This window comes from Ovis aries, chromosome 3 (genome assembly GCF_016772045.2).
Source record: "Ovis aries strain OAR_USU_Benz2616 breed Rambouillet chromosome 3, ARS-UI_Ramb_v3.0, whole genome shotgun sequence".
NCBI lineage: Eukaryota > Metazoa > Chordata > Mammalia > Artiodactyla > Bovidae > Ovis > Ovis aries.
Genome location: NC_056056.1, coordinates 210579967 through 210724145, shown reverse-complemented (window position 1 = coordinate 210724145; position 144179 = coordinate 210579967). Strand labels below are relative to the sequence as shown.

At 47.8% G+C, this 144179-nt stretch overlaps 1 protein-coding gene across 2 annotated transcripts; it reads left to right on the top strand.

Annotated features, from left to right (window-relative positions):
• Positions 1-67331: 67331 nt before the first annotated feature.
• NTF3 (neurotrophin 3) lies at positions 67332-143433 on the top strand. 2 transcript variants are annotated; one of them, XM_004006944.5, is made up of 2 exons: positions 67332-67563; positions 142332-143433. In XM_004006944.5, the coding sequence occupies exons 1-2, from the start codon at positions 67546-67548 to the stop codon at positions 143112-143114; spliced, it is 801 nt and encodes a 266-aa protein (XP_004006993.2). In that variant the 5' UTR covers positions 67332-67545; the 3' UTR covers positions 143115-143433. The 2 variants fall into 2 exon arrangements, with proteins under 2 accessions (XP_004006993.2, XP_060270240.1); XM_060414257.1 differs by lacking the exon at positions 67332-67563 and adding an exon at positions 69053-69373.
• The last annotated feature ends 746 nt before the right edge of the window (positions 143434-144179 follow it).

Below are 144179 nucleotides of genomic sequence, written 5' to 3'. Positions count from 1 at the left end.
GTTAAATGATCTAGACATTGTTAAGACCAGGCTATTAAAACATACAAGAGGGATGAGAGTATTGCAGGAATTCAGAGAGTTCTAGTGTTAGGAGGGGTTTAGTGGAAGAGCAGAGATAGAGCATGACCAAAGAGGAAGGAGATGAGAAAGGTGGTCTTCAACCAAGCTCACTTCCTCATGCCAAGGGGGCTAATTGAATTGTTTTGGGCTTACCCTGAAGCCTCTCCTAATGCACTTTCTCCCTCCTGCCTTCCTTCCCTCTTTTCTATCTCTTCTTATCTTCCTATCATGAGAGGTATTGAAATCTTTTTCATTCTTCCATACATCAGCTCAGGTTCAGACTTGTTCTTGAAGCCTTTCCCAGCAATTCCAGACCATGCTGACTTTTCCTTTACTGATTTCTTGTAATGGGTAGATCCGTACCACGCCTTGGGAAAATTAATCATTTGCTGCCTTATATTGTTTGCTTCTTATGGGCAGGGTTGTGTATGGTGTTTCTTGTTGCTAGATGTGTAACAGGTGTTCAGAAGAGGTGCTGAGTGTCTCACCATCCAGGGTCACGGGTTTCTAGTCTCATCTGAAGTTCCCAGGGGGGGTAGCTGCAGACTGTTCAGATATTTGATGACCTGAGGAGTAACGTTCAGGTCCTCCTTCCAGAATTCCTTCTGTTTCAGTTAAAGCAACTGCTCCATATATGCTTCATAAAATCATTGACATCTTCACAAATACCACCAGCCCTCACATCTCTCTGCTTAACCAATTTGGATTCCCTTGTCGGACACGACTGAGCAACTTCACTTTCACTTTTCTCTTTCATGCATTGGAGAAAGAAATGGCAACCCACTCCAGTATTCTTGCCTGGAGAATCCTAGGGATGGGGGAGCCTGGTGGGCTGCCATCTATGGGGTCACACAGAATCGTACACAACTGAAGCGACTTAGCAGCAGCAGAAGCAGCCCATTCTTTTTGGCCCTGGGGCAAGTTCAAAGCTCATTGTTGTATGTCAGAAACCAAAACAGCATTGCAAAACAATTTAAATTAAAAAATAGGAAAAAAGAGGAAAGGATAAAGTTTTACAAAAGGGAAATAAATGAAAAACACTTAAAAAAACTCATTGTTTCCTCAATGACTATAGTATAGCTTCAAATAAATGATTGAACCTCTGCTGGCCTCAGTATCCACTTTTATTCAGCTCATTACATCATTTTGGCTCTGTTCTTAGATTATCTAGGATTGGAAGAACTGTTTCAAGGAAAAAAAACACATTGATCTAGCATAAGCAAAAAATAAATTTAAAAAAAGAACAAAGAAACAAAGCGGAACTACAGTCAGCACTCCATATCCACTGATTCCCCATCCACAGATTCAACCATCTGAGAATCAAAAATACTGAAAAAAAAAAACAAAACCCAAAAAGCGAAGTTGAATTTGTTGCAGGGTGCCAACTAGGGAGACCCGTGTTTGATCCCTGAGTCGGGACGATCCCCTGGAGAAGGGAATGGATACCCACTCCAGTATTCTTGCCTGGAGACTTCCATGGACAGAGGAGCCTAGCAGGTTACATGGGGTTACAAAGAGTCAGTCATGACTGAGAGACTAATACTTTCACTTTACACTGTATTTGCAACTATTGACATTAGTGAAGTCACTCAGTCGTATCCAACTCTTTGCGACCCCATGGACTGTAACCTACCAGGCTCCTCCGTCCATGGGATTCTCCCAGCAAGAATACTGGAGTGGGTTGCCATTTCCTTCTCCAGGGGATCTTCCCCACCCAGGGATTGAACCCAGGTCTCCTGCCTTGCAGGCAGACACTTTAACCTCTGAGCCACCAGGGAAGCCCACATTTACGTATTAGGAGTTCTTAGTAATCTAGAGATGATTTAAAGTACAAGGGAGGATATGCAGCTTTACTGAGCTCTAACTCACACACCATAAAATGCTCATGAAAGTGTAGCGTTCAGTGACTTAGTACATCCAAAGTCCTGCAGTCATCACCTCTGCTAATTCCAGAATATCTTTATAACCTCAAAAGGAAACCCCTGTCCATGAGTAGTCACTTCCCTTTGCCCCATTCCTCCCAGTCGTGGGCAACCACTAATCTACTATCGTCTCTGGATTTGCCTGTTCTGGACATTTCACACAAATGGAATTATTTATATAAGATATGGGGCTTTCCAGGTGGTGCTAGTGGTAAAGAATCTGCCAGTTAATGCAGAAGACACAAGAGATTCAGATTCATCGCTGGGTCAGGAAGATCTCCTGGAGTACGAAATGGCAACCCACTCTGGTATTCTTGCCTGGAAAATCCCTTGGACAGAGGAGACTGGAGAGTTGCAGTCCATGAGGTCGCAAAGAGTTGAACATGACTGAGTGTGCGCGTGTGCTCGCACACACACATACACACACATTCAAGATGTAGTCTTTTGTGACAAGCTCACCTAGATGAATGCTTTCAAGTTTAACCTATGTTATAGCATGTGTTAGAACTGAATTCCTTTTCATGACCAAATAATATTCCATTGTATGCTTATATGAGGCTGTGTTTGATTTATCCGTTCGTCAATCCATGGACATTTGAGTTGTGCCCACTTTTTTGTTTATTATGCATGTTAAATGGCATACACCATTTAAAATACTCTCAGTCATGTGTGAATGTACACATCTTCACCAAGGCTTGTTATTTTCTTTTTGACTATAGCCATCTTAGTGGGTGTGAAGTGGTTCTCTTTGTGGTTTTGATTACATTTCCCTGCAGGCTAAGGATGTTGAGCCTCTTCTCATGTGCTATTGACCATGTGTATATCTTCTTTGGAGAGCCGTTTAATCAAATCCTTTGCTCACTTCTTACCTGGGTTGTCTTTTTATTCAGTATTTTTTAAATCAAACTCCAGTGACCAAAAGTCTTTATGGGAATGGATCCATTGGGACAACACCAGTCTCAGATCCAGGCACATCTGGATTGTGAAAAGGATGACGCTTGGGGACACTGTAGTCTTGTCTGGAGATGGGAGAATAGACTGTAGGTAAGATCGTTATTGTTTTTTCAGGCCAAGGGGACAATAATGTTTATTTGCCTTTGGAGACAAGAAAGTGTTTATGGTGGCTCAGACGGTAAATAATCTTCCTGCAATGCAGGAGACCCAGGTTTGATGCCTGGGTGGGGAAGATCCCCTGGAGAAGGGAATGGCTACCCACTTCAGTATTCTTGCCTGAAGAATCCATGGACAGAGGAGACTGGCGGACTACAAGTCCATGCGGCCACAAAGAGTTGGACACGACTGAGTGATTAATACACAGGTTGAAAGCGCTAGAACGCCTGAGAACACTGTCTGGATGGTGGGACATTGAGGTGGGAGTGGGCATGGCTTATATTAGGCTCTAAGATGCTATAATCCCACAGCAGTCTCCCAGACAGCCATGGGGCCGTAGGCATTCAGGCTCCGTCACTAAGTCCCATCCGACTCTTTGTGACCCCATGGACTATACCCTGCCAGGCTCCTCTATCCGTGGGATTTACCAGGCAAGAATACTAGAATGGGTTGCCATTTCCTCCTCCAGAGGATCTTCCCTACCCAGGGATTGAACCCACATCTGTGTCTTCGGCACTGGCAGGTGGATTCTTTACCACTGAGCCACCCAAGGACCAGCAGTCCATTAGCAGAAGAAGGAATGAGACCTTGTAGCCCCAGGTGCCAGTACACTCCCCTGGGCAGCCTCTCACAGGGCCTCCCAGCTCTTGTTTACTCATTCATTCATTCCTGTAGCAAATATTTAGCAAGCACTAACATGCTGCCAGGCATTAGAGGGCTTTTCTTACCAACTTCACTCTCTCCTAGGATTAAATATCAATTCCTTTCTCTTCTTAGGGTCAGAATATGGAGAGTGTGCTAGGAAAATACAACAAAAAGCTGAGTGTAACGGCCCTTCATGCATGCCTTAAGGAGTTCATCTGTCACTCGTCCTCAGCTTTCAATTTGGAGAATGTTTGGGGAGAGATGCTGTACCAGTTTCTAGCTTTGGTTTCACTACTGATAACCTTTGCTAGAATCCACTGTGCCATTCTATAAAAGGCAGACTTCACTGTCAACTTCACGGCATCCAATGATAAGGACGCTGAGGTGGTTGAAAATGAGGAATAAAGTGCAACCAGCAATCAATGAATCAACACATGGATTCTGTGAGAGGATAGGGTCCTTTCCTTAGGTAGGGAGACGTGCAAAGAGAGTGCATCTGTTACTTAAAACATCGTGAAGGGGCTGCAAAAACATGAGGAAGGAATTGAGAAAAAGGAAATCACTGTGGTCAGAGGTGATTAGAAAAATATTCATAAAACCTGGGCTTGAGGGTGAGCAGGATTTTTCCAAAGTGAGTGGAGAAGATGAAAGGATGGGAATAACACGTGTGGATGAGAAAGCCCGCAGCAAGGGCACGGGACTAGAGAGGGAATATGGAGTCGCAGAACAAGAGAGGGTTGGAGAAGAGCACTGGGGCTAGAGTTCCAATTTTAGACGTTTGAGTGTTAGCATTAGACCCAGGAAAATGCTGTGTATCATATCTGAGGTTTCCCTTAGGCAAAGCTGGGCCACCGCCTTCTGCTCTTTCATTGTCAAACCCATTAGGCTCCACTCAAGGGCTTTTCTGCCAGCATCTCCTAGGCTAACAATAGCAACCATGCTGCTACTGCTGCTAAGTCGCTTTAGTCATATCCGACTCTGTGCGACCCCAGAGATGGCAGCCTACCAGGCTCTTCTGTCCCTGGGATTCTCCAGGCAAGAACACCGGAGTGGGTTGCCATTTCCTTCTCCAATGCATGAGAGTGAAATGTGAAAGTGAAGTTGCTCAGTCGTGTCCGACTTCGCTATCCCATGGACTGCAGCCCACCAGGCTCCTCCATCCATGGGATTTTCCAGCCATACGTCCTTGTAATTGTAGGTTAGTGCTGTTAGATCACTACATCATGTCGAACTCTCTGGAACCCCATGGACTGTAGCCCATCGGGCTCCTCTGTCCGTGGAACTCTCCAGGCAAGAATAATGGAGAGCGTTGCCATGTCCTTCACTAGGGGATCCTCCAACCCGGGGATCGAACCTTGATTTCTTGCATTGCCGTGTGGACTATTTACTTCTGGGTCATGGGAGAAGCCCTTGTAATTGTACAGGCCTCGGCAAAGTGCTATAGTTGAGAATTCACAAAGGTAGAGGCCTTCGCTATCTCCATTCATCTCCTCGAACATGACACAATGCTCACCACATAGGAGACACTCAGTAAACTTTAGCCAATTGATGAAAAAAGAAGAGAAGCAACTATACTATCTAATTTGAGCCTCTTAATAACCTTCTGGGACAGGAAAACCAAATAGTCTCACCTTGATTTCACAGGTGAGAGAAGTGAAGCCCAGAGTACTATATGGTTTGCCCCAGTTCCCTTAAACGCTATGTTACAGACTTTGTATTCAACATTGCAGTGAGCTGATAAGACCAGGATCCAATGAACTAGAAGCCTAGCTTTGTCATTTAATTTCTCTGGACCCCAGTTTTTCTTGCCTGTTAAATAGGTGTGGAACTAAATTTCAGTGATTCTGATAGCACGGGGAACTCTGCTCAATGTTATGTGGCAGCCTGGAGGGGAGGGGACTTGGGGGGAGAATGGATACATGTATATGTATAGCTGAGTCCTTTTGCTGTTCACCTGAAACAATCACAACATTGTTAATTGGCTATACCCCAATACAAAATGTTTTTGGTGCTAAAATATAAAAATTAAATTAAAAATAATAAATTTCAATGACTCTGGGACAGCAGTCCCCAACCCTTTTGGCACCAGGGACCAGTTTTGTGGAAGACAAGGCCAGAGGGTGCTGGGAGATGGTTTTGGAATGATTCAAGGGCATTGCATTTATTGTGCACTTTATTCTTATTATTATTACATCAGCTCCACTTCAGATCATCAGGCATTAGATCCCAGGGGTTGGGGACTCCTGTTCTAAGATATACACGTACGCACATAAACACACACCTATTTATTTAATCACAGTTTAATGTCTCTGAGGTTGGAATATATCTTATCACCCACAATGTGCCATAGCATTTTTCTTCCTTGGTTTCTAGGAAACTTGGTAACCTCTGACCTGTCCTCCTGCTGAAATGTGAATATGAAAGAGCTTGCAAACTGGGAGCGTGTACAAAAGAAGCAGCCGCTAGTAAAACAGAGGTTGCTGTTGGCCTGCCTCAGTCCCTGGTCCCAGGGCATCTGAACTGCTCTGGAGAAGCCAGCCCCCTGGTGGGTTGTACTTGGGAGGGGGTGGGGTGGGGTGGGGTGGTGGTTCTACTTGGGGTCCCGGAGCAGGCTCTGCAAGACAGGGGATTAAGTGGCATTAACCCAACAAGTGAATGCCGGCATCTCTGAGACACCTGGTCCAAATCTTCACTATTGATTAAAGGAATTAGTGGTCTGAGAGTCTATGAATAGACAAAAGGAAAGGAAATGCAATCATTTTCCACAAGCCCAAACACAGACCAGGCATTCATTGATTTCTTTTTTCCCTGTTTGTGCATACCTGTGGTTCCATAGCGCTGAATTCCCAGAAGGAGCCCCTTTGACACAGGGACCCTGCTCCAACAGAACCCCCTCCTAGCATAACCTCCTCCCCCTGCCACTCCACACCCTCCTTTGTTTGCAGCAGCCACTGGCCTGGGCTGGTGGGCAGGCAGTGCACTAGGGATGGTTAGAGGGCAGACAATGTCTCCTAGGAACCCGCAGCATGCACATGGCATTGAGAGCCACTGAACTGCTTCAGTCATTTACATCTGGCCACCATCACCCACACTCGTGAAAAACAAAGAAAATAAAAAAAACGTTGCCATTCAAGGAGGGAGTGAGGGAGGATGCACTCTGGTTCGATCCCTAGATTGGGAATATCCCCTGGAGGAGAACATGGCAACCTACTCCAGTATGCTTCTCTGGAGAATCCCATGGACAGAGGAGCCTGATGTGCTACAATCTGTGGACTGCAAAGAATCGGACCGTGACTGAGTGACTTAGAACACCCGCATGCACAGGGGAGGATGAAATGAGCAACAGAGCTGAGATTAGGGTGAGTTAAGTGAGATGCTTTGAGAGCAAGATCTCAGGAGGAATTCACTGTCACTGTTGAACTTGTGAGTAGCCATCTATAAAGGCATTAAAAAAATATTATTTATAACTTTTCTTCTCTTATCTGATTCAAAAGACAATTGCAAAAACAATTATTAATCTGTGCTGATGGACACCACTGCATAAAGATGTCATGTCATCAGTTCACTTCAGTCGCTCAGTCGTGTCTGACTCTTTGCGACCCCATGAATCGCAGCACACCAGGCCTCCCTGTCCATCACCAACTCCCAGAGTTCACTCAGACTCACGTCCATCGAGTGAGTGATGCCATCCAGCCATCTCATCCTCGGTCGCCCCCTTCTCCTCCTGCCCCCAGTCTCTCCCAGCATCAGAGTTTTTTCCAGTGAGTCAACTCTTCTCATGAGGTGGCCAAAGTACTGGAGCTTCAGCTTTAGCATCATTCCTTCCAAAGAAATCCCAGGGTTGATCTCCTTCAGAATGGACTGGTTGGATCTCCTTGCAGTCCAAGGGACTCTCAAGAGTCTTCTCCAACACCACAGTTCAAAAGCATCAATTCTTCGGCGCTCAGCCTTCTTCACAGTCCAACTCTCACATCCATACATGACCACTGGAAAAAACATAGCCTTGACTAGACGGACCTCTGTTGGCAAAGTAATGTCTCTATGACATTGAATATGCTATCTAGGTTGGTCATAACTTTTCTTCCAAGGAGTAAGCGTCTTTTAATTTCATGGCTGCAGTCACCATCTGCAGTGATTTTGGAGCCCCCAAAAATAAAGTCTGACACTGTTTCCACTGTTTCTACATCTATTACCATGAACTGATGGGACCAGATGCCATGATCTTTGTTTTCTGAATGTTGAGCTTTAAGCCAACGTTTTCACTCTCCACCTTCACTTTCATCAAGAGGCTTTTTAGTTCCTCTTCACTTTCTGCCATAAGGGTGATGTCATCTGCATATCTGAGGTTATTGATATTCCTTCCGGCAATCTTGATTCCAGCTTGTGTTTCTTCCAGTCCAGCATTTCTCATGATGTACTCTGCACAGAAGTTAAATAAGCAGGGTGACAATATACAGCCTTGGCGTACTCCTTTTCCTATTTGGGACCAGTCTGTTGTTCCATGTCCAGTTCTAACTGTTGCTTCCTGACCTGCATACAGATTTCTCAAGAGGCAGGTCAGGTGGTCTGTATTCCCATCTCTTTCAGAATTTTCCACAGTTTATTGTGATCCACACAGTCAAAGGCTTTGGCATAGTCAATAAAACAGAAATAGATGTTTTTCTGGAACTCTCTTGCTTTTCCATGATCCAGCGGATGTTGGCGATTTGATCTCTGGTTCCTCTGCCTTTTCTAAAACAAGCTTGAACACCAGGAAGTTCACGGTTCAGGTATTGCTGAAGCCTGGCTTGGAGATTTTTGAGCATTACTTTGCTAGCATCAAGTCAACATATAAGGAGAGGATGGACGAAAGAAGCAAGGAGAGGATGGACAAAAGAAGCAAAGTCTTTGTGTACTAATAAAATTAGGTTGGGACTTCCCTCATGGTCCAGTGGTTAGGAATCTGCCTTCCAAAGCATAGGATAAGAGTTTGATCCCTGGTTGGGAAATTAAGAGCCCACACACCTCGGACCATCCAGTTGCGGTGCCCCTCAAGCTCAGGAATTGTAGAAATTAGCCCTCATGCCACAACTACAAGGGGCACCACACCTAGAGAAGCCCATGCCTCAGCTAAGACCCAGGGCATCCAAAAATTTTTTTTTTAATTAAAAAGAAATAAAATTAGGTTGACTGAAAAGTGCAAAAATATTGCTGAAAGAAAATAAAGAAAACTGAGATAAATAGGAAGACATCCAATGTCCACAGATCAGAAAACTTAATATTGTGAAGGTGGCAATATTCCCCCAAGGTGATCTACAATCCAACACAATCCCAATCAAAATACCACTGCTTTTTTTGCAGAAATTAACAAGCAGATCCTAAAATTCCTATGAAAATTCAAGGGAGCTGGAGTAACCAAAACACTCTTAAAACAGAAGAAAGTCAAAAAGACTTAGGGTGCTCAATTTAAACACTTACTTCAAAGCGATAGTACTGGTACCAACATAAGAACTGACATATATGTCAATGGAATAGAATTGAAATCCTCAAAATAAACTCACATGTCTATGGTCAACTGATATTCAACAAAAGTGCCAAGGTGACTCAATGGGGAAATAAGAGTCTTTTTGACACATGGTGCTGGGATATCCAGCACATGCAAAATAATGTACTTGGATCCCTTCCTTGCATCAGATACAAAAATTAACTTGAAGTGGATCATTGGTATAAATGTAAGAACTGCAACAGTAAAACTCTAGAAAGAAAACAACACAATTTATCTTTATGACCTTGAATTAGTCCTTGAATGATACCTTAGTTGTTACACCAAAGTACAGGCAACAAAAGGAAAAATAGATATATTCATTTTCTTCAAAATGAAAAAATTGTCCTTTAAAGGACACTATCAAAAAATGAAAAGATAACAACAGACTGAGAGAAAATATTTTTGAATCATATGTATCCTAGCGACAGACAGATAGATATATAGGTCTAACAAACCAATAATAAAAGGACAAATGACCAACATTTTAAACTGACAAAGGATTTGAATATTTTTACACAAAAGAAATACAAATGACCAAAAAGAACATGCAAAAATCAACATCTTTAACTATTACAGAAATGCAAATAACAGGCACAATGAGATAGCATTTCACACTCTCTAGAATGGCTATAACAAAAAAGATGTACAATAGCAAGTGTTGATGAGGATGTAAAACTGGAAACCTCATACGTTTTTGGCACAATGGTAATATGGTACAGCCAGCTTTAAAAATTGTTTGTCAGTTCCTCAAAAAGATAAACACAAATTTACCACATGATCCAAAAATTCCACTCCTGGAGAAATGAAAACAGATGCCCACACAAAAACTTGTATACAAATGTTCATAGCAGTATTACTCATAATCGACAAAAAATGGAAATGGAGACACTCAAATGTCAATCAATCAAAGAATGGATAAACAAAATGTAATATATCCATACAGTGGAATATTTTTCAGCTAGGAACAGGAATGCGGTACTGATACACGATACATAGAGGAACTTTGAAAGTATGATTCTGAGTGAAAGAACTAGACACACAATACCATATATTGTATGATTCCATTTGTCCACAGTGTCTAGAATAGACAGCTATATAGAGACAGAAAGCAGATAATTGGTCGCCAGGGTCTGGGAGGAGAGGTGAGTGAGGAGTAACTGACAGTGAGCACAGGATTTTGCTTTGGGGTGATGGAAACAGACTAGAATCAGATAGAATTAGATAGAATCAGATAGTGGTGATGGTTGTACAACTGTGTACACTAAAAACCACTTCATTGTACAAATTCACTCTTCAAATATCCTATGTATTTAAAATACCTTCTATTTTGAAAGAATGTTGTATCAATGAAGTAGGACTCTTGATTACAAGTAACAGAAAATCCATTAACTTACTTAACCAACAAAAGGTCCATAATTTGTCAGCTCATAGAACAAAGGGCTAGGGCTTCAAGAGTGACTTATCTCGAATGATCCTGGCAGAACTTCTGCTCCCGTTCTGTTCGTTTCATTCCTAAACCTTGATAGCAATAGCCTTGGGTTCCGGTCTCTAGGGGAAATTTCCCTGCCTCTCTCAAAAATCCTAGAAGAGGAACTTCCCTGGCTGTCCAGTGGCCAAGAATTTGCTTCCAATGCAGTGGACCGATCTCTGGTGGGGTAACCAAGATCCCACAAGCCTCGGAGCAACTATGCCTGCATGTCACATTGAAAGATCCCTCCTGCCACAACTAAAAACTGACACAGGCAAAAATAAATAAATAAGATTTTTTAAAAGTCCTAGCAAAAATCTCATATGACTGATTGAGTCGTATGTTCATCGCTAATCCAATCACTTTAGCCAATGAAACACGTGATTGGCCAGCCTATATCATGTACCCATGTACCAAGGAGGGGGCCCCACTAGGAGTTTCCCAACTGAGAGAGGAAATTCCCAATACCGTTACCAAATGGAAAAGAAGAGATGAAATGGATACCGAGGAGCCGTACAATGAGGATCTACTCTGAGCAGTTAGAAAAAAAAATTGCCAAAATAGGAAATCAGTCTGAGGGCAGCTCATAATCTCAGTGGGAAAGATCCCCTGGAGGAAATGGGAACCCCCTCCAGTATTCTTGCCTGGGAAATCTCATGGACTGAGGAGCCTGGCGGGCTATAGTCCATGGGGTCACAAAGAGTATGATACAATTTAGTGATTGAACAACAGCAACTATAATCTTCATAGAGCAAGTACTCCAAAACACATAGCCTCTCTCAGTTTTAGCTCTTTATCCTTAGAATCCAAATCCTGTTTGAGTTACCAACTACATTCAATGCTTATATTCACTATTCAAAACATGAAGATGAATCTTTTACCATAACATTCTATTAGCTCACCCTCGGTGCCGTGGATATTAAATTGAATAAAAACAATAGTCATGTAAATTCTTATTTAAAAATTTTAAGGCAGAGCACCTGAGTTACATTTCCTTTGGGTGACTTTAGTTTTTGACAATCCCATTCCCAAACATGTATAGAGTAGATCATAAAAGTACAGGATTTTAGCTTTGGAATAAGAATCTTATGTGTTGAGGTTTCAAGTATTTTCTCTTTAAAAAAAAAAAAAAAACTCTCCTTTTTGAAAAAAAAAAATCTGACAGTGATTCCAAGTGACAATGAGATCAGGATGAGGTCTGGGCGTACAAGGCTGAAGCAGAGTGGACCCAGTGGGCCACGGTTTCTCAGCCCACCTAGTATCTTTAGAAGTCACTAAAGGGCCAAAGAAGCGTGTAGTTGCTGCAGAGTGAGATTTCCGGAGTACCAGGTCAGGGGCTCTGGGGTCCCACAGGGGGCAGGCTGCCAAAACTGAGGATTGTTCCAGGAGAGGTGTTGGAGACCGTGTCCCAGGATCCTCTCACCTGGGACTCACCTATGGCACCTCCCTGCTCTGCAGTCAAAACTGTGAATTCCTTCAGAGGAAATCTTCCCATCTGATCACAAGGCAACAGAACCATTTTATCTCAACCCATCCCTGTTGAAGGAAAAATATGTTCATTTCCTGAATATGCTCCCCAGAACCATGTCAAGGACTTCTGTGTCCCATTCCAGCAACTGATAGAACCAGGATTTCAACTCAGATACCTTTGACTCAAAGAGATGACCTCCAAGCAGCTGAAAAGATGGGCAACAAGGAAGCATACAACACAGATAGCTTAGGATCCTTCTGGGGATAGGTTCAAGAGCTGGGAGGAGGCTTGTAAGAAAGGACAAACACTTCTTACAGGAAAATCTCAGAGTTGAAGCCTTGTGCAGACAGGCTGAGTGGTCAAGTAATCACCACTTTCTGAGAACTTTCCTTAGGAAACCCAGTAGGGGAAGGAGCCACAATTTCCAAGATTACAAAATGCATTTCTTACTGACTCCAAGCTTGCTCTGCTTCCCACTTGTCGCTTGACAGGCCGATGAATCCGATAGACCAGGTGTTGAGGCAAGGAACACAACTTTATTCAGAAAGTTGAATAAATAACCATTTTGTTGAGGTCTGGACGCCAGGAGCTCTTTTGGATCAGAGATGGGGGCAGGGAAGTGAGGAAACAAAGTAAAAAGGCTATTTACTCTTGCAAGCATCTCTTAGAATGGCAAGCCTAGGGGAGAGGGATGTGTTCATTTCTTCCTTCCTGCTAGCCTCAGGTGAACAGGGTTCTTAACAAAGGCACTTCAACAGTCAGGCAGAGGGGCAAGATTCTCTGAGGCAGGCCATCAGGTATGATTCCCTGATGGCTCAGCAGTGAAGAATCCACGTGCAATGCTGGAGACCAGGAGATGCAAGTTCAATCCCTGGCTCAGGAAGATCCCTTAGAGTAGGAAATGGCAACCCACTCCAGTATTCTTGCCTGGGAAATGCCATGGACAGAGGAGCCTGGCAGGTACAGTCCATGGGGCTGCAAAGAGTTGGACATGACTGAGCACTAACAGGCAGTTAAAAAAAAAAAAAACGCAACGTCAAAGAAACAGTTCTAACATGGAGTCAGAATTGACTTCTCCTTGCAACAATTTCAGTGAGAGAAACAGGAAACTCCTTCTAAGGTAACTATAGTTGCTCAGTCCTGCCGGACAAGAAGCTAACTGGCTAAATGTGATAGTTTTACCGGTGATCAAGAAAGTCGGGAAGACCCAGAAACCAGATGGCTCTATCCCACCCAATAGATGCTCCCAGAGCCCCCCTCTCCCTCATCTGCAGACAAAGGCACCTGCAAGAGATCCTCTGTAGGGCCAGGAGTCCACGGAGACCCAGGCAGAGTTCTTGCCAATGACTTGAAAACCTGTTCTCTGAAGCAGGATCATTTTCAGGAGCCAAAATAAATCCTTTCCATGACAATGAGTAATTTTTATGGTCTTTCTACAGCCATCTAACTAATTGCATATCTCACATTTCATCATTTTGCTTCCCCCGTTGGTACAAGAGTAGTAGTTACCGATGACCTTGGCCTCGTCTTCCTCAAAACCTATTCAAAATTGTTAGAAGTAGGGGGTGGGGAATGTAGCTGGAGGCTACAGAGTGCTTTCTCCTGGTTCCCCCCCCCCCCCCCCCCGCACATGTCCTGTGTGGTTTAATCAGCCAGTGTGGGTTAAGACTATATGCATTCTCTGAAATGGAGAAGGGAGTGGCTACTACCCGCTTCAGTATTCTTGCCTGGTGAATCCCCATGGACCGAACAGCCTGGCGGGCTACAGTCCATAAGGTCACAGACAGCCGGACATGGCTGAGACGCCTGGGCTCTATCGGAGGCTCAGTTAGCCTTTCCCCACACTCAACTCTGAGGTTGCCCTTTTCAAAATTCATTTCAGCAAATTTCCATAAGCAGACCAGATTTTTTTAACTTTTTATTTTATATTGGAGTATAACTGATTAACAATGTTGTGATAGTTTCAGGTGGACAACAAAGGGACTCAGCTATATTACATACATGTATCCATTCTCCCCTAAACTCTATTGCTCTCTGCATTGGCGCATAAAATTGAGCAGAGTTCCCTGTGCCATACAGTAGGTCCTTGTTGATTATCCATTTGAATACAGGAATGTGTAAATGTCCATCCCAAGCTCCCTAACTATCCCTTCCACCTTGGTGCCCATGAGTTCCTTCTCTGAGTCTGTTTCTGTTTTGTAAATACAGTCTTTTGTATTCTTTCTTTTCAGATTCTGCATATAAGGGATGTCACACTAAGTGGGCCAGGTTTGAAGGAGGTAGAAATTCACATTTAACGGTTCTGTGAGTTTAGGGGACCACAAACTCTGAAAGTGGTACTGCTAGTTAACAGGGAGCTGGGGTGGACAGTTAGCAGAGCACAGTTCATAGTCCATCCAGGGTAGTTGGGAGTTTAACCTGAAGTCAATGGGAGGATTTCAAGGTTTTGTTTTTTGTTTGTAATGAGGAAGCAACATGGTATTTTGGAAGACAACTGCCTGCAATGTGGAGGAGGGGCAAAGCAGAAGGAGGTTGTTTCATAGATAAAGGCTGAAAGGATAGAGAAGAGGAACAAACCTCAGAGAACTCCAAGTGCGAGAGTCGACCGAACTGAGCAGTTAATTCACTCGAGTGAAGGAGCGAAGAGGTCACGCGTGAGTGCCCGGTGAAGAGTGGGGCCATTCACCAAGAAAAGGAGGTTGGAAGAAGGTGATTTGAAGAATAAGTTCAGAAGTGGGAAGTGTTGCTAAGACAACCTGCTTATTAGAAAAGTATTGATTAAAGGAGTTCACCTTCATTCACTGCTGGCAGGAATGGAAAATGGTAGAACTGCTTGGAAGATTGTTTGGCGGTTTCTTACAAAGCGTAACATACTCTTAAGAATGTGCTTCAGCTCATTTGGTTTTACCCAAATGAGATGAGAACTTAGATCCACGCCAAAACCCACTGCTGCTACTGAAACCATGGACGACTTCCCATGTCCTCATCTTTCAAAGTAGAATGCTGACCCAAGACGTAAGGATCAGGAAACGTGAAGAGGTAGAAACAAATAGATGTTGGGCTGTGAAACTGGTAACAATTTAGCCTGTAATTCTGCCACATAGCAGAATCACTGATTTCCCTTTCAGTTCCCTGAAAGATATAGACAGAAGCCTGATACACCCCTCCAGATGAAAACTGCTGATTGCAGGAAGGTAGACCCTAGGCTAGCTGAAATCAGAAAGCTGATGATGCTTGCAACTTCACCTTGATGCCAACCAATCCGAGAATTGTCCATGAGCAGATCACACCTTGTTCCTGGAATGCTATAAAACTCCTCACTGCTCCCTCCAGGGTGGGTCATAAAGTCTTGAGGGCATTAGCCCACTGTGGCCCCCTTTGCCTGGAAGTGTAATAAAAGCCACTCTTCCACTTCACCCAAAACCCTGTCTTCACATTTCTATTCAGCACTGGTGAACAAAGGCCGAGTTTTGGCAACACTAATAATCAGGGCTTGGTTTATCATATTATTGACTATCTAGACTTAACAAAATGATGGAGAAAATGTTATTAATGAAAGCTAAATTAGGAGTGTATGATGTGTGTAACTGTTACCTTGTGACTCACACACACAGAGACACAAACCCTGAGTATTTGAAAATTGTTTTCCAACTCAGCAAAGAAGCCTCTCATGTCATGGATGAACACGTGAGACTGTGGCGTGTCTTTGTTGTTTCACTTTCATTTTATTCATTTAAAGATCGACCAGAATTCCTATCAGAACAGCTGCAATCATAGTTTGTCAGCTGCAATCATAGTTTGTCTACAGATACAAGAGTCTGGTGAACATGAACGAAAGCACTTCAGCTACATAAAACTTACAGTTCAGTTCACTTCAGTCGCTCAGTTGTGTCCAACTCTTTGCGACCTCATGAACCGCAGCATGCCAGGCCTCCCTGTCCATCACCAACTTCTGGAGTTCACCCAAACTCATTTCCATTGAGTCAGTGATGCCATCCAACCATCTTATCCTCTGTCATCCCCTTCTCCTCCTGCCCTCAATCTTTCCCAGCATCAGGGTCTTTTCAAATGAGTCAGCTCTTTGCATCAGGTGGCCACAGTATTGGAGTTTCAGCTTCAGCATCAGTCCTTCCAATGAATATTCAAGACTGATCTCCTTTAGGATGGACGGGTTGGATCTCCTTGCAGTCCAAGGGACTCTCAAGAGTCTTCTCCAACACCACAGTTCAAAAGCATCAATTCTTCAGTGCTCAGCTTTCTTCACAGTCCAACTCTCACATCCACACATGACCGCTGGAAAAACCATAACCTTGACTAGACGGACATTTGTTGGCAAAGTAATGTCTCTGCTTTTCAATATGCTGTCTAGTTTGGTCATAAAAAGACTATTATATATTCTGTTATTACATGTAAATTGTGTACTACCCATTCTTCATATCAGTTAAAAGTCTAATAAGCTCATGTATGTAGTGAGCGTCCTTAGTTCCCACCCCTGGAGAACTTGCTCCTGAATGTCTACCATCCTATCACTGGATTCAGGGAAGGGAAACTTTAGAAGAACTGGAATAGGGACTTCCCTGGAGGTCCAGTGATTAAGAATCTGCCTTGCAGTGCAGGGAACGCAGGGTCGATCCCTGGTCAGGGAACTAGGAACTCACATGCCGTGGGGCAGCTAAGCCCACACACCATGTACCACAACTAGAGAGTCTGTGCACCCTCAATGAAAGATCCCACATGTGGCAACTAAGACCCAACACAGCCAAATAAACAAATTTTATAAAAAGGAAAGAAAGGACCAGAGTGGTCAGGAAGGGCACATTTATGGAGGAGGTGGGACTTTGATGGGAGGGAAACAGCCTCATATTCCTGTTTTCAGTCAAGGCTCTACCCCTGAGCTGTACCTCGTCTCCCTACAATATAACAGCAGGACAAAGGCACAGAAGTAGGGAAGGCTGGGTCTGTGCAGGAAGCAGTGAGGAGGCTGGGCTGCTGGAAGGAACAAGATGATGCTGGAGCGGATGGGAAGCACTGAGTTCTGAGAGTCGATGCAAGTGAGGCAGAGAAGACAGCTTTGATTTAGCAGGCAATAGGGTGTCCCCTCTGACTCCTTAGAAGGGGAGTGATGAGAAGTGAGCCGTGATTTAGGGGGATGGATGGGACCATGGTGCTCAGGACGGATGGGAAGAGGGAAAACCTGGCCCCGTCCCTCTGCAAAGCAGAACAGAGACAGTAAAGGAATTCAGGACCACAGGGATGAGGTAATGTAGCCCTCAGCCTCCTTCTCCACCTACTTTCTCTTCTCCTTTCTCCTTGCCAAGCTCAGCCATGTCTCCCTCCCCCAGGCTTCCCCTTCAGACTCCCGTTTTCTCTGGGGTCTATGATTAATTCTCTCTTAAAAGTATCTGGTGATAGATCCAAGGGGGGCATTTCATAAATTCTGCTTCATTATGTGAAGCCTAGTTTTAAAACTTCCTTTTGTCTGGATCAATTATGAAATCATAAAATCTGACCTGAACCTAAGCTTGGATCTTTTCTTTCTCAGAGAAAAGGGTTCAGCAATGACCAAAAAATCCAAAGAAGGAGAAAATTTGATCCTGTAGTTATGAGAGCCCAAGAAGTTAAGTAGCTTGATCAGCATTATTGAACGTTCTTCAAAATCAGTTTTAGGGATTTCTTCTCTATTCAGTGTCCGTGTTTGTGTGTTCCAACATCACATATACGGAAGATGACACGTGCGCACAGACTCCTGGTGTTTTATCAATATGTCAATTGGCTGTCTAGAGCATTATCATTTCTATAAGCGTGGACCACTGAGAACAAAAATGCTCTAAAAGGGCGATAAAACAAAAAAATCAAATATCTACCACATATAATCTTCTGAGGGATGCTTTGCTATTGTTCATTCACTAAGTCATGTTTGACTCTTTGCACACCATGGACTGCAGCATGCCAGGCTCCCCTGTCCTTTGCTATCTCCTGAAATTTGCTCCAGTTCACATCCACTGAGTTGGTGATATTATCTAACCATCTTATCCTTTGCCACTCCTTCCCCTTTTGCCATCAGTCTTTCCCAACATCAGGGTCTTTTCCAATGAGTCAGCTCTTCACATCAGGTGGCCAAAGTATTGGAGCTTCAGCTTCAACATCAGTCTTTCTTATAAAAGATCCTAGTTGGTTTTAAGAACATGGTGTGGTATCTACTGTGTGATCTTGTTCTGGAATTTTATTTGCTCTCCTTACTTAGATCGGAGAAGGTGATGGCATCCCACTCATCCCACTCCAGTACTCTTGCCTGGAAAATCCCATGGACGGAAAAGCCTGGTAGGCTACAGTCCATGGGGTCGTGAAGAGTCGGACACGACTGAGCAACCTCACTTTCACTTTTCAGTTTCATGCATTGGAGAAGGAAATGGCAACCCACTCCAGTGTTCTTGCCTGGAGAATCCCAGGGATGGCGGAGCCTGGTGGGCTGCCGTCTATGGGGTTGCACAGAGTCAGACACGACTGAAGTGACTTAGCAGCAGCAGCAGCCTTACTTAGATGGCCCAATACCAACCATATTGCGATCTGAGGTGAGAGAAACATTTGGCTGGTAATTCCATGGTGCCATATTGGGCCAAGCTTTAACTGACTGGTCTTTGGATCTTGAGGTTGGAGTGCTGGTGGTGGTGTCAGTGAAGTACCCAAGTCTACTTGGTGGTCTCCTCTCTGAATATTGACATGCCTGTTGCCTAAAGACATGGTTAGGTGGTGCAAAAAAGATGTTCTGACTACTGAAAAAGAAAAACTGTCCAAAGGGAGTAGAATTCGCATATCTCTTTCCTTTAAAAATATGACATTGCAAAAAAATTATATGCTCCAAGGTTTTATTTTCTTTCCACATTTTTTTATCTGGAAGTCACCAGCATAGGCCCCTAAACACATTTTTTTCTGATGCCTACATGTACACACAATATTTCTATCCTTTCTTCAAAATACCGACCCTACAAAGATGTCTACCCAAATTCCTCCAACACTTATAACTTCGGCTTTCATGTCCCATCCCCCCTAGCTCCTGTTGACAGCCCAGTGGGCTTGCCTCCATAGTATTTCTCCTTGCCAAGGACAAAAATAAAAAGTCATAAATGCCGGAAATTGCTAGGGGCTAAGTCAACTCCTTCTCATAAGTGATGTTTATGCTGAGTCCTGCCTGCATCTAGTAATTGCATACTACCACATCTAGTGAGTGAAAAATGTGTCAATCCATGGGAGTTGGTAAGCCCTTCTCTTTTTCTCTGAGCTAGGCGCTTGAGAGATTCAAAAGTATGAAGTGTGCTTCCTGCTTTCAAAGGGAAAGAAACTAATGTGCAAAAGCATTCGAGAATCATCCAGTGCTAAGCTGGGTGGCCCTGACTGGAGCCGACAGTGCAGCACTGTCAACAAGTGCTAAATTCAGGGTCAGAAATTGGGCTCTTCCCACCATCTCCCTTGTCCCTTCAACACACAGACCCCCAGACACTCTTCCACAACCCCAGTGCAGTTCACTCCTTGGACCGCACTGGAATTTCCTGAATCAGGAATTCAGTAAGATTCAACATTTGGGAGGGAACAAAGGAACAGGCGCTGACGGCTTGATGGCGGGCATCCTGTTCCCATCCTGAGTTCCATCGGGGCTCACCACCGGGTCAGCTGAGATGTGACGGCTTAATGGGTGCAACACTCTTTGCTTACTGACATGGCAGCAGCATTCCTCACTCACAGAGTTCATGTGAGGCCGGTCATTCCTAGAATCTTAGTATTTTGGTTTATTTTCTCTGTATATTCCTGTCGCACTTACTGAGTGCTAGGTGGCACTTAATGACCAGGGGACGTAGTACCTACCTTTAGGGAGCCACAGGTCAATTTTCCCAAAACTACACACTACAAAGGAGGAAACTAAAGGCCAGAAGGGATGAGTATTATAACATAACCAAGGCATGACACTAATTGCTGACAGAGTTAAAACCAGAATCACTATCACATCTATACTCCGGGGCTCTGAATAGACCATGAACTTGGGTTCATTAGATTGGGTTCCCCTCCTGGGTGCGCACACACCTCCACCTTCTCAGATTCTGTGCTTTGTCTGCCTCCAGGAGTGAACCAGGTGAGCCTGCTGCCCCTGTGGACATCCGCTTTGTGAGCACGAGAATATTTCACGGAGATGTTTCCCCTGACAGGTTTATGGTGGGTGTTGGCTCAGTGCCTTGAAAACACTCATCATGTGATGAAACAAGAATGTCATCCTGCCGACTATCGATAAACCCCACCATGCTTCCCCTCCCCCCACCCTACTCTCCCTACCACATCCCCTCACATCCCCAGATCATCTTGTTAGGAAGTGACGCCCAGCAGGATTCATTGCTCCTGATCAGGAACATGGCCAGAGCTTGTCTTACAGATGCTGAGGCTTTGTGTTAAAAGCTGGAATTTGGAAATGGTAGGATACACATCTAAAGGGAAACCCGGGAGCATGTTTGAGTTCAGGCTAGAAAACCCACAGAACGGCCATCAGAGAATCGTAACAGGCCCTAGAACAACAGAGCTCATGTCTTGCCTGAAAACGTATATCACTGACTTGAAAGAGGCCTGGTTTCTGTATTCCAACCCCGGTGACTCATCCTGGGACTTCCCCACATGGCAGCAGAGTGGCTTTCCCGGAAGATCCTGTGGGCTTGAGTTCCTGGGATGCAGAGTGAAGTGACTGCCCCTGGGCTGAATTCTAACTGTAATCCCAAGAGATACTGGACAGGAGCTAAAGATTCCATAGAGGCATCCAGGAGTGTATCTGAGTACTGTTCCAGCCCCTCCATAAATGTCACGTCCACCCCTTCCCACCCACTCACCTATTCCCCTTGTCCAGGACACTGGCCCTTCTAGAGAGGGAGAGAAGTGTAATTCCTGAGGAAGCAGGAAAAGGATAAAGCAGGAAGGTATTAAAAGGATAAAATACAAAGTGCGAGAAGGGAGTTGAAACAAATTTCCAGTTTAATTTAAGCAAGCAGTGGGGATGTATGCATGGTGGCTGTATTAATAATACTGTATTATACATTTGTACCTCGTTAAGAGAGTAGATTCTAAAAGTCCCCAACACAGGAAAAGAAAGAGAGAACTACATATGGTGATGGATGTTAGCTAGACCTATTGTGGTGATCATTTTGTAAATAAAAGCAGATATTGAATCATTATTGTACACCTGAAACGAATACAATGTTATGTTCTATGTCAGTGAAAGTGTTACTTGCTCAGCCGTGTCCGACTCTTTGTCACCCCATAGACCATAGCCCGCCAGGCTCCTCTGTCCATTGGATTCTCCAGGCAAGACTATTGGAGTGGGTAGCCATTACCTCCACCAGGGGATCTTCCCAATCCAGGGATCGAATCCCAGTCTCTTGCACTGCAGGCAGATTCTTTACCATCTGAGCCACCAGGGAAGCCCCATTATGTCAATCATATCTCAGTAGGGACTTCCCCAGTGGTCCAGCAGTTAAGACTCCGTGCTCCCAATGAGGGGGACCCAGGTTTCATCCCTGGTCAGGGAACTAGATTCCGCATGCCACAACAGTGTTCCCATGCCACGACTAAGACCTGGCAAAACAAATAAATTAATTAAAATACTTTAAAAATCATACCTCAATAAAAAAATGAGACAAAAATTTTAAAAATTAAAACTATATAAGCATGGAGACCTCTCGGAAAATCATTGTATACAAATATTGTTGTTAAACTGCATGCTTTTACATGTGATAATCACTGTGCTTTTTATTTTCTAATTATTGGGTAGTTGGAAAGAAAGGATACTACTGTGTATCTACATTTGTCTATTACCTGTCTGCATTAGAGTTACTAAGTAATCAAATGTATTCCCACCTTCACCTTTTTATTAGTAGAGATGCTCTATGATACAAAAGCAATAAAATTATATTTCATACTAAAAAAAGGATATATAGGGCAGGGAACTATATTCTCTATCTTGTAATAACCTATAATGGAAAAGAATCAATATATATAATATATGCTATATATTATACAAACAATATAATATATTATTATATTGGGGCTTCGACAATGACTCAGTGAGTAAAGAATCCACCTTCAATGCAGAAGACACAGGAGATTCGAGTTTGATCCCTAGGTTGGGAAGATATCCTGGAAAAGGAAATGACAACCCCACCCCCCCCCCCCACCCCCCGCCCCCTGCCCAGTATTCTTGCCTGGGAAATCCCATGGATAGAGAAGCCTGGTGGGCTATAGTCCGAGAAGTCACAAAGAACTGGACACGACTAAGCAACTAAGCATATTATTATATGAATAACATCATTTATTATTATGAATGACTATATTATTTATAATATAACATGTCATGTACTATATAAATATAATAAAATCATATTAATATGTATAATATATACTATATATAATATATATAACTGAACCACTTTGCTGTACATCTGAAACATTGTCAATCAACTCTACTTCAATAAAATAAAAAGACAACAAAGCACATTCACACCCAGGAAAGAAAAAAGACAGCTGTCTCTTTCAGACGGGGAGCAGTGAAATGTCAACTGGTTGACAGAGGCTAGGAGAACAGTGAAGCCAGGAGACACCAAGATCACGAAATGGCCAGTACTGTTCTGAGCTAGGACTCAAGCCACACTCCCTTCTCACAGAGCAAGTGAGGAGGTTTCCCGTTTTATGGGAAATGAGGTTTCCCATTCTAAAAACCCTGGCCTAACAGCCACAACAGCAATGGCAGAGTGGTGTGAAGAAGACTCTGAACTGGGACATAGAGGAGGAGGTCTGGACGCCCAGCTCCCCACTCTGTTTCCCTGGGCAACTAGCTTCACTTCTCAGGGTGTTGATCTGACACCTGGGGATAACAACACAACTCCCATGATGAGTTTGAAGCAAATAAAATGATAGATTTGGGAGGAGCATCATTCCCTGTAGAACGCTGTCCAAGTTGCCGTCACTGGTTATTTCCTGCCCTTTTCCGTCTATTTGATCTCGTTGCTGTAACTGCGGTTGTTCAGATTCCACGCTCTTTGCAGGGGCCGGGGGGCTTGCATTTCCCTTTGTCCACTGGGTGCTCACTGGAAGTTTCTGAATGAGGAAGTAGCAAATGAGCGATGGGCAGTCACTGATTCCTGTCCCCCGCCTGCCACCGCCAGGACCCAGGAGCCTGTGTCAGCTCAGACCTGGCTGACCGATCGGATGGGGTCATGCCGGGCTGGAGTCCAGCAGAACGTCTTTGCTCTGACTGTCCATCTGTTCTGTCACTGGAGCCAGCGCTAAACTTAGCTGAAGTGACTCATGAACACAGAGCCGTCCCAGGCCCCACAAGTCATCTCAACAAGCCACATGACTGCAGTCAGTATCTCTCCCCATCCCCTCATCCCTTCAGCAAGCTCGCCAGCTGAGAGACAGAGCCCGCAGGGGTGGCCCTCCATGTGGACACTCCCCTCTCCCGATCCATGGTGCCCAAAGCAGAGGCTACTTCAAAACTCATTAAGCAAATGTTCAGTGGCTCCCTTGGAGAGCCATTCCTTAGGTGAATGGCATCCTTAGGGGGATCGCGGTGCTGATTCAGCCACAGTGAGATGGAGTGGGGCGGGGCGGAGGGGGGTTAGAATCTGGAGTTCAGTGGAAACCGCTTAACACACATCGTCCATTTGTCCGTTCAGTCCTGTGATCAGCACGTCTTCTCAATGCTCCTCAGTGCCTGCAGGGCTTCAGGGCAAAATCTCAAATAAAGCGAGGCTATGACTTCTTAAGTGGGCAACCACAGAAGTCCAGGCACATTTATTCTGACTTGATTCATTGTGCAGTGAATCAGAGCTTCAGCACTTCACAGGTTTGCATGAAGCATGCAAAAGGGGCTGGAGGTAGTGGTCTGTCCTGGGTGCAGGCAGTAAGGGGACACACTGCAGGCAGAGATTTAAAATTAATCATAAAATGGATCAAAAGTCAATCTGCTTTTTATTATCACCATGAACTAAGCAATCAAAAAAGCTCAGTGATACACTCTGCTATGTTTAAAATGGATAACCAGCAAGGACCTACTGTATAGCACAGGGTACCCTGCTCAATATTATGTAATAACCCAAATGGGAAAAGAATTTGAAACAGAATAGATACAAGTATATGCATAACTGAATCACTTTGCTGTACACCTGAAACCAACACATCGTTAATCAACGATACTCCAGGATAGAATTAAAAGATTAAAAAGAAAAAAAGGGGATTTCCCTGGCAGTCCAGTGGTTAAGACTCCAGGTTTCCATTGCAGGAGGCAAGGGTTCAATTTCTAGTCTGGGAACTAAGATCCCACATGCTTTGAGGCCTGGCCAAAAGGACAAAATAAATGAATGAAAGGAGATTAAAAAAAAAAAAAAAGTTCAATGATAAGACAATCCTTCCTGCTGGAGTGGGTGTCTTTCTCCACTCCCCACCTCACCTCAAGATGTCTCTGAACCACATTCTTCAAGAATTCATCCCTTCATCAGTGCACTCAGCCAGTCAGCGGTTAATACAAACACTTTAGGAGTATCTACAGGAGAAAGACATGGTGCTTGATGCTGCAGACACAGAAACGGCTGGGACACAGCGCCGGTTCTTGGTGGGCTCACAGGATGGGGGAGATGGTCAAGGCTATCAACGGCTATGGCAGAAAACATCCAGGTCCTGGACCCACCAGCCTTGGAGGGGAGAGTCACTCTTCAGTTCAATATTGAAGTACCGTATTTCATCAGTTCTGAGTGACGCATTCATTCACACGTCAAAGACGTCTGAAATCAGAATCCACCATACAGCTGATGTCTCACCACTGTAATAGGCAGCATTTTTCTTTCCTAGTGGTGCACAGAGCTGTGGTCCTCTGGCAATCATTCGGCTTTTTACAGTCAAGGCAGGATGGTACCAGGCTTTCCAGGTGGCACAGAGGTAAACAATCTGCCTGTCAATTCAAGAGAAGCAGATTCAGTTAAACAATCCCCCTGTCAATGCAAGAGATGCGGGTTCGATCCCTGGGTCGGGAAGATCCCCTGGAGGAGGAAATGGCAACCCGCTCCAGTATTCTTGCCCGGAGAATCCCACAGCCAGAAAAGCCTGGAGAGCTACAGTCCATGGGGTCACAGGCCTGAGCATGCATGCACTAGGAGGGTAACCCAGCCCAGCCCCAAGCTAGTGTCTGTGGGAATCTAGGCTTTGTCAGGTCTCTTCCTGAGGGTTTCTGGAACGCCCCAGGGATCAGCTTGCCACCTCTGTCTGGGTTCTCTCTGCCTACTGGGGGCTCAGTGTTGCTTCTCAGCTTGCTACTCCTTCCTCCCCACTTTGCCTTTCATGTCCCAAGTGAGATCTGACTTGGGGGTTTAACAGACATGTCCAGAGGGCAGAGCGGAAAAGGACAGCATGACGTCGATAGTGGTGACCACACCTGCCCAAGTGTATCCACCACCCCCTCCAGTCCTGGCTGTGACTGCCCACCTTGGCCACCCCTTTTCTGCCCTCACTCCCCAGCCCGGGACCCTAAGTCCCCAGAGAAGCAACACTTCAGCGGGATCATCCTGTCTTTGCCTCTGGACAATCCATCCTAAACAGTTCAGCTCACGGACATCATCTTTCCATTCCCGAATAGGATCTGACCTATTACCAGAGATGTGTTAAGGAGTTTTTCTTAACAGAATCAGTCTTCCAGGACTTCCCTGGACCCCTGTCCCAGGAGTTTTGTTATAGCCTAGAGAGTTGTTGTTGCTGTCTAGTCACAAAGTCGTGTCCGACTCCCCGGTTCCTTTGTCCATGGGGATTCTCCAGGCAAGAATACTGGAGTGGATTGCCACGCCCTCCTCCAGGGGACCTTCCTGACTCTGAACCTGTGTCTCCTGTATTGGCAGGCAGGTTCTTTACCTCTAGTGCCACCTGCGAAGCCTCTTACAACTTCATTTAACCTTGCTGCTGCTGCTGCTGCTGCTAAGTTGCTTCAGTCGTGTCCAACTCTGTGCAACCCCAGAGATGGCCTCCTACCAGGCTCCCCGTCCCTGGGATTCTCCAGGCAAGAACTCTGGAGTGGGTTGCCATTTCCTTCTTCAATGCATGAAAGTAAAAAGTAAAAGTGAAGTCACCCAGTTGTGTCCGACTCTTAGCGACCTCATGGGCTGCAGCCTACCAGGCTCCTCTGTCCATGGGATTTTCCAGGCAAGAGTACTGGAGTGGGGTGCCATTGCCTTCTCTGTCATTTAACCTTATTTACCTCCTAAATGCCGTGTCTCCGAATACAGCCCCATTGATGATTAAGACTAGAGATTCCTAAAACTTATTTGTGACATAGACCCCTATGGGAGTTTGATGAACCTCTGAACTCAGAAAAAAAAAAACTTTAAATGCATATATTACATGGGATTTAACATTTCTAAGTGCATACAACACACGGGTTTTATTGAGATACAGTTGTCAAAATAATTTTAAAAAACCAAATGTGTGATACAATAATAGATGTGCTTTTTTTTTTTTTTAAATAACACATTAAATAACATGATCTACAGCCAGGTCTAAAAATTACTACAATTTTGAAGTAGTGAAGAATGTAAAGCATCTTTCCAGATATCTGCAAAATCTGTAATATACATAAAAATATCTTATGGATGGCAATGTCACAGTTACTGTTAATTCTACCTTGGCTTTTTGCCTATTTCATAATTGAAGGAAATGCTAAATTTCAATTAGAGCTTAGTGAAAGCAAAGAATGTCATTTTTTACCAACTCAAGTTCACTGATCCCCTGAATTCCATCAGAGAAGATTATGAACTTCTACCCTAGAGGAGCAGGCACTAAATACTGGTAGCTGGACTTCCCTGGTGATGCAGTGGATAAGAATCCGCCTGCCAATGCAGGGTACGCAGGTTCGATCCTTGGTCTGGGAAGATTTCACATGCAATTAAGCCCATGCGCCACAACCACTGAGCCCTCGCTCTACAGCCCATGCTCTGCACAAAAGAAGCCCCTGCTCACCATGACTAGAGAAGGCCTGCACACAGCAACGAAGACCCAGCACAGCCAAAAGTTGATTAATTAATTTTTAAAAAACCTGGCAGCTTGAGGATGCCATTTCTCAATGCAAACTGCTACCTGTATTTGTGCAATGATGGAAGTAAGCATGAGTTGCCTGGTGTGCTATGGAGCCTCTCTTTGCCCCTCCAGATCCACTCTCTGCCCTTCACTGTAGCATCACCTCTATAGCTTCTCAGGAGGTGTGTGCGGTAAAGAATCTGCCTGTCAGTGCAGGAGCCACGGAAGATGTGGGTTCCCTCTGGGTCAGTAAGATTCCCTGGAGAAGGAAATGGCAACCCATCCCAATATCCATGCCTGGAGAATCCCAAGGACAGAGGAGCCTGGCGGGTGACAGTCCATGGGGCCACAAAGAGTCAGACACGACTGAGCGACTAAACCACCACCATCAGTGGATACTGATGGCAAACTCAGGGGAGGCTTCAGGCCCTTGTGCAGGAGAGGAGCCAAGACACCCAGAGAGGGCAGAGCTGTCTCCTCTCCCCTCCTTACCTCTTGAAGCTGCCTGTGTGATTGTGAAACTGAGTCTAGAGATGAACTATGGCCCGTTCTTCTTGCTGATGGCAGCGACCTGCTTCTGCCCAGTGCTCTAACTGGCTGTTGGAGAACCAGAGGGGAAGATGGCACACTGACCCTACTACCTCTGAGAGCCTGTCCTGCAGCTGTCCAGGCGAAGTTACGCTAAACTGTGTGGGGGGCCAAGGGAAAACTCCACTGGCCAGCCAGTCTTCCTGTTGACTTGAAATCCCTAGCAGCGGAGGGAGGGGACAGAGAGATAAAGATGGGGAGACAATGTCTCTTGCTACAGGCCCAGGGATTGGTACCAGATGGAAGCAGCCTGGCATCCTGAAATAACTTCTTGGTGATTCCCTGCATCTCACACTTCCTCTGGGCCATCCATACTACCAGTTCAGATGAATCTTCCCTAAAAACCCTTCCAACACACCACTGAATAGTTTAGATGCCACCTCTTTATCACCCGTGAGAGGAGGCTTCTAATCTAACCTCTTTCCTTTTACAGAGGAAACTGAGGTTGAGAGATGGACAACACTAGTTCAAGGTCGTGTGGGTGGCTAGGACAGAGGAAGTCCAGACTCTTTGGCCTAAGATACCAAATCCTTGAACTATTTCTGGCTTTCCATCCACCTCTCACTGTGTTCCAGCACACTAGGCTCTTTACTGTCCCGCTCACAACACGACATTGTCATCCTAGAGGTCTTCTCTTTTTCATCCCCTCATAGGCTGGTTAGTTAGATTGAAGTACAACTCCCTGGGTAGATATTTCTACAATGGGAATAGAAGAAGCAGCGGCAATTGCCAGCCCTGGGAATGGTCTGCACAGGCCCTCAGTGACATGGGACCATCTTACCACATTTTGAACATATATGAACAGTGTCTTGGAGGAGTTCAGGATGGCCTCAGGGAAGAAAATGTCAAAATATAGGGGCAGAAAATGCATTTGACCAAAGACCATAGGAAGTTGCTTGGTAACAGCCAGCAGCAGGTGTAGGAACAAACATTTCCTTTCTAAGTCAAAGAAAAATTTTATGGGGTAACTGGGTTTAATAACAATGGTGTGTTTCAGCCTCCTGATGGGATTAGGGTTTTAGACTTTTTAATAGTCTCCAGTTGTTTTACACACACACAGAGGACCAAACCAATAGTTATGATTCAGGGTTAACTCTTTGATAAGGGTCTGCAAATCTAGAGTAAGCGCGAAATGGAATATATTGAATATTGAGCAAATATTCAATATTCTGAATACTCAAGACACTGCTATCTGCGCATTCATTGGCTGCAGCAGGACAGTCAGCAATTGAGGCTTACCAGGCTTCTGTGCACGCTCAGTCGCTCCAGTCGTGTCTGACTCTTTGCCACCCCATGGACTGTAGCCTACCAGGCTCCTTTATGGGATTCTCCAGGCAAGAATACTGGAGTGGGTTGCCATGCCCTCCTCCAGGGGATCTTCCTGACCCAGGGATCAAACCCACGTCTCCTGCATTGGCAGGAGGCTTCTTCACGGTGTGAGCCACTTGGGAAGCCCCTACAGGGCTTACTGATTAACAATAGAAGAGAGGAAGATTTTCTGTAATACAGAGATAAATGCATGCCTACCCTTGAAAAACTTTATACCTAGGACAGAAGTCAATTGACAGAGTGAATCCTGGATCCTATCTCTCTAGGAAGAATTGGCCTTTGTGCCCTCAAGGAAGCTTGCATCCATGTCATCCTTGCAGCTCTCGATGGTGTGTGTTTCTCTGAACCCATCTCCCCCCCTTACAGAGCACACATGCACTCCTGGAGAGTGGATACTGGTCTCCTTGGCCTTGACCCCATCCTCGGTGCCATGTTTGATGTAGTAGAAACTTAGAAACTCCTTAAATGAATGAATGAATGAATGAGAATAAACTTCAGTAACACTTCTGGTTATTTGATAGGAAGATTGTCTGGAACTGCGGTCTTTCTTACCTCAATTTCCTAACCATCTTTGAGATCATTTGCTTGTTTATCTGTCTCTTTGTAAGGGGCATGGGAACTGAGAAAACTGTAACCAGTCTGTTTCTCTCTGTTCACAGCTCATTGAAGCTACAGGGAGAGGAAAGTGCCCATGGTCACATCGTCTTACGGTGATGAGATTACTGGTGAGTTTTAGGTTTGCAATATGCCTTTTCCCTTCCTCCATTTATTTATTTATTACTATTATTGGCCTTGCTGTATAGCATGTGGGATCTTAGTTCCTTGACCAGGGACTGTACCCAAGCCCCTGCAGTAGAAGCAGAGTCTTAACCATTAGACCAACAAGGAGGTCCCCTCTTCCGTAACTGAGTGACATATAATTGTGTTTTCTGTTGGGAACCGTCTCACACTGTACACATGACCAGACATTCAAGTAGGCTCATTTTGTCAATATTCTATCTAAAATTTCAGATACACAGAATGGTCACAGCCAGGTTTTTGCTTAGTCCTGTGAAATAAGAAGCAATATTCAGAAGAATACCTTTAGGGTTATAGTAAGGCCTTTTTCACTCATCAAATAAACTTTTAACTATTTTAGCATAATTTTAAGTTTTATTATTTTCTCTCATGGTCCGTTAAATAATATAATCTAACTAAAGGACAACTTCCAGATGTTTAAGCTGGTTTTAGAAAAGGCAGAGGAACCAGAGATCAAATTGCCAACATCGTCTGGGTCATCAAAAAAGCAGGAGAGTTCCAGAAAAACATCTATTTCTGTTTTATTGACTATGCCAAAGCCTTTGACTGTGTGGATCACAATAAACTGTGGAAAATTCTGAAAGAGATGGGAATACAGACCACCTGACCTGCCTCTTGAGAAATCTGTATGCAGGTCAGGAAGCAACAGTTAGAACTGGACATCGAACAACAGACTGGTTCCAAATAGGAAAAGGAGTACGTCAAGGCTATATACTGTCACCCTGCTTATTTGACTTCTATGCAGAGTACATCATGAGAAACGCTGGGCTGGAAGAAGCACAAGCTGGAATCAAGATTGCCAGGAGAAATATCAACAACCTCAGATATGCAGATGACACCACCCTTATGGCAGAAAGTGAAGAGGAACTAAAAAGCCTCTTGATGAAAGTGAAAGAGGAGAGTGAAAAAGTTGGCTTAAAGCTCAACATTCAGAAAACAAAGATCACGGCATCCAGTCCCATCACTTCATGGGAAATAGATGTGAAAACAGTGGAAACAGAGGCAGACTGTATTTTGGGGGCTCCAAAATCACTGCAGATGGTGACTGCAGCCATGAAATTAAAAGACGCTTCCTCTTTGGAAGGAAAGTCATGACCAACCTAGATAGCATATTAAAAAGCAGAGACATTACTTGGCCAACAAAGGTCCGTCTAGTCAAGGCTATGGTTTTTCCAATGGTCATGTACGGATGTGAGAGCTGGAGTATAAAGAAAGCTGAGCGCCGAAGAATTGATGCTTTTGAACTGTGGTGTTGGAGAAGACTCTTGAGAGTCCCTTGGACTGCAAGGAGATCCGATCAGTCCATCCTAAAGGAGATCAGCCCTGGGTGTTCTTTGCAAGGACTGATGCTAAAGGTGAAATTCTAATACTTTGGCCATCTCATGCAAAGAGTTGACTCATTGGAAAAGACTCTGATGCTGGGAGAGATTGAGTGCAGGAGAAGGGGACGACAGAGGATGAGATGGCTGGATGGCATCACCAACTCGATGGACGTGAGTCTGAGTGAACTCCAGGAGTTGGTGATGGACAGAGAGGCCTGGCGTGCTGCGGTTCATGGGGTCACAAAGAGTCGGACATGACTGAGCAACTGAACTGAATTGAAAGGAACCCATCATAGTGCCTGACACATGCTAATTGCTCAAACAATGATTATTGAAGCAAACAATGTGGGGTAATTGGCAGCATTTAAAGTGAAGTCGCTCAGTCTTGTCCGACTCTTTGAGACCCCATGGACTGTTGCCTACAAGGCTCCTCTGTCCATGGGATTTTCCAGGTAATAGTACTGGAGTGGATTGCCATTTCCTTCTCCAGGGGATCTTCCCGACCCAGGGATCGAACCCAGGTCTCCCGCATTTCAGACAGACGCTTTACCATCTGAGCCACCAGGGTAGATTAATGGATTTCAAATTAAGGAGCATCAGAATCAGGAGGGATTATTAAGAAGCCAACTGCTTGTTAATTAATTATGAAGCACTGATGCTGAAGCTAAATCTCCAATACTTTGGCCACCTGATGGGAAGAGCCAACTCATTGAAAAAGACCTTGATAATGGGAACGGTTGAAGGCAAAAGGAGAAGAGGGCAGCAGAGGATGAGATGGTTAGATAGCATCACCTATTCAATGGACATGAATGTGGGCAAACTCTGGGAAATAGTGAAGGATAGTGAAGGGGAGCCAGGTGTGCTGCAGTCCATGGGTCACAAAGAGCCGACACAATTGAGTGACTGAACAACAACAAAACTATACCCAGGGTTTCTGATTTAGTAGGCTGAAGGCAGAGCCCAAGAGCTTGCATTTCCAACAAGTTCACAAGTGATGTTGAAGCTACTGGTTTAGTGACCACACTTTTAAATCCACTGCTATTGACTCTTCTGGACTGTATGAAAGACTGTCTACATTTGGCTTCTGTGGTAGACACTCCTGATTGCTTATCCAATACCCATTTCCTCTTTTACTTACAAACAGACTGTGATTTTATTCCAGGCAGCAATGCAAATGCTATCTTTCCCAGGTTCACTGCTGCTAAATGCAGCCAATAATACGGAAGCAGAAGTTGTCTGAATGGACTTGAAGGAGTATATCTAAAAGCACTGCAATGTGTAAGAGCAGTGTCATCCAAAAGATGACACAAGCATTTTTGGCCTTCCCTCTTTCTTTCTTTAATGCAACGTGGACGTGACGGCTGGAGCTCCAGCAGCCATCTTGGGCCATGAGGCAAACATTAACAGGGAAGCCGTGTAGCACCAACATCTATGGGACAGAAAACATACACATTATGGAACAGGGCTTCCCTGATAGCTCAGCTGGTAAACAGTCTTTCTGCAATGAGGGAGACCTGGATTCAATCCCTAGGTTGGGAAGGGAAAGGCTACCCACTCCAGTATTCTGGCCTGGAGAATTCCACAGACTCTATAGTCCATGGGGGTGCAAAAGAGTCGGACACAACTGAGCAACTTTCACTTTCACTTATGGAACAGAAGCACAGAATGAGCCAGAGTCTTGATGAAAACACGGAGCAGCCACGTCAGCCGATTGTTTATTTCAGATTTCTCCTCTATGAAAGGAAAACATCTCTAAAATTTTAAACCATTGTTGTTCTGGTTTTCCATTTCATCCAGCAAACCTAATCATATCATGTCTGATTCAACTTCCAATGAACTGTAGTGCTCTTTGTCCTCAAGCTTCTCAAATTACCCCCTTTTGATCCCGCCTCCTCCTCCTTCTCCTCCTTCTTATCTTCTCCAATTTCTCTTCTCTTTAACTTCCTTTCTTTTTTTGCCTTTAAACCATAGCTTATCTAAAGATCTGACCTCCCCACTCCTTTCTTTTCTACTCCATTCTTCTCCTCTTCTTTCCCTAGACTTGTTTTTGACAAACTAGCCAGGTTGATTGCTCTAATTAGAATCTCTTCTGAAGACTCTTGGTTCTGAAGCTTCAACCTTGCAATTACAGAAAAAATAGCTGCTATACATCTCCACTTCCATAGCCCCATGGGCTGACACAGTCACTATTTCCAAGACTGAACATCTGATCTTCCCTCCAAAATCACTGCTCCATTGCAACCCAATTGTCCTTCAGGGAAGCACCTGCCTGCTCTGAAATGATCGATGTCTTTCAAAGACTTCCGGATGCTTACTGGAGAGCAAACCCCCTCTCAGTTTCACTGCAACAGGGAAGGGAGAAGTTAAGAGCAATAAATCACAAGCTAGGATGCAGGAACTGTATGGTACACAGAGTGGGAGGTCACATCCTCTTCTTCGGCTTCATGGACCAGCGGGCTTCCTGGGTGGCACAGTGGTAGAGAATCCACCTGCCAGTGCAGGAGATGCAAGAGACATGGGTATAATTCCTGGGTCAGAAGATCCCCTGAAGTAGGAAATGGCAACCCACTTCAGTATTCTTGCTTGCGAATCCCACGGACAGAGCTTGGTGGGTACAGCCCACGGAGCCACAAAGAGTCAGCTAGGATTGAGAGACTGAGTACACACATCCCTTGCTTGGCACCTGCCGCCAAGCCCCAGAGACCATACAAGTGGATTTCCTCTCTCCTCCCAGGAGCACAGAGACAGTCCTGAATAGGGAGGAACACACACTTACTGTTCTGGATCCAAAATTCTATTTTACCATAATGCCATTAGTAGAACTTTTGGGTCTCAGTTTTCTTATCTGAATATAATCTGCATGGAAGACCCTAGTTTACTTTCTCACAGAGAGTGATGCCACTTAAGGACTATTTTACTTATGGTTTTTCCAGTTGGTTCACATTCTGAGGACAAATATTTCTTGCCACCCGATAATCCGTGAAGAGGGTGTGGTTTATACCTGTTAGATGACCAGAGGATGGGGGTGGGGAGGGGAGGGAGTTCTGGACGATGCTTGAGGGCAGAGGGAGAAAACCGAGGGCAAAAGGCGGTTCTCTGCACTCTGACGATTTTTCCCTAGAAAGGATCTGAAAGTAGTGTGTCATCCCATGATGAGGATTAATGTTGTTCACAAGACTCTTGTCGGGTCTTCGTGAGAAATCTAAGTTCAGTTCATGTTGTTAGCAAGATACCAATCTTCACCTTCTTTTGAGGAGCCCCTTCCTAGGCCTGTGTTTTACTACCTGACTTCATCATATTCAGTGACAAGGGAGAGTGTCTTGCCAGATCACTTCTCTTGAGTGCTCTAGCTCCATTTGTGATCGTGGTAGGGGGAGGGGAGTTCCTCTTCATCCATCCACATAGATACACAGCTCTCGGCTTTAGGTGGTGGATTACAAACCTGTGAAGTAGCCTCCTGCATTGTTAATGAGCTTCCAGGTGACAGGGAAGAGGCCCACCTCTGATCGGTGCTCAGAGAGCATAGATAGAATGGGTTCTTCCACCATCTGATGGGGACCAGAGGTTCTGCCTGGGCCATTCCAAGTTTCAGTGGGCGTGTATTTTCCCATGGTCACTACTACAGACCAGACTCTGTTCATACTCAGGGGAGTTTAAGCTGATCGGCGGCTTCTCTCTAGGCGCTTGGGCTAGAGAGCGCCTTGGGCTAGCTGTGGCTCAGATGTTAAAGGATCTGCCTGCAAAGCAGGAAACCCAGGTTCGATCCCTGGGTCAGAAAGATGTCCTGGAGAAAGGAATGGCAACCCACTCCAGTACTCTTGCCTGGAGAAGCTCACAGACAGAGGAACCTGGGGCCTGGTGGGCTATAGTCCCTGGGGTCACAAAGAGTCAGACATGACTGAGTGACTAACACACACACACACATTAAACTGATCATCATTCAGACATTTTCTAAGCATCTCCTAAGGGCCTACCATGTGCCAGAATATTTACACTGATTTCTCGAGCAGTGTAGGCAGTGAGGGTCATTCAGGATGAGACAGGCAGTGTGGACTAGAGTGTTTAGGGAAGACTTCCTAACACAGTGGGGACTGAGAGTCTGTCCAGAAGAGGGGTAAACTTCACTTCCCCAAAGTCATCAAAAGCCTGAGCACTGAAGGCCCAGGCATATTTATCCTTTGTCAGTTTCAGTCCTGAAACACCCCGCTGGATGTTTTTCTGGCTTCAGACTGTGAAGGAGAGACAGCTGGGCTATGGTGACGACAGTCTGTCCTCGCTGTGGACTCGGCTCTGCACTGGCCAGCACGTCACTGCCAGGCAGATGCTCACACTCCTCCAACACACGTCAAGAGTCAAACCCAGGGCTTCCCTGGTGGCTCGGTGGAAAAGAATCCGCCTGCCGCTGCAGGAGACACGGGTTCCATCCCTGATCCGGGAAGAACCCACATGCTGCGGGGCAACAGCCTGTGAGCCACGACTGCTGAGCCTGCGCTCTAGACCCTGGGAACCACAACTACTGAAGCCCAAGCGCCTAGAGAGAAGCCACCGCAATGAGAAGCCTGCACGCAGCAACTAGAGATTAGCCCCTGGTCGCCTCAACTAGAGAAAGACTGAGCAGAGCAATGACAACACACACAGCCAAAAATGAAATAAATTAATATATTAAAAAAAAAAGCCAAACCCAAGGACCTATTGATTCCATCCCAAGATTTATCCTAAGGCATGTTTTTCCAGTCACATCACTATTGACGTTTTGGACCAAAAAGCATTAGCTGTGGAAAGATGCCCCATAAGTAGGAAGTTTAGCAGCATCCCTAGCCTCTAGCTGATAGTAACACACCTCCCAACAACTGATTGCTAAAGTCTTCAGACCTTGTCAAATGTCTCACCCCTGGTTGAGAATTACTCTTACTGCAGTGAAAAGGGAAAAAAGAGGAATGAGGGATTTTACTTTTCTTTCCTGAGAACGAAGAAGATGACAAAGGCTGATCACTCCTAGCTTTTACGGAAGCCTGGCATGGTGTAGTCCATAGGACTGCGAAGAGTCGGACACGACTGAACAACTGAACAACAATCAATTAAAGTGTTAGTCGCTCAGTTGTGTTCGACTCTTTGCAGTCCCATAGACCATAGCCTGCCAGGTTCCTCTGTCCGTGGGATTCTCTGGGCAAGAGTACTGGAGTGGGTTGCCATTCCCTTCTCCAGGGGATCTTTCCGACTCAGGGATCCATGGAACCCAGAGCTCCTGCACTGCGGGCAAATTCTTTACCATCTGAGCCACCAGGTGAAACATCTTGGAGCCTGTAGCTAAGCTGGCTTTTCTGCCCCTAGCTCTGCAGAAGCCACATTCTGCACCCATAACCCTTTGACTCTATGTTCATCACGTCCTGTGTCTGGTGCTCACCTTTACCACACTCTCTTTGCACACCAGCCCTTGTAGCTTTTTTCTCTTTTTGCATGATAGAAAGAAGGCCACAGTACAATACATGGAAGACAACGGACCCAACTATGGGCTACCAGACTGCCAGACCCAGTTTACCCGACTACCTGATGCCAGCCTACGACTGTTTTCGAAACAAGTAAGAGGAAGAGGAATACAAGATCCTGAAACCTTTGTTCCTCATCACCCACCCCTGATCGAGAGCCTTCATCTTATAGAAGCCCTGAGAATCCTCATGGGAGGGGTCACAGTTCTGGAGGCAGTAGCCTACTGTGTTTCTCCCCTCTGGCAGCTGAGGATTAAAGCCACCTTTCTGTTTCCTCCATACTCTGTCTCTGTATTTTTTTATTCGGCTTCAGTGAGCAGAGAAAGCCAAGGTTTTGGCTGCAACACTGTCAAAGGACATCAAGTGAAAAATAGCCACTTGACTAGGGAGGTCTGCAGTGGCATTATTAATGAGAGTAAAAAATATTTAAATCATTTGCATCATTAGTATGCAAATGTTAGGAAATGGTGATACTTTCATTTGATGGCGTATTAAGTAGTCATTACAGACAAATAAGTGAAACTGTACGTGTAGCCTATAAAATTATATTCAATATAAAAGCAGAACGTTAAATTATAAGCACATACTGCAGTTGAGTAAAAACCCTCTGAGTTATAAAATCTGAGGATTAGAAAGAACCCTGAACACAGACAAATGACCTGCTTATGTATTTTTAATTTTTTTTGCCCATGCCACGTGACATGTGGGATATTAGTTCCCAGACTAGGGATCGAACCCTTGCCCCCTGCATTGAAAACCTGGAGTCTTAACCACTGGACTGCCAGAGAAGTCCATGGCCTCCTTTTCTGATTCTCAGATCCCTCTGGAGACACCCTTACTGGTGGGCACAATGCCTTGCTTGAACACCCTGTGGTGGTTTCCTATAGCTGCTGCAAGAAGTCAGCACAATCTCAGAAATTCTAGACAACAGAAATGTGTACGCTCACAGCCTGGAGCCAGAAGTCTGAAATCAAGATCTTGGCCAGCAGATCCCCTCTCCCTCAGAGGTTACGTCCTTGTGAAGATGGAGGCAGAGACCCCAGGGATGCTGCATGAGCTATGGAATTTCTGGAACCACAGGAAGCCAGGAGAGGCAAGGAAGATTCTCCACTAGAATCTGCAGAGAGAAAGTATACATCTAGCCTCCAGAGCTTTAAGAGAATCTACTGACTCTGTGGTCATACATATGATGGCCCTTAGGTTCCCTGGTGGCTCAGATTGTAAAGAATCTGCTTGCAATGTGGGAAACCCGGGTTTGATTCACGGGTCAGGAAGATCCCCTGGAGAAGAAAACGGCAACCTACTTCAGTATTTTTGCTTGGAGAGTTCCATGGACAGAGGAGCCTGGAGGGCTATAGTGTCTGGAGTTACAAAGAGTTGACACCACCGAGACTAACACTTTCACTTGTCCTTTCAAGATGCTCACTTAGAAAACCTGGCATGTTGGAGAATTTAAGTCTCAGGAAAACCCATCAACATGTTGTCATAGAAAGGCACAGATTTGGGTTTCAGATAGACCTGGATTCGAATCTCACCCCTCCTGCTTTGCAGCTGAATGTCTTTGGCAGGTATACAGCCTCTGAAGTCACAAGGTCCTTAGCAGCAGAAAGCAGATGGTAAGACCTGCCCTCAGGGGTGTATGTGCAGGCAGGCTCAGTCGCTTCAGTCGTGTCCGACTCTTTGCAACCCTCTGGACTGTAGCCCGCCAGGCTCCTCTGTCCATGGGATTCTCCAAGCATGAATACTGGAGTGGGTTGTGATGCCCTCCTCCAAGGAATCTTCCAGGAGCAGTAAGTGAGATCAGACCCCTGGGCTAATTTTCGTCACCCTCCCCTTCAGCCACTTCTCTTCTTCCCCTGCTTAGAAAGCACTGGTGGTTCCTTCCAGTGATCTGCAGAATCAAGCCCAAACTCCATGGTGTATGTTGAAGATCTTTCCTATTTTGGCTACTTCTTACCCATCTGCCAAATCAACTTCTCCCTAAAAACCTCCACTCTTGGCATTCGGTTCAGTTCAGTCCAGTTCAGTCGCTCAGTCATGTCCGACTCTTTGCGACCCCGTGAATCGCAGCACGCCAGGCCTCCCTGTCCATCACCAACTCCCGGAGCTCACTCAGACTCACGTCCATCGAGTCAGTGATGCCATCCAGCCATCTCATCCTCTGTCGTCCCCTTCTCCTCCTGCCCTCAATCCCTCCCAGCATCAGAGTCTTTTCCAATGAGTCAACTCTTCTCATGAGGGGGCCAAAGTACTGGAGTTCCTTCCAAAGAAATCCCAGGGCTGATCTTCAGAATGGACTGGTTGGATCTCCTTGCAGTCCAAGGGACTCTCAAGAGTCTTCTCCAACACCACAGTTCAAAAGAATCAATTCTTCCGCGCTCAGCCTTCTTCACAGTCCAACTCTCACATCCATACATGACTACTGGAAAAACCATAGCCTTGACTAGACAGACCTTTGTTGGCAAGTAATGTCTCTGCTTTTGAATATGCTATCTACGTTGGTCATAACTTTCCTTCCAAGGAGTAAGCACCTTTTAATTTCATGGCTGCAGTCACTATCTGCAGTGATTTTGGAGCCCCCCAAAATAAAGTCAGACACTGTTTCCACTGTTTCCCCATCTATTTCCCATGAAGTGATGGGACCAGATGCCATGATCTTCATTTTCTGAATGTTGAGCTTTAAGCCAACTTTTTCACTCTCCTCTTTCACTTTCATCAAGAGGCTCTTTAGTTGCTCTTCACTTTCTGCAATAAGGGTGGTGTCATCTGCATATCTGAGGTTATTGATATTTCTTCCAGCAATCTTGATTCCAACTTGTGCTTCTTCCAGCTCAGCATTTCTCATGGCATTAACTTGTCCCTAAACGAGTCTCCTTGTAACCAGGCAGGACCCTATGAAGGTGTCTTGGGAGAGAACTTGCCCCACAACCTCTGTTTTAACTCCTCTCTGAAGTGTTTGATGCAAATTTCCTGAGTTGTTGCACAGATGTGAAAACCACCCACCGAATGGATGATGTTAACTACTTGATGACCTACAGCACACAGCTCCAGGCCTCCTGGAGCCTAAAGACTAATAATGTTCACTCCTGTGACACCATCACCATCTTGCTCCCTCACCATCAGCCCATCAGAGAACTGTGCAGGACCTGATCACAGACCCTGTGGACCCCACCCTCCTCACCTGGCTTTCAAAAATGCTTTGCCAGAGACTTTGGGGAACTTTGAGGCTTTTCAGGGCGTGAAACACCTGTCTCTTTGCGCGTTGTTCTTGCTTAGTCACTCAGTCGTGCCAACTCTTTCTTCTCCAGGGGATCTTCCCAATCCAGAGATCGAACCCTCATCTCCTATACTGCAGGGGGGTTCTTTACCATTGAGTCACTGGGTAAGGACAGGGAAGTCTGGCTTGCTTCAGTTCATGGGGTCACAAAGAGTCGGACATGATTAGCAACTGAACAGCAACACTGGATAAACGTCTCTGCTCGAAACTGTGAAGTTTTGTTTGTTTGGCCTCACTGTGAGTCAGGCACACAAACTTGCGTTACCATTTGCCTAGCTCCCCAAATCCTCACATGCTCTCTGCCATGCCCCCCCACCTCCATCCATGCTCTGCCTTCCTCAAGCATCCTTCCTGCACCCCTTCCTGTGTTTCTCGGGCAGGACACTGAACCGCCCAGATTTAGCCACTCCTAAGCTAGGAGTGATAGAGAAGACCACAATGATCTTTTTCTGGGTCCTCAACCCTATTTCACTCCTGCTCAGCCTCCTCTCATAGCCCCTACCTTGCTTTCTCCAGGTATGAATTTCCCCCCTCCCCACCTCACCATCTCACAGCTCATTCACACTGAGGTGTCAAACAGTGACCGCAGCTTAAATTATTGCCTCCCATGGAGGGACTCAAAATCTTAAACCTAAGTAACGAATTTCATGCATCATCAAACATGGAGATGCAAGATCCAAGGGGAGAGAGGAAGGCCTTTCTTAAATCACACTGCCTGCCTCCGACCTGGGCTGGACCTGGTGCTGGGGTGTGCGGGCTGCCCCGATGCCCCCCAACCCCACCCCACCTCCATCTCTGCTGCTCCATGTATCTGTCTTATTCTGAGATCTGAACACCATCAGAGCTTTCTCTCCATGGTCCCCACCCAGGCTTTTCCTTCCTCTTTCTTCCCGCTACTTCAAGTTCTAATTGCTCCCTGGGTGGAGGCGGGGGTGGGGGCGGGGAGTGGACCATCCATCTTGTTCACAAGGTATTCGATTAGAGCAGACCTCAGCCGCCCATCTCCCTCCCCCATTCCCCACCCCCTCCCTCCCACGCTGCCCGCCCCCAGTGTCACCCTGCAGGAAGCAATATATAACACTCTCCATCCACTACTGGCTCTCCGCCATCTCAGCCTGCATCCCCATTAACTCCGCCAAGGCAAATGAATAAATAAATCTCTAAGGGGGAAAGGGAGAGGAGGAAGAGCTTGGTTCAGAGCTAATGAAGGTCATTCCCAGCCAAGTCTCTCACTCCCACTTCTGTGAAGGGAACCCTGGCCTGGGGATGGACGGGAGCTGCCTGCTCACACGAGAAGCCGGCATGTGTGTCTGTCCGTGGTGTACGTGCCCCGGCTCAATTCCAGGAGCTCAGGGTACCATCAGAGCTCTGCTGTCCCTGTGCACCTTACTCTTGGTCTTCAGACACCACAAGAGCTTGGGGACAGAAAGGCGCAGCGCCTCCCATCCAGCTCAGCTGATGAGTGAAAGGACCCCTGTGTACTTGACACAAGGTTGGCCTCTACACAATGGGCAAATAGACAGTATTGTCATCGTTTGAGGGATGGGAACCATCTCGCCCAAGACCGGAGATGGCGGGGAAGCCAGATCCACTGGTTCCTATTCTGATTTTTATTCATGGATAGTCATATTTCTCAGAACGGGAGACACATACCTCTGAAACTGCCTGGCTGTATGCCAGGTGGTCCATGAAACCAACATATAAATGAGACACCTTTTCCTGGATGGTCAGTTTCACTTGATTGTGGGTTATTTGAGATGTAATTTAATATTAATAATATTAATCTCATTACATATACAGTATATTATACATAAATACAAGTACATATTAATATTATGGAATAAAAAAATATTCACATTTGCTTTCCTGAGACAACAAAAGACAAAGTAATTTCAAGACTGTTTTCCCCATCGTGTGGGCCCCCTGGGATACCCTATCAATCTCCCGGGACTTAGGGTTGGTCCTGACTAGCATAGCTTGAGCATCTCTGGATTGATCTGGTGAAATGACTTTCATCCCAAAGAACCTCTCATTGAGGAATTTGCAAGGTGCATGTGTAACCTGTAAGCAGAAAGGTCACTCAGAGTGGGTGTGACCTCATTTTGTTGCCTTGCAACCGCTACCCTTGTTTCAAAATCTTTGCAAAGCCTACTCCGCTAATCACCTTAATTCATTGTCTTCAGTTGGTCCTTCTGTCTCAGCAGCGTGTACCATCATCCACCAAGTCCTTCAACCAGAAACCTGGGAGAGCCGTTCCTTCTTAAACCAGGACCCCATCCACCCTGCCATCTGCAATCCAATCCATCACTCAACCCCAAATGGGTCCCAGTCCATACCTTCCACCCTCAATCCCCACTCCCTCACCCAAACCACCATCCTCTCCCACTGGAACCACTGCAAACAGTTTCTTTAAAGTTGATTTTTGGTTGTGCTGAGTCTTCCATGATTTTTTTCTCTAGTTGCTGCAAGTGAAAGCTATTCTTTGTTGCTGTGCGTGAGCTTCTCACTGTGGTGGCTTTTCGCATCGAGAACCACGGGCTACAGATGCATGGGCTTCAGCAGTTGTGGCTCCTGGACTCTACGCTCAATAGTTGTCGAGCATGGGTTTGGTGGTTTTGCAGCATGTGGGATCTTCCCAGGCCAGGAACCAAACCTGTGTCTCCTGCATTGGCAGGCGAATTCTTTACCACTGAGCCACCAGGGAAGGCATGCAATAGCTTCGAAACCGTCCTTCTTTTTTCTCTCTTATCATCCCCTCTCTCTTTTCCAGACATCAGCAACAGGATCTTAGTAATATATAAATAGATCATTTCTCTCCTGCCAGTGTTCCGGGTAAGCAAGACAAAACTCAAATCTCTTTAACACAGCCTCCAAAGCTCTCCCTGGCCTGACCTGGGCAACCTAGAACATCCTCATCTCCTGTGGGTTTTCCCTACTTGTCAAGCTCCAGCTAAGCTCCAGCCACGCCTTGATCATACCGAGTTTCCTCCTGCCTCAAGCCTTTGCCCAGGCTGGTCCCTCTCCCTGTAGACTTCACCTTCTCATCATGTTCCTGCTCATGTTTCATAGCGCAGCTGAGATGATGCTTCTTCAGAGAAGTCTTCCCAGGGCACTCAGTCTGAAGTAAGTGCCTCTTGCCAGTGTTTTCTCTTGTGGCATTTTCTAGGTAGTATGTACATGTGTGCATGCCTGCTAAGGCGCTTCAATCATGTCCAACTCTTTGCGATGCCTGCCAGGCTCCTCTGTCCATGGGATTCTCCAGGCAAGAATACTGGAGTGGGTTGCCATGCCCTCCTCCAGGGGATCTTCCCCACCCAGGGACTGAACTTGCATCTTTTATGTCTCTTGCATGGGCAGGCAGGTTCTTTACCACTAGTGCCACCTAGGAAGCCTGGCACTGACAGTACCTGGTAGCATCTCCGTGGCTCTAGCATTCAGGGTTTCCTTGCTTTTCTAAGTTCTCTGTTGACTGCTGAGTCTTGAAGCTACACATTCAAGCAAGTCAGTTCCCTTTAGCCGCAGGCAACGGCCAAACAACCAACACAGTTTGCGTGTGCGTGTGTATGTGTGTGTATAGGCATAAGATGGAAGTAGGAAAAACCAGGTCATCTTATTCATTCATCCATACAAGCATTTGCGGGGCATCTGCAAGCATCAGATACTACGTCAGGCACTTCCACCTTGAAACAAAAGCTTTGTGAACTTGGTCAAAATGTATATATACTAACAAATATAAGTTGAAGGCCCTCACAAGACTCTGCACGTGAATGTGTTGTGAGGATACAGGTAGAAGAATCTCACCAGAGGTGGGAAAGACTGAAAGCAAACAGAGAAAGGGGCAGCAGAGGATGAGATAGATAGCATCATTGACTCTACGGACATGAAACTGAGCAAACTCCAGGAGACAGTGGAGGACAGGGGAGCCTGGTGTGCTGCAGCCCATGGGGTCGCAAAGGGTCGGATGCTGCTTTGTGCCTGAATAACAACAACAACAGGAGGGTGGAACAGGAACATTAACCCCAGAAGACAGTCTGGAAATGTCATTTGAGGAGGAAGAGAAGGGAAAGGTCAGGCTGGGTATAACTTGGCTCCAACATCAATTTTCCCTCAAGTAGAAAAGCAGTTGGCACAGTAAGAAGCAGAGTCTGCACTCTTCCCCTATAAATGGGCTACGCTCTTTCGCCAAAGCGCAATTATGCATCGGACATTCTCTTACTATATTTATATGGGAAAGAAAGAAAGCAGTTCACAGCCTCCCGGGTTCTTTTTCTTGCTGCTGTCCATTTGTCTTTGTTGCTGGCATGTTATTTCACTGAAGAGGAATGTCCTATTTTTAAGAGGTGGAAGGCAGTATGTGGGGTGGAGGTTATACTAATAAATTTTGACATGGAAGAAAGAAAGGAGACCTCTTGTTATCTTATGATAAAGGGAAAGCCAAGTCAACAATCTGGCAACTCACCGTCATCCCCAAGGGATAGGAAGGTCTTCAGGAGGGAAGCGATGTCTTCAGAGGGTCCCTGAGCACGCGCCTGGCTGGTGATGTGAAGGGGTCAGCAGTGCCCTGAACCCTTCTCGTGTTCCTTACGGCCCTGCGCTCCCGGGAACACCCGAGTCTCTCTGCAGATGAATATGCCCTCTCCCCCAGAATGTGGGGCTTCCATCCAAGCTCTGCCGGACGATGTTACTCGCAGACGCTTTCTGCCCTTTGATATACCTTTACTGATTACCTGCTATGTTCCAAGAAGCTCTGCTGCTGCTGCTGCTAAGTCGCTTCAGTCGTGTCTGACTCTGTGCAACCCCACAGATGGCAGCCCACCAGGCTCCCCCGTCTCTGGGATTCTTCAGGCAAGAACACTGGAGTGGGTTGCCATTTCCTTCTCCAATGCATGAAAGTGAAAAGTCAAAGTGAAGTCGCTCAGTCGTGTCCAACTCTTCACAACCCCATGGACTGCAGCCCACCAGGCTCCTCCATCCGTGGGATTTTCCAGGCAAGAGCACTGGAGTGGGGTGCCATTGTCTTCTCCACCAAGAAGCTCTAAGTACTCAGAATTTAAATCATTTCTAGATGAATAAGAACAATTTGCTTGTTATAAGTATATATTTTTGCTAGGACTCACACTACAAAATGCCACAAACTGGGGGTTTCAAACGACAGACATTTGTTTTCTCACTGTTCTGGAGGCTAGAAGTCCAAGATCAGGGTGTCAGCAAAGTTGTTTTATGTTTTCTTGGGTTTTTGTCACTGAGTCAAGTCTCCTCGGCTTGCAGACTGCGTCTTCTCTGTGTGTCCTCACATGGCCTCTCCTCTGTGTGCGTGCACTCCCGGTATCTGTCTGTGTGTCCAAATTTCCTCTTCTTACAAGGACACTCGCCTCATTTTTAACTTAACCGTCGCTTTAAAGGTCCTATCTTTAAATACAGTCACATTCTGAAGTCTTGGGAGTCGGGCTTCAACGTATGAATCTGGCTCATAATAGCAATTGTTGTTGTTGAGTTGCTAACTCATGTCCAACTCTTTGCAATCCCATGGACTGCAGCACGCCAGGCTTTCCTGCTGTGCAAACTCATGTCCACTGAGTCAGTGATGCTATCCAATCATCTCATCCTCTGCCACCCGCTTCTCCTCTAGTTCCTCCAGTCTTTCCCAGCATCAGGGTCTTTTCCAGTGAGTCAGCTCTTCAGATCAAGTGACCAAAGTATTAGAGCTTCAGCTTCAGCATCAGTCTTTCCAATGAATGTTCAGGGTTGACCTCCCTTAGGGTTGACTGGTTGAATCTCCCCTGATTGCAGTCCAAGGGACTCTCAAGAGTCTTCTCCAGCACCATAGTTCAGATATATATAATCTGAACTTTGAGCTAAGGGAACCACAGAAGAAGAGCCACACCCAAGTGACGGCCACCCTCAGGAGAAGCATCCCAAGTTGTTCATGGTGTGATGATTTTCCAGGATGCTGAGGCCAGGTGTATGGTTCATTGGCGTGTATGGATACGAGGAATTCCTGCATTAATTAATTAATTGTTTGGATTAGGGCCTATTTAAATCTTAGGATGTTTTTACTCTAATGATACCCTAATATTTCAGCTCAATCACTTAAAATAACTGTTCATGCAAATGAGATGTAGATTTGAGTTCCACAGGGGGATACAGAAGCACAGAAAGGGGAGAGAGGGAAGCGAGCAGGGGAGTTCGCCTCTGTTGGCTGCCAGGCCTTATCCTGGTAATTTGGTGTGTGCTCCATTATTTATTTTTGAAACAAAGATGTCATTATTGTCTCCATTGTACAGGTCAAAGTATGGGTGACGTGAATTGCTCAAGTTGACACAGACTGCAATGGGCATTGTCCTTGTCACTGTCATTCTGAAACAGGAGGGAATCAGGCAGGACACAATCTTAAAAAAAAAAAAAAAAAGACCTAGCCCAAGGACACAGCATAAACTGATTAGAACCAACTAGGCCCAAGATGGTGCAGTGTTTGACTTCCAGTGGGCCTTGAGCCTCATCATGTGCTCTCATCATAAGCTCAGTGACACATTCACAGGCACCATCATAATTCCAAATGTGTGTGCTTAGTCATTCAGTCGTGGCCAACTTTTTGTGACTCCATGGACTGTAGCCCACCAGGCTCCTCTGCAGATGAGGTTCTTCAGGCAAGAACACTGGAGGTTGCCATTTCCTCCTCCAGGGAATCTTCCCAACCCACAGATTGAACCCAGGTCTCCCGCATTGCAGGCAGGTTCTTTACCATCTGAGCCACCAGGGAAGCCCAATTCCAAAAACCAACTATCAAAGGCCAAAAAGAAGGCAGTGTCCCAATTCTTGGAAATCTTGGTCTTTACCCCAAAATAATTGGAATAGTCCTCCCACTCATTAGCCTGTGAATTTACCCAGCCCATAAAAATTAACTTCGCCATATTCTGAAGCAACTCTAACCTTCTGAGATGACCCCTCTCTGTCTGTGGAGTGTGTTTCTCTCAAAATAAATCCACTTCTTATCTATCACTTTCTCTCCCACTGAATTCTTTCTGTGATGAGACATCAAGAACCTGAGGTTCATTGAGTCGTGAGACCAGGTGTGATCTCAGTTAAAAGACCATGGATTTCGAGTTCCAATCTGGCTTTTGGTTTTTTTCTTGAGTCCCAACTGCATGGATTCAAGTCTCGATCAGAGGTACAGTTTCGATTCCAAAGCCCATGTCCAATGCATCACTCCTAGGTATTCTAGCAACAGTGCCAGGGGTATATTTCATAAGAAGAGGAAAGGGGAGAGGGAAAAACCCTGGCTGAAATGAAGCAGCAGCCCGGGTATCCGAGTGGGAGGGGATACTCAGCGCAAATCTCATCATGGCCTGATTTTTCCAGTACAGAGCTCAAAGCACACACAGAAATATGCCAAACACTGCAGCCTCTGTGGTCTTCCTAGGTCAGTATTACCAGCTGCTGCACACACATATATTTTGCATGTTTGCACATGCACTATTTTTCAGAGGGATGCGCATGTTAAGATTATCAAAAATAAACATCCCTTTGAAAGAATGGTTGAATTTATATCTTTCTGTCATCATGAATTTTCTCAGTTAATGGATCCTAGACGAGCAGGCACTGTTCTGTGTAGGGTATGATGACATTTGTGTTTCTTGGCATCAAACCAGGGTCCTCATTTTAGAACAGGTTATATGTCAAAGAGCTAGAGAAGTTGTACGTTTCCCTCCGGTGAAGATCTATCAAGGTCAGAGATCCTACGAGGTGCCAAACACTATGATAAGAACTCTGTACATCGTCTTACTTGAGCCTCACGGCAGCTCTGTGCATATGTGCACAGTCGCTCAGTCATGTCCGACTCTTTGTGACCCCATGGACTGCACCCCGGCAGGCTCCTCTGTCCATGGGATTCTCCGGGCAAGAATATTGGAGTAGGTTGCCATTGCCTGCCTCCAGGGGATCTTTCTGACCCAAGGGTCGAACCTGCGTCTCCTGTGGCTCCTGCATTGTAGGCAGATTCTTTACCCACTGACCCACCTGGGAAGCCCAGTACTGCCATCCCTATTTAACATATGAGAATATCAAAGCGCAGAGATTTCAGCATCACAAATCTGTTAAGTTCTTTTTTTAAGCTTTTTTTGAAAAATATCTACTTATTTTTGGCTGCACTGAATGTTTGTTGCTGCGTGCAGGTGGGCTCTAGCGTGCAGGCTGAGGTGTGCATGGACTTAGCTGCCCCACGGCATGTAGAATCTTCTCAAATCACGGATCAAACCTGTGTTCCCTGCATTGGCAGGTGAATTGTTAACCACTGGACCACCAGGCAGTGGCACCCCACTCCGGTACTCTTGCCTGGAGAGTCCCATGGACAGAGGAGCCTGGTGGGCTGCAGTCCATGGGGTCACTAAGAGTCGGACGTGACTGAGCAACTTCACTTTCACTTTTCAGTTTCATGCATTGGAGAGGGAAATGGCAACCCACTCCAGTGTTCTTGCCTGGAGAATCCCAGGGATGGTGGGAGCCTGGTGGGCTGCCGTCTATGGGGTCGCACAGAGTCGGACACGACTGAAGCGACTTAGCAGCAGCAGCAGCAGGACCACCAGGGAAGTCCACAGCTGTTAAGTTTTTGAACTGTGGTTTGTCTGTTGCTGAACTTGACCAGCAGAGCCCAGCCCTTAGCCACTGGCCTCTCACCCCTATTTGATAAGCCAGGATTCTTCCTTCCTTCTTGATATGATCTCAGACTCCAGACCAGGACTGCCTGCCGGAATTCAGCATCATCTCCTGGGTGTGAAATAGACCCTCGAGCACATTCTCTGCGTGATAAAGCACTTTGCCTCTAAAAGCTCTTTTGAGCTGCTGCTAGAATGCTTTTAAACGGAACTATTCAATAAATTGGGAAATTTCAGGGGAGTTTATTTGTCATCCTAATGGGCTGGTGCTCTGGACATAATCATGTGCAAGATAAACTATCCAGTGGAGAGAAAAGGAAATTCCTTGCACTCAGAGCCAGAAGGCACTGAGATGAAATGCTGCACAGAGCCTCACAGGATGCTTTGCTATCAGCTGCGAGGGACTTTGGACCCTGAGCATGTCTGCCAATTCCATCTCCTCTCTACCTCCAACTTGTTTGACCAGTTTCCCTGGAATTGTTTTAGTCACTAAGTCATGTCCAATTCTTTTGCCCCATGAACTATAACCAGGCTTCTATGTCCATGGGATTTCCCGGGCAAGAATACTGGAGTGGATTTTCATTTTCTTCTCTAGGGAATCTGCCTGATCCAGGGATGGAACCTGTATCTCCTGCATTGCCAGGTGGATTCTTTGCACACTTAGCCACCAGGGAAGCCCTTTCCCTGGGCTTAGCTCCCTTGAAATGGAGATAAATTCATTTGATGCCACCCATGGTTGCATCAACACCTTGGCTCTGTGCTCTTCTGACCCTCCCACTCTCGTCATCATGAACCACTCACTGTCAAGCCCGTCACTGATCTCCTTCCTATGCCTTTGCATCAAAATGCAGGACTTGATGCTTTGTCCTTTCCCTTCCTTTTACATTTGATATTGCTAGTTTTCACTCAGCATTAGAGGTCTCAAAATATTTTTTAATATTATTTCTGCCTTTGAAAATGTTAGCAAATATTTCCAAGACTGGAGTAACCCATAAATTTGGAAAGCTTGAATACTTATCTTCTTCCCGGTCATCGATGGAAAGTATGGAACATGGACACAGTCCTCTGTTTATGTCTGCTGGGACTTAACTGCAGGTTCATCTCACGGACTTCCTCAGTGGCTCAGTGGTAAGGAATCTGCCTGCCAGTGCAGGAGACATGGGTTCGAACCCTGGGTTGGGAAGATCTCCTGGAGAAGAAAATGGCAACATACTCCAGTATTCTTGCCTGGAAAATCCCATAGGCAGAGGAGCCTGATGGTTACAGTTCATGGGGTTGCAAAGAGTCAGACATGACTTTGACACTAAACAACAGCTCAACCCATGGAGACAGCCTAATTCCTTGATGACCAGCCCAGCTTCTGTGCCACTCTTTCAGTGAATCTCTCTTTGATCCTAGAGACTGTCTCCTTCCAGTCCAAGAACTGGGAGCCATCAATTTAATAATCTTTTCTAGAATGTTCAATTGCATCTGTAGAGTCCTGAATCCTCTTTCTCACCTATTTTGAAAATAAAGACATTTGTCCATTTCAGTATCTAGTCCCCTTTTCCATGAATCTCTAATGTTATAAACAACTGTCTAAGATCATAAATGCTAATTCACTTCATATGTTAATATGTAGTTTAGCGAAGCCAGATTTGAATTCAAAGTGACTGAGTGTTCTCTTTGTCTCTTTGTCTCTTCCTCCAATAGATTTGGAATCTATTTATTTCCCCTGTAAACACACATGAACACCTCTCCTGTTATCTGTTTATCAAGGATAGCAGAAACTGCTATTCACCCAAGACCCAAGATAAGAAATGGAAAAGATGCCCCATGAGGTCGGCTGGCCATACCATCAGGTCATGACATGTTCCAAACACATCCATCATCTCAGAGTTTGAAACTGATCAGTAAATTGAAAGGGAAGCTCAGGTGACTCAGTGGTAAAGAACTCACCTGCCAATGTAGGAGATGAGAGACATGGGTTTAATTCCTGGGTTGGGAAGATCCCTGGGGAAGGAAATAGAGACCTGCTCCAGTATTCTTGCCTGGAGAATCCCATGCACAGAGGAACCTGGTGGGCTACAGTCCATGAGGTTGCAAAAAGGGTGGTAAAACTTTAGAACCCAGAGGAAAATTTAAGAACCGTCTAACACAGCCCCTCATTTCGCAGATAAAAGTGACCCTCACAGTGGGTGGGGTAGATGAGGGAATGGCCTATTGAGTATGCTCCTGGTGGAGATAAGCTTAAAAGTTCTATCTTCTGACCTCTAATCTGGAGCTCTTTCCATGACACAGGATCACTTGTCTAAGTGGCTTTTCAGAGGAGACAGTTATCAATGGGGCAACTGATTCTGGCAAAACAGAAGCAAAACTTTAAGCAAGTTTATGAAAGGACTCTATGAGTAGGGTACCAGAAATAGAGGCAGACATGACTCTTGCAGAAATTCCTTAGAATGGTCCTTACACCTCCTCCCATCATCCTTTACAAGCCCCGCTCCACCCCCCATCTCCCTTTCATGAAATGGAGGCACGGGGAAAGTTCAATAATGTTTTTAAACCTGCAGAACAGCTAAGGGATTTGAATATAAACAGAGGGGCTTTAGAATTACTGTTCTTAACCATTAGACAAAGCTCCCTCTCCTACTTACTGTTGGTTCCTAGGGGTACACCAACCGTGCTGTCCCCCTAAGACGGGTAACTGTTCCTTTCAGGCAAAAGTACCTTCCTTACCTGACCCAGCTGATCTGATGCCCTGATAAGTGCCAGTGAGCCAAAATGAGCACAACTGGTCCCTCTCGATTTGTACTTTGTAATGGAGATCTCTTAGAGATGATGTCTTTGCATGAACTTGCCTCAGCAAATACTTTTGGAGTATGGGGCCCAGAAGGGCATCTATGAAAGATTTTCTCAGGAGGGTTTAATCTTGCCCTGGTCCTCATCAGCTTGGCATGTGATGAATAATAATGCCCCATGCCTGAACTGTACAACACGAGATCACTTCCTCCCGCTTCATCCCTGACTGACGCTTCAGATGCAGAGTGAGGCAAAACTCCCAAATTCTGCGGTGCCTGCATCCTAGGCGCTGCGCCAGGGGCCTCACATAAGTTATCCTGCTTAATTGTCATCGCAGATGAGGAAACGCTAGCTCAGAGAAGCAATTACACGTTAACGATCCTGCCCAGGTTCTCCAGCTAGAAAGTGGCTAAAAAAGCTGGGATTCAGAACAAGTTTGGTTCTAAAGCCCTCGCTTTGCTTTTCCTTTTCTTTCCTCTTTTCTTTTTTCCTTTTCCTTCCTTCCTCCTGCTCTCTCTTTCCCTCCTTTATTCTTTCTTTTCTTCCTCTCTTCCTTCCTTCCTTTCTCCCTTGAATTATCCTATAGTCTCTCACATATATTAGCCCTTTTAGGATGGAGATTATCCAGGATGGACTGATGAAGGGATATCACAGAAGCAGGATGGAGGCACGTGTCAAATTCACCAAGTGTTATTGACATTTGAGCGGAATGAAGGCTGGACTAGCAACGGGAGATGTCACATAGTTCAGAACATCCCCTGTTGCTTAACACCTCTGCTCATAAAATTAGGGGAATCAGACAAGGTGATCACTCAAGTGTGATGCGGCCGTGAGGGCAGCAGAAGAGTGAGGGGTTGGAAATACCTAGAGTCAGGACGGTCTGTCTTTTCGTCCTCGGTCTAATCAGGCACTAAAAAGAAAAAAAAAAAAAAAGATGAGAAACGCAGAATGTAAGTTGCCACAAGTTCAATATTTCCCAAATGTCTGTCTTTTGCAAGCCACATAATGATTTTCCCATATATGCATATTACTAAAGGTATTAGAAACTTATTTTTTCTTTAATTAATTAGCGTGTTTTACTTAAAGAGAGGGATTCCCTGATAGCTCAGTTGGTAAAGAATCCACCTGCAATGCAGGAGACCCTGGTTTGATTCCTGGGTCAGGAAGGTCCCCTGGAGAAGGGATAGGCTACCCACTCCAGTATTCTTGGGCTTCCCTGGTGGCTCAGTTGGTAAAGAAAGTGAAAGTTGTTCAGTCGTGTCTGACTCTTTGTGACCCCATGGACTTTACAGGTCATGGAATTCTCCAGGCCAGAATGCTGGAGTGGGTAGACTTTCCCTTCTCCAGGGATCTTCCCAACACAGGGATAGAACCCAGGTCTCCTGCATTGCAGGCAGATTCTTTACCAGCTGAGCCACCAGGGAAGCCCAAGAATACTGGAGTGGGTAGCCTATCCCTTCTCTAGAGGATCTTCCTGACCCAGGAATCGAACTGGGGTCTCCTGCATTGCAGGCGGATTCTTTATCAACTGAGCTATTAGGGAAGCCAGCTGGTAAAGAATCCGCCTGCAATGCAGGAGGCCTGGGTTTGATCCCTGGGTTGGGAAGATCCCCTGGAGAAGGGAAAGGCTACCAACTCCAGTATTCTGACCTGGAGAATTCCATGAACTGTATTGCCCATGGGGTCACAAAGGGTCAGACACGACTGAGCAACTTTCACTTCACTTAAAGGGAATATTTTTTTCTTCAAAATAGTACTGAACTATAATAGTCAACTCAGACGGTAAAGCGTCTGAGTACAATGCGGGAGGCCCGGGTTAAGGAAATGGCAACCCACTCCAGCACTCTTGCCTGGAAAATCCCATAGACCTAGGAGCCTGGTAGGCTACAGTCCATGGGGTCGCAAAGAGTCAGACACGACTGAGTGACTTCACTTCACTTCACTTCACAATAGTTATGCAGAAGCGCCCCGATGATAAATACATGATTTGATAAATTTTTGTAAAGGGCTTCCCTCATAGCTCAGTTGGTAAAGAATCTGCCTGCAGTGCAGGTGACCCCAGTTCGATTCCTGGGTCGGGAAGATCTCCTGGAGGAGGAAGTGGCAACCCACTCCAGTATTCTTGCCTGGAGAATCCCATTGACAGAGGAGCCTGGCAGGTTGTCCATGGGGTTGCAAGAGTCAGACATGACTTAGTGACTAAACCACCTAAACCACCACCAAACAGTCATGTAATTATCATCCAAAGCAAAAGATGATCAGCAATACACCAGAAACCATCATTCTGCTTCTTTCTAAGCACTACACTTTTTTTTCTCTTCTTAAAGGCAATCACTATCCTAACTGCAAAATCCACAAACTAGTCTGGCTTCTTTCAGGAACTTACTGAAGATGAAATTAGATACTATGCAATCTTACATATATTTTGCTTGTTTGTTCAACATTTTGGCAATCAGATTTATCTGTTTGTTGCATGCAGCAGTAATTCATCAAATTTCATTTTCTATGGAGTATTTCATTGTACAAGTACACTATGGTTGGTTTATTCCTACATTTGAGGGGCATTTAAATTGTTTCTAAAATATTGCTGCTACATTTTTGCACATTTTGGGGGCCATATTGCAACAAGTTTCTGAAAAGTTTACATTTTAGAGTGAAATTTCTGGGCAAAAAATAATTATGCGTTCTACTTCTTTAAATATTTACATGATAGTTTTAAAAAATGATTATACCTACTTATGTTACAGAGATTTTATTAGCATTATTTTTGGATATAAATATTTTTATTCTATTGAAATGGTATTTTTTTATATTTCATTTTCTAATCATTTGCTGCTAATAAATAAATGGATTTGTGTGGGGGGGGCATCCTTGTAACTACTGATCTTACTAAACTTACTTTTGAATATAAATTATCTAGAGTGTCTTCTGAAATTTATACATGCACAATAATGTTGTCCATGAATAATGACAAGCTTATTTCTTCCTTTTCAGCCCTTATATTTTATTTATTTGTTTGTTTACCACCCTGAGTAGGATTTCCAACTAAGCGGACAATGTTGTCGTGTTTATGGTTTCCAAGTGAAAATCTTTCTATTTTTTACCATTAAATATGTTGTTTGCTGTAGGTTTGTAGGGGTGTGTGTTTGTATGTATGTATAGATGCCTCTTTATCTTAGTCAAGAGATTTCCTGCTATTCTTAGCTTTCTGGGCTGTAGTCAGAGAAAATACTCTGGGTAATTTTAAACCTCACAAACTTTTTGAGACTTACTTTATGAATCAGCATGTTGTTGATGCTGTTTATTACTACACATGTGCTGTGCTTGGGGAAAATTGTAGGGTACAGAGTTTTAATTATTTGCTGTCAATAAGGTTGAGTTTGTTTAACATGTTACACGAATCTTTTATAACTTTATTGATTTTTTTGTCTATTTGATCTACCAATTATGAAGACAGATGTATTAAAATCTCTATGATTGTGGTTATGTCTATTTCTCCATTGTGTGTGTGCATGTGTGTATGTGTGTATGTTATATTGTATATATAATATATACATGGTACTAAGTGCGTGGAATTTTAGTGTATGGAAACTTAATGTTATAAATGTCCCTGTTTATTTTCAATAATGAGTCTTGACTTAATCTTTTTTACCTTATATTAATACCGTTACATCATTTCATTTTGAAAATATTTTCATGGTCTTGCTTTCCCTGGTGGCTCAGACAGTAAAGAATCTGCCTGCAATGCAGGAGACCTGAGTTCAATACCTGCATGGGTCAGGAAGATTCCCCTGTAGACAGGAATTGGCTACCGACTCCAATATTCTTATCTGGAGAATTCCATGGACAGAGGAGTCTGGCAGGCTCCAATCTGTGGGGTCACAAAGAGTCGGACACAACTGAACAGCTAACACTTTCATGTAATTGCCATGTAATGTTTATTTTTAATATAAAAATTCAGTTATTTCTCCTTTAATTGAGGTAGTTGCTTTCTTTCAATATATTCATCCATAAATACATAAATACATATATTGGGGTTTAATTCGCTATTGTTGATTAGTCTCTAAGTCTTGTCTGACTCTTTTGCGACCCCACAGACTATAGCCCACCAGGCTCCTCTGTACATGGAATTTTCCAGACAAGAATACTGGAATGGGTTACCATTTCCTTCTCCAGGGGATCTTCCTGACCCAGAAATCAAACCTACGTCAACTGCTTGGCAGGCAAATTCTTTACCACTGAGCCTCCTGGGAAACCCACTGAAAAATAGAATTGGTCTAATTAATCCTGTATGTTCAGAAAGAATTGATCTTATTGTCATCCAAATAGGAAAGTATCCATTTCACTTTTTTTAAAGACTTTTTTGTTTAATGTGGACCATTTTTAAAGTCTTCATTGAATTTGCTACAGTATTGCTTCCGTTTTATACCTTTGTTCCTTGATCCTGGGGCATGTGGGATCTTAGTTCCCTGGCCAGGGATCGAACCTGCACCCCCCTGCATAGGAAATGTGAAGACTGGATCAACAGGAAAGTTCCCTCCATTTCACTTTTGAAGCTGTCCTTTAACCTCTCCATGATTAAAACTCTTTTCCATGTCCTTCTGAAAACCTGCCTTCTGCATGTTAAGTTAATTTCCTCTTGTCTTGCCAATAGTGCACAATGGGAACAAAATTAAGATAATGAAATATTAGAATAAGTTGAAGTAAATAAAAAATAAAAGGTTGGGAATTAAAGAGGGAAAATGGGGTCATTTCCAGAAGGAAAGCAGTAATTCTGTCTATTTCCTGGGGGTTGTATAGACAGAGCAGGCAAAGAGCCATGTCCTAGGAGTCAGGAGCGTGGGGTCCACACTCTCACTGACAAGTCTCATTTTTTGCATGCTCCTTGGCTGGTCCCCTCATTATCCTGAATCTTAATAACTTTCTCTGTAAAACAAGTGATTTCACTAGGGGAATCTCAGACACCTTCCAACTCTGAAAGAATTTAAGTCAGTTATGCGTTGATTCAATATTGCAGCCAGTCTGGTTTCCAGTCTGAGATACACAGTGTGGACCAGTGATTCTAATTCTATCAATAAACCTCTTACCAGTAATGATTCCATTTCCATCTTGACCATAGACTCCCTGCTAAACCCTGGGAAGATATACAGGGTTTGGGGTTTATTGATATCCATGTATTGGTTATTTCCAACTTTGTTGTGTATCTCTTTTATTAACCTTATTTTGAAGATATCCATAAAGTCTGCAGGGCGTGATGGTTACAGGTGGAAAGATAATCACTGTCATCATCTGCAAAGTTATTCTTTCCCTCTGCGCCACAGGGGCTTATGTCTAACTTTGGGACTCATTGTTGAAAACCGTTGGCAAGAGACCTTGGAAGCAGTGGGAGAAGGACCAGTGGAATTCTCTTACCCTTGTTTGGAGGCAGAGAGGCTGGTCGTGGTAGAACAGTAAAATAGGAATCTGAAGCATAATGGTGACTATCTTGGCAGCAGCTCCGGATTTGAAAGCTCATTCAAAGGCAGGTTTGGACTGCTGGCTGGCCCACTGTGTCTGAGTGCTCAGTGGCATTCAAGTCTCAGTCTAAGCTAAAGGAGGAGACATTTGCGTGAGTGTACATTTGTGACTGGATGGGATTCAAAAGAAACAGGTAACAATACATCAGTTGTCCACAATGTTCTATAACAGCGCTCCGCGGTTTTGGAGTAAGCATTTACAGACCTAAGACTTAGTAGAGATTCAAGGCTCAGCTTTTTTCTCTGTATGTCTTGATGTCGCCAATGCCAGTAGTCTGGATTAGAGGCTTTTTTAAAATCTTTGGAGCAAAGCCAATGGCCTGCCCCCCTGGAAGAATTTCTTAGCAAGCCGGCACTGCATGGTTTTGTCCTGCCTGCTTGTGGGACTTCTCTTAACCAGGACTAGCATGTGGTTATCTAGGCTGTGTCCTGGCAAAGAGACCTGCTGAAGAGCTGGGAGGGTGCTGAAATCGGTCTTTCTTCCATGTACCATGTCCTTGCTCTGGAAGGAGGGTCCTCCATCTACAAAGGCTCAACAAAGGACTTGGCCCTACTCTACCCCATCGTCCATCTCCTTTCTTCTCTCATCGCCCCAGGATGACCTTGAGGCCAGGAGAATTGACACTATGAATATTACAACCCACTCCTGCCGGTCTTGGCCATGAGCCAGAGGCAGGAGACCTCCCTCCCATCTGAGCTCCTCTGGGTGATCTTGAGCAATTTGCTCGTCCACTCCTGGGCCTGCTTCCTCACCTGTAAAAACAGCACCTTCTCAAGGTTGGATGGAGTAGAGCTAATACATGATGAGGGTCCAGACCTCTATTTTGTAACTCTTTCACTGCCTAGGTATCCTGGGGAAAGTTATTCTCTACACCTGTGTGTGTATGTGTGTGTGTGTGTGTGTGTGTGTGAAGTCGCTCAGTCATGTCCGACTCTTTGCAACCCCATGGACTGTAGCCTACCAGGCTCCTCCCTCCATGGGATTCTCCAGGCAAGAGTACTGGAGTGGGTTGCCATTTCCTTCTCCAGGGGATCTTCCCAACCCAGGGATCAAACCCAGGTCTCCTGCATTCCAGGCAGATGCTTTAACCTCTGAGCCACCAGGGAAGCCCATTCTCTACACCTAGACACTTGAAATCAATAAAGTGAAGATGATAGCCATATCTACCTATACATTATTTAATCGTCAGAAAATCCGACAAGCTGGTGCTATTATTATCTCTACTTCCCAGATTTTTTTAAAAATGAAGACTAGAAAGGGATAAATAACTTGCCTAAGGTCACGCAAGAGCTCAGACATGACCCAGGCTTTCTGCGTCCAGTTCTGGGAGAGAGATGTACATATATATGAATATATATAACATATACCATATGAATATTTGGTTGAACATGTGCACATACATATATACATATATATGTACGTGTGTATCTATCTATGTATATAGATACATAGATACAAATATTCACCCATGGTGCTTCAAAAAGTACCTGGCATATAATGCTAATATTATTAATGATACCTGGCACCCATTAAGCACTCAATAAATGTTATCTGTTATTAATATTGGAGAAGGAAATGGCAACCCACTCCAGTATTCTTGCCTGGAAAATCCCATGGATGGTGGAAGCTGGTAGGCTACAGTCCATGGGGTTGCAAAAAGTTGGACACAACTGAGCGACTTCATGGGCTTCCCAGGTGGCACTAGTGGTAAAAAGTCCACCTGCCAACGCAGGAGATGTAAGAGCCACAGGTTCTGTCCCTGGGTGGGGAAGGTCCCCTGGAGGAGGAAATGGCAACCCACTCCAACATTCTTGCCTGGGGAATCCCATTGACAGAAGAGCCTGGTGGACTACAGTCCACAGGGTAGCAGAGAGTCAGACAGGACTGGGAGGCTAACACACACACACACACACACACACACACACACACACAGAGTTAATATGATTAAGATGAAAATCTGTAAAGAAGTTTCCCACCTGCTGCATTTAGGGTTCTGCAGGACCCCAGTTGGGGTCCTCTTTGTGGCTGGAGCATTACTTGCATTCTGAATGGGGTCCTGAGGACAGCCTGCTCTCAGGGCGGGGACAGGGACAGATCTGCCCACAAATGGACTGGTAAATATAGCCAAGCTTCAGAGGGAGACATCAGGGATGCATCTGTACATATTTGCGTGCTTGGGGAAAGAAGTGGTACCTACTTTAACTTGAACTCAGCTTTCCTTGGCCCCCAGGAACTGCTAAAATCTCTTTTGAGTGTTTTGTGGGGAGTTCAAGCACAAGATCTTTAAAGGAAAGAACTTGGTGATTACTTCCCTGTCCTTAGTGTTTTTAGACTGCTGATGGCCTTCCCAGGTGGCTCAGTGGGTAAAGAATCTGCCTGCAATGCAGGAGACACAGGAGGTGCAGGTTCAATCCCTGGGTCAGGAAGATCCCCTAGAGAAGGAAACAGCAACCCACTCCAGTATTCTTGCCTGAAGAATCCCCACGGACAGAAGAAACTGCCAGGCTATGGTCCATAGGGTTGCAAAGAGTCGGATATGACCGAAGCAACTGAGCATGCACACACAGAGGAGAGGTGGACAATGGGAGGAAACTTCTTGGCTCCCCACCCCACACACCCTGCACAATTAAAGCAGGTCTTTTGGGTGATGAGTAAGGATTGGTACTGGGGCAGAAGAACAGATTAGGTGGGCTTTGTCAGTGCCCTTAGTCCGGAATTCTGAGGACTGTACCGAAGGAGAGTACTCACGAGACATTTCACTGTGTGTTGCTGTCATACTCGTGGCTGGACCGGATGGGGCTCTTCATTAAGAGTAAGGGGACCTGGGATCCTGCCCTACTTTTCCTTAAGTCCCTGGGAAAACTGCACCTTTGGATTGCTACAGATTAACCTCCTAGACTTTCCCCACCCCTGACTACCCAGTAAGGGCAGTGAATAAAGGGAAGGGTGTAGTCATAGACTTGTCTAATCCTGAATCCATCCCAAGTCCCTAGACAGAGGTAAATCCCCAAATGATTTCAACAACCCAGTGGAAGGGATTGAGCGATGGAAAAGGTTCTGGTTTTCTAGCTGACTTTTTCGCCAAGAACTTGCATTTTGGGATTTCCCTGGTGGTCCAGCAGTTAAGACTCCAAGTTCCCAGTGCAGGGGATGGGGATTCAGTCCATTGTGAGGGAACTAAGATCCCCATGGTGCAGCCAAAAGTGTTAAAAAAAAAAGAATGAACTTGCATCTTGTGCCCTTTTGCCAGCAAGCCACAGAAAGTGCAAAAGTCAAGCTTCATCCTAAGCTGTAGTAATGGGTAGGTACTCTCCAAACCACGGGGAATCAACAACTCACTGAATTTTACAGAGAAGTCATGTGGCTGTGGCTTGGAAAGAGCCTCAGTCTCACTGTCTCTCGAATTCTTGAAGATGGAGGAGAGCAGATGATATAAAACTCCCACGTGTACCCCAATCAGCGTGTTTCTTTATTTTCTTATTTATATTCCCCAGGATACAAGAAAATGAGGCCAAGTCCCTCTTATATGAGGTAAAACCAAGGAGCTGAAAAGTTCAGTAAATTCTCTGGGCTCACAAAGCCAGTAATGAGGCTGTTTTCTCTCCATTGTTCCTATTCTCTGAGTCTCCTTCTCACCGGTTTCCTGGATTGCACTGCCTTTTAGGATGGCCCAACATTCTTCCAGTAGTCATATACGGATGGTTTTTCCAGTAGTCATGTATGGATGTGAGAGTTGGACCATAAAGAAGGCTGAGCACTGAAGAATTGATGCTTTTGAACTGTGGTGCAAGAGAACTCTTCAGAGTCCCTTGGACTGCAAGGAGATCAAACCAATCAATCCTAAAGGAAATCAGCCCTGAATATTCATTGGAAGGACTGATGCTGAAGCTGAAGCTCCAATAGTTTGGCCACCGGAGGCAAAGAGTCGACTCATTGGAAAAGACCCTGATGTTGGGAAAGAGTGAAGGCAAAAGGAGAAGCAGGCAGCAGAGGATGAGATGGTTGGATAGCATCATTGACTCAATGGACATGAGTTTGAGCCAACTCTGGAAGACAGTGAGAGAAAGGGAGGCCTGGCATGCTGCAGTCCATGGAGTCACAGAGTCAGACATGACTGAGCGACTGAACAATAATGTTCTTAAAGCATAAGTGGAAACCTAAGCTCTTCCTACAGCCTTCCATGTCCTCCCAAGCATTCATGGGCTCTTTGGCACCCAGACCCTTCCCCAGATGAAGGAAGCCACAATGAAAAGCCCATCAGGCTGGAGATTTGGAAATCGGCCATGGATCCTGTCTGCTCAACCCCAACCCAGGGAACGTTCCCCTGAGGCTCACAGCCCTGCTCCAACGAGCTCAGCGTCTATACAACCGCATGCATCTGCATCTCTTGAACCATCCAGACGGACAGTTTTCACTCTCAGCATTTGGTGTTGTCTAAATATCCCTTGGAAGCCTCAAGAAACAGCTGGTTGGTGAGTGGACACAGCTCAGCCGACGAACAGTTACTCTCAACATCTGTAACTCTGAGCCTGGACCAAGAGATACTGGCACACATGACTGGAGAGGTGGAGGGGTGGGGGGAGCCTGGCAAGCCTTTTATTGTCCGAAGATGGAATTAATGGCGGTGCCACAGCTATGTCGAACCCAGCTAATAAAACTTTATGAGTTCTTACCCATGAAATATTTTGTTTATGTCACATGGGTCTAATCGAATGTTTTTTTTCCCCTCTTTCTTCACTTCCCCACCCCCACCCCTTTCCTTACCCCTTTTGTCTCCTGAGGCCTATGCCCTCTGGAAATGCATTAGTTACCTAGGAAACCTTAATGTCATTTTTTTTTATGAGTGGAGTTTGGTGCAACATAAAGGTAATTTATAGGGTGGTGAGGAATTCATGTCATGACTGGTGAAATAGGAGACTTTCTTATGATTTCTATATCCACCTGTGTGGTAGGGATACATACCTTCCCTCTATTATTCTGGGTATTTTCTTGAAACCTAATTATGAATCTGTATGCTATTTCACAAAATGAGTTGATCCATCATTGTTCAGTGTAACTCTATATTGTTCAATGTAAGCTCTAGAACATAATTAGCAACAACAACAAAGAATATACTAGGCAAGTTGCTAAGAGTTAAAGGACACGATGGAATTTCCTTTAAAACAATGAGGTGGTTCTGCCTTAGAGAACAAATGAGAGAATGAATAAGATGAGATTTTGAAATCGTTCAACTATGTCTTCCAGGCTCATTGAGGTCCATATTAGGAAGCTCCAAAGATTCTAAATATGTCCACTACTTCATCCTGCTGATTTCTTTCTGTCTTTGTCCAAAGGGGAAAATAAACCCATGGTGTTACACTAATGAAATGTTTAAGACTGCTTACAAAGAACAGACAGGACAGTCTTTCTAAAGGCTGATCCCCTACCAGTGGGATGGCAGGATTTCACTACAAGTGCCTTTAGATTGGGAGTCGAGGCTTCCATGGTGCCAGGCACTGTGCTGAGTGTTTTAAATAAAAAGATTCATTTGATCCTCATAACTCTCCTATGGACTTCTTTGGTGGCTCAGTTGGTAAGAACCTGCCTGCAATGCAGGAAATTGCCTGTAATGCAGGAGACTTAGGTTTGAGCCCTGGGTTGGGAAGATCCTCTAGAGAAGGGAATGGCAATCCACTCCAATTTTGTTGCCTGGGAAAGCGCATGGACTGAGAAGCCTGGCGGGCTACAGTCCATGGGTTCTCAAAGACTCAGACATGAGTGAGCGACTAAACCACCACCACCAACACTCCTATGAGGCTGGCATTAAGAAGCTCAGAGTCTGTCCAAAGACACACAGCTTCGAAGTGATGAAGGGTGCATGAAACCTGCGTTGGGATGACTCCAGAAGTCTCTCTTTCAATGAGCCCTACCTCCTGATCTGTTACCAGGCTTTTTCTGTTTCCCTGGGGAAAGTCACTGTCCAGTTGGAACCTCAGTTTCATCAACTATTCAATGCAGAGTGAGGACACAGAGGCTCAGAGAACTTGACTTCTGGGATCCCTGCTCAGTCAGAGACCAGTGCTGATAAAGATGACAGAAATGTTAGGGAAGACCTGGGGACACAGTCTCTGTGGACATTGCACCCATCTTGGGGGAAAAAACAAAAAGAGTAATGCCTCATACAGGAGTCCCTAGGGCCTTTGGGTGGGGCTGCTAATGGGCGTGATATTCAAGTGACTGTTGGTTAATAACTCTTTTGAACCTGTGCAGTGATAGGTGGGCAGTCAGTAATCTCTTGAGCACCAGCAGTCACGGGAGTGCATGGTCTTCCCGTTACCCCTAAATCCCCAGTCCCTGGGCAAACACCTTTTGCCTGCACTTCATTGTGTCGGGAACACAGACTTCCAGGCTCCACTGGCAGAGCAGCAGTCTGAATGAGTGGGGGTGGGGAGAGACAGGCTAGGGCCCAAGAAAGGAACCGCGGCTGCTCTGCCAAACTTCTCCACCATGCTTTCCAGCCGCGGAAGATGCAACATGCAAATATTTGAGGATCAGCTAAGATGCAGAGGAGCAACCTCTGAGCAGAAGGAAAAGCAAACAAATGAAACAAAACCAAAAAATGAGAGAAGGCAAATGTTCAAGACTAGCTAACTTTTCATGGGGAAAATCACCTCGCTTGTCTTTGCCACGTTTGGTCACAGAGGAAAGGGGCCTCCAAAACCACTCGGCCCACCTCTCTCATTTCCTGGGTCAATATGTCACAATGAATTAATGGCAGGCAGCTAGAACACGGGACCACACGCTAAGCATCACGTCCCCCCCGTCCTACCACCACCACCAACCCGCGGTCCACCGATTTCAAACATCAGCCCCAGAAATGCTGCTTTTTACAAGGGAAAGGCACGCTTTAGGCCAACCTTTCCATTCTGTTTCTGTTCAGTGTTTCAACCACAGAGTGGTGCTATTGCAAAAGACAAGGGTGGGCAGCAGGCTAGCTCCAGAAATTTGCTTTGGTTTTCAAACAGGTCTCCAAACACCAGATCCAGTCCCCAGCTCCCACACACAAACCCACAAGCCACTTTCAGGAGGAGGGTCTTCCAGATGCAGCCAGGAGAAAAAGAAAGTTCAGCAACCTAAAAATACAGCCGACAGATGGACACCAAGGTCAAGACTGCGACAGGGGCTCCACTTGGAGAAAGCGATCCAGAAAGATGTAGTCTGAATGGACTCCAGCAGGACCCAGCGCTGCCTTGGGGCAGGAACTGCCCAGCTTACCTCCCAACTCTGTTCTTTGCTTTAGCAGTCTGCAACCACTCAGATCAGTCTCTATTCCGAAAAATTGATTTGCTCAGAAGCACAATGTACCACAGTTCTGAGTCCATAAGATATGCGACAGTCTTTCAGTTTACCTTTAAAGACATGCACCTTTGTACTTCTTTTTCTGGCCACACTGCTTCCTGATTACCTTGTCCCTCTCTTGGGAGTCAGAGGGAAGAATCCAGCGCTGGTATTTGGTGGGGAAAAGAGAACAAACAGCTCTCAAGTGGAAAGAACAGCAGTCAAGGAAAAGGCAGCTTGCTGGCTCAGGGAAGATTGTCTGAAAGGGGCCTTCCGCAAAGGAAGGGGCCAGGGGTCCTCCATTTGGGAGACAGCAAGCAATAGCTCAGTGGTAAAGAATCCCGCCTGCTAATGCAGGAGAGGCAGACTCGATACCTGGATGGGGACGATCCCTTGGAGAAGGAAATGACAACCCACTCCACTACTCTTGCCTGGAGAATCCCACGGACAGAGCAGCCTGGTGGGCAACATACAGTCCATGGGTAGCAAAGGGAGTGAGACTCGACTTAGCGACTGAAGTCCAGCAGCAAAGTGCATCCTTCTTACCCAGCCTCCGCCTGGTTCCGTCCTCTTCCTCTCTCCTCCCTCAGTCCCTCCCTCCTTTCCTGCCCCCTCCTCCCCAAGGCACCACGCATATTTGGCAAGATTAAGGTGTCACCTCTCAGATTACAAGGCGTGTTGTTTGCACGTAAAGACAGACCCACTGGCTCAGGACAAAACCCCCCTTGAGTTGGGAAAAGGCACAAACTTTTCCCGAGGTCGCCTAGGTCCTGGCAAAACGAGGCAGTCAGCCAGCGCCGGGCATCTGCAGAACAAATCGGTTTTAAACTCACGCTGCCTCGTCTTTTTCTTTTTTTTTTTTTTTTTCTTCTGATTTTTTTTTTTTTTTTTCAGATTTAAGTTTGCCCCCTTCTCCCTTCCCCTCCTCCCTCCAGACTGTGGGTGACCGGGGAGCAGCAGGCAGAACAGCCAGGACTTGTTTTTAACCCATTCCTCGCTGCAGCGGGAGCCAATCACCTCTCCTCTGGCCGTCTTCGGGGTCACGGACGACCCGGAGCTCCAGCGAAGAGCCCACAGAACTTGGCCAGTGGGACTGGATCTGGGACCCGAATCCCGCCTTTGACTGCTCGGCAGCCGAGGTGGGGGTGGGGTGGAGGGGTGCAAGTGCGGGAAGTGGGGGAGGGCAGGGGGGGCGGGCCAGAGCCGAGCGAGAAAACCAGGACCCAGCAGCGCCCGCCCAGTCCAAACCTTCATGGTGCCGCGCGCCGGCTGGAAGGGACAGGTCGGCAGCCTAGTCTGGCCCGGAGGAGGACCCGATCCTATTGGCGCGAGGGAGGCCCTGAAGCGAGACCCTCCCTTCCCCAGGGACCGCGCGAGGTGACGCTCCTGGGCCTCAGTGGGCGCTTCCGGCCGTTTTCGATGTGGCAGCCTCCAGCAGCCAGCAAAATGATGAGGCAGGTACAATCTGTCTAGTACGCAGACCCCAGGCTCCCCATCCCTTCCACCTCCCCTCGGACCGGCGGCCTCACTCCGCGGCGGGTCGGCCTGATCTGGTAGGTGTAGTGCCCTTCGTACTTCTTGGTGTCTGACCAAAGGCTCCAACAAGTCAAAGGAATATATATATATATATATTTGGAACCTGGACCCCAGCGGAAACAGCGTGTGCTGCTTAAGGCAGGCGCGGGGAGAAGTGATACCTACTGACTCCCCTCCCCCAGTGGCGCGCGAGTCCAGAGGTCCTGGCAAGAGATGGGGTGAGGGGTCGCGGAGATGGCACGGAGGAAGAAGTGGGGGGACATGGAGATAAGGATCCCCACGTCACGACCCGGGGACTGGAGAGCGAAACACTGAGCCCCTGAGTTAACTCATTGACCCCTAAGTGACATTTCCCCGCCCCCCACCACTTCTCTTGATGGCAAATGGGCCAAAGCAAGATGACTTCAGATGGTAAATTTAGAGACCGAGCTCGCCGCAAGCGGGGTCTAATGGGCAGCTAAAATTATCTCGAAATAAGAGATTTTTGCCCCCTGTCCTTCCATTCCTCAAATAATCGCCGGGTGGGGAAGTGGACGTCACTGCCTTCGGAGCGGTTAGAAAAGTCGGTCTGTCGCTGGCCTTCCCGCGCGGTTCCCGCCTGCAGACGGACGGGTGCTGGAAGGGCGCAAGGCTGCAGGGGCAGACCCTCGTTTGGATGGAAGGAGCTTAGGAGGAGCTGAAGGCTTCGTGGAGTGGGAGCCTCCAATTCATCACCCCATCCCTTCCAAGCTCGGGCTCGCACAGACACACACGGTCGCACACACAACTGCCCGTCCCTGGGTCCCCTGACTCCCACCCCGCGCCTCTCTGGCTTGATCCCCCTGCACCGCCGGCTGCGCCCTAGGAGCTGGTCCCGGAGCGGCGAGCACCCTGGGGAGCGGTACCCGGGGCACGCTCGGGTGGCGGGGAGGGGGTAAGGACCCACCAGTGGGCTTGGTAGCGGGTGGGAAGAGGTCTGGAGCGGGAAAGTTCTGAGGGGTTTGCACATTAGACCCCCAGTCGCCTTGGAAAAGGGGCAAGAAAGATCCTTCCGCTTTGCAAAGAAAAACCTTAAATAAAAAGCAGAAAGGAGATCAAAAAGAATTTTTTCAAGAAAAGGAACAAATAAGACAGGCTGAAGGCATAAACCTGTGAAGTGCAGTGAAAAGTTGAATATCTCGTTTTCGGTTTTTTCCTGGATCTCTAAAAGGGAGATCGAGGGGGCAAATCTAAGCATACATCCCCTTGGAAGTTGGGGGTATTTTTCTTTTCTTCCCATTTCTATGGGAAATGACCTGGTCCCCTCACTGGCCCCGGACCCCAGCCGGAGGGGCGCTGGGGCGCAGGCGTGCGCGGCGGGCGGGGCGCGGGGGCGGGCGGCGCGGCGCCGAAGGGGTTAAGGCGCTGAGCGCGGAGCCATCTGGCCGGGTTGGCTGGTTATAACCGCGCAGATTATGTTCGCGGGACTCAGAGTTGAAGGCTCCTCTCCCTACCGAGCAGCTCCGCGCGCGGCCCCCGAGAGAGCCCGGCGCAACTACTTTCTTCCCTCGCCTTTCTTTCTCCTGCTCTTTTTGTCCCCTGCTGGGGGGTGGCGGCAGCGGAGTGGGGGAGACTTTGGATGACCGAGCTCGCGTCCACCTTTCTCTTCATGTCGACGTCCCTGGAAACAGTCACACGGATGCCATGGTTACTTCTGCCACGGTAAGGGGAGGCGGGCGCGCTGGGTGGGCAGGTTCAGGGGCCCGGGGGCCCGGTAAGGGGATGGACTGGGGGACCAGCGCGGGGCCCCGGCTGCGCACTCCGCCCCCACCCCATCGCGCTGCGCTCCCGCACTTTCCCTGGCTCTTGTCTTCCCGAAGTTTACTCCGGGATCTGCCCAGGCCATGGCGAGATCACAGCTACCCTTGCGCGCGCACACACATACACACACATACACACTCACACACACTCACTCTTCCCCACCTCCTCTCTCCCGTCCCTCGGCTGCCGCCGGAGAAACCGCCCAATATCTGGGAAAGTGATCAGGTTTAAGGGACCAGGATTGGAAATGGGGGGCGGAGGCGAGGGGAAAGGGAGACGACGGAAGGGCAAGGAAGGGCTTAGGCAGAACCGCCAGCCCCTCATCATCACACCCGTCTGTTCGCGCAGAGGAGCTCCCCGCGCACCCCGTAACAAAGGGGGTGGCAGGCGGATCCAAGGAGACTAGGGAGCAGCCGCCGCTCCCCGCACGCGCCCCCGGCGCCGGGTTCGCCGCGGCGCAGGGCTCTCGACTCTCCCTCTCTGGGCCCCGGCGGGGCTGGGGGAGGGGATGTGGAGCTCTGAACCTGGAGAGACGCTTCTCAGTTTGGGGAGTTGAGACTCCTCGAGGCGCGGCTACCTGCCGGAGTCCCCCTACCTCCGCTCAGAGCTTCCTGGGAAACAAGCCTGCACCCCGGGGCTCGTGCAGGCCGGTGGCCACCCCACCCTGGGTCTCTGCGGCGCCGATGTCAGAGCTGCGCGCGCGGCCCGCGCCTCTGGGTCCCCGCCGGGTAGCGGCGGGCTCGGGGGGCCTGGCGATCCCTGTGAAGTCCGTCCGGTTCCTTCGGGCCAGCTCTAGGAATCGGAGGTGCGGGGAGGCTGGGAGGCCCGGGGCGCGACGCATCTAAGTCGGACTTCAGAGCCTCCCCAACCCCCACCCCGCCAAGGACCAAAGTGCTCCTTGGCCCCAGAGCTCCAAGTCACACTCGAAGGAAATTTGGGAAGTTTGGAAGTTGAAGGTTCGGGAAAGGAGGGGCTGGGTGGGGGAGGGGACAGTCCTGGTGGCTTTCGGGCGCGAGTGGGTGCGCGGAGGAGACCCTGGTTCTTTGGGGGAGTTGGGAGCCTGCGTTCCTCAAAGGCACGGAGACCCGCGCGCCGAACCGAGTGGGGGCTGCTGACTAGTTAGGATCCCTCTCGCTGGATCCCTGGCTGGAAGCTTCCAGGTGCAGGAAACTCCGAACTAGGTCGCCTGGTCTCGACCTCTGGCTGAAGGTTCAGAGGTCTGAGTGCTGGCAGCTGCCTGGAGGCAGCCGGAGCGCAGGGCTCCGGGCTGGATAGCTGGCGACTGCGCGCCTTGGACTTGTTTATGTGCGCGACGAGCAGGGGGCGGGAGCTCGGGGGGTGGGGTGGGGTGGGGGCGGGCTAAAAGGGGGTGGGTGTCGCCCCAGGACTCAGCCGCTTACCGACTGTGCTGGGAGACCTGCTTTTTACGAAAAAGATACCCCCTCCCACCCTGCAGAACCTAGAGCCTGTCTCAACCCACCGTTCCAAACGTCAGGATGGAGAAAGTTGTAACGCGAGGGAACTTCGCCGTCGGTTCTATTTTCCCAGAGCTCAGAAATTCACCGGCGTCCTCAGCCTGCCCCCACTTAACGCCCCCCCCCTCCTTACACAAAGAAGGTGGAGGGGTAGGATTCAGGGGAGAAAATCCAACAGCCTCTGCGTTGGCCTTTAATGCTCAGGCCTGAGTATGGCGTCAGAAGAGGGGGAGATGGTAAGAAAGGGGGCTCTGAATAGTGTTGGGGGACAGAAGGAAGTCTGCGGGGCTGCCGAAGGAGCGCGCACGGGTTTGTGCAGCTGTGGACTGTTTTGTAGCTGAAAGTGGAGGGTTTGGCTCTGGGCTAACAGGATCTGGGTCCTATGGAGGGCCATCGGGGACCCCGGGCGCTGTTTGGTCAGGCAAGGAGGCTGTTTGGAACATCAGAGCGCTGGCTCTCCCTCTGCTCAGTATGCAGGTGGAGATATTCATTTCTGAGGGTCTCTTTCACGGGCACACGGCTGCCGAGCAGCAGGTGAGAGCATGTGGGCACATAGGTGTACTAGTGAGAAATCTGTGCCCGCTAAGAGTGTCAGAGCAGAAGGAGAGGTGCGTGTGTTAGAGCAGATGGCTTGTGCGTGCCTGCGCAGACACACGGAGTGGGTGTGGTGTGGGAGGGCGGCCGGGGTTGGGGGGAGGTGGGACGTGTGTGGAAGGTTGGGCTAGGCGCTTTCCGCTTACCAAAGGGATGGGGGGGAGGGTATTATCTGCGAAGATCAGAGTATGAACTTTGTGAATGAGTCCTGGGGAATTTGGCTGGAAAGGCACGGGGGTCTGTGGGGGACAAGAAAAGTGTGGGCTCGAACACTTATTTTAGAGAGATGGGGCATCTGCAGAAAAAGATGCTGGAGTGGTTTTCGCTTTCTCCTCCTCTGCATCCTTCACCCCAGAGAGGAGGGGACTGGAGAAGGCTTAGGGTGAGGAATGCACATTTAAGGGGAAAAGTCTTCTGTGTGTTGGCACAGGGTGGGGATGTGTGTACAAGATTGGAGTGAGCAGAGAAATGTGCTTTGCATGCCTAGTGGTGGGGATGCATGTTGTATGATGGTTATAATGGGTTTTTCAACTTAATAAAGGAATTTTTTCACCATCACCAATTATTATTGATCATCAATTAAACTGTATGAAATGTCCGCTGGAGGCTCAGCCCATTCCTGGGCTCTGGGGCATGGCATGGTGCCCTAGAAAAAAATCTTCCCAGGGCTCAGCCAACTCCTGCAGTTTTGCCAGGAGGAACCAGGAGAACTCAGTGCTAGAGGTTTCTTCAAGAACTGTAATTCAGTTTCGAGTGATGTTTATGGATCTCGGAGGTCAAAGGGAAGCTGACTTGAAATATAACTGTGGTTTTGTAGAAAGATAGGGATGATGGATAGTTTTGTGTGTTGAGGCGGGAGCTGATGGCTGTTACTGTTTCTTGCAGGGAGTGTGGGCTGGGAATGGGAGGGGGTAGCAAGCTGGGTCAGAATGCAGGTCCTAGTACACCTGAGGGTGGAGTTTCTGACAGCACAGCAGGGATGAGGCTTCCTGTGCAGGGCTGCATAAGGGTGAGGCAGTGATCAGGAAGAAGATGCAAGGAAGATGCAGCTTGGGAGTGTTAGTCTCGGCTGACTTCTGAGCCGAGTGGAAAGCTGATGTGTGTGCACGTGTATGTGTGCACAGACACTGCGGGGCTGGAATGAAGAACCTGGGAGGAGCCTAGCCTGGAGGACCAGAGGGGTGTATGTTCTGGCTCTGCTGGGGGTGGTAGGATGTATGTTTTTGCAGGAATTCTTTGGGTCCGAGGAAGGATGCAAATCATCTTGGACGCTCAGATGTGTATCTTGTGGATCAAAGTTTGAAAACTACAGTTAAAAGAAGGGTTGCAGGCTTTTGGAAGCGTTTGGGGCAGGAGGGGAGTGTGATGTTGGTGGGGTTCATACCCGCAGGAGCTGGGGAGGTAACTGGGATGGAGCAGGCTGAGGGATGTGCTCTGGCTGCACACCTGCTAACCTAGAACCTCCTTTTAAAAATCTGTTGCTGAAAGGGCAGAAACAAACCTCTTATATTTGACTCAAGACATTTTTGAATTCCTGAAATGACAGGTGTGCCATTTTGAGGTTCTACCTTACCTGTAGAGGAAATTCCTCTTTGGAAGAGGGTTGATACAGGGTCTGAGCCTTGGGCGAAGGCTCTCGCAGCAGGGAGAGGATGGTGTGGTGGAGATGGAAGGCTTCCCATTGGGAATGCCTCAGTTCCAATCCAGTTCTGCCACTTTGGAGAAGGGTGATTTCAGGGAAGTTCTCTAATCTCTCTGATCCTTTCTTATTTCTCTTTGTGTAAAATGATATTGTCTGCTATGACTCAATGAGAGGAAAGTTCACTCTGCTCCCCGCCCCACCCCCAGTCAAACCTTGGTGTGTTTAGCAGTACAGAGCCTTACTCGGAGATGACACCGATTTGAATACAGGCACTAGCATGGATGTGAAGCATTGCAAAGGCGGGTCCTGAACCTCTTTCTCTTTACAGTGCATGTTATGTCCACTGAGTGTCTGCTGTTCATCCATTGTGCAAACAGAGCTTTCTGTGGCCGCCTCAGTTTACTCATCTGTAAAATGGAGATAGCCAAGCCTAGAAGATTACTGATGGAGAGCTGTATTCCTGAAAGGTCTTTGGAGGATTCAGAAGAAAGGTGGTCCACAAATCAACATTAGTAATGATCTGAAACAGACGTTTTCCTTTGCTGTGGACCATGATGCCAAAAGAAATGAGATTTTGAGAACAGAGAAAGTAGCTGTTGTTTTTTAGCATGTTAGAATTAAAGAGGAGCAAAGTCCAGGCATCCTGGGTTGCCATGAAGGACGGTTTTTCCCTGGGCTGTGGATCCTGGGGGGCACGGGCTGTGGATCTGTGATATGGCAGACACCCAGTGCAGTAAGTTGGCGTGGCCCACTTTCCCCAGAGACAAAAATGGAGACCAGAGAACGAGGGGCCAGAAAACCCACTCAAGCCTCCGAGTCCTCCCAGAAGTCAGCACACGCTGTCAACTGCTGGCGCAGAGTCAGGCTCCCATCCTTGAGTTCAGTGGCCATAAATAGTCAGGAGCTAAGCTATTTCCATGAGGCACTAAACCAATTCCGTTGCTTTTCTTGGCGAGATTGGGCCAATTAAGTTGATTGGAAGAGGTCACTGCTGATGGCGCTCACATTCCCCAGGCGGGACAGGCCAACAGAGTTTAATTACATAATATTTCCCATCTCCGCAGCTTCCCTCCCCAATGGATCAGATGTGCAGGCCTCCCCCTTGGCCCCTCCATCCAGGAGGGCTAATGGAGCAGGCAGTTTCTGCTCCAAGCTTCTCCAGACCCTTCCCAGAGCAGCTACAGCACTCCCTCCTTAACTGTGAGGAATGTAAATCCACGTGTTGGCTGGAATGCACCCACCACCCTGCTTCCCAACCTTCCCCAGCTGCTGTTTTACTCCTTAATGAGGCAGGCAGTTTCTGGCGGTGGGGACGTTGAGCTAGTGATCGTTGCTAGGGTTTTTGATTTAGCGTTCTTTAAAACTGGGTCTGTTGGAGAAGGACCAGATCGACTGGAGACCAGCCTAAGACCCGACGGGGCTGATGATAAGGGCTGCGGATGTAGTTTGTGTGTGAATAGGCATGAGCAGAAAGAGAGGAGGATGGGGCTGTGTGTGGGGTGGGGACATGGGGGCATAGGAGGGGCCCTGGGTGGGCAGGAAGCATCCCCAGAGCTTGTGATGTGGGTGGCAGGTGTGTGGGTGCCTGGCTCAGGCTGAATGGGCATCGTATTATGTCTTGCAGAAGAGCCAGCTTATGGAAGAAGTTGGGAGCAGCTTTATTTTTTTTTTTTTCCAGATCATTTGTATCTGGGGATGGAGGATGTGTGAGCTTTTAGGAAGTATGAGGTCAGTGCAACTGGAGCCTCATTCTTGCCTGAACAGATTTCTGTTAAGATTGAGGCTGGACAAAGGCAGTCTTCCAGAAGACTCACTTTAGAACCTATGAAAGCGCATGTAGATGGACCAAGATCTTAAGTCTTTTCTTGTTGTTGCTGATAGTTTTCCGTACATCAGCCTTTCCTCCTACCTGAAAACACCAAGGGACTAAGTGTGCACCCACCCCTGAGTGGTGAGAATGCATGGGCTGTTTTGTGTCCACATCTGTGTCATGGTCCTTCTCAAGCAGTCTTAACTGGAAACCCCCAGAGGCTGTCTGTCTCTGGGCATCCTCCCAGGACTGACCTCTGGCTGGCTGTATGGTTTCCCTGAAGAAGGATCTTGAAGTGAAATTTGGTGTGGTCTGTTGTGATGGCTCGCTTTTCAGCAGCATCTCCAGAAAAAGTGTCTGTTGAGTCCCAGACCTCCTGCGGGTTTGTTTGGTTGGGGATTTTTGAAAGGATTGAGGTTCTTGCTGATCCAAGACCATACTGAGCTCAAAAGACTCCCAGGCCAAGGTCATCTTAAGCAGCCCAGGGCCGCAGAAAGCCTGCTGACTTGGAGGTAGGGGACCAGCTTGCTGCCAGTCATAGTCAGCTGTTGCTTTGTGACCCAGGCCTGGACGTACCCATCTGTCAGTGGAGAGCTTGAACTTGAGGATCTCAAAGTCCATCCCAGCTGCACCATCGGAGGATTTTACAGTAGCTTCAATGTCTTCCTTCCTAAGTGCTAAAGTGCTTTCGTTAGAGTGCATCTTGGCGTTTCCTCAATGAGCTCCCCCCCCCCTTTTTTTTTAAGTCTTTGGGAAATGGCTGAGTCAAAGGCAGAGAAGCTTGTGGAGAATTTGTCATAGCATTTTGTTTTGGCCAAGAATGTTCTTGAAGTTGGCTCTGCCTGCACAGTGTGTACAGAGCTGGAAGGGGTGGGGTTTGGCTTTCTGGTAGACCCGATGCTACTTGTCCAGCATCCATGTGAATGCCTGTTAGAATCAGTGATTCTGACTACAAGAAGTACTCACTTTGAAAATGATTGATGGGGGCGATAGTTAATGATTAAGTACTTGCTGGACACCAGGTGTCACTGCAAATATCGCATGGTGTTATCTCAGAGCCCAAAATAATCTCTTTTACAGCTAGGGAGACTGAGGTTACGTGAGGTTAAGGGGTCTGCTTAAGATCTCCACGTGCGGACTTTGTAGCCTGAAACCCGTGGCCATTCCAAGTCCGTCATCTGCCAGTCAGACTGTTTCTGCATTCCATGATGTCATCCAGGTGGGGGTTGCTTGATATGCCCTGCAAAGCCTGTCACCCCACAGGGTAGCCTGCTCCACACGAAGGTTCATTTTCACCAGCAAGACAAATGTTGAGGCTTTCTGGCCACCTGCTGGAAAGCATGTCAGGTCTGTCTGAGCTCCTTTCGCCCTCCCCCTGCACTACCCATCCTGCTGACAAGGGAATCTGCCCTCCCAGAATGGGGGTATTGATTTAAGCCACAATTGCCTCCTTGTAAACTCTATAAGGTTGGAGTCAGACATCTGGTTTTGATCCGCTCACCCACGAGAGGTGGTGGGTCCCAGCGTCCTTGAGACCTGTGATGAGGGTTACACAAAGTCAGAGTGAAAGAGGATGAAGAACAACATGAGGGCTCTTCAGAATTTGGAGACCCCGCAATCCTTGAAGGACTGGGAATTCCCTCCATGTGTACTGGGACCAAACATAGATTTCTTGCTGACAGGTTGAAGGCGGGAGTTGCTGCCAAAGACTGGGGTCCCCAGGCTCTGCTTGATGTAAAGCAGAGCAGTTGTAGAGTCCCCCATCCCTGGCACTTGCTTGCTGCATGCCCTTCTCTGGGCAGTCACAAAAGTAGGGGAGCCAAGGAGGTTCTCAGGGTGCACGCTGCCATCCCTGGAGGGTGTGACTTCAGGCTCTTGTCTTTTCTCCCTCCACTGACTTTCCCGTCACCATTACCATACACATGTTTTCAAAGTGATTAATGAGAATGACTTTGTTCTGTTGCTGAAAGGTATTTGCAACGTGCTTGTAAATATACAACATTCACCTAATGCCTGTGCAATTGTGGGTGCTCAAAAGATTCGTGTTCGCTTTGTTTAAAATGATGTTCCGTGTGTAGGAGGATGCTTTCTTCTTTGTAAAAGCCCTATTATCATTTTTATGACAGAGAGCTGTGTCTTGCGCCCCCTCCCCCTGCTCCGTGTTCTCTCTGTTTTTAGGTCTGAACCCCTGGCATTTAAAAATATCCTCCCCCTCTGGCTCCAGATCGTCCCTTAGGGAATAAAGTTCAAGTTCCTAGTCTGGGATTATTTCCATTCTGTGTCTAGTGGACCTCCTCCTGATGGGGCTCATCCATCCCATGCTTTCACTGGGTCCAGGAGGGAAAATACAGCTCTGGGAACCACTTGTTTCCCAACACGTGTGTCCCAGGATAGGAAGGACCCCAGCCCTCCTGATACCCACCTTGTTCCTCCTTGAACAGCTCGTCTCATCTCTTATTGCCCGCAGCTCCATCACATCTGACTCTCACATCTGACTCTCTGTGACTGCATGGACTGTAGCCCACCAGGCTCCTCTGTCTGTGGGATTTCCCAGGCTAGAACACTCAAGTAGGGTGTCATTTCCTTCTCCAGGGCACCTCTCCTTGAGAAGGACTCAAACTAGCCGTGCGACCTTGAGCAAACCATGCTCCCTCCATGGGCCTCTGTTTCCTCTTGCGGAAAAAGAAGGAGTTGGATTCGCTGGAAGGTCAAAAGGCCCCTGCCCATCGTGACAGTTCACACGTTCCAAGACTCTGCTGCTCCCCAAGCCTCCCCGTGGCCCCTGCCTGGGGATTTCCGAGTATCCCTGGTGCTCTTGGAGGACTTATGCGCAGAGATGTGGAGGGGGTGGAGGAGGAAATGAAGTTATGTGACGCCAGATAAGTTCTTGAACATATGGAAGAGAGCATGTTTATAAAGTGCTGAAGAGCAAGCTTGCCAGATTTGTGGCAGGTCTTGGATTGGGAGTTGGAAGCGTTGGGAGAGGTTTATGTGGGATAAAATGGGCAGCTGATTTCGGTGAGCAAAGTCGGAAAGATCCTGAACCATGAGCAAGGACCCCAGACTCCGCCTCTGACAGTTTGGGGAGTCTCTGCTCTACATCAGATCCCACTTTCCTCCTGTGCTCCGTGGAGACTGAAGGGCTCCCGGAGGCTTCGATGATCCACTAAACCTTTGCTGGCACATCACTAATTACGGGAACTGAGGTTTAGTAGAAACGCCTGGATGGATGGATTAATGAGTATGGCTTCAATGTAGAAGGAAACGTCTTTAGATCATAAGAGGATACGGGTGGCAGAAATATACCTCTGTTCTTGAATTTGTAATGGCCATGGAGGGTAATTCTGTGTGTATGTTGGACTTAAAAGGCTCTCCCTTCCTCACCAGGGGTATTGAAAGCATCCTTCAACCTTTCATTTTTCGAGCGACAAACACTTTCACTCTGGGGCTTCCCTGGTGGCTCAGGTCATGTAGAGAATCTGCCAGCAATGCAGGAGACCTGGGTTCAATCCCTGGGTTGGGAAGATCCCCTGGAGAAAGGAATGGCAACCCTCTCCAGTATTCTTGCCTGGAGAATACTACGGAGCCTGGTGGGCTATAGCCCATGGGGGTCGCAAAGAGTCAGACACGACTAAAATACACTAACACTTTTCACATCTTTGATTCACCATCCCTTTCTCCTGGCATCCTTCCGACATCCCTGTCTTCTCACTAGAAGATGAGCACAGCAAAGAAAGGGATCTGACCTTTTCACCTCTGTGTCCCCAACCCCTTGACATGTGTTGGGTGAGTGGATGCAGAACAGGTCATCAGGGAGTCCAGCGGTGAGAGGCCAGGCTCGGAGAGGTGACGCGCCTTTCCATGGGTCCAGAGTCGTGTCCTGTGTCCCATTTTGGCCTGTCCCAAGGCTGAGACTGGGAAGCGTACGCCCTGCTCACCGGGTAGGGCTGTTCTTGCTCTCTTTAGAGACCCGCTCCTCCCCTCCCCATAGTCTGCCAAGTCCTTCTGCAAATATGGGTTTTCATGACAGAAGAACTGGGGCTTCCCAGGTGGCTCAGCCATAAAGAACCTGCCTGCCAATGCAGGAGACTCAGGTTCAATCCCTGGGTTGAGAAGATCCCCTGGGGAAGGAAATGGCAACCCACTCCAGTATTCTTTCCTGGAGAATTCCATGGACAGAGGAGCCTGGTGGGCTACAGTCCCTGGGATCACAAAGAGTAGGAATTTGTGACTAAACAACAGCAACGTCTCTAGACTTAATGAAAACACATTCAAAGATTATTCATGGCAGAAGCCAACACAGTATTGTAAAGCAGTTATCCTCCAATTAAAATTAACTTTTTAAAAAAGGTTATTCGTTGAACAGCCTATTGTTGGCTGACAAGTCTCAGGCCATGTGCTCGATGCTGGAGAAGCTGAAGAGATGAATACTGCAGCTCTGAGTTCCAGGGTCTGGGAGCTGCTGAGGGCAATGGACCACATGCCATATACTAAACATATTTTGGCTCATATCACTGGGCTCCAGGGAGGGGCGGGCTGAGCACTGACATCCAAATGCAGGGCTCCTGGCTGGAGTGTTGTTTGTTGATGCGAGTAATGATAGGGAATCCTCTTGAGCAGCAGCAGGCTGGAGGATCCATGAGGGTCTTCTCTTCTGCTGTAGGACAGTGGTCTTCTCCTCCCTGAGTTCCCCAGGCCAGACCAAGCCTCAGGTGAGGGATGCTCAGAGCCGGTTGTGATGGGAACTCTTGGTTCTTCCCGGGGAGAGCTTGAGGAAGGTGCGTGTTGTACTGGCATTGGGTCTGGGCGGATGTATAGGTGTGTGTGCTCACGAGTCTGCTTTCCAGCAGTCGCCCTGCTCTTGGCTTTCGTTGGCTCAGGCAGGGAAAGTGCGTCCGCCTGAAGCTCTTCAGAGCCTCTTCTCAAGGCTGCGCTGTGTCCTGTCTGTGGCCACTGTTGACACAGGGACAGACTGCCACCTACTGTCCACTCCTGTCCTCTAGGAGTCCCTCCTGCTCAATGAGCTCCTCGGCACTTTTTTTTTTTTTTCACATCCTGTTTTTAATCGATCCAGATACCAGCAGAAAGAGAACAGACATCAGGTCCTTATTAAGTGACTTCTTTTGGAATTTAGAAGGAGGTTTTTAAAAACATAACACATCTGTTGGGTATCTTTCTTATCTGCTTAACAAAAATGTTATTTGAAGGGGGCCTCCTGCCTCCCCTTAATTATCCTGTTGGGTACCTGGGTGCCCTGTAGATTCCCAAGAGGAGGAAGGCTAGGTCCTGCCTTCAGGAGCCTTACAGTCTAGCTGGGAGTCGGGACAGACCTGCGAAGAAACAGGCCACAGGGCAGGGCAAGATACGTTGGTACTTGACGTAAGAGTGGCCGGGACCTCAGAGGCTTTGGGGGTTTGGGGAATGAGGAGCCCTTGTAGGCAGGGTGATGAGGGGAACAAGTGTAGACAGCTTGAGCAGGTCTGCTTTCAGAAAGCCCAGGGTTTGGTGAGTGACTCCTGAGATTGCTGCCAACAGGCTCTGAGCCGGGATCGGGGATCTGGCAGCTCCCTGTGCCTCCATTGTCAGTTTTGATGACACCGGGCATCGCATCCCACGTTTACACGCAGTGGGAGATGGAGCCTCGTCTCCACCTTGTCAAGGACCAGTAGAGCCAGAGTGCCTCTTGCATCCGCTGCAGGGAGGACGTCTCAAGGTGTGGTCCTGTCCTGACAGCCCCACACACGGCGAGAGGGTGAGAACTGCCCCCGAGTCACGGTGGGTGCTGTACAGTACGAGGAGGTGATCGGCTTTCAGGAGGTTTCTGCCCGCTGCTTCTCTCCTGGACCATCCTTCCAGAAACACACTTGCATAGTGTTGAGTCGAGGAGTTTTTCCAGAAGAAACTACATTAGTTTTCTCATGTAGGCCATAGCTCAGATCTAAGACTCTTTCATGTTAGAGTTCATTCTACCATTGCCTTTATGGAGTTGATTTTAAAGTATCTAAGACTTTTTTTTTCCTTCTTTTTTCCTTCTATTTTCAATTTTATTTATTTACACATTCTATCACATAAAAGGATACAGAAATCCATTAGCTTTTAGCCAAATAAAAATGACAGTTTTTCAGAGTTTGAAAGATTACCCATTTGTATAGTGGAGAAGGCAATAGCGACCCACTCCAGTACTCTTGCCTGGAAAATCCCATGGAGGAGCCTGGTAGGCTGCAGTCCATGGGGTCACTAAGAGTCAGACATGACTGAGTGACTTCACTTTCACTTTTCACTTTCATGCATTGGAGAAGGAAATGGCAACCCACTCCAGTGTTCTTGCCTGGAGAATCCCAGGGACGGGAGAGCCTGGCGGGCTGCCGTCTATGGGGTCCCACAGAGTTGGACACGACTGAAGTGACTTAGCAGCAGCAGCAGCATTTGTATAGATTTATAGAGAAAAAATAATTGTAACTTTCTTTGAATTACTCAGCTGACAATTTATATAGTCATATCACATTTTAGCAAGTAGAAAATATTCAGACTTGGTAGTAATTTTAAAAATTTCTAACAAGATTGACTATTTTACTATTTACCTATTTTACTGCTCAATAAAATCAAGTAATATGTCTAGTTGGGGACAGTCCAATGAAAAAAACACTGGCACAATATAAAGTATCTAAGACTTTTGATGGCTGTAGATTAAAATGGGGGAAAAGTTGCTTTTCATAACTCACTCTCCCATTCTTTTCTTTTTCTCTTTCTTTCTTAGCATGCCAGTGATCATCCAGGAAACCTTCAGTGTATTTGTTCCATGTTCTTGTCTCCCGGTATGTGTGTGTGTGTGTGTGTGTGTGTGTGTGTGTGCGAGAGAGAGAGAGAACAGAGAGAAAGATATTTTAGATTGTGGTCTATTACCAAGCCTAGGAAATCAAGTTGGATTGGGGTTGAGTTACTGGTAGGGAGACCTCAGCTTGTCACTCTAATCCTCTGGCGTTTCCCGCTAACGTTTTGGCTCTCTATGAATCGGGACTCTCTCTTCCCAGCCCCCCAGCAGTGTTTACATCTGCTTTTGGGACTGCTGTATTACGTTACCGTCTGTCTGCAGAAAGTCTGAGTTCTTGGGGGACCACTCGACAGAGGCACGGTCAAGGATGGAGCCTTAGCGTGGGTCTGAGTTTTGACTGAGAAGGGAAAAAGGGGGGCTTTAGCAGTTGGAGAAGAATTCCCATTGCTTATCATGTGTTTTCTGTGGCACAGCGGTGTCTGTGACTCTTACATGAAGAGAGAGAGTGAGCAGAGATTGAGATAGAAGTTGAAAGGGAGATTTTTCCAAGAGCAGCCAGTAAGGAGGGAGAGGCTTGCTTGGGCCCAGCCATGAACATGGGAGGTTTTTCTGATGGTCTGTGGTATGATTTGGAATCGTGAGTGAAAGTAGGAGGAGATGGGAGGGGGGGAGAGTTCCAGGTGAGGAGGCAGGTGGAAAGAAGCCCCAGGTGAGGGAAAAAAGTGAAAGTGAAAGTGCTCAGTCGTGTCCAACTCTTTTCAACCCCAGGGACTGTAGCCTGCCAGGCTCCTCAGTCCATGGGATTCTCCAGGCAAAGAATACTGGAATGGACTGCCATTTCCTTCTCTAGGGGATCTTCCCATCCCAGGGATCGAGCCTGGGTCTCCTGCGTTGCAAGTGGATTCTTTACATCTGAGCCACAGGTGAGGGAAACCAGAGACTGAAAGAGCTGAAAGCAGTCAAGGTCCTAGGGCACACTGGAGCAGCGTGGGGTGATGCGTCAAGGGAGGGGGACGTAGGATGGAGTGCCAGCACTGAGCTTCCTCCCGACCCCAAGGGCGATGGAGCCAGTGGAGGTGGCCCAAGGGAAGGTAGAGTTAGCTTTTTGTTTTTTAAAAAAGATCACTCTGGTGCAATATGGGAGATGGCTCTTCATAAAGAGTTGTTCAGTGGACGAAGACTGTTGGCTGGATTGATGAAAGCATGAGTGAATGAGTGAATAAATGAGTGGAAGGCAGGGGAAGCATCAAGCCTGACTTGCCTACTGGTCACTCTGACCACTGCTGGCCCCTGCGGAGATGAAGGGCTGGGAGGAGAGGGGGCAGGTCATGGATCAGCGTGGCTCTGACTCTGGGGAAATGCGGACCAGTACGATAACAACACTGAGAGGTCAGTGGGCCCTGGGAGGTTCTCCCGACCTTTTTGGTTTTCTTACATTTCTGTCCTAATTTATTTCATTCCAGATCAGGAAAGAAAGTGGCTTTCTGAGTGGTACCCCAGAAAATCTGATACTGTAATAGTGACTTTCTCTGGTGGGGGTTGCTGGCCCTGCAGACCTTTTGACAGGCTTGGAGGAGTGGGTGGACATATGGTGCAGTTTCTGGGATGTCTAGAGAGTCCTAGATTCTGGACATCAGATCCATCTATTGATGTTCCCTATGGATTAGTGTGTGTGTGTTTGTGTGTATTTCAATCTCCTAAATAGCCAGTTCCACAAAGCCTCTTTTGCTTACAGTGGATCCATATAGAGAATCACTGGCAATCATGTTGGTTACCACAGAGAAGGCCAGTATTTATGACAGTGACCTAGCCAGACACTCGGCATGCCGTCCAGCGACTTGGCCTGCAGTAATGCAGGAATGCCCCTTGGTCAAGGCGAGGGAACCAAAGAGACTCTCCTGTGTCACCTTGAAAGACTTTGCTCAACGAAGACTCTCCCTTGTGCTTACTGTCCTATTCTTTCCTCACACTTTGCTGTTTTATAACTTTGGCCAACTCAAGTTGAATGTCTAGGAACAGGACAGAGGCATCTGTGTTTTTAAAAGCTCATCAAGAGAACCAGCTCATTGGAAAAGACCCTGATGCTGGGAAGGATTGAAGGCAGGAGGAGAAGGGGACAACACAGGGTGAGATGGTTGGATGGCATTACCAACTCGATGGACATGAGTTTGAGCAAGCTCCGGGAGTTGGTGATGGACAGGAAAGCCTGGTGTGCTGTAGTCGATGGGGTTGCAAAGAGTTGGACATGACTGGGTGACTGAACTGAACTGAACTGGAAGGTTTCAATGTGCAGCCAAGATTGAGAACCACTAGCTCAGAGTAGGACTCCCTCTTCCCCATCCTTGCCCCTCTGAAGGTTCACTGTGGCATCTGTCCCAATCACTGAGGTCCCCATGAGTCCATTATAAGTTGAAAATGTAGTAGTTTGAAAATGCACTGAATAATACACCTTAGATATCAAACATCACAACTTAGCCCCGTCTACCTGAAGTGTGCTCAGAACACTTCCATCAGCTTGCATGCATGCCTGTGTGTTCAGTCGCTCAGTCATGACTGACTCTTTAGGACCCCATGGACTGTAGGCTTCTCTGTCCATGGGATTTTCCAGGCAAGACTACTGGAGTGGGTTGCCATGCCCTTCTCCAGGGGATCTTCCCGACCCATGGATCGAACCTGGGTCTTCTGTCTTGCAGGCAGATTCTTTACCCTGAGCCACCAGGGAAACCCCATTGAATACTGCGCTGCAAGTGAAAAGTTGGATAGATGGCTGGGAAGAGAATGGCTGAAAGTATATCGTGATAAAGGGGTAGCATCGAGAGAGAGGATCTATGCATACTGCCAACCTGGGAAAAAGAGATCAAAATTCAAAAGTACCGTTTCTACTGAATGTGCATCACTTTCACGTCCTCTCAAAGTCCAAAAATTCTAAGTCCAACTGTCCTAGGTCAGGAGTTTGTTGTCTCACTGAGGGATGTTCAGCTCATTTGAGCTGAGCTCTTCTGCTCCCTGCTCATCCGACATCCGCCTCAGAAAGTGGAGCTCAGAAGGGCAGATCACGGGGGCCCAGCCAATTCCAAAGTGACCCCAACCCTGTCTTCTGAAGGAGATGTTGAGGGTGAGGCTGGGGAGCAGAGAGAGAGGAGAGACTGGCATTCCTAGCACCTAAGAGTTGTGCAGGTACCTTCATGCTCATCATCTGGTTAATTCCCCCAACTGCCCCTCAGAGGCAGCTCTCACCCCACGCTGGAGGGCACGCGGTGTCCATAGTGCTTTCAGAGCACAGAATGGTTTGTGGTCACTGAATGGTCAGATTTCCTGCCTTGCTTCTCCCTGGGAACTTGCGCACCAGTCAGAGGCCCCACTCTTGGTATAATTACGGAGCTGGGCTGGCGATTCCAGCATCAGTGGCTCAGCGAGAAAGTTAGCACCTCTCTCCCCTCTCCGGTCTGTGGGATCCACCCACATGCCAGGTCTAGGGTGATGGTGCTCCCAAGAGGTCCACCCTGAGGACCGGCTTTAACCGATGGGCCTCCTGGTCAGAAGGCAATAGTTCTGTTGCCATTTTCCCATGAGGAAAGATGTGAGGAGGGCAGGGGAGTGGAGGGTCAGAGACGAAAGCTAAAATTTAAGGTCTGAAATGCCAAATGAGGTTACAGTTCCAAAGACACGCTCCTGAATTGTAAGGTGGACCGTGTGGAGTGGTAGCCATCATGAAGTTTCTAGTTTACAAGAAGTGCTACCTGTGTTTGCTGGCAGGCAAGGTGGGGCTGGATGTCCAGTGCCCATGGCTAAGTGCGTACTTCTCTAAGCCTCTGGCTTTGGAATCCTCCAGTCCAGACTGCTGAGCTCTGGGTTGTAAAATTACTGTGGATGGTGACTGCAGCCATGAAATTTGAAAGCTGTGATGAACCTAGACAGCATATTGAAAAGCAATGGCATCACTTTGCCAACAAAGGTCTGTCTCGTCAAAGCTTTGGTGTTGCCAGGAGTTATGTACAAATTTGAGAGTTGGACCATAAAGAAGGCTGAGTGCGGAAGGACTGATGCTTTTGAACTGTGGTGCTGGAGAAGACTGTTGAGAATCTCCTTGGACAGCGAGGAGGTCAAACCAGTCAGTCCTAAAGGAAATCGGCCCTAAATATTCATTGTAAGGGCTGATGCTCAAGCTGAAGCTCCAATACGTTGGCCACCTGATGCAAAGAGCCGACTAATTGGAAAAGACCCTGATGCTGGGAAAGATTGAAGGCAGGAGGAGAAGAGGGTGACAGAGGGTGAGACAGTTGGATGGAATCACCGATTCAGTGGACATGAAGCTGGGCCAACTCCGGGAGACAGTGGAGGACAGAGGAGCCTGGCATGCTGCAGTCCATGGGGTCACAAAGAGTCAGACACGACTTAGCAACTGAACAACAGCAACAGACTGTTGAGTGAGCCTGAGTATAGTTGGGACTTTTGATGGCATGAGCTGCACCGACCAGATGTTGGGCCTGGGGAGGTGGCTCCTGGGAGGATCCTAGATGGCAGTGGCGGGGTCGGGATCTGTAGCAGAGGGTGAAGGAGGTGTAGGCAGGTGAGGGATCACGTTCTACATGAGGCACTGCTAGGGAATTGCCCGTGAGAGACAGAGACGAGCCCTGAAAAAAAAAACAATGGAAGCAGAAACCCACAGGGCTCTCTGTGTCTATCCTGCGGGTGGAACTGAAGTCATTCTTGGCAATGGGTAGCTTCCACTGCCACCACCGCCCCCCGCCGCCCCAACACACACACCCCACCCCGCATCACACAACCATCACCCTTGGCAATGGCTTTCTGTTTTTAAATCCAGGGACAGTAATGTTTCAAAGAGGAGGCAAGATATGAGCTGAAACATTTATATCTGGGTTCTTTTAAAGAACTTTTATTGAAATACAGTTGATGTATAATGCTGTTAGTTTCAGGTGTACAGCAAAGTGATTCAGATGTACATATGGTACCTTGTTGTTGCTGTCGTAGGTAAGTTGTGTCCGACTCTGCGACCCCATGAACAACAGCTCGCCAGGCTCCTCTGTCCATGGAATTCTCCAGGCAAGAGTACTAGAGTGGGTTGTCATTTCCTTCTTCAGGGAATCTCCCCAACCCAGGGATTGAACCCATGTTCGATCCTGCAGTGGCAGGCAGATTCATTCTTTACCACTGAGCCACCTGGGAAGCCCCAGAGATCATGGTGAAGGAATGCAACTTCAGGACAGTGGACTGTATGGAGAACTGATACTTAAGCAAGAGAATCCAGGTTCTAGTCACTAATAGTCACAACCTCTTGGAGCCTTGGTATCCTCTTTTGTAAACTAGGATTATAAACCCCAGGGATTTAGCATATTAGGGTAAAGTTTCAGATGAGATAATGCATAGAAAAGTGCTTTGCAAGCTGTAAATTCCTTTAGAAATACATGTTGTGGTTGAAACTGGTGTATTCTGATGTTAATAACATATTGTTCTTTTTGGTAGGCAGCTTTCCTCCAAGTCAGCCTGGGAAAATGTTCCTTAAAAGAGATGCTGCGGCACTGAAAGCTGGGGAGAGAGCCTTCAGGGGGCACCATAAGAAATGGGAAGAAATGTTACCACTGTGTCTTGGAAGCATCAGTGTTATTCCTTGACAGCTTTCTGATGATGTCATTTGGGGTGTAAGTTCAGTGAAAGTGGACATGTTAGTCACTCAGTTGTGTCTGACTCTTTGCAATCCCACCAGGCTCCTCTGGACATGGAATCTCCAGAATACTGGAGTGAGTTGCCATTCCATTCTCCAGGGAACCTTCCCAACCCAGGGATTGAACCTGGATCTCCTGCCTTGCGGACAGATCCTCTACCATCTGAGCCACCAGGGAAGCCTGTAATCTCAGCATGCTGGCATTCAGGAGGGACGGATGGCACTGCGCATTGGAAGCGGACAAGCATGTGGCAGTCGAGATGTGGTCCAGGAAACGAGTTCCTGTCAGTGTGGGTTCTTTCCTTCTGCAAGGTCATCCCCTGAGTCTGTCCCCAGCTGCTGCTCCTCGTCACCCTCTCTCTGCACTGTTACCTCTGCATTCTTGAGACAGAACTTCCATTCCAGCAGCATCATGGGTCTGGTGTCAAAGTTCATAGATGACTTACCCTGCTTTTTTATTATTTCGTCATTATGAAAACCCCTTCAAGACATCCTTGTTCTCGCTTTGTGGAGGTCCTGCCTTGTATCTGAGATTATGAAATATTCAAGGTCCTTTTCTCTTTGCCCTTTTAGCTGCCTCCAGGGGGTTGAGTTTTTCCGATAGTAGAGTTTGCTGTTTCTTTGCATGGTGCCAGCTTTCCTCGGAGAGTGGTTGGTTACTCTTATCGCCGGGCTATCTTATATGGCACATTCTTCCACAGTCATTGCATGTGGATTCAGTGCTTGGTACCAGCTTCTAGATTCTCTGTGGCTTTTTGAACGTGTGCCTTCTTTTAGAGATTCCTTAACAGTTCCTGGTCAATGAAAATCTCCCTTCTTGTTTCCAAGCCTAGACAGTTATAAATGTATTTTCAATGTGTTTTCTGTTATTGAATGAACTTGATACAATAACACCTAGACCACACCTCGACTGCCCCATGCTTGTCCACTTCCAACAGGCAGTTCCATCCACCCTTCCCGAATGGCAGAATGCTGAGATTACAGGCTCAGATGGTAAAGAATCTGCCCGCAAGACAGGAGGATGGCAGAGGGTATGCAATCTGCCATCTTGAAATAGGAATCCCTTCAAAGTTCTTAAGAATCTTAAGTGGAATGTTTAAGCCAAGGTGGAGATAACAGTGATAAAGCTTCGACTGCTTCGCACAGAGCTTATTGTAGATAGACAAATCTGTTGTGTTAGCTGTGTATCATTATAATTAAGATAGAGCATCAGCTGGAACTTCCCTGGTGGTCCAATGGTTAAGAATCCCACCTTCCAATGCAGGGGATATGGGTTTGATCACACGGGTTTGATCCCTGATTGGGGAACTAAGATCCCACGTGTTTCGGGGCAACTGAGTCAGTGCACCCCAATCAGAGAGAAGCCCGTAAGCTGCAACTAAGACCCAATACAGCCCAAAATAAATAAATGAATACATTTTTAAAATAGAGCATCAGCCTGGTTTTAAAACCCATCTCTAATTCTTAGCTATGAGTTCTTGACAATATTGCTAATGTTGTCAGTTTCCCTAAGTGTAAAAGGATATTACTTTCTTGAAAAGACTAAATAAGTTATAGTAGGTAGACTCAGAAAGTCTGGAACACAGTCAAGGTTCAATACATGCTAGCTATTTTTATCATGATGTTATTAATTAACCCAAAGGGGGAAATAACCAAATACATTGTTATCTTAGGGAATCCACGGGCAGGAAACTACACACCTTTCTGCAAGAAACACAATTTCACTGGTGAAATTCTTCTCTTGTCCTTTCATCTAACTGTTAGATTCATTTTTGAGTTAACTTTGCATATTTAACTCCTTTTCATGAACAACCCTGATTTTTAAGAATATTTTCTCTATTATCACACAGAATGAACGTTGGGAATTCCAAAACAGTGTAGCAACTGGGTTGCCTCTTACTCTTTTCTTTGTCTCCTACATTTCCTGGGATTTTTGTGGATGAGCAATTTTGTGGCTCATAGAAATAGGGTGAATGAACCCACACTACCCAACAGGTGTAGGATTGAATAAGGTTTGTGGGAGACTCTCTGTCCCCCATCAAGTAAAGTCCATGATACACTTGACCCCATGACCCACTCTCCCTTACCCCCAGGTTAGGCTTGAGTATCCTGCCTCCATTCATGTTATTCTCAAAGCTCAGGACCTCTCTCCTGACTCTGTCCGCCTGCTTGACCATTACAACTGCTCACTCAAGAAACCTTCCTGAAGGCCAGAAACACACCTCTAGTACATCATTTGCTACATTATAGATGCTCTTGGGTCTGTCTCCCCCATGAGTGTGTCCACCTTTTGTAGGTTAGGGCCTTATTATAATTACGTGTGTATGCTTGCTAAGTCAGGAGAAGGCAATGGCACCCCACTCCAGTACTCTTGCCTGGAAAATCCCATGGGTGGAGGAGCCTGTGGGCTGCAGTCCATGGGGTCATTAAGAGTTGGGCACGGCTGAGCGACTTCACTTTCACTTTTCACTTTTCACGCGTTGGAGAAATAAATGGCAACCCACGACGGTATTCTTGCCTGGAGAATCCCAGGGATGGGTTAGCCTGGTGGGCTGCTGTCTATGGGGTCACAAAGAGTCGGACACGACTGAAGGGACTTAGCAGCAGCAGCAGCAGCTTGCTAAGTCACTTTCATGTCTGACCCTTTGTGACGCTATGGACTGTAGCCTGCCAGGCTCCTCTGTCCATGGGATTCTCCAGGAGTGGGTTGCCATGCCCTCCTCCAGGGAAATTTCCTGACCCAGGGAATGAACACACATCTCTTATGTCTCCTGCATTGGCAGGCAGGTTCTTTACCACTGACACCACCTGGGAAGCCCATTATAATTATATCCGCCAGCAATTAATATAGCTCATAAGAAATGTTGGTTACACTGAACTGAACTACAGCAGCACAAGGGGGTCCCAGAAATTGGCAAGACTTCTCCAGCACTGATGAATCTATCTTGGTTGAGTGTATGTTTGTGTGTCTTAAAAGCTCTCTTTTTTCCATGGGAAATTTAAACTGGATAACTGAGAAAAAGCAACCGCTTCATTCTTGGCCAGGGCTATAAAGTCTTGGCTCTGCTGGCAGGCGATTCCTACATTAGTGTCCAAAAAGGAGTCTTCTATCCAGAAATATTTAGTAACCTCCTGCTGCGTGCTGGGACATGGTTCTAGGTTCAGGAGACAGGGCACAGAATGAGAAAGGCCAATCTTCTGTTCTCAAAGAGCTTAGATTCCAGTGCAAACAATCTTTGAACGCAGAAATGAATAAAGCAGATAGATGAAAAGAAAGAAAGGAAGGAAGGAGGAAAGAAAGAAAGGGAGAAATGAAGAATTTCCCTATGGGGATGAGTGTCAGGATGGATAATAAAGCCAAGTGATGTGAGACCCAGTGGGAGAGGGTATTTTATTTTATTTTGCTTTCCAGGCTGTGAGCCATGCAGGATCTTAGTTTCCTGACCAGGAATTGAACCTATGCCCTTTGCTGTGGAAGCATGGAGTCCTAACCACTGGACCAGTAGAGAATTCACAGAAGATATTTTAGATCTCTATGTTCAAGACACAGCAGAAGGCTCGAGCGGCTGGGACAGAGAGTGAGGGAGGCCGGCTGGATCCTGTAGGGTTTCATGGGCCAATACAGAGTTTATTTGCGTCACGAGCAGAGGTGTGTAGTGAGAAACCATGCCCCCTGCAAATATGGTGGGAAGCCAGAGTCTTTTGCAAGAACGGTGGGAAGTCACTGGAGGTTTTGGAGCAGGAAATAATGTCATCTGCTTAACATTTGTAGATGGTCACTTGGCCTGCTTTGTGGGGGACAGGCCTCAGAGGCAGTGCGACAGTGGGCGAGTGAGGATGGTGGCCTGACTTGGGTGGTCTCGAGAGGCATGTTCAGGAACCAGAGGACTTGGGATCTGATTTGGAAGTAAGACTGGTAGAACCCGATGGCCAGTGAGAGAAGAGAATATGAGAGAAAGAAACCTGTCAATGGAAGAAGGAACAAGTCCAAGTTTGGGCATGGAGATGCACCATGAACTGTGTTGGGTTCCTAAAATTCCCAGATAAGCTGACTTTCCAGCCTGAGCTTTGTGTGTGTCTTGTGGCAAGGTGCACGAGAGAAAAACGGAACATTCACTGTGCTTCGTTTGTCTAATCTGGAAGACGAACTCTGCTAGGTGATCTGCTGGGCACTCTGGTGCTGAGAAGCCTCTCATCCAGCCACTAGCTCCTGAGTGCCTGGTGTGGTGAGATGTTGTGTCCTTGCTGGTGGGAGGTAACAAAAATGCCTGGTTCCTCACCTCAGTAAACTCACAGTGTAGCTGGGGAAGTGTGAGACATCCTTGGATAAACATACCTCATGCTAGAAATGATTAAGGTCATGGGACTGTTACCCACAGAAAGCAGTTGGAGTTCTAAAGAGACTGCTGATGGGTGATGAGCAGACCCCTGGATCAGACAAGAGAGCTAGGGGAGTAGCTCTGGATGGGGTTTCCCAGGTGGCTCAGTGGTGAAGAACCTGCCTGCCGATGCAGGAGATGCCAGAGACGCAGGTTCGATGCCTGGGTCGGGAAGATCCTCTGGAGTAGGACATGGCATCCCACTCCAGTACTCTTGCCTGGAAAATCCTATGAACAGAAGAGCCTGGCGGGCTGCAGTCCATGGGGTCACGAAGAGTTGGACATGACTGAGCACGCACGCGCACTGGGTGGCGCAGATGGAGGCATAGAGGTGGGAAAGGCGTGGAGTGTTTGGGGCTTGACTGATGCTTGGAAGGTAGGCTATATGTGCAGTACTAGAAGCTGCATCTCCGAGCAGCATCCTCATTCCCTTCCCCCACTGCCCAGGGCATCGTGGTTTGGGGGAAAGGCCCTGTTATGTCCCCACATGGCTCCTCTTCCCCTTTGATATTTTTGGTTTGCATTATTTCCCCCTTGGAGTGTTCTTTGAACTCTCTGGAAGCCCCTCTTGGGGGTCTCCACATCTGTTCCTGGTTTAACCCTTTGCTCCGTCTCCTGGGTTCTGCTCTGGAGGTTGTAGCATTTGAGATGCTGCCTTCCAGAAGCGTTCCTGTGAATTTGCATCGGGTACCTGTTGCAGTCTTTTGTTGCTTTCCCATTACTGGGGAAAGGAAGGACTCCTTTGGGTGTAGGAGAGGAGCTTAGAAGGAAAAACTGACACTTCCAGCTCCTGAACTTACAGGACTCTGCCAAACCTGGCTTTACACAGACTAGGAAAAGCCTCACAAGCGATCTTCTCTGATGTCAAGTGCAGACAAACCCTTGAGCCCCTCTGCGGGGTGCCTCGAATAAACCACTGGTTTGTGAAACCCCAGGATAATCTGTCTGATTAAAGCCCTGAAACCCGTTACTTAAAACATGCTTGCATATGCGTTGGTGGGTACGTGCTCATACAGACTCAAAAGTCTATCTCTTCACGCCCTTGCCTCTGAAGACTTCTCTCCTCTCCAGGGGGCTGGAGTCCAAGGCTTATAAAGTGTGATTTCTGGAAAGCTATTCTTCTTGCCTGCCAAGATGTCATCTTTCCATCTTCCCCTGGGGACTCATTGGCCATCAGACTGTGGTTAGGGCATGGATCGGACATGCCCTTGACGGGTAGGGTTTTATCCCAAAAGCCTGGGTGGGAAGTTGCGCTGTAGTCTTGTCACCTGGCTTTGGGAGAACCGTACTTTACTTGAGTCTTTAATTATCCCATGGCTCCCAAATGGCTCTGGGAACTGTGGGCTTAGAAGAGCAGCCAAGCACCTTTCAAGGACAGTTTGCTATGGTAGTACTTTGGCCACCTGATGCAAAGAGCTGACTCATTGGAAAAGACCCTGATGCTGGAAAAGACTGAAGGCAAAAGTAAAAGAGGGCATCAGAGGATGAGATGGTTAGATAGCATCACCGACTCCATGGCCATGAATTTGAGCAAATTCCTGGAGATAGTGGAGGACAGAAGAGCCTGGCCTGCTGCAGTCTATGGGGTCACAAAGAGTCAGACGTGACTTAGCTACTGAACCACAGCAATAACAATCCTTAGGAGATATGAGAGCAGGGGAAACTGCCCAGTTCTTGTGTCTTTCTTAAACTCCATCCTAAAGTAAGAGAAAATCAAAGAGCAGGTGTTAACCTTATCAAAAGAAATGAGCAGGGATTCTTCTGATTTCTAAATGAGGCTGGATGCACCCCAAGATGAGGAAGATTTTGCTCTTTGTTTTTAGCCACGAGGAAACCCAAGACCACAGTGTTGTTGGTTTAATTTTCCCTCATCGCATGGAGTTGAACCCTCTTCAGCTCTGCAGTTTCTAAATGGTCGCAGCCCCTTCTCATAATATCCTTGTGTCATCACTCAGAGTAGTAGAGTAACCCTGACTCTTTGAATCTCAAAAGAATGCTGACTGTTAATATTTATTGAAGTGGGAACCACACTCAGTACTATATGTGTAATCTCAGGACATCTCCCAACTATTTGAAGAAATAGCTATTTTATTCCCATTTTGCAGACAAGGCAACTGAGGCTTGCATGAGTTTTTCTACATTGCTTCTAAGATCAATTGAGAAAGTGTATTTTTCACGTGTTTTTCTATTGTATGTTCTTATTCTCCTGCTTATAAACAAATTGTGTTGGTGGGGGGCTGGAAGGCTTTTTTTGTATCCTGGCTGTGCTGCTGTAACTCTGGTACCTGAGATGTCCTGTGGCACGTGGTACTTGCCCAAGTTAATATCTGGAGAATGGCCACATAAGTTATGTAAGGTTGAAGGGTTAAGGAAGTGTGGTGGCCGAGCCTGGAATCACTCTTTGCTGGTTACAGAGTCTGTGTTCGTCACCACTGCCCCACACTGCCCTCTTGTTTATTTATAAATGATTCCCCTTCTCCTACTCTATGCCTCTTCTCAGTGCTTCTCACCCTTCTTGCTGGAATTGAAGGACACGGTTGTCATTTACGACACACACTCTGTCTGGTATCCTCTCACATCTCCCCTGAACATGGTCCTTCCTCATCCCCTCTTAGTTCAGTAGACCTAGTTCACTTATCTGGTCAATTTGTCTAACCCGAAATGAAAACCATTTGCCTCCTTAATCCAAGAATTTGGGCTTTTCTTAGGTTAAGATCAGCGCCAAAGAAGCACCATGTGACTGGCTGGGATGACTCACAGGCTCCCCTTTCCTGCATCTGGTCACTGGGAAATGGAAAAGATGACAGCTGAAACTTTGGGGGTCCTTTCAGAAGTAGTTATAACATACAGCATAGCTGTACAATCATGAAATAAATAGCTGTTCTAAGCATGTCCATCGTGGAGATTTAGGAAAATACCAGAATCAACAGAAGACAGTTACCAGAAATCCCATCCATATTTTAGAGAATAGCCCCTGGTGTTCTTCTCTGTGTGTGTGTTTGCACATGTACGTGTGTGTGCTTCCATTTTTATTGTATTTAGTTCGTCTGTGCTGGGTCTTTGTCACGGTGCATGGACTCTATAGCTGTGTCACAGGCGCTCATTAGTTGCAGCATGTCGGCTTGGTTGCCCCATGGCGTGGCATCTTAGTTCCCTGACCAGGATCAAACCTGCATACCCTGGATTGCAAGGCAGATTCTTATTCACTGGACCACCAGGGAAGTCTCTGTTTCCTATTCTAAAATAAGGGGACTAAGCACAGCACATCATATTGATGAATAATTTTTAACTGAAATTTTCCACGTAGTGTTACTTCGTATGTCTGACTCCATGTCTTTAAGTTTTCTTGCATAAGATCTTTCACTGCATAATATTCCATCATGCCGCTGCCGCTGCTAAGTCACTTCAGTCGTCTCCGGCTCTGCAACCCCATAGACGACAGCCCACCAGGCTCCCCTGTCCCTGGGATTCTCCAGGCAAGAACACTGGAGTGGGTTGCCATTTCCTTCTCCAATGTGTGAAAGTGAAGTCGCTCAGTCGTGTCCAACTCTTAGCGACCCCATGGACTGCAGCCCACCAGGCTCCTCCATCCATGGGATTTGCCAGGCAAGAGTACTGGAGTGGGGTGCCACTGCCTTCTCCAGTTCCATCATGTGCCACCCTTTAACTGCGTCTTGATTGTGGAGCGCTTGCATTGTGGCCACTGTCTTTGTGCTACAGTTAACCATCCTTTTATATCAATGTTTATGCACAGATGTGGTTACTTTCTTAGAGGAGATTTCTAGAAGGTGGCTTTCAGCAAGGTGCATGTCTAACCTGTTCAGTGGGAAAGCTCTTGGGTGTGGGAGCCGGGCCAGCTTGGCTTTGAACCCCAGTTCCTCCACTTACTAGTGGGACGACCTTGAGTCGGTTATCTAGGACACTCAGACCCCTGTGCTAGAGCTAGTGCCCAGTCGCTCAGTCGTGTCTGACTCTTGTGACCCCCTGGACTGCAGCCCACCAGGCTCCTCTGTCCATGGGATTCTCTAGGCAAGAGTACTGGAATGGGTTGCTATTTCCTCCTCCAGGGGATCTTCCCAACCCAGGGATCGAACGAACCCGCGTCTCCTGCATCTGCAGATAGATTCTTTCCCGCCAAGTCGGTGGGAAGCCCAGATTCCTGTGACACGGGAATAAAAATCTAACTCATAAACTGTACGGGAATGAAATGATCAGACCGTGCAGGATGCTTTAAACGGTGCGTGGCACATGGGAAACTTCCAGCTTTAAGGAAATACATTTTCAAGTGGATAAATCAATAACAGATTATTATGATTCTTATCTGTATTCGTATTTTTTTTTTTTTTTTACCTCTAAGGTCTGCTGCACGGGTGGCCGCACTCTGGTGTATGTGGACTTTCTGGCCGGACGTTTCCTCCAGTCCAGGACCAGCTCTCTCCCTCTTTCCTGCCCTCCTGATGCTCCCGTCTCCCCTTCCCTGAGACATTGCTGTTTTATAGAGCATGGCTTTTTCTCAGGCTCCATGCCCTTCCCACGTGCGCTCGCTTTGCTCTCTTCTCTCTCAGACTTTCCCTCCTTGTCAGTTTATTAATTCCATTCAGGAGGACTTGGAGCGCAGCCTCAGCTTTTCCATTTGGCTTGGTCCATTTGCTGCAGCACTGGACCGTTCTCTCCGTGACTTTGAAATGTCTTTAATCCATGTCAAGCTGGTATTTGTGCCTCTAACAGATGTTTGGGGTGGTTGCAGGATTGCCCTCTCCCATTGCCCTGGCCTCCTGCCCCTTCAAGCTGCCCTATTTGTGTGGGATCTTCACTTGGCTGACCACAGACCAGGGCCATCTATCCAGAAGGTCTCCTTTCCTGGGCAACAGCGGGAGTAGCGTGATGACTGAGACTTTCGGGGGAGCCTGCTTAACGGGGAGGAAGTGGAGTCCTGCAGGGTATGGTTTGAGTTTCTAGACGTGGTCCAGGAGCTTGGGGATCTTTGATCCCCGAGATACATGACATAACAAGCTCCGTGGCTTGTTAATAAAACTCACCCTTCCATTATCGCAGCGGACACTGAGTGAGACCTAGGGTGTGTGTGGCAAATAGCCTAGGGAAGACTATGAGGGTGGGAAGCCTGTGAATTCCCTGGGGTTTCCGCCACAACCTGGATGGGTGGAAACAACAGGAATTTGTTGTCTCACCTTTCGGACACCAGAGGTCCAAGATCGAGGTGTTGGCACAGCTGAGCTCCATCAGAGCACTCTAGGGAAGAAGTCATCCCATGCCTTTCTCCCGGCTGCTGGTAGCTTGAGGTGTTACCTGGCTTGTAGACGAATCTCTATAACCTGACACCTTCACACAGCGCCCTCCCCAAATGCTTTCACATTGTCTTCCCTCTACGCCTGTCTGTCTTGGCCTAAATTTCCCCTTTTTATAAGTACACCACTCATACAGGATTGGGACTCACCCTAAAGACCTCATTTTAACTTGATCCTCTCTGTAAAGATTCGATGTCCAAGTCAGATCACATTCTGAGGTCCTAGAGACATTAGAACATCAACATACCGTTTTGGGGGAGATGTGATTCAACCCAGGACAGGAAGGAAAGACATGGGGGTCTGTTACACCTCCCCACCCGGCCCGGGGCAATTCAGACTGTGTGCCGATAGCCGATATTCAGTCACCTTGTTTCAGGGTTGAGATGAGCAGGGCCAAGACCCCCGAGTGATGTCTCTGCCCGAGGAGGATGGGGTCCTGCCCGCTTGCCTCAGTTCTGCCTGTCTCTCTCTCCCAACACAGTGGGAGTTCCCGGGATCCTGGGATCCAGAGAGAAAGCGCAGCAGGAGGCCGGCCGATTGGGAAGGGAGGGAGGGGGTGGCCGTCTGGGAGGGGTGGAGAGTGAAGGGGTGGCAGAATCAGGAAGAGACATGCCGGAGCGCCAGGGTGGCAGGAGGCTGCAGAGGTCTCCTCAGCCCCAGCCCTGCCCCTGGCTGCGCACCAGTGGCTGGGAGCTTAGCCTCTCCAAACGTCAGCTCCTCTGTGGGTGAGGCTGGGAGGCTGATGGCTGCTCTCTAGGACCCCTTTCCCACCAGAAGAGAATTAAGAGAGCTCCCGATGTGTGGAGCACAGAGGAGCTCAGGGGCCCGGCCCCTTGCAGGGAGCGCAGCCCCTCTTCCTGTGGAAACATCTTCCTTGGGGCCGCCCTACCCAGAGTCACCCAGCACACATCTGGCGCCCCGCCTGCCCGGCTTTAAACGACTCCCGCCTCCACCTCCCGACTCCCGTCTTTTCCCACATGGAAGCTGGCTACTCCTTTTCATGATCCCATTATTCTAGCTGCACACATCTGTCTTCCATCGTTGGCAGCCCAAGAGGCTATGCCAAGCTTCTTGAACACAGCCCGAGCCTGCCCAGGCTGGACCTGTGGTGGAGCCAGGCTCGGACACTTGGAGTGCCGCCCCCCCAGTGACATGACCTTTGGGTCATGATCACCCACAATCACCTTAATACCATACACACACACACACACACAGACTAACAAGAAGCAGACGTACACACTCCCCCATATTTAAAGGAGCCCCGAGCCTTGTTCATGCCATCTGGTTTAGCCTGTTTGTCTGCTTGTGCCCTGAACAGTGGAGGCCCAAGTCTACATCCTGTTTAAGGGGATGATGAGGAAAGGGAGGGTGGGCGTGGCTCAGAGAGGGGAAGTCTCCCTCAGAGCACGCCCCAGCTAATTTGGGAGCACTCTGCTGACAGAGATGGGGACAGGCAAGAGGCTGGAGATCAGGGGTCAGGTGTGAAGCTGGAGATCACAGTGACCCACCCCAGGACGGATAAGGCTCATTGTTGCAGAGGTCAGTGGAGGAAAAGACGGTGGCCTAGGGCAGACAAGCTATTTGCTTATCAGTGACCAGTGATAACTTCCTTCAAGCATCCTGCGAATTCCACAGTCACTGGGTGGGCTCAGGTCTTCAGGTAGCACTGCCTTTTTCTTAGCAGGGCAGCTGTGGTCTTTTGCACAGGACGGTTCTCAAGACAGTGAGATGCGCTGCAGGCATTGTAACTGCCAATCACCTCTTCCGGGTTAGTCACCATGACAACCAGGAATACCTGCCCCCCTTTCGCGATGGCCTTTAGAGGGGCAGTGCACGTGTGCGTGCTGTTGCTTCAGTTGTGTCAGACTCTTTGCCAGTCCATGGACTGTGGCCCACCAGGCTCCTCTGTCCACGGGATTCTCCAGGCAAGAATACCGGAGTGGGTTGCCATGCCCTCCTCCAGGGGATCTTCCCAGGGATCAAACCTGTATCCCTTAAGCCTCCTGCATTGGCAGGTGGGTTCTTTACCACCCTTTAGAGGGGCAGTACCAGCCCTTTTTGAGAATCCCTAGACCCACATTGATTAAACAAGTCAAGAGCGAATGAAAATATTCTCCTTTTGTGATGTTGCAACAAACTCATTCTAGAAATGTACAGGCAACCTCAACCTCTCCAGCCCCGGGTGGAGCCTGGCCAGCATTATTGAATCCACATCCCCCTGCTGCGGGGATGAAGGGCACCCAGCTGCCCCAGGCGGGGTTGTGCATGCTGTTCAGAGAGCTCGCACGCTGAGCAGAGGTGGTCCTTCTGCTTTGGCTTTGGTCTGGAAGATCTGGTAGCCCATCCCCACCCCTCCCTCTTGGAGTGGTGATTCCTCCCTTTTGGAGTGGTGATTCAGGGTCCGAGCCCCAGCATGGTTGTGCTAATTAAGCGTCTGGCTGTCGGAGGAGAGGACTGTGTGTGATTCTCTTTCAGCAGCTCCACACAGATGGGTTGACGGGGACCAGATTCAGTTTCTGACATTCACCAGGAGTTTTACCAGGCTTCCTGGAACAGACCGGGAAACAGAGTGAGTTCCTTTAGGTCAAGTGATTTGAGCCCGAGTTCCCCCTCGAGTCCTCAGATGACTCTGTTAGTAGCTGAATGTTTCAGGCATTCCTGAGGCTGCTGATCTGAGGGATGGGTGTAGGGGGAAAGCTAGGGGGCGGGGGCGACAGAACCTAGGTGCCTTCCAGCCCTGCCACCCACAGGTCTCCACTGCCTGGGTTTGTTGCTGTTTAATCGCTAAGCGGTGTCCAGTTCTTTTGCTAACCCATGGGCTGTCCATAGGATTTCCTGAGCAAGAATACTGGAGTGGGTTAGCCATTTCCTTTTCCAGGGGATCTCCCGGCCCAAGAATCAAACCCACCGCTCCCTCCACATCTCTTGCATTGCAGGCTGGTTCTTTACCACTGAAGCCCAGGAAGTCGTTGGTTGTTGAGTCGCTGAGTGCCGTCCAGCTCTGCCTGGGTTTGCTCACCTGCGAGATGGGAAGAGTGATCATCTTGCTGCCTTAGCGCCACTGGCATGGAGTGGGAGCCAGGAGGCAGTATTAATAATGAGAACGTGTTCTGAACTCCAGCAAGAACAGGCGCTGCGCGCATCCGTGGCTTAATAGGATGTGATGTAGGCACAGTCAGAAGGTGGAAACTGACCTAATCCAGCTGTGAGTGTCATTGTCAGGAAGACCCAGTGGTCTGTGAACCAGAGGCTAAGTGGTATCCCTCTCGCCATCTTGGGAGGCCTGCCTTCCTTGACCCTCTGTCCTCCTCACGACCAAACTTCTCTCATGAGACACCATCTCTGCAGTGTCCCTGCAAGCCTCAGGCGCCTTGCAGCCCGGCCCCCACCACCCACATGCCCCAGAGCCTCCTCCACCCGTGGCCTCATCGCTGAAGCCATTAAGGCTGGCCTCCTTCTACTCAGCTTCTGAGCACCCTTACCTTGATGCCGTCTTCCTAAAATGCTCTCTTGCCTGGCTCTCCCACGCAGTCCTGCTCTCTGCCCTGCCTCTGGCAATCTCTTCCCACTGTTCTTAGCTGACTTCTCCTCTGCCTTGGACTCTGCCGTCTCCACGCTTTCCTTTCCAATGGCGTAGTCCAGTGGTGTGGTATCTGTGTGGGGCTGACTGCCAAGCATATAGGGACTGTATCATGAGTTGCAGACCCATCTTCCCTGCTGCCCAGTAGATACCCCACCCAGATGTCTTGCGGGCAGTGAAAGCTCAGTGTGTCCTGACTCCACACGGGGTTCACTCTGGGCCACAAACTGCCCCGTGGTTCCCCACCTTAGTCAGTGAAACCACCTGCTGCCCCATTTGGTCACACAGAACCTGGTCCTCAGCTCCCCCCACTGCTGGTCCCCATGATCAGGCAGCCTCCATGTCATCAGAATTCTAACCTCAGAGGTGGCTCTAAAGCCTTTATCTCTACCACCACGACCCTGATCAAAACCGCCTTCATCTTTCACCCCTACTCAGGTCATTTTCCCTACCTGAAATATTACCACAGTTTCCCTTAACATGACCTGCATCCTCTCTGTTCTTCCTTCTCTCCTGCTCCAATCCTCTCCCTCTCCTCCCTCCCTCCCCGCCTCTCTCTCCTCCAACCTTCCTGGATTGTGCAATGGTTTCGGAGGACATGGCACGCACCGTCTTGCCTCTGAGCCTCGGAACTTGAGCTTTGGTTCCTACCACCTGGAACAGTCTCTCCACCCGCCGCCCCACCGCTCTTGCTCTGCTGTTGGCTTCAGCATCCCTTCCTCTGGGAGGTTGTCCCTAATCGCCAGTTTTTCTCAAGGGCTCCCTGCTCCCAAAGCACCCTTGACTTTCCCTAACACCCCAGGTTTCTTATTCTGACTCCTCATTCCACAATTTTCTTCCTGGACTACAGACTCCCCGAGGGCAGGAAATCTTCATAGCATCATTTCCATCCATGCCAAGCGCAGAGCCTGACTTGAAATGAACAGTTAGCACACAGTTGTCAAAAGAAGGATGAGTGAATGAAGGGTGTTTGCCCAGCAGAAACCTGGAAGGGGATCAGAGAGCAGCCTGGGATTTAAGGCACCAACTTCCTCAGGCTGGCATTAGGAATTCCCAGCATAGGGGACTAGCCCCATTCACTCTGGGAACAGTGCCTCCATGCACACAGCCAGGTAAAAAACTGAATGAGGTTTAATCCCTTCCCACAAGGAGCTTATTCCTTTTTGTGAAAACTTAAGCTCTGAAATGATTTTGGCAGGAGACTGATTGGTTCCTTCTTTCTCTGTGGCCAGTGATGTAGCAAAAAGAACGTACAGTACACACACACACACACACACACACACACAGAACACACACACACACACACACACACACAGGTGCATACGGGTGTTGACCCGCACACGGGGACATGCCCAAACCCTTCCTCTCTTTGATGAAATGGTGCTCATTTTTCTGACTGGGCTCTTGGCATTCTCAAGATCATCCCATCAGCCTGAGAGCTGGGAAGCAAGTATGGCCTGTGAGGTTCCTGCTCGGGTGTTCTGGTTCGATTTATGCCCCCCACTTCTCATCTGGTGAGCACCGCTCCTACACTGTCTGTCTCCCTGAAATTCGCACTTGATTTGGCGCCTCCCAGGTGGCACAGTGGTAAGAATCCACCTGCTAATGCAGGAGACACGGGTTCGATTCCCGAGTCAGGAAGATCCCCTGGAGAAGGAAATGGCAACCCACTCCAGTATTCTTGCCTGGGAAATCCCATGGACAGAGGAGCCTGGCGGGCTCTAGGCCATGGGGTCCCAAAGAGACGGACATGACTGAGAACATGATCACATTTGCTCCCCCCAGGCTGGCTTTATCCCTTCTGCGCTTAGAATTGGTCTCCACTTCCTCTTCTCAATTCTCAGTTGGGATGAAGTCAGAGGATGGAGACTGACCACGCCCTTCCTCCTTGACCCCTGTAAAATTTCTTGGAGGCTCCCCAGAGGGAGCCAGTTCCTGCTGGTGGAGGAGCATCTGACAGGAGGCCCTGGGAAGCCCCCAGGCCTGTTCAGGATGCGCCTGTTCTTCACTCTCCAAGACTTTTGCTGTTATCCCCTGGCTCAAGTGACACAAGGCGCTGGTTCCTGCCTTTCACACCCCAGCAAGCGGCTATTTCCCAGAGGTCTTAGAAGTGATTCCATCCTCTTTGGGGCTGTTCGTATTTCAATTATCTTCAGGGAGGAGCATATGTCTGGGATCTTTGCCTGGCTGTGAAATTTCATTTCCATTTCTTTACACCTGCAGTGGGAGCGTGAGTGGAAGACAGAGCCGTGCTGATGTCCCAGACCAGGTTATCAAGATACTTTAGCTATTGTTTCCCGGAAGGGGCTGGAGCCCTAGAGCAGATTTCATCAGCTAGGGCTTTGTGGGGCCATCTTTTCTCTCTCTCTCTCTCTCTTTTATGTGTGTGCATGGTAAGTCCCTCAGTCATGTCCATCTCTTTGCAATCCTATGAATTGTAGCCTGCCAGGCTCCTCTGCCCAGGTAATTTTCCAGGCAAGAATACTGGAGTGGGTTGCCATGCCCTCTTCCAGGGGATCTTCCTGACCTAGGGATTGAACCCACGTCTCTTATGTCTCCTACATTGGCAGGCAGGTTCTTTACCACTAGCACCATCTGGGAAGCCCCTCTCTCTTTTGTTTCTCAGCCTCTTTCTCCTTTGCAGGCATGAGCTCTTGGTTTCTGTCTTTAAGGCTAACATTGAAAGATATCTGTTGTTCCAGATGCTCATTTCAATTTGCAGTTTGTCCTGAGGGGCCAGCTTATCCTCTGCCTTTTTCCCTTTTCCTGATCCCACCTGTCAGTCCCCCCCTCAGGACCGCTCAAAAGCAAGAGCTTGTCTCCATTTTGTTCTTTTGTCACCACAAAGCCAATGATCCAGGGGATTTCTCCCGCTTCGTGTGTTCCTTTCTCCCTCCCCAGGGGCCTGGCGCAGAGCAGATGCACAGTTAGCGGTCACGACCTGGCCCCCTTCGCAGGGATGACGAGAGAGGGCAAGGTGGACTCCAGTGCCCCATTTCGGGTTTAACCCCATTCTCCCCTCTTTCTACAGTAAACTGGATCAGAACCAACAGCCCTGTAGGAGTACATTTCTTTGCCTCAAAACCAGGCCCTGGAGACCGTTTGATTCTTTGGCAGAGAGGCATAGGCTTAATTAATTTTTCTCTTTCTCCCTTTGAACCTCCTGGAATACACACACATACTCACATTCATGCACAATTGGGTGTAGAGGAATTTTAATGGCAGGTGGTGTTAGCAGTTCTTTTCCTCCTGATGCAGACCAGGGTTTTTCCATCTGGACTTTTTAGCAGGACCTAAGAATATTGACTTTCTAACCACTTGGATTTGGGTGGAGTGAGCAGAAGGGGAATGGGGGAGAAGGTTCAAGGTTTATATATAAATCACATGTGAAGGCAGTTTTGAAGTCATTATTGCTTCAGGATGTGTGAACCGTAATTATTTTTTAAGGTCTTGATTTGCCCAATGAGGATTTCCCAGGGTTGCTGCTCCAAGCATGACGTCTTTGCTGTCAGGGGGTCCGGCTGGGTCTGATAGGAGTTTAATCGCTTTAAAAGGGGCCCCTGGTGGGATCTGGTTTCTCCCGGTTCTCAGCTGCGGTCAGTTCTGTCCGCGGCATGATATCCACATGACTTCAGCGATTAAGACAATGGCATTAAAATAAAGAAGAGACGTTTCCCTCTTCTCTTTTCCTCCTGATGTTTTTTAATGGTTAGCTGCACAAGGCAGTAAATCATCCTAAGCTGCGTGGCTATTGGTTGTTAAACTTGCCCTCTGCCCTCATCAGCTCCTTGCTCAAAACAGACCATGCTGTTTCACCTAAACCCTGAAAGCCACTTTTCCACTGCCCACGTTCAGCCTTTTGGCCCCTGAGGCTGATCCTGCCTTCTCACCAACCCCTCCCCCTTCTCCATCTGCACACCCACTTTCCAGCCTCCACCCCTTGTGTCCTGGCAGCTGCAGCCCTGCATCAGTAACAGTCGTCCTGGGGAATAGTTGTCAAGGGTCATGTAAAACATCCTCCCTCTGTGTGTTGAGAATGTTTTCCATCCCCAAAGGGCCTTTCTGGATAATGAGGAAGGTCGAACTGGGGCAGCATACAGGAAGAAGCCCAGGAAAGGGAAATCTGTGTCCATAAGCCATGCTGATCCAAGACTTATCTGGGGGGCTGGTCATGTAAAGAGAAAGGTGGAGACCTGGGAAAAGAAAATTGAGAGAATGGTGGAAATGTTTGAGGGGTATGTGTGCAGAAACATTTTAAAGGCTGTGGTGGAGAATTAGATTTATGACAAACTTTGTAACAGGGTAACCTGTTCTTTCACTGAAGTGTGCTTTAGTGCGATGGTGACAAATTCAGCACACGTGCTACCATTCTCTGCTTTGTCCGTAGCAGGCATCACTAATCAACCATAGCACTCCTTCCCACTGGCACTTCTTTGTACATAGTAGACATCGTTAATCAATCATAACACTCCTTCCCACTGTCACGTCTTTGCTCACAGAAGACATCACTAATCAAGACATCACTGATCAATCACAGCACTCCTTCTCACTGTCACTTCTTTGCACATAGTAGACATCATTATCAATCATAACACTCATTTTCACTGTCACTTCTTTGCTCACAGCAGACACCACTAATCAATCACAGCACTCCTTTCCACTGTCACATCTTGGCACATAGTAGACATCCCTAATCAATTATAGCACTCATTCCCACTGAGCTTCAAAAGGCCCTTTAATCCTCAGCACAGGTCTCCAGGGAGCCATATATCAATCAGCTGGATTTGGAACTTAGATTGAAACCCATTTGGTGTCTCTATTTTGTTGGAAAGAATAGTAGGTTTAGAGTCAGAATGCCTGAATTCTAGTCTCCAACCTACTAGTCATTGATGCCTAATTATTCATAATGATTATCTAATTTCAATTTCTTCCTCTCTAGTAAGAGGACAATGGTTATCGCAGAGGTTTGAGGTAAGGGTTAAGTAAAGTGAAAGTGTTAGTCACTCAGTCGCATCTGATTCTTTGCAATACCATGGACTATAACCTGCCTGTTACAGTCCATGAAATTTTCCAGGCAGGAATACTGGAGTGGGTAGCCATTCAGCGATCTTCCCCATCCAGGGATTGAATCTGGGTCTCCTGCATTGCAGGCAGATTCTTTACCATCTGAGCCACCAGGGAAACCACGGGTTATAAGTAAGATAACACATAACATAGCATTTGTGGTTGTCTAGGACAGAGCCTGGTGCATTGTAACAGCTCAGCAAGGGATGACCAAATATACATTTGCAGTGGCACACCCCTCCCACGTGTATAACAGTGGATAGTTCTTCTCTCACCCTTGCTGCTACTTTTAATGTCCTCAGCAAAGGCAGATGGAGACCAGCTGGGGCTGTGTCTGCCTCATTTTAACTTTACAGTGTTAAGACTCTTATTAAATCTCCCTTTCACAAACTAAAAAAAATGGTCCCTTGCTACCCTGGGAAGACGCAGAGTTCACACCCACATGTCGGGACCTGACATACTGCGTGTATAGCCATGTGCGGATACCAGGCCTGCATTAGACCTTAGCTGTGCCAGGCAGCTTCACCATGACTAAGGAGAGGCCTGGAAGAGATCTTAGTTGAGATATTTGCACAGCTCATTGTCCTAGCGGTCCAGCTGGTGGCGATAACAGAGAACTGGGGACCCATGGAGGCGGTGGGACAGGCTTTTTTGGAAGAGGCTTCACTGTACTTCACCCATTCCAAGGTCAGGAGACTGAGAAGGGGTGTGTGGAGTGTCCCGAGGGCCACCTTCTCCAACGTGTCGTCACACTGGCATTGGACGCTACCTTCAGACTGGGGAGGTGTTCTTTCCAGAGCAGCAGCCTCAGGGGACATTCTTTGAGCAAACTGAACCTCTGGGGTCATAAATTCACACGTCTTAAGATGTCAATGACTTCCAAATGCCTTTCTCATTATATATATATTACACATAGTGCATTTTACTTCCTGTTCTACTGATCTGCAGTGAAAATAGATCTCTTCCATGTGGTTTCAAATTCTCTTCGGACTTTCCCTTATTCATCTTTCCACTCAAATGAGGGCAATTAATACCAAAAATTAATCAAAGCCCTTATGTCCTTTTTTTTTTTTCCTGGAATGAAAGGAGCAGAACCCAGATCAATGCCTCAAGGAAAAATTCATTGTAATTCAACAAATAGGTATTGACTACCTGCTTGTGAGTGAGGCAATATGGGAGGCATTGAAAAGGGTGAAACATAGACCTTGCCTTTATACAACTTAAAAACTCATGACACAAAGGATATGGCAAATAGAAAATCATGAAAATGCCCTGGGAGTGCGAAGGAGGCAGATCCCCAAAGACTTCGTGGAGGAGGTGGAAAATGTAGCCCCTTGAGCTCAGTCCTGCATCAGCTGCAGATGGATGGCCTGGGATGAGGCAAGAGTGACAGTAGAACTGAGGAGCCACCAGAGTGAGGATGTGGAGATAAGAGCCCCAAAGGGTGCAGGCTGCAGTGAGGATAGCTTTATGTAAGAAGCATGGCCTGAGAAACAAGACTCTTTATCTTGCGGAGGTTGGGTTTCGGAAGCAGCCACCTCGTGCATTCCTAAGGCACTAGGGCAAGTCCCACGTGGGATCTTGGCAGGTCTGCGGGTACGTGAATAATCGCAGTCTTGGCTCTGTCCACTTTCCATTATGCCACACCGCTGCCAAAGCTGAAGCTCCAATACTTTGGCCGCCTGATGCGAAGAGCCGGCTCATTGGAAAAGAGCCTGGTGCTGGGGAAGACTGAAGGCAGAAGGAGAAGAGGGTGACGGAGGAGGAGATGGTTAGACAGCATCACCAACTCAATGGGCTTGAATTTGAGCCAGCTCTGGGAGACAGCAGAGGACAGAGGAGCCTGGCGTGCCGCCGTCCATAGGGTTGCAAAGAGTCGGACAGGACCGAGTGCCTGAATAACAACAGTAACAACATCTGCTGAGGGCTCGTCAGGCCACTGCCTTTCTCTGGGCTTCAGATGCTACACTCAAAATCAGGAAGGTTTTTGCTTGTGTTATTGTTTGCCTACAGAAGCATTTTTTAATTTGATGTAAGTTTGAATAAGAAGATATGTCCAGTGGATTTCATTAAGGAAGAACAGAAGCTTGCAATGAATTCCTGAGAGACATGGCACATTGATTTCTTTGCGTCATCCACTTTTCAGGGGGAAAAGGGAAATTTATACGTAAGTGACCAGATTTCATATCCAAAAAATATCATTTTATTATTCCTTCAGTACTAGTTTAAACATTTTTATTGGAGTACAGTTGGTTTACAATGTTGTGTTAGTTCCTACTGTACAACAAAGTGAATCAGCTCTGTGTGTGTGTGTTAGTTGCTCAATCATGTCTGAGTCTTTGCAACCCCATGGACTATAACCTGCCAAGCTCCTCTGTGCATGGAATATTCCAGGTAAGAATGCGGGAGTGAGTTGCTGTTTCCTTCTCCAGGGAATGTTCCCGACCCAGGGACTGAACCCAGGTCTCTTGCATTGCAGGCAGATTCTTTATTGTCTGAGCTATACGTATACATATATTCCCTCTTTTTTAGATTTCCTTCCAATTTAGGTCACCACAGAGCACTGAGGATAGTTCCCTGTGCTTTATAGTAAGTTTTCATTAATCATCTATTTTATGAATTAACCAATTCTAGGTCTGACATCTATGATTTTGTGATGATAATGGAAAGGCTCTGGGAGTATCTTTCCTTTCTTCCTTCCTTCCTTATTCCTTCATCTACCTCTCCTCTTTTAGGTGGAGGTGGAAACAAAGTGACATCCATTTCTGCAAGGAAGTCAGGAGTCCAGTTCTGGGCTTGGTCTGTTTTCTGCTCTGACACAGGTAGTCAGCATGGATGCTCCTTCCCAACATGAGATCTCAACAGGCTCCTTATTGCAGACCCAGCAACTTGGAACTTCCATTTAGTTCAGCAGACTCTTTCTGACCACTTCCCTGGCTCAGCATTGTGTGGGGTTGAGTAGGGTAGAGCCTCCTGCTGCTCTCGAGGCAGACGCGTCAGCCTGGAGGGAACAGTGAGCCCTAGACCTCGTGCTTATCAGAGCCATCGTGGAGGAGTCTTTTTTTAAGTGGGAATTCTTGGGTACATTCATTAATGATGTTGCCTCGGCAAGCCTGGAGTAGATTAACTGCTCCTAGATGACTTTGACCCTGGCCCATGTTTGGGGAACTCCAATCAAAGGAAGATGCTCAGCCATCACTACTCAGAGTGACTGTTGTTGGCCAGTCACCTTGTGTCCGACTCTGTGATTGCGTGGACTGCAACTCGCCAGGCCTCCCTGTCCCTTACCATCTCCCAGAGTTTGCCCAAATTCATGTCCTTTAAATCAATGATGCCATCCAGCCATCTCATCCTCTGTCACCCTCTTCCTCTGCCTTCAATCTTTCCCAGCATCAGGGTCTTTTCTAATGAGCTGGCTTTTCACATCAGGTGGCCAAAGAATTAGAGCTTCAGCGTCAGTCCTTCCAATGAATATTCAGGGTTGATTTTCCTTAGAATTGACTGGTTTGATCTCCTTGCTGTCCAAAGGACTCTCAGGAGTATTTTCTAGTGCTACAGTTTAGAAAGCATCAATTCTTCAGCACTCAACCTTCTTCATGCTCCAGCTCTCACATCCATGCGTGACTACTGGAAAGACCATAGCTTTGACTAGACGGACCTTTGTCAGCAAAGTGGTATCTTTGCTTTTTAATACACTCTCTAGGTTTGTCATAGCTTTCCTTTCAAGAAGCAATCATCTTCTAATTCCATGGCTGCAGTCACCGTCTGCAGTGATTTTGGAGCCTAAGAAGAAGAAATTTGTCACTACTCTATTTGTATTTGTTTGGATGTATTGAGTATTTGTTGGTTTTTTTTTTCTCTATGTGCTTGATATAGACCTCTATATCCCAGTGGTGGGAGATCTAGGAGGACCCCCTAAGCTGTAATATTATGAGACTTCCACTTCTGAGCACATGCCCAGTGAACGACCTCATTAGCAGGCAGGTCATCCACATGAAGTGATGCCCTTATTCATGATTCCTACCCACACCATTCTCTTAGGTTTTCATTTAAAACTCACATTGTATCAGCTGAAATTGGAAAGAGCTCCCTAAGGTGGACAGGTCAGGTGTTTATTTCTCTTTTCTTTTGGATATGGAGACCAAGGCTCTGAGAAAGGAATCCATATTTTCAAACTCACAGAAGTAGCAAGTGGAAAACCCAAGACGCAAAGCTCAACTCTTCCGTGAGTTGATTGCCACTCCCCCATCCCCACTGAGAAGCATCTTCATCCCCCGGAGCCCTCGGACCTTGGAGCTAGGGGAGGCCAGCATGGGCTGGGAAAGTTGGGGAGAGCTTCATGGAGAGCTGATTCAAGGTGGCAGAGGACTGCAGCTGGAGCCCGCCCCAGGAGCAGGACGGCTGCCACCACTTTGATCTGGGATAATCCTGTCTGCTGAGAATGACAGCTCCTTACATCTGCCTTGTAAGGCAGTAACGCCATGACAACCTGTGTTTATGTTATTTCATCTGCCTGGAATTCACGTGAGGCAGAAAGAAGGCAGAGCTGATCACCCCATTTACCAGTGGGAGAATTTAAGTTGAAGGTAGGAATTTTCCTCAGTGAACGGAAAGACTCTTTATCCCATGGCTGCCATGTGCCAGGCAGCGTGCCCTCTGCAAGTATGTCACGCGATGCCTCATTGATTCCCCTAACTGCTCTGTGGGGTAGGCATCGTCAGCCTGATTTTACGGTTGGAAAAACTGAGGCTTACAGAAAGTGTGTGATTTACTTACAGACAGATGGGGGAAATGGCAGAGCTAGACTCTGAGTGTGGGTCTATCTGAACTCCCAGACCACTCTCTTGCCCCAAAGCCCACTCTGCACTGGTCACCGAGTGGAACTGCTCTGAGTCCCCGGTCAGTGGCCTCAGTAAGCTGCTCCATCAAGCAAACCCTCAAGAGAGCAGCTCCATCAAATGCCCACTGTGTTGTTCACACTGGCGTTCCTGCTTATCTATACATTAGGAACTGTGCATCAGGTGGGGTTGCTCAGGACCATCTGACTTGTAAGTGGCAGGGCTGGGGCTAAAAGGCAGGTCCCTGACTCAACCGTCCGTCCACCGAATGTGGCTCAGTCTCCCCGAAGGATGTTGAGCATCCCAGGCTGTCTTCCAGCCAGGGTAGCCAGAAGCGGGGTCTGGCAGGGATCTGTGGATGTCATCAAGGGTCATGCCCCAGTCTCCAGACTAAGCTGCCTCTAGCCCACTCCGGGCAGGGGTCGATACTAGAGCTTTTAAGTATGTTCTTCTGACTGTCTAGCCCAGCTCTGTCCTGCTGCAGCCAGAGGTGAGATGCATATGGTGAGGCCAGCTCCAGGTATTCTTCCCTGCAGCCCCTTCTGTGCCTCCAAACCCACCCTGCAAGGATGACACCCGAAGAATGCACTGCCAGCCCCAGGGGTGTCTTTGCAACAACTTCTGGTTCCCGCGTAATTCTTCTGAAAAATTTCCCTTTTGATCAAGACTTTCTTAGCCATCCATTCATTCCAGAAGTAATATGTGTACACATATACGTGCTCAAGGGGGATCTGGGAGAGGGGATAAGAGAAGAAACGGGAGCTCTAAGCCCACTCAGATGCTGTAGAGAGACCTATCCACAGAGTGCTGACTGCTCATTGGAATGTTATTTGCCTTTTTTTTTTTTTTTGGTTTCCTTTGTAGAATCTCGTTCAAACTTGTCCATGGAAATTCCTCTGCTTCAAAACGAGCAGAGGAGAATGGCTGCAGGTTGGGATTTCCCAGGAGGGACTGGAAGCCTTCTGTCTGCCCTGGGACAGAACAGGGGAACTTGAACTCTCTGTACTTATTCAAGTCCATGGGAAGAGTGGGGACAGGGAAGGAGCAGCAGGACCAGACCACCTCTGCACTTTTCCTCTGTGTCCTCGAGCGGGGCTGCAGGAGCAGGGGGAACCAGGCTCCTCTTTATGGAGCATTGGGAAGGGCTAGCCTGAATTTGGGTTCTGTGATCTGCGTCAGATCTTGTCTTCTGTCCTTCACGGTGATGGGAATGGCAGATCACAGCCAAAGAGAAGACTGTTGTTCTACAAATGTCAGCATCCTAATGCCTGGGAAGAAGCAGCCTTTCATGTGCTGGTGGGTCTCCTCTGCATTTAACTCGTCTCTTCTTACTCTGTATTCCCTTGAGTGTCTTTCATGGTTTAATCAATCTATAGAGGGTTGGATCTTCCCTGGTGGCTCAGACGGTAAAGCGTCTGCCTACAATGCGGGAGACCTGGGTTCAATCCCTGGGTTGGGAAGATCTCCTGGTGAAGGAAATGGCAACTCACTCCAGTATTCATGCCTGGAAAATCCCATGGATGGAGGAACCTGGTTAGGTTACAGTCCATGGGACTTCAAAGAGTCGGACATGACTGAGCGACTTCGCTCACTCATAGAGGATTGCAAAGTTGTCACAAGAGGAGCACAAAATTTGGGGGGGAAACTTAAAAAAAAAGCATAGAAACATCTAATTGAGGTCATAGACCCCAGCTTATACTCCACCAGAAACTTGGGCAGCTGGCAATGCCTTGACCTTGGTTTTTTCATCTGTAAAATGGTCTTTTTTTTTTTCCATCTATAAAATGAAGTCTGGGGGCTTAAATGATTTCCAAGCTCCTCTGAGGGCTGAAATCTTCTTCGTAAGGATTTTTTTCTTAAATGTCACCATCCCATTTTAAATCATGTATTTGGGGCAATCCCCCAGGTGAGCATGGCCCTGTGTTGTATCCGAGGGAGTCTGTCCTTTGGTCTGACTGTGGTCACCTGTCATGACTGACTAGGGCCTTGCCTCCTTTGGAAGGTAGAATTTTGAATTCTCCGAGGGACTGGCCCAATGCCAGACCCTTATCCCCTCCTCCCTCTTACCCCCTCCCCCAAATGTTCTGTCGAAAAAGATTCTTTTGAAGCTTCCTGCTAGACCTGTCCATTAATCTTGCTTCTTTCAAACCTCCACGTGATGAATGTCCATCCTTGAATTCCGACAGTTCGAGATGAGGTATGTTTCACTGTTCAATCACCAAATTGGAGTGAATTTATTTGCCAGCACACGAGACCATGGAGGGACAGACGGCTGGTCCTAATTGGCTGCATTTCCAGCCCTCCCCCTCCCACACCGCCCAGACTTCCTTTGTCCACCACCCTCTCTGCAGCCTCCATCATGCCGGGTACCCCATACCCCGTGAAAGTGGAGAAAATGCCACTTCCCTTCCTACTCTTCCAAACTCTGCCCCCTCCTTCCACCACTGCCCACCTCCCCTCCCCGCCCTCCCCCGCCATGATTTTCCTCTGATGAGATTTCCTCTCAGAGGGAATATTTTGGTGCTGTTCTCTGTTCCCAAACAAATTCCCCTGGTTCTTTCAATCTGGTTTCAATCAACATAATCACAGTCTGTTCAGTGATATCAACTCTGCCTTGATTTGTTCATGTAATTCACGCTCTGGCCTCCACCCCTCGGGCTGTTTTATATACACACACTCAAATGCCTATATGTGTGTATATATTACATGTAATGTATGGATATCGTGTATTGAAAGAAGGATACGCTTTCCATCATGCCTGTAATTTCTTTTCATCTTCCTCCAAGTCAGTATCTTAACGCACGTCACCTCCACTGGGCGCATTGTGAGAACCCTTGGGGCTCTGTTTATTTTTTTAAGAACAGCTATGTAAATCTGGGTCACAAAGGAGTTATAAACTGCGGGCAGACTTCTTTTATCTCCCAGTGTAAATCCCATGCACCTAATGGAGTTGTGCAGAGTGATGTGGGCGATTTGTCTGACACATGCCTTACCCATACTATGGAGCATTTTCTCCTTGGTCTTCGTTCATTTTCTAAGTCCTTTATTTTATCTGGAGGAAGAGAGATGAGGCAGCCCTGGGAAGCCCACAGGTAGGAGGTCAGGGTTGGCAGACCAGTGGTAGAATCTCAGTAACCCCCACACACAGAAGATTATTGTTGTTTAATTGCTCAGTCCTGTCTTGACTCTTTGCAACTCCGTGGACTGTAGCCCGCAAGGCTCCTCTGTTCGTGGAATTCTCCAGGCAAGAATATTGGAGTGGGTTGCCACTTCCTATTCCAGGGGATCTTCCCAACCCAGGGATCGAACCTGCTTCTCCTGCATTGGTAGGTGGATTCTTTACCCCTGAGACACCAGGGAAGCCCACACTGAATTCTACTAGCCAGTAATAACACTGCCCTGTTTATGCCAGGATACAGCAAAGCACGACACTTGTTCAGGTCATGGTGAAGCTCTTCCCCCCACCCAAAACAAAACCTATTGAGTCATTAACACTCATCACCTTAGAAAAGAAGGTGGAGGTCCCCTAGAAAAGAGAAGTCAGCTGAACTACTGAATTGATGTTGTAAATCCATAACAGAGAGTTCCAGCAAGTCATAGATTTCCTGGCCAGAGCAGGCACTTAAGAGAGAAATACTTTCCTGAACTCTGACAATTTCACTTTACCCTTTTAGAGCCACTCTTCGGAGGACTCGGAGCACAAGGACTTCAGAGTTGCCTTCTCAGACAGCGGGCTGGTAGGGGAGGGACCCAGTTTAGGAGGGGAAGGGCTGGAGTGGACAGAGTCCTGGGGAGAGAGGAAGGATTCACCATGGTGGCGTCAGCAATGTTCCCGGGTACAGTGGTTCTCTTACAGTGCACAGGACAAGGAGAACCTCATGCCTCTTCACTGGGTTATGTAAGAACCTAGAATTAGATGGAATTTTACAGCTAGTCTAGAACTAACCCTGACCAGCAAGGCAAAATGTAGAAACACTGGCCGCCCTACCTTGACGGTCACAAATCTTACTGAACGCCTGCCTCTTTCGCATTCCAGAATAATGTAAAAATAATTTTGGCACCTTGCATTTAATTTTCTCTCAATTTTGAGATAATTTTAGACCCGAGTCATCCATTATGTTTTTAATTATCCCTGTCTTTGATTCAGTGAGATCTTCGGCAGTTAAAGGGCTTCCCAGATGGCGCTAGTGGTAAAGAACCTGCGTGCCAGTGCAGAAGACGCAAGAGATGCCCGTTCAATCCATGAGTTGGAAAGATCCACTGGGGGAGGACATGGCAACCCACTCCAGTACTCTTGCCTGAAAATCCTGTGGACAGAGGAGCCTGGCAGGCTGTGATCCACAGCGTTGCAAAGAGTCAGACACAACTGAAGCGACTTAGCACCCACGCATGCCAGTATTTCGGGCTGCCGTCTATGGGGTCGCACAGAGTCAGACACGACTGAAGCGACTTAGCAGCAGCAGCAGCAGCATGCCAGTATTTAAAAACCAGAACGAGAAGAACCTCATTTCCCTTTGGCATTGTCACTGATTCACAAGTTCATTTTAAGGGGGACTTGAGTCATAGAGTTTTCACGGGAAGAATCATAGGTTTGGGATGGTGCCTCTCGTCTGAATTGGGGACAGGTCAGTTCAGTTCAGTTCATTCACTCAGTCATGTCTGACTCTTTGGGACCCTATGGTCTGGAGCACACCAGACCTCCCTGTCCATCACCAACTCCCAAGGTTTACTCAAACTCATGTCCACTGAGTCGGTGATGCCACCCAACAGTCTCATCCTCTGACGTCCTCTTCTCCCGCCTTCAATCTTTCCCAGCATCAGGGTCTTTTCACATGAGTCAGCTCTTCACATCAGGTGGACAAAATATTGGAGTTTCAGCATCAGTCTTTCCAATGAATATTCAGGATTGATTTCCTTTAGGATGAACTTGTTGGATCTCCTTGCAGTCCAAGGGACTCTCAAGAGTCTTCTCCAACACCACAGGTCAAAAGCATCACTTCTTTGGTGCTCAGCTTTCTTTTTAGTCCAGCTCTCACATCCATGCATAATTACTCATCGGGGACAGGACCTCTTTCTTGTTTCTGCTGAGAGCGGGGCGCTGGATGAAGGGCCACAGGCTTCAAGCACGTGTGACAGCATGCCCCACTTCTAAGTCTAGTGTTTTCTAGTCTAGCTGCAGGGAAACACACTCTCAGCCTGAAGTTTAATTCCTAAAGCCTCTGCCAGAGTCTGGATGCCGAGGTGGAAGTGAGGACATCCGTGTTTCCTGGGCATTCTTCTTGGTGCCCGTGTGACCACTTGGACAGGTGGTGGTAAACCTACATCGTCCACCCAGACTCCCTTGGCTGCAGGGCAGGGTCTATACCCTCCTCTTTCCTTCCCTCCCTTGAGAGCATGCCTTGCCTTCCCCAGGGTCCCCGATATGAGGGCTGGAGAAGGGGGACCCAGAACCAGAGATGCCGTTTCAACGCCATCCTTCCTTCCCCTGCCTCTGCTCACCCCGACTGGTCCAGCAGGGCTGTGAGATCAGAAGCCTTGTCTTCCCTTCCCATGCAAAGCCCCGAGCACCCTGTGGGCATGCCACCCAGCCCGGAGGCTTCTTCCCCAGCAGGTCTGGCTGTGGGATGAGCGTGTCGCCCAGATGACTTCTGATAAAGGCTATTATTTTGAAGTGCACAGTGCCTGTCTCCCAACGCTGGTGTTCACAGAAGCTGGGCATGTTGTCAACACCTGCTTGGAGCTGTTTCCCGTCCCCACCCTTCCTTCTGGCAACGCAGACTGTGGTTCATTTCCTCCATCACGGACTCCTCTCCTCCCCGTGACTATGCAGTGAATATTTAGTTTATCCGTCCACCAATGTAGTCTGTGTGAAGACTCACAGACTTGAAAGCACTAAAACTCCCTCTGGTTTTTATAGACTGTTTCACGGGCTATTAATGTGGAGCAGACGGCCTCTGCAAACAGCCATTCGCAAGGGTTCGGGACACCTGGATTCATCCACCAGGGAGTGAACTTGAATGAGTCACCTTTCTCTTTGGGCCTCCTCATCCATCACACTATGTGAGTTTGGGAAACTTGTGCAGTAGTGTATGGAAATTAGTCAGTCATCCTGAAACACAGAGGCGTGATCTTGTGGGTGCTCTGTACCCACCAAGAACAGGCCCAAGGACTTCCTTGGTGGTCCAGTGGTTAGGAATCTGCCTCTCAATGTGGGGGACAAGAGTTTGATCCCTGATCAGGGAACTAAGATCCCACATGCCAGGGGTCAACTATACCCGCTCACCTCAATTAGAAAAAGCCTGCATACTCCAACAAAGACCCAGCACAGCCAAAAAAAAAAAAAAAAAAAAAGAGAGAGAGAGACCCAAATAAATGAAAAACTATACTCCAAAGAAAAAGGATTGAAAGTTGTAGTATGAAGATTTGGGGTAGACAGCAGGGGATGGATATGGTGTATGGGGTATAGACAGCTAATGAGAGATGTCGCCCTTCCCAGATGCCTTTCAGAAAGGTCAGCTTTGGTATCAGCTGCTTATTACATGACCTGCTTCTGTGGCTGAACTGCTCAGGAGCTCTTCTTGGGGACATGGAAGGGGGTCTGGTGGGGGCCAGTGAAAAAGAGCAGGAAGTCTGCATGAAGAGGCGTTGGAGAGAAGGGGAGAGCTTTGCATGAGACTTGGGTTTATTCCTCTAGAGCAGGGGTCCTTGACCTCTGGAATCTGATGCCTGATGATCTGAGGTGCATGCAGGCATGCTTAGTCGCTTACGTCATGTCCGACTCTTTGCGACCCCATGGACTGTAGCCCGCCAGGCTCCTCTGTCCATGGAATTCTCCAGGCAAGAATACTGGAGTGGGTTGCCATTCCCTTCTCCAATGGACCTCCCCAACCCAGAGATCCATCTCAGGTCTCCTGCACTGCAGGCAGATTCTTTACCATCTGAGCCATCAGGGATGCCACCGATCTGAGGTGGAGCTGATGAAATAATAATAGAAATAAAGTGCACAATAAAGGTAATGTGCTGGAATCATTCTGAAACCATCCCTTCTCTTCCTGGTCTGTGGAAACATTGTCTTCCATGAAACCAGTGACTGGTGCCAAAAACCTTGGGGACTGCTGCTCTATAGGATTAAAAATTGGACCTCTTGGTGGGAAAGTCTCTGCTTTCTAGGGGAAGGAAAAAGAGGGTGTTAGCATCCTGTGGTTGTGTCTTGGTTAATTTTAGGAAGCTCAAGAGAGATGAGGAACCACATTCCCCAATGTGGTGCATGGATCCCACAAATCTGGTGCAGGAATGCGTTGTCTCTAAGTCAGAAAACCGAGTTGGGGGCCTGGACCTCTGTCTGCGTATTATCAGTGTTCACCTCGTTTCATTTTGATAACTGTGATTTCTGAGATCTGGTCCAGAAAGCATCACCTGACAGGAAGGATGTGATTTATCTAAGAGTCAGGATGCCATCTCTATGGAATCAGGCACTAAAGAGGGAATAACTTGAGATTAGTTTTTAATATCATGCAATAGGTTAGAACCCCAGGACCACGTGGATGAAAAGCGGGCTCGGGTTGGTGTGGTGGGGAAGGTGGGATCAGGCGTGGAGTGTGTGTAAGTATTGCCGTAGCCATTCAGTCGCTCAGTCGTGTCTGACTCTTTGCAACCCCATGGACTATATAGCCCTCCAGGCTCTGTCCGTGGGGTTTTCCAGGCAAGAATACTGGCGTGAGTTGCGATTTCCTTCTCTAGGAGATAGATCTTCCTGACCCAGGGATCGAACCCACGTCTCCCACGTTGGCAGGTGGGTTCTTTACCACTGAGCCACCCAGGGAAGCCCAGGCATGAGCATTGAGTTGGCCAAAAAGTTCATTCAGGTGTTTTCCATAGCATCTTACAGAAAAATCCAAAGGAACTTTTTGGCCAATGGAATATTTAGGAAAAAGAGTAAGCGTCGGTGGGTGGAGATGGAGGTCTAGTTCTGTCACTGAGTGGCTTTTTGCCACTGGACAAATCATTTCATCTTCCCAGGATTCAGTTTTCTTAAACATAAGATAAATATTGGTCCTTATATCTCATGGAGCTACCATAACGATCCATTCAAAAACATACCGAACGGTGTATATGTCAGGAATTGGTGACACTGGGAGCCAGAATCGCCACCACCCTCACTTTTCCGCTTCAGTGGTTACTTATTTTCTGTCCTTTCTGGTCTGTTATCTGCCCCTATCGTTTGAACCTGCCTGGGGTGGGGGAGGGGAGGTGCTGATCTTCCACGATGGCCCATCAACTGGGCAGGTTTTCAAGGCTTCACCCTCATTTCTGGTCTGTTTTCTCATCTGCACCTGTCTTTTCCCTGCTGGTCCCCAGTTCCTGAGATGCTGAGGGGGAAAGCCACGGCAGTGGGAAGTGGCGGGATCAGAGACCAGGAGCTGGGCTCAGAAGTAGGCTTTTTGTTATATGGAGTAAAGTAAGTCAGAAAGAGAAAAACAAGTATCATATATTAATGCATATATATAGAGAATCTAGAACAATGGTACTGATGAAGCTATTTCAGGGGAGGAATGGAGATGCAGATACAGAGAACAGGCTTGTGGACACAGTGGGGGAAGGAGAGGGCAGGACACACCGAGAAAATGGTGTTGATATACATACACTACCATGAGTGAAACAGACAGCTAGTGGGAAGCTGCTGCATAACACAGGGAGCCCAGCCTGGTGCTCTGTGCTGACTGGCAGGGGTGGGATGGTGGAAGGGGAGGGGGGCTCGAGCGGGAGGTGCCAGATGCTTAATTATGGCTGATTTGCACTGTTGTACAGCAGAAGCCAACACGACATTGTAAAGCAATTTTCCTCCAATTAAAAAATGAAAAAATAAAAAGTGGGAGTGATTGAAAAAAAAAAAGAAGTAGGTTTTTGCTTTCTATTCTAGAAGATCAGGGATCAGTGACCTCAGATTTCCGTGCTGACACCTGTGTTAATTTACCCCCAGATCTGTTATACAGTGAACTTTTTAAGGGTAAAAAATAATTCTCCAGCATTATTTGTCTTTGGTGGGGGGAGAGCGCTGTGTCTGAGGTCCACCTGTCAGCTGTGTGTATTCCTGGGAGGATCCAGCAGAGATCCTGGCCCCTTTGATTCAAATATAGCCTCGCCTCCCCCTCAGAGCTCTTGCTGAAGACGTGACCCCAAACCTTTCTATCACTGAGTTAAGGCTTCTTCCTCTTTACCTTTTACCTGCTCCGCTCTTCCCAGATGCTTGTCCATCTCCTGGGAGTTAAGTTCTTTCTGATCCACATATGGCACCCTGCAGCCCATGTTGTTCCAGACTCTATGTTAGGCACTGAGGCTGCAGGGCTGAAAGAGACGGGCCTTGCCCTCCAGCACATGCAAGCCAGTGGTCATCTAGAGCCACTCAGGGCCCCTGGCCTGGCAGGAGGGTTCCATGCCTGGCCCAGGAAGATTCCACATGCTACGAGGCAACTAAGATTGTATACCACGACTACTGAGCCCGCAAGCTTAGAGGCCATGCTCTGCAGAAATAGAAGCCACTACAATGAGAAGCCTGCACACCACACCTAGAGAAAGCCCATCCATAGCAATGAAGACCCAGCACATTCAAAAGTAATAAATCAATAAATTTATTTTTTTAAAAAAAGAGAATGTGCTAAAAGGCAGTTTAAGGAGATGGTGTGTGATCAAGGTCAGAGGACCAGCTAGTTAAAGGGCAGGGGCAGGATACTGTGCCAGGGAGTCATCAGGGACCTTTGAAGAGGTGAGAGCACTTGGTGGGTTCGTAGAATCTCAGCCCCTCCTGTTGAGAGTGGTACCCAAGCCTGGACCAGGAAGGGCCTCATGCCAGGTGGAGGAGGTTGGGCTTCACCATGAAGGCTTTATTAATAGAAGAGAACAGACATTTCTCCATCTCGGGAGTGACCCAGTAAGGCTCCACTTTAGAAAGATTCTTCAGTTTCAGTGTGGAAAGGAAATGAGGAGTCTGGGAAAGGGTGGAAGCAGAGTCTCAGAAACCAAATAAGAGCCCACAGGAGTAACTCCAGCAGGAGACAGAGTGTAGACTGTAGGGGAGAGAGGTGTGGATTGTCGTGAAGCAGAATCAACTGAAATGGAAGATTAGTGTGTTATGAGTCAGGAAGCTCCCCTGGAGGAGGGCATGGCAACCCACTCTAGGATTCTTGTCTGGAGAATCCCATGGACAGAAGAGCCTGGCAGGCTACAGTCCATGAGGTCACAGAGTCAGACACGACTGAATGGACTTAGCACGCATGCATGTGCTATGGGGGTGCTGTAGGGAAGACAAGGGACTCAAGCATCATCTCTGGTGAATGCTGATACCCTTACTTACCCTAGAGCACGCAGAGGCACTGGGAGAGGAAGAGGAGTGGTGGGGGTGAGGCGATGGTGACTTCAGCGTGGGATACATTGCCCTTCAGATGCCCCTGAAGCAGTCAAGTAGGGATGTCCAAGAGGAGGTTGGATCTCTGGGTTTGGCGTTTAGGAGGGAGATCTGTGCTGGGGCTGTGAGTGTACACGTGACCCCCCCCCCACACACACACACACACACGAACAAGGGCACAGCCCAAGGTACATAGGTGAGCCAGAGACAGGATCTGAGGAAATAACACTGAAAGAATGCAAAGGCGAACACTGGTAACGATTGGAAACCATTGGAGATTCACAGAGGCTGGAGGAGGCGGGTCGGGGGGCTACAGAAGGAGGAGCTGCAAGACTCCTGCCTGATTTTCAAGCGAGGTGCCCAGGGCTGTTCGGGGAGGGCGCTGGAGGTGAGGACGGATGGAGGGGACCCTGCCCAAGGTCATGGCAGGTGGAGGGGGCGGAGGTAACTGGCGCAGGTGTTTCTAAATGCATCTGGGCTGGGGCCAGCTTGGGGGAGAACTGTGTTCGTTTCCTTGTTTTAGTTGGCAACACATGAGCGTTATGGGCACACCTCGTTTTATGGTGCTGTACCTTCTCACCCTTCCCAGACCTTTTTTTTTTTTTTTTAACAAATTGAAGCTTTGTGGCAACCCTACTTCGAGCAAGTCCATCGGTGCCATTTTTTCCAGTTGCATTTGCTCACTTCATGCTGCTGTGTCACGTTTGGGTCATTCTGTCTTCTTACTATATTTGTGATGCTGATCTGTGATCAGTGACCTTTGATGTGACTGAAGGCTCGGGTGATAGCATTTTTTAGCAATAAGGTATCTTCTAATTAAAGCATGAACATTTCTTGCTGTTTGGATTTCTTATTAATTGGGGTATAGTTAGTTGCTTTACAGTGTTGTACAGCAAAGTGACTCAGCTACATGGATACATATATCCCCTCCCTCTTGAGCTTCCCTGCCCATCCCCCCATCCCATCCTCCTCAGTCATTACAGAGCACCAAGCTGAGCGCCCTGTGCTATGCAGCGGCTTCCCACTAGCTTTCTAATTAATACGTGGTGGTGTACATACATCAGTGCTGCTCTCTCAGTTCATCCCTCTCTCCCCTTTCACCTCTGTGTCCGCAAGTCTCTTCTCTACGTCTGCATCTCTGTTCCTGCCCTGCAAATAGGTTCATCTGTACCGTTTTTAGATTGTATATATGTCTGCTTCATCTAGGTTTTCTAGATGAAGTAGCCAGTAGCATTGTGTCTAGAATGTGGTTTGTTTTGTTTTGTTTTTCAGACACAGCACTACTGCCTGCTGCGTGGGCTTTTATAGGCACTTTTGTACGCACTGGGGGCAAAAAATTTGTGTGACTTTCTTCACTGTCATATTTGCTTTGTTGCAAGTGATGTGAAACTGAGCAGACAGTGTCTCTGTGCTCGGCCTGTGTCTTCCGAGGAGAGGAAATCTGCAGAGGCTGGCTGATGATAAGGCTGGGAAGGAGGCCCTGATGCAAGGAGGATTCTGAGGGAAACGGAGAGAGTGGGACCAATGATGTCACCGAAGATGCCGTTAGAGAGGAAATGTAACAAGGACCACTCAGACACTCAGAGGAAATTGTAGCTGCACTCAGGGTGAGCATGGGTCCTGGTTGACCCAGGGAAGGCCTGCAGTGCCGTGATTACTCCAAGCAAATGATGAATAGTGTCCCTTTTCACTTGAGAGAGTTGACTGGTTGGTTGATTAAAGCGTCTGGTCACTGAATGCTGTGTGCATTCAGGGAGATGAAAAGTCAAAGTCAAAGTCGCTCAGTCATGCCTGACTCTTTGTGACCCCATGGACTCTGCAGTCCATGGAATTCTCTGGGCAAGAATACAGGGAGACCTGGGGGGTGCAAAGTGAGGGGTTCCTATCTAGGGGACCCGTTTTTATATTTCTCTGAAGTAGGAGACAAGCTTTTCTGTGCTCAAGCCTCCAAAATATAAATTTGCTTTTCTTAATTAATTTTTTTGGAGGTACAGTAGCTTTGCAATGTTGTGTCAGCGTCTGCTGTGCAGCAAAGTGAATCAGTGGTATATATACATATATCCCCTCTTTTTTGGATTTCCTTTCCATTTAGGTCGCCGCAGAGCCCCGAGTAGGGTTCCCTAAGCTACACAGTAGGTTCTCATTAGTTATCACTTTTATACGCAGTATCAACAATGTGTCTATGTCGACCCAGATCTCCCGATTCACCCTATCCCACCTTCCCCCCTTGGTATACAGATGTTTGTTCTCTACGTCTGTGTCTCTATTTCTGCGCTGCAGATAAGCTCATCTGTACATTCTTCCAGATTCCACGTGTGAATGATATTGTACAGTATTTGTCCTTCTCTTTCTGACTTTCTTCCCTCTGTAATAGGCTGGAGGTTCATCTGCCTCATTAGCGCTGACTCAGGTGTGTCCCTTTTCCTGGCTGAGTAACCCTCCTCTGTGTGCGTGCACCGCGTCTTCTTGGTCCATCCCTCTGCCGATGGACACTTAGCTTGCTTCCATGTCCTGACTAATGTCAATAGCGCTGCAATGAGCATCGGGGCGCATGCATCCTTTCAAATTCGGGTCTATCTGGATAAAGGCAGTTTTGAAAGAGCTGTTGTGAGGAACAGAAGAAGGACCTGATGCAGGAAGAATAGCAACAAACCTGATCTAAAGCAAGGGCTAAGCTAAACCTGAGAACATGAATTTGCTCAGCACCAGAGTGCCCAAGCGGCCCTTCCCCTCTCCCCCTCCCCAGCCTAAATGACAGCGGGAGAAATAGATGCTTGATTGACCTGAGGCTGAGGGTGTGCAGGGCAGATGTGACCAGAGAGAGAGGAGGAGAGGGACTGAAGCAGACGAACATGGGAAAACTCAGACCCACGGTCAGCTCTATGCAGGAAGACGTGTATTGAAGCATTATTTATGAGAAGGCATGTGTGTGTGCGCTAAGTTGCTTCAGTCATGTCTTGGCGACCCCACAGACTGTAGCCCTCCAGGCTCCTCTGTCCATGGGATTCTCCAGGCAAGAATACTGGGGTGGGTTGCCATGCCCTCCTCCAGGGGAATCTTTCCAACACAGAGATCGAACCCAAGTTTCTTATATCTAGCCTGCATGGCAGGCAGTTTCTTCACCACTAATGCCACCTGGGAAGTCCCATTCATGAGAATGCATGCACCCTTAGTTGATTCAGTCATGGCCAACTCTTTGCGACCCCATAGACTGTAGCCCAGCAGACTCCACTGTCCATGGAATTTCCCAGGCAAGAATACTGGAGTGGGTTGCCATTTCCTTCTCCGTGGATTTATGAGAATGGAGACTTGGAGATTATAAACTTCCTACAAAGAGGATATAATCCAGTGAATTGTGTCACATTCCTGGAGTGGAATAGTATGCAGCCATAATATTGTTTAGGTAGAATATTTGTTTAGGTAGAATTTTAATATGATGATAGAATGCTTAGATTATAAGATTAAGTAAGAAAGCTGAAGAACAATGTACATTCAATAGTCTCAACTTTGTGATGCGTAGAAAAATTTTGCATGTGTTTAGGAGAGAGTGGTTTGAATATTCTATCATGATACTTGTGGGAAGTGATAGGCTTCTGTGTGTATTTTTGTATTTTTAGAATGTTCTCCAATATGCTCTTAGGACTTTTATAACATGGGAAAAGAATCTCTCTAGGGAAATTTATTCAGGGAAAAAATTCTTTAAACATAGAAAGAGTGTATGCAATCATGGATTAATTTGGTCTCTGCTTTCTCTTGGTCTCTTTGATGGGAAACATCACCCAGAAAATGGTGTGGTGTTTGAGAAGTGGGTTGTGGTATCAGACACACCTGGCTTTAAATCCCAGCTCTAGTATGTCAACGGTGTGATCTCAGGCAAGTTGTTTTCTCTGGGGCCCTGTCTCTTTATTTAAGGCTTCCCAGGTGGCTCAGTGGTAGAAACTCTGCCTACCAGTGAAGGAGACGCAAGAGGTACAGGTTCAATCCCTGGGTCAGGAAGATCCCCTGGAGGAGGGCATGGCAACAAACCCACTCTAGTATTTTTGCCTGGAAAATTCCATGGACTAGGAGCCTGGTGGGCTACAGTCCATGGGGTCACAAAGAGTCAGACACAAATGAGCCCAGCACAGTTACTTTATTTACCAAACAGAGAGAATAATACATGCCCTCAGTCTCTTTACATTTCCCAAACCCACCAAGCTCTGAAAACCCAGAGTCCTTTCTTAAGGTTTCAGCAGATTCATTTGGCTGCAATACATGACCTGAATTGACATCATCTTTATTTCCTTTGAGTGAGTATTTATAATTTTGCAACAGAAATACCACCTTGTTTAATCATGGGTGCTGTCACAGACCCATTGAGAGTGTTAGGTAATATGGAGTAATATACAAGGTTCCAGATAAGACACTGTTGACTATGGGATCTGCCTCAGGGTTATCACAGAATTAAATCAGATTGTACAGAATTCAGTCTCAGCGCAGTTTGAGGCAGGAGCCAATCCTCAGTGAGACTAGCTATCATCTTTATTGATATAGTTATTCTTGAGCCTTCACTATGTACATAATGTGTGATTTCTGCTTGCTTTCTTTTCCTTGCATTCCTTTCATTATTGGGATCTTTGAGAAGAAGACAGAAGTGTCATTTATTTTGGGCAATTGTTCAGTCACTAAGTTGTGTCTAACTCTTTGCGATCTGATAGACTGAAGCACGCCAGGCTTCCCGGTCCTTCATCATCTCCCAGAGTTTGCTCAAACTCACCCCCATTAAGTCAGTGATGCCATCCAACCATCTCATCCTCTGTCTCTCCCTTCTCCTCCTGCCCTCAGTCTTTCCCACCATCAGGGTCTTTTCCAATGTGTCAGCTCTTCACATCAGGTGGCCAAAGTATTGGGGCTTCAGCTTCAGCATCAGTCCTTCCAGTGAATATTCAGGGTTGATTTTCTTTAGGATTGACTGGTTTGATCTCCTTGCTATCCAAGGGACTCTCAAGAGTCTTCTCCAGCACCACAGTTCGAAAGCATCAATTCTTCGGCACTCAGCCTTCTTTATGGTCCAACTCTCACAACCATACGTGACTACTGGAAAAACCATGGCTTTCACTAGACGGACCTTTGTCAGTAAAGTGATGGCTCTGCTTTTTAATACACTGTCTAGGTTTGTCATAGTTTTTCTTTGGGGCACTTAGGTTGATATTGTTTAAAGCACAGGAGTGGAAAATATGGGAACTTCCAGCAGCAAATTCTCCTGCCTCTTTTCTTCCCAGTTTCTAGTTTCCTAAAGAATAAGCCATAAGGAATCATGCATGTTAACAGGACACCCAGATAATTGAAGACCTAATCAAAGAATAAGTCTTATTCCCTTGGTGAAGAATTATATTTCAAAGCACATGTGTTCATTGTGGAATTGTAGCATATTTACAGCATACTTGCTCTACATTTAAAGATGCACTTTGCTTCAAGCTAAAAGTAGTAAAATATATGTGTATGTGTGTGTATACATATTTGATGAGAAAGTAGTTATTTACTGCTTTCCATAGGAATTCACAATATCATTTTTTGTTGCAAACCCTCCTAGTATCTTTAACATATAATTCAATTCACAGAAATGTGATTTACACTCAGCCTTTTCAGAGGCGCAAGTAGGGTACAAACTGAGGTCATTCCTTCCTGTTCTTGGATGAGTCCTTGCTTCATAAATTCTGTCAGTGTGGCACTAGCCAACTGTGTTATTAACATCACCAAGGGGAATTCAAACGTATCATGTTGTAGGATCAAAAGTTCCACGTTCTGAATCAGCGCCAGTGTATTTCCAGACCCTTCAGTTTGACCAGAGTCTGCAGCCATTTCCCTCTCCCCACCATATGACTCACCTACTTCAGGGTGGAGGTCACTCTCTGCTCCCACACATCACCATGGCCCCAGCAGTGTCCCCAACAGTTGTGGAGTGTTCTGCCTTTGTGTTGCCTTCCAGAGCCTCAGGTCTGGAAAGAACTGTTTTGCAATCCTCTCTATTAAATCCAGTTAAGCTGGTCATTTCTTCTGCATGCCTGGAAACTCACTAGAACATTCTTTCTAGTAAACCAAAATAGATCTCCCCAAAGTAGAAGGCTTGTAATGCTTTGCAGATTGGTCCAGAGGCAGAAGAGCTGATGCTTTGGCCAGGAATGACCTCCTGTCATAAAGCCCTAACCTTCTCCCACTTCAGCTCATCAGGTCCTCGGTGGCCCTTCTACTGTATGCCCGGCACAGGGTTAGGACTCACATTCCTACACATTCTTGGGTTCCAACTTCCCCTCTCTGTTAATCCGTTCATTAGCACCAAATTGCAGGGTTCCTTGCCAAACCCATCAAGCATAATTGGAGCTTCTGAAGTCAGATCCCCCAATTACGTTCATTCGGGTGTCTCATTAGCCTTGTGTATCATCCAAGCCCATCTTCAGACATGTTTTCCTTCATGATTGTTGTCATTTTCTTAATGCAGGTATTGTTGAGAAAGATTGTTTTTAACAAACACTTTTGCTTAGCCAGTTGTTTGATCTCCAGAGTACAATAAATCCTCAGATGAAATGGAACTGGGAATGGGGGAAGAGGGAGACTGAGGGAGGCTTAGAGAAAAGTAGGTGGAGAACTTGAGCCAAGGACCAGCCCAGCCCATCTCCCCCCACACAATGATGTTCCTGCACTTGGCCCTACTTGGGAAATAATCCACTTTGTGTAAGTGGGTGCATCAAAGAGGCGGCAAACCTAGAGCAGAGTACAGTGTGCGTTTTGTAGCTATAGGGATTCTCTTAAAGTTCACCGAGAAATGGAGGAGCTCGGACTTCACTGAGGGTCCAGTGGTTAAGAATCCTCCTGCCAATGCAGGGGCCACGAGTTCGGTCCCTGATCCAGGAAGATTCTACATGCCACAGAGCAGCTAAGCCTGTGAGCCACAGCCACTGAGCCTTCACTCTAGAGCCGGTGCTCCGAAACCAGAGAAGCCTGCACACTGCAACCCAAAAGTAACCCCTGCTGGCTGCAGCCAGAGAAAGCCTGGTGTGCAGCGACAAAGACCCAGCATAGCCAAAAATCACGTGAATTTTTTAAAAAGAAATGGAGGTTTTTCTTCTTCCTGGACAACTATAGGCATGTGCTCTGTCTTCTGGATTCTTCAATACTTTGAGAATAGAGAGGGTTATCTCTTTGAGACTGTAGGATCAGGAGTCAGAGGGCAGGTTTTTGGTTCCAGCTCTGATAGCTTTGAACCCATTGCTTACCTCCTCTTATGCCCTAAATTTCTCAGCTTTAAAATAGCAATGTGTGCTAAGTCATTTCAGTTCTGTCTGATTCTTTGCAATCACATGGACTGTAGCCCACCAGGTTCCTCTGTCCATGGGATTCTCCAAGAGAATGGGTTGCCATGCCCTCTTCCAGGGGATCTTCCCCACCCAGAGATTGAATCCGCCTCTCTCACGTCTCCTGTCTTGGCAGGAGTGTTCTTTACCACTGGTGCCACCTGGGAACCCCATTAAAATAGCAATACCCTCTCTTTATAGTTTTCCTGACTTCGCCTCTGCCCAAAAAGCTACAAAAGGTAGGATGTAAGTTCTGAACTGCAGTCCTTGGTGTATATAGTCTGTACTCCATGAAGCATCCTTCCTTCTTTAAGAGAATAGGTGGCTCTGCCATGTCCCCAGTTTCTCTGCCTGCCACCGGTGTCTGTTTTGAAACACCTTCAGCGTCTTGATGGATGCTTTGCCCACTTCTCCTGTCTGTGCTGGTTGGATTAAGGGGTTGCCTCGCTGCCTGCCTCATGGCAGCCTCTGCTTGCTCTCCTGAGCACCCATGGAGATCTGGAGCCTTTAAGTATAATTGTGCTTTTGAGGAAGAGGCGCTCCACATAATTCAGTCCCTGAACCTATTCATGGTCAACTTCAGTCCTTCCAACTCAACCCCTCCAGAGCAGCAAAAACCTATCTCCTTGGGTCTTTTGGGAAATCCAGCAAAACTAGTGTGAAGCTGTGCATTGCATTCTTCAAGAGTCAAGCTCAGTTCACATAAGATGCAGAGGAGGGGGGCAGGGGCGTGGGGTAGAGGTCAAGGGAAGAGAGATGGAAGGTCTGCTCCTGTCTCCCCACCAAAGCATTGGAAGTTGTGTTGGAAAAATCTTCAGCCTTTATTTACCACGGTGGGTAGCCACAGGAGGAGGGGCGGGTGGGTGAGAGAGGAGAACAATAGGGGCTGTGTGCCTTGTGCTCAGCCAGCAACGTGGTGAGCTGGGTCAGCGCGGCTCAGTTGGCCCTGGCGCTTTAAAGGGGGTCTCTTGCAGCTGTCGGTGGTGGTGAGCTGGGGCCAAGGCAGGCACTCCGCGGGCACCGGGAGGCAAAGTGGCAGGAACGCCCTGATTCCACGGGCTCCAATCCGATGGAAACCCTCACTGCTTCTTGTGCTATTGAGGGAGAGGCTTGAGGGGAGACACAGAGGAGGTGACCGGGAAAGGGAGCGTGCGTCTCCTGCGGAGAGTGACCGACATATGGAACGTGTTATCCAGAAGGGTTACAGGCTGGGGGAAAGCTCCTAGGCTTTTCCAGGGTGGGATGGGGGAAGGGCCGCCTTCCGAAACTCAAGGAGGTTTCTAAACAAAAGGAATTTGAGAAGGGTTGGAGGAATAATGAGAAATGCAAACTTGACCCAGAGTTTCTCTTTTCTGTCTCCTGGGCTCCCCGGCCTGTCCTTACATGTTTCTAATTCCCGGGGAACCCCAGAGAGCCCCTAGGGCCATGTGCCTTCCTCCCTACATGCAGGGGGTCAGTAGGACCCCAGAGCCATCTCCCACCCTCTGTGTCCACAGGGACCAGACAGAGAGCAGGGAGCACAGAGCCTTGTCTCAGCCCCCAAGGGTGGGCAGAGCACAGGCCCTGCAAAGATTTATCCTGATTCCCTCACTTTATGGAAGAGCCCTCTGGCTCTGCATGGCCCCTTTGCAGTCAGAGCCTCAGCTGCCTGACCGCTCGCCTGTTTGGTGGGAATTGCCCATGGATGGAGGAGCCTGGTGGGCTGCAGTCCATGGGGTCGCTAAGAGTCTGACACGACTGAGCGACTTCACTTTCACTTTTCACTTTCATGCATTGGAGAAGGAAGTGGCACCCCACTCCAGTGTTCTTGCCTGGAGAATCCCAGGGACGGGGGAGCCTGGTGGGCTGCCGTCTACGGGGTCACACAGAGTCGGACACGACTGGAGCGACAGCAGCAGCAGCAGCAGCAGCCCTGCTTCTTCGTGGTTCAGGTTATCATCCTAGAGCTCCGATTTAGATCCGTCCTCCAGGACTGTTGTCAGACGCTTCTGAGCAAATGATGAAGTGTCATCAGTGACACTAAAAGGTGATGCCTCTTGTTCTCTGTACTTTTCCCATCATCTTTCAGTGTTGTAACAACCCACCCTAAGCTTGACAGCATAAAAAAACAACTCACCATGTATCATTTCTTATGATGTCATGGGTCAGGGATTTGATTAGAGCTGGGTTGGGAGAATCTTCTGTGTCAGGTGGCCTTGACAGGTTGACTGATGGCTTGGCACGGACCACCAAGGCCAGTCCACCTGCAAGATGACTGGGTGCCTTGGTGAGACTGGCTGGAAGACCATGGTAGGGGAGGGTGGCTCTCTAGCACGGGTGGGTCTCCTTGACGGTCAGTGACCCCCATGCTGGCTTGGGGCCTCAAGAACAGACAGAAGCCACTTGGCCACTTACAGCCTAGCCTTGGAAGTCAGGAAACCGGAAGGACAGAAAAGGACGGAAGAGCCATCAGGCTGGAGGTGAAGTCATCCAGAATGCTGGCAGGGCCAGAGATGGAAGGGAAGCAGCGTGCAATCCCAAAGCTCTTGAGGCATGCAGATGTCCCTAGACAATGGTGCTGACACTGCGCAGATCTATGTAAGAAAAGGGGAAGGGGTCTACGTTATGGGCTACCTCTTGGGCTCAGTCAGGCTGCAAAGGCTCCAGCCATCTCACAGTGTAGCATTTCATATGTTACACTGATCCCGATTCCCCTGTGCCTCCCTGAGGAAGTCCTGCTGGTGCTCACATCTTGTTGGCAGTTTTCCCTCTCAGTATCCTTATATTTACTTTTCTGGTTTGTTCCAGACAGGCAGCACAGCTCTGGGCCTCTGGAGAGCTGGCTCTGGTTCTGACACCTTCACTAACTTATTGCCGCATATGGGGCAGGTTGTTTTCCTGCTGTAACCTTCACATTATGTGAGATGCTGGTAAATGAGGATGCCAGTGCTGCTTGGCTCGGTAGCTTTAAAAGGACACAGAGAAGCAGGAAGGACCAGAAAATGAGACCACTACTGGGGATGATTTGACTGGTGAAGAAACGGCTCAGAGCTGGCAGGAGGACCAAGAAGCACAGTGTATTAGAAGCTTTGAAAAACTCTTTAGTTCAAGACTTCTTCACCTAGGATCTGTGGGTCTCTGGATTAGCTTTGAGGAGCCTGTCAACTGCCTGGAACTTTTTATGCAAACTGTCTCCTGTTTGTGCACATGTATTTTTTTTAGGGGACAGTTTCTTTCATTTTTTATCACATTCTAAAAAGGTCAAAAATGGCTGAGGACCACTTTAGTCCACCAGCATTCTGTTATGTGATTCTTAACCAGGAGGGATAAGGCCTCCCCAGATGGTATTTGGGAAAGTGTGAGAGCTTTTTTTTTGGGTTGTCACCACGTCTGGGGGACATGATTGACATTTAGTAGGTGGGGGGCAGAGCTTCATGGGTGAGAGACAGAACCGAACAATGAAGAACTAACTATCCTGCCCAAAATACCAGCATCAGCCCTGTGGAAAAAGCTTGCTAGGAATTGAGACCCCGGGATGAGCAGTGAGTATGGGCTCCTCAGTAGCCACTAAGCTGGTCAGGGGCAGAGTTGTTTTTCATTCATAAAGAGTGCCAAGCAAGGGTCCTTTTTTTTTTTTTTAGATTTTTTTTTTTTTGATGTGGTCCATTTTTAAAGTCTTGATTGAATTGATTACAATATTGCTTCTGCTTCATGGTTTGGTTTTCCTGCCTCAAGGCATGTGGGATCTTAGCTTCCCAGCCAGGGACTGAACCCACACCCCCGGCACTGGAAGGTGACGTCTTCACCACTGGATCAGCAGGGAAGTCCTGAGTCCACAGTATTTCACTTCTCCTTGTCAATATGCTAAAATCTATGAAAACCAAATAATCAGAAATCTGTCTTATCTTCCAAAATCCAGCATTTTTTTTTTTTTAATCCCTGGGTTCTCGTTTTTCTTTACCATCCAGTAAGGATGGAGGAAAGGAATGTGTAATATTTGGGGAAACTAAAAGCACAAATAAGTAAGCCCACCAGCCTGCCATTGCACAGATATGCTTCTCAATCACTGTGAATTGGTGATGCCCAGCTTTAGACGGGGTAATGACCCCTTACATTTCAGAGGACCTGTCTTGGAGGTCTCTTTCTCTGAATAAGGAAAGAAGCTTTAGGGTACCAGCATGGGGCTCCCTGCCTTGCTCCCTGCAAGCAAGTGACAGGTGCCTTAGCCTCTGTGGAAGGAGTTTAGAGGTGGTCTGCAGTACTGGCTAAAAATACAGCCTGAGGGTCACCCAGGGCTCTGCATCCTGGCTCGGCCTCTCGGTTGATATGTGATCTCAGAAACAACAACTTAATCTGTCTGAACCTCAGTTTCCTGACATGACAAGTGAGGTTGGTCATTGTATCTGTGAAGATGAATTAAGATAATCCATGTAGTATCTCTCAAAGTCCCCAACATATGGTGGGGCTCAGTAAATACTAGCTGTTTATGAGCAATTATGAGGACTGTGTCTGTGATGAAAGACAGCTTTGGGTCCAAAGTGTTGGTGCCAAAATTGCTTTCAGAGGGCAAGCTCTGGATTGGTTTCTGGTCCTGCCCAGCTGCCCAGAACCTGAGTCGATCAACAGTTTGGGACTGGATCATAACACGCCTGAAGTGCCTGCCGCACACCTGGGTTTGGGTGGAAGATGGATTTTCTTCTGTGTGTTCATCCCAGCCTCCCTTAACAAGTGGGCACAGAGAGCCTCGCAAAACCTCCATGAAGGTACCTCTCCTGTCCTGGTTTCTGGACCTGGCAGGGAATTCAGGTGAATGATGGTGGCCGGGTGAGCCATGGAAGGGATGCCCAGCAATGTGGAAGGAGGCCTTGGCCCTCCAAGTCCCCAGAGAGCGCGGTTTCCTAGAACAGGCATCCAGACCAAAGACAGACGAGGACCATGTGCAAGTCTTTCATCCTCCTGAACAGAGGCTGGCTGTGGGCCGGGGGTTATATTTGACACAACCCCGATGGCCAAGCCTGGAGGAGACAGTCTACCCTCTGACCACACTTACTGCGGCCAAGTCCTCATGGGGCCAAACCATGATGGTTTGGGCTGACCCCAGCCTTGCTGCTGCTGCTCTGGTGGGTGTGGTCATAGGTCTGGGCCTTCCAAGCCAGCTGTGGTCTTGGTTTGGAAGAGGCATCCTGAGGGTGAAGGGGAATCCTGCCTTGGGATTTCCCTTCTCTCGCAGCTCTCAGGATGAAGCCGACTTCCTTAATCCTGCCATTTTGAGACCCACCCTTGGCTGGTTAGACAAAGTAGATAATTGATCATCATCATGATTATAATGATTAAAGACTGATAGTCGGAAGCCTTCCAATACAGTTAACTTACAGCTGGGTGTGTTATGTGTATGCCTGACACAGAAACCCAGCTCAGACGCAAGGCAAAGGTCTAGAACAGGAAGTTTTACTTGCTTGGGGTGATTACTCTCTGATGCTAAGAGTTTCACGCCAGCCGTACCCCCAGCTGTCTGTGTAACGGAAGCAACCTCCCCTTGTGTGTTTCCTCACTTGGAAAAATGGAGTTAACCCAGATGCAGAAAATGAAACTGAAATCAAGATGTCTAAGCGTATGAAAGGATACAGCAATTTGGAAATAACTCGACTGTAACCTAGCCTATTTTGGGAAGCTACAGTGTGTGTGGTGTGTGTGTGTGTGTGCACACACGCATAAGCCCATGCACACACATTTCTGGGCACAGTGGCAGATGAGTATTAGTGCCCAGGACAAAGAAAACAGAATTTGCATAATCACCATTATGGCCAGTGGCTGGATTGATTCAGACGTCCTCTGCACATCTTTCCATGTTCACCCTCCGGCCATGAAATGAGAGTTGATAGGACGTAAAGGATAAAGTGAATGTAGGCTTCCTGGGGCTTGTGTCGGCACCCCAGGCTCCTTTCAGATCTCTCTGCCAAGACGGGGCCAAGCCAGAGGGTTCCCTGCCCGGGGAGGGACCATGCTACCTTCCTCTCAGCACGGCAGTGTGCTTGGTTTTGACATGTGCCATACCTTCTGTCTCTCACAGCCTTGGGGCCCAAGGAGGGGGTGCTTTGAATGATGTAAAATTTCTCTTCCAGTAGCTGTGCCAAAGCAATTCCCAGCTCTCGACTGACTTCCAGCTCAGGTCGTTTAGCTTGCTTTTGGGGGAGGTTGGTTCCTCATCCCATTCGGGGGTCTCCAGTTTTCATGTATGGGGTTCCCTGGTGGCTCAGTTGGTAAAGAATCTGCCTGCAATGCAGGAGACCCAGGTTCAGTCCCTGGGTGGGGAAGATCCCCTGGAGAAGGAAACGGAAACCCACTCCAGTATTCTTGCTTCTAAAATCCCATGGATAGAGGAGCCTGGCAGGCTACAGTCCATGGGGGTGCAAAGAGTCAGACACGACTTAGCAACTAAACCAGCACAAGTCCTCACCTTCTGGCCTCCAAGAGGGACCAGTTTCAGCAATTCCTTTCCGAGGGAGGTGTCACCCTTCTCAGGTCTATTTCATCTTCCCTCATGCTAGAACATGCCTTCCCTGTTGACCGCATGTCTCGTTTCCACCGGGAAGCCAGTATCCCCTGCAATCTGAGGACCTTGTCTTCCTTTAGATACTGGCCAAGGGTTGTCTGTGCCGATGGGTTTCAGAACCTGGGTCCAGGAAGTTTCAATAAGAGGAGCTATGCAGAGTGCATGCTCAAAATCGCTCAGCAACCCCACAGACTGTAGCCCACCAGGCTCCTCTGTTCATGAGATTCTTCAGTCAAGAATACAGGAGCAGGTTGGCATTTCTGTCTCCAGGTATGTAGAACGAGCTGCTTTTAAAGAACTGGGTAGGAATCCATCTCCCTGCATCTGCCGTCGCACTATATTGAGACTGTGTGATGCATACCTACCCAGGTATCAGGGGTCTCACATGTAGTCTCACCAAATACAGCAGAGAGGTGAATCTTTTTGGTTTGGGGGGAATTTAGACCATGCTCGCCAGCGTCTTTGCTGAGAGTCGTGAACTAGTTATCTGACCTCGGCTCCATTTCTTACCCTCTCTAGAGCTCGATTTATGTATTTTTGCCCAATGGCTCAGCAGGCAAAGAATCTGTCTGCAGTGCAGGAGACACAGGATATGTGGTTCGATCCCTGGGTCAGGAAGATCCCCTGGAGGAGGGCACAGCAACCCACTCCAATATTCTTGCCTGGAGAATCCCATGGACAGAGGAGCCTAGTAGGCTGCAGTCCATAAAGTCGCAAAGAGCTGGACATGACTGAAAACACACACACGTGCTTCCTAAGACAAGGAGTGGTCAGAGTGGCCACCCTCGGAGATGTGCTAAGAGTGAGCGAGGTGGGTCTGAGGGACACACATGGAACCATCGGGAAAATGGGGCCCCGGACACCCGCCCAGCCCGTGCTCATGAGTTTATTTCTCATCCGATCCTTCCAGCCACCCTAAGTCGCTCCTTCCCTCCATCCTTCCACAAGTGTTTCCCTCTCTGTTGGTTTTGGATTCATCTCGCCCCCAGCGAGTTAGCCTAAGTGTTTCCAGGCTAATCTCATCCCGCTCCTTCCAGGTCGCCAGCCCCTCGGGGGACTGGGGAGTAATTGGTTTGTCCTCACCCGTGTTTGTAGCGCCTTCCCCCTATGCGTCATCTGTGCTTTTTAATTAATCTGCCACTTTTTCCTCTCTCTTGCTTCCGGATCATTAATAAAGAGATTAAGCCAAACCAGACTGATCCCTAGCAGAGGCTCCGCTGGGACCCCTCTCTCCCAGCTCCCAGCCTTGTCAGGGGTCAGAACACCTTCATGTGGTCCCGGCCGACTCATTTTGAGGCCTTGGGACCTGTGTTCAGAACAAAGCCAATTTGAATTAATTTTGCAATTAAGATAGGGGAATGAGCCTAGCTGGTCCTTTTATATAAAGGTCTTAGTTTAATATTTCCACCACATTCCTTTCCCTTTTGTCATGCGGCTTTAAATCACTCGCCTTCCCACCTCTCTCCTCTTCCACTGGCTGAACAAGATATAAGGATTATCTGGCAGGATGTGGTCTTTAGAGCCCTTGGCATTCGTCAGAGACCAGGTCATCGCTGCAGCAAGTCTCCAGGGAATGAGGTCCTTCTGGCCGCAGCTGGCCAGTGTGCTGGTTCATCCCAGACAGATGGGGCTGCCCTGGATGTAATGAAACCTCTTGAATTCGCATATTCAATACTTGGCACATTAAAAAGCATTTCCACCTTTGATCTCACGCCTCCTGCCCGAGGAAAGCCAGAACAGAGCCTCTGGGCCTTCTGTGTAAGTCACACCCCGAGTTCCAGCACTGGGACTAAACCCAGGGTCTGAGGTGGTACATTTACGCCCCACGATGCAAAGCATGTGACAGGCACCTGCAGGAGAGATGGGGGGAGACCGGGTTTTGTTTCGTTCCCTGGGGAACACTTTGCTAGGGAGTCTGAAAGGAGGACACAGAAGTGGTGGCCTCAAACCCCTGGAAACTCTGCACAGAGCTGCCTGGAAGCTTCTTGGAGAGGTGATCAGCTTGCCAGGTTTAGTTGTCCTGACTCCAGGCTTGGAACCTGAGCATCCTCTGGAAGATGTGAGAGCCAGGACAGACAGACAGACGGACAGCACAGGGCCTCTGCTGCAGAGCCAGACAGCCATCTCATCTGAGCTCTGCTGCTTGTTGGCTAATTATTAAACCTCTGCATGCCTCTTTTTTTCCCCATCATTAGTACCTGCCTCCGAGGGGTTATTACCAAGATGGCAGATGTGGTGTCAGTAGCCCACCTGCGGCATGTTTGTGTTTGGTGCTCCCAATGCCCAGGCTACAAAGTCACTCACTACAGCTGCAACATGTGGCGCTAGTGGTAAAGAACCCACCTGCCAATGCAGGAGCTCGTAAGAGACACGGGCTCAGTCCCTGGGTTGGGAAGACCCCTTGGAGGAAGGCACAGCAACCCACTCCAGTCTTCTTGCCTGGAAAGTCCCATGGACAGAGGAGTCTGGTGAGCTACGGTCTATGAGAGCACAAAGGGTCGGACATGACTGAAGCAACCCAGCACGCATACACAGGTGCAGAAGGCAAGGTCTCCAGGTTTGTGACCAGGAGGTGGCGCGCCGGGCCAGGGAGCTAGTCGTGGAGTGGTGACGTGGAACCCAGCAGCGACGGCCACCGTCTGCCGTGTGTGGCCCGACAGACCTGGCTTTCAGTAGCCTCAGACCCTGTACCTCTGTCCTCACCAGCTTCTCTTCCATTTCAGCTGCTTCTTGCAGACCCCAAACCCTCTGTGTGTGTTGTATACTGAGCTAGAAAGGAGGAATCAGAAATTGCTCTCTTTTGAGTATTTTGAGGGATGGTGAAACCTTGTAGGAATGTTGCTCCGGGGACTGGGAAAACACCATATGTGGGAAAGCATTTCGGAGCGAGGAAAATAGCATCTGCGAGTTGGTCGGGATCTTGGAAAAGTCTGAGCGGGGGAAAGGGGCACTGGGGAGAGTGCAGGAAGGGGGCTTGCCGGGCTCTTTAACAGGTCTTTTTCCAATTATAGCTGAGAGGAGCCTGGGGACCCTGGCCTGCTGCAGAGCCAGGCCCGTATTTTCTTTGGGAGAAGAAGGCAGAGTTGATTGGCTTCCAAACCAGGCTTGGCAAAAGCCCAAACAGCATCCCAGGCCAGGAAGCTGTGTCTTGGTAGGTCTTGCCTGCTGTAGATGCTCATTCAGTAAACAGACCCGGAGACTCCATGACAGTGCAGCCCTGGGCCGGACAACAGGGACTGGGGTATAAGAAGGGTGTGGCCGTGTCATCCAAGAGGTGACACACAGACACGGATAACACAGTAGGATCATTGCTTGAACAGGGGTCTCTGTACCCTGCAGTCACCACTTGCAAGGGAGCATAGGAGTCTCTCTGAATCGAAACCTGCACTGCTGTGCCTTGCCGAGCCCTGTCTTCCCTTCTCCCCTCGCCACGCCAGGGAGCCAGACCTCTGGTACCCAGTGTGTGCGCGTGGAGGGCAAGGGTGCAGCATCTCTGCTGCCTCCGATAACTCAGGTTCATATTGATCCAGCATGCCCAGTGGATCACTCTGTGCCGGGCATGGTGCTGAGAGCTTTCCTAGCACCCTTGGTGTCGTGATCCACCCTGACAGTGACCTTGACCATGCTTGAGCCTTGTGATCTCTGTTGCACTTAAGAACGAAGTCTCAAGCTTCCCTAAGTGGTCCAGTGGTTAAGAATCTGCCTGCCAACACAGGGAACATGGGTTCAATCCCTGGTCCGGGAAGATCCCACAAGCTTTGGGGCAGCTAAGCCCATGTGCCACAACTACTGAGCCTGTGCCCTAGAGCCCGTGCTCCACACCAAGAGAAGCCACTGCATTGAGAAGCCGGAGCATCTTAACAAAGAGAAGCCTCAGCTCACTGCAACTAGGGAAAGCCTGAGCAGCAAAGAAGGCCCAGTGTAGCCAAAAATAAATTAAATTAAATTTTCAAATAATTTTTTTAAAAAGAGCCAAATCTCCCCTGTCCATCTCTGCGTCATATAGCTGTGTGACCCTTACGCAACTCACTTTACACCACAGCGGGTCTCAGCATCCTCAATGGTAAACATGAGATGGTTATCTACAGCCCCTTCCGGCTTCAACATCTGTGTTAGGGCGAATTTTATTAGCAACATTCTTGGGCTTTCTCTGTGCGAAAAAGCTGAAAGCAGATTATCAAAGTGAAGTCTGCAGGAAGCCTGCTGGGTTTTAATGCAGCCTTGCAAATAATCTAGAAACACTTCCCAACCTGCAGCTGAGTCCAAAGTATCATGACAAGGCTTTTGGACTTGATGCCAAGAGACAGTCTGGATCCAGAAATGGGCAGGACCTGTGCCGAGGGGCATTTTGGAGTTCTCATGTCATTCATTTTGTTCATCTGTCCGCCCCCCCTCCTTCACCAGTGCTGGCCAGATGTTTCTGCAGAATTTGTGTGCCTGGAACCCGAGGGGGTGGCAGGGTTTGCCCTGGGGCTCCCAGATGTAGATGGGATGGTAGAAACAGTGCAGCCTCCATATGTGTCTGTAAAAAATTGAAAAGCAATAAGTCAACTGCAAGTCAGTCTGCTTTGTGCGATCTGATCACAGGGCTGGGCAGTTGTTTGCAATGTTGGTGATGAAAGCTTCCTCCCTGACGACCCTGACCTTTCCCCCCAATCCCCGTTGCCAAGGAGAGCAAAGAAGATGGTCTCACAGGCCTTTATCATGGTCCACAACCCCAGGCCCTCCCAGCCAGGTTGTACTAAAGTCGCAGCTCCTGTCCACAGCCCTGCTCGCGTCACCCTATCTCATAGTACCCTGTGGCCTTTGAGCATCTCTCTTGACGAACAATGACTTTCCACTTCTTTGTTGTTGTTCAGTCACTAAGTCGTGTCTGACTCTTTGTGACCCCACTGACTGCAGCATGCCAAGCCTCCCTGTCCTTCATTGTCTCCCAGAGTCTGCTCACATTCATGTCCATCAAGTCGGTGATGCCATCCAGCCATCTCATCCTCTGTCGTCCCCTTCTCGTCCCATCTTCAATCTTTCCCAGCATCAGGGTCTTTTCCAGTGAGTCAGCTCTTCCCATCAGGTGACCAAAGTATTGGAGCTTCAGCATCAGTCCTTCCAATGAATATTCAGGGTTGATCTCCTTGCAGTCCAAGGGACTCTCAAGAGTCTTCTCCAACCCCACTGTTCGAAAGCATCAGTTCTCTGACACTCAGCATTCTTTATGATCCACCTCTCACATCTGTACATGACTACTGGAAAAACCATAGCTTTGACTTTACGGACTTTAGGCGGCAAAGTGATGTCTTTGCTTTTTAACATATTGTCTAGTTTTGCCCTAGTTTTTCTTCCAAGAAGCAGGCACCTTTTAATTTCATGGCTGCTGTCACCATCCACAGTGATTTTGTAGCCCAAGAAAATAAAGTCTGTCACTGTTTCCATTTTCCCCCCATCTATTACATTCACACAATTTCATCAAGACAGACCATCTTAGTTCTTACAGCCAGGGCATCGCACAGGGGCCCACACCCAGAAAGGGGACCTTGAACTCAAAGTGTAACACTCTGTGGTCACCATCTTGAAATTCTGCAGAATTGTATCTCCGTGGGTTTTGTAAGTGAAGCCACATGGGACCGTGGAACATGCGCCTGGGGCTTTGGAGCGTGCCTTCTAACATGGTCCCATCTCCTGCCACCACTCTGCCTCTGAGAAATGTTTGCTCTCAGCCCTGCAGCCTTGGGAGCTGGTTCTGCCTTCAGCCACCCTCGGTCCATCTCTGACTCACTGCACCCACTTTGTATTCGCTGTGGTGTGGACTCAGGGGAGAGGCGGACACAGACAAGAAGGAGGGGGCCGCTGGCCTTGGAGGGCAGCGTCTAGTGAGTAAGCTACATCGTGCCGAGAGGGCTGGGACATGCGCCACCATGATGTGGGCATGCAGAGGGGGTTGGGCTGCTGCTATCGGAGGAGCATGATGGAAAAGTTAGCTTCTGAACTGGGTGCTGAAGAGTGAGCAACATTTCAACAGAAGAGGAGGCGATGAGAGTGTGCGAGGGGAAGGGTCACATGGGTCATAAAGCTTATTTAAGTGGCTGCTGAACAGTGAGCCAGGCTGCAGATGGGGCATGGGAGCCCAGTCATGATGTGATGAAAAGAAACACTGATCTTGGACTGCAGAGACCGCCCCCCTCTGCTTCCTGTGTCTCTCCCCTTCTTTAAACTGCAGTTTGGGGGTTCCTCATCTATAAAATGAAGTGAAAAGTGAAAGTGTTAGTCGCTCAGTCTTGTCTGACTCTTTGCAACCCCATGGACTGTAGCCGCGAGGCTCCTCTGTCCATGGGATTCTCCAGGCAAGAATGCTAGAATAGGTTGCCATGCCCTTCTCCAGGGGGTCTTCCTGATCCAGGGATCAAAGCCTGGTTTCATGCTTTACAGGAGGATTCTTTACCATCTGAGCCACCAGAGAAGCCCATATAAAATAAAGGAGTTGGAGTCAATGCCTTTCTGCTTCTAACATCCTTTGGTTCCATACACAGACCACTCCCCATAAAGCAGCCCAATCCATCAAGGCTCTTCCTTCCAACTCACCCTTGCAGAGACCTTACCAATCTAGGCTTGGACTCTTATTCCACCTGGGACCTCCCTCCACTCACCTCATTTGTTCAATTTCCGTATGAGCAGGTAGCCTGCATATTCTTAGTTGATGGTAATGGGGCTTGGGCAGGGTGGGCGGGGGCAGTTGATAAATCTTTTTTTAATATAAATTTATTTATTTTAATTGGAGATTAATTACTTTACAATATTGTATTGGTTTTGCCATACATCAACATGAATCCACTATAGGTATACACGTGTTCTCCATCCTGAACCCCCCTCCCTCCTCCCTCCCGGTACCATCCCTCTGGGTCTTCCCAGTGCACCAGCCCCAAGCATCCAGTATCATGCATCGAACCTGGACTGGCGATTTGTTTCATATACGATATTATACGTGTTTTTTGATAGCCTCTCCACCCCAAATTATTTCGTGGCGTCTGTCTTCTTTCTTGGAAGGGAGAAGGCAGTATAATTCCAGTTGCATGCCATATTTTTTGTGTTGTTCAAGTTTCATTTTGTTGGGCCTGCAAGATTGAAGGGAAAAATCACTTTTATGTGTAGTTGGGGTGGGGAGATTAGTTACTCCATGGGAACCATTTTCCCAGGATCATGCCATTCCTGCGGGGGCCATCTCTAGATGGCGGCAGCAAAGCTAGAATCCTTCGCTCAGCCTTGACCTTGAAAGAATCAGTTGTCCAGAGAGTGGTTCCCATGGAAGGAAGATGCTCCCCTTATCAGAGAAACAGGCCGGGAGCCAGGAGGAGGAAGCTGGAAAGTGACAGCAGCGTTGCTGGCCTTTGGGGACACCAGAGCAGCTCTTCAGGCAAGATGTGGAAAGAGGCCACATCTGTGAGTCCTGGGAGCGAGTTAGCTTGGGCGGGCTCAGACACAGGCAGGTTCTGAGCCATGGGTAAGCAGGGCGGCTCTTCTCCTCTTTTTTTAACTGCTGTTTATTTGGCTGGGCGGGGTTGCAGCACACAGGGTCTTCTAGTAGTGGCACGCACTCTTTTGTTGTGACATGGAAACTTTTAGTTGTGGCATCTAGTTCCCTGACCAGGAATCGAACCCGGGCCCCCTGCATCAGGAGTGCAGAATCTTAGCCACTGGCCCAGCAGAGAGGTCCCAGGACTGATTTTCTGGGTCTTGTGCCACCTTTGTTTATTTCCCTTCTCTTCTCCCCCTGGGTTTTGTAGTCTTTCTGGAAATACCCCAGGTGAGCCAAGGGAAGGATTTGATTTTCCATGCTTAGAGCTTTAAAGAGGAAACGACAGAGCCCTGGGGACGGTGAGGCAGCTGCAATGGTGGTAAGAGAAAGAGCACTCGTGGCGGGTGGGGCAAAGTGCAGGGCACTGGGGAGGGTCTAACGAGCGGCCACCCCTCCCGCACCAGAGCCCTTGCTTCCAGGGCTGTGCTCGAGGGAGGGAGTGACCAGCATGAAGGTATGTGGAGATCAGCCGCCTAATTCCACACGGACTCGGCAGAAACCCCAAGTGGAGGCTCTACTATGGCAACAGAACGAAAGCGTTGATGGGTTAAGATGCCACTGAACCAAGGAGACAGCAGAGTTAGAAATAGAACCATTAAAAAAGGAGAGTTTCATAGTGGGAAACTTAAAACATCAGACAAGATAAACCGACAGGGAATCTTGAGCTTCAGGGCAAGTGCAGCCCATTCATTTGAGCTGAGTCTCCACCTTCGGCAGGTGGTGCTTTGTGGTGGGGGGTCTGCTGTCTTGGGAAGAGGGCATCTGGGGATCAGGTGGGCACGTTGGCAAGCATGTCCATCACAGAGCTCGGCAGAGAACCCTGACACTCAGGCCATCTCACAGAGTGGGTCGTTACAGGGGCAGGAGGACTGCTCTGCCGGGCTGGCCAATGATGACCCCTCTCTGATGCTGCAGATTGAGGGGAAGCTGGCCCAACCCCCAGCCTCAGGGTATTCACTCCTTCAGGAGAGCCCAGGGGCCACAGCAAAGTGGGCAAGAGAACTCTGATTCTTGACACAATTGCAAGGCTGCCACTGCTGATATTTTTTATTAGAAACATATTGTATGCACCTTTAGAATTTTCAGGTTCCGTTTCTTTGTAGTTTCATGAGGTGGAGAGAGAGGTGGTCTTTTCAGGCTCAAGGGACATTTAAAGAAACAGCAGGATGTCCCCCTCACCCAGCAGAAGGCTACAGACGGTGGACCTCAGGTGCACAGGTGACAGGTGCTGTCCATCCGAGAAGGATCCAGGCTGAATGCCCAGAGGTGACCTCTGCTGCTTTAGGTCCTCGGGAGAGACCTGACTCTTCCAGGCTGTAGCCCTTCAGGGATATTCTTTGTCTTTGTGAGACAGATTGTTTTCCCTTCTCTCTCACACACCACACACACACACACACACACACACACACACACACACACACACACGTCTCTTTCCCTCTCACCCAGCCACGCTGCTGGAAGAAGGATTGTTGGGGTGAAGGCCCTTGGCTATCTAGGAGAGTAAGAGGGGAAGGCGAGTGGAATAGACAGCCTCTGTCTCTGCCATCACGGGGGCGTTCTGATGCTCTCCTTGGGTGGTGGTACTCAGCTCTCCATCCTGCCTCACAGGGATCCCCAGGCTCAGGTATCTGGTCCAGGAATGACATGGACACAGCCGCCACCACCTGCTAGTAACACCCGTGTTTCCTTTTCAGATCTTACAGGTGAACAAGGTGATGTCCATCTTGTTTTATGTGATGTTTCTCGCTTATCTCCGTGGCGTCCAAGGGAACAGCATGGATCAAAGGAGTCTGCCGGAAGACTCACTGAATTCCCTGATAATCAAGCTGATCCAGGCAGATATTTTAAAAAACAAGCTCTCCAAACAGATGGTGGACGTTAAGGAGAACTACCAGAGCACCCTGCCCAAAGCAGAGGCCCCGCCCCGAGAGCCCGCCAAGTCGGAATTCCAGCCAGTGACGGCCATGGGCCCCGAACTGCTGCGGCACCAGAGACGCTACAACTCGCCCCGGGTCCTGCTGAGTGACAGCACCCCCCTGGAGCCCCCTCCCCTGTACCTCATGGAGGATTACGTGGGCAACCCCGTGGTGGCCAACAGAACGTCGAGGAGGAAGAGGTACGTGGAGCACAAGAGCCACCGGGGCGAGTACTCCGTGTGCGACAGCGAGAGCCTGTGGGTGACCGACAAGTCATCGGCCATTGACATCCGGGGACACCAGGTCACGGTGCTGGGGGAGATCAAGACCGGCAACTCCCCCGTCAAACAATATTTTTATGAGACGAGATGTAAGGAGGCCAGGCCTGTCAAGAACGGTTGCAGAGGAATTGATGACAAACACTGGAACTCACAGTGCAAAACCTCCCAAACCTACGTCCGCGCGCTGACGTCAGAAAACAACAAACTGGTCGGCTGGCGGTGGATCCGGATAGACACGTCCTGTGTGTGTGCCTTGTCGAGGAAGATCGGAAGAACATAACCTGGCATCTCTCCCCATATATAAATTATTACTTTAAATTATATGATATGCATGTAGCATATAAATGTTTATATTGTTTTTATATATTATAAGTTGACCTTTATTTATTAAACTTCGGCAACCCTTACAGTATATAAGCTTTTTTCTCAATAAAATCCGTGTGCTTGGCTTCCCTCAGGCCTTCTCCCATCTGTTAAACCTGATTCTGTAACCCGGCTCCCGGGAGCTGCCCTGTAAAGTCTGTGTACACGACTATTTCGCATTCAGTATTGTCAAAGGCCGTGACTGTCGTTTTAGTAAACTTGTTGAAATCGGCTGATGTCAGAGTTGTGTGTAGACACAGTTCCGTACCCCCTTTCAGGATGCATCATAATTGATTCATTAATTAAAAGAACTGGTACCACTTCCGCCACAGGGATGCTCAGCGGCTCTTAATTCTGGCCGGCAAGCTCATTGTCCAAGAACTTCCTCGCCTTCCTCTGCTGTCAGTTTTTGCCAATTAGAATTATGTTATGGTCCCAGAACAATAACAACAAATCTGGCAGTTTTCATTTTGGAAGTTTCTTTTCAGCTCATTTGTTGTTTGGGGGTTTGAGATTGTTAAGGGTTGAATTTCTTTTTTTCATTTTACTTTTCTTGGCTTCGGTTTTTGTTTTGCTCTGTGTAAAAGTGGTTTTCATCTTCCGAGGCACATAGGAAAATGTTCTTTTAACTATTTGTAACAGAAATAATTGTAGAGTTACCCAGGAGCAGAAGTGGATGGTGAGTCATCTGTGCATAGAAGAGAAATGTGGTCCTGATAGATTCTCCAGGCATTTCTTCTGCCTCCCCATCCTCTGCTGACTCTTCCTGCAGCCCCAGGGGGAACTGATGATAAAGGCTTATGCTGCAGGAGGGAGTCAGACCTTGGTTCAAATTCCAGCTCTTCCCCGTGACTGTGGGCAGGGCTTTGAAGGCACCCTGAGCCCAGGTTGCCTGGAGTCAGAGAATCAGATGTGGGGCTTGCCTACCGCACAGGAGGCCATAGTTAGGCCCTATGATCATGGTAGGCATCTCAGAGTCCCA

Coding starts and splice junctions, on each gene's coding strand:
- NTF3 (XM_060414257.1), top strand. CDS start 69,350: ATGGCGTCAGAAGAGGGGGAGATG. Junction 69,374..142,331: donor CGTCAGAAGAGGGGGAGATG/GTAAGAAAGGGG, acceptor TTTCCTTTTCAG/ATCTTACAGGTGAACAAGGT.